This window comes from Haliotis cracherodii, unplaced genomic scaffold, assembly GCF_022045235.1.
Source record: "Haliotis cracherodii isolate W230 unplaced genomic scaffold, xgHalCrac1.p SCAF_5, whole genome shotgun sequence".
Lineage (NCBI taxonomy): Eukaryota > Metazoa > Mollusca > Gastropoda > Lepetellida > Haliotidae > Haliotis > Haliotis cracherodii.
The window spans coordinates 525686-669864 of NW_027266308.1; the positions used below are offsets into that span (position 1 = coordinate 525686).

Consider the following 144179-nt stretch of genomic DNA (forward strand, 5'->3'; position numbering starts at 1 on the left):
TGCTGTCATGGTAATTGGGGTTTTATAACCAATATTTTGGTCTCATAATAATGTGTGCATGATTGATCTTCTAATCATGCGTTGTTAGCTTATAATGTTTGTACGGCATGGTTTTGGTCAGATTAAAATGTTTGTGATTTTATGCCAATGTTTATGGTCTGATAATACTGTTTGTGGTATTACAACTATGCGCGTGGTTTAATAATAATGTTTGTGGTTTTAATATTTGTTTTGGGTGGTATCTTTAAGGTTACAAAAAGCAGTTTGTTATTACACAAATAATGTTTGGGATCTTATACTAATGTTTATGGTCCAGTAATAATGTTTGTGATGCAACAACTGTGTGCATGGTTTCATAATAATGTTTTCGGTTTCACAACATGTTTTTGGTCAGATTAAAATGTTTCGGTTTTACAAAGAATGTTTGTGCTTCTAAAACAATGTGTCTGGTCTCATGATATTGTTTTACGTTTTAAAACCCCTTCTGGATGAAATAACAATGTTTAAGGTTTAATAAAAAAATGTTTGTGCTCTGATAACAATGCGCGAGTTCTGATAATGCCGCAATTATCTTCGGACAACGTGCGTTGTTCGCTTATAATGTTTTTGAATTTACAGCATGTTTTTGGTCAGTTTAAAATGTTTGACAGTGTGATTTTACAAATAATGTTTGCGATTGTTTGACACTATTTATCTCCGAGAAATAATTTATGTGATCTTACAACAGTGTGTCTGGTTTGATAATAATGGGTGTGGTTTTACAACATGTGCTATTTTCTGTTTACAGTGTGTGTCATCAATCAGTGTGTGATGGTTTCTTCCAGGGTATTGACTCTCCATGGTGAGCGTACTGTACTCACGAGTTGAAAGGCATCTGGGAAAGGTAAAGAAAGTTGGCGCATGTTTTTGGTCAGATTAAAATTGTTGTAATTTCACAAATAATGTTGTGATATTATTATAATGTTTATGGTCCCATAATAATGTTTCTGATGTTACAACTGTGTGCATTGTTTGATAATAATGTTTGAGGTTTTTAAACGTTTTGGGGGTCAGATTAAAATGTTTGTGATTTTACAAATAATGTCTGAGCTTATAACAAATTGAATGGTTATGGTTCGATGATAATGTTTGCGATGTTACATCTGTGTAGCTTGATAACAATGGTAGAGGTTTTAATGGTGTTTTGAGGTCAGATAAAAATGTTTGTGGGGATTTACAAATAAAGTTTGTGATCTCATAACAATGTACGTCGTTTGATGATAATGTTTGTGATCTCATAACGATGTGCGTGGTTTGATAATTATGTTTGTGATATCATACCAATATGCGTGGTTTGATAATAATGCTTGTGATGCCATAATAATGTGTATAGTCGATAATAATGTTTATGATCTCATAACAATGTTCATGGTGTGATAATAATGTTTGTGATATTATACAAATGTGCATGGTTTAGTAATTATGCTTTTGATGTCATAATAGTGTATATACACTCTTCCAAAAAAGAAACGCATAGGTGTTTTGAGAATTCCAATTAGATTTCTTTTCCCAGCAATCTTCATAAAGACAATTCTTATGTTAAGCATGTCATGTTTGTTGTGCATTGCGCGCAAACACATATCAAAATGATTTTTGTAAACGTTTATCAGCAAAAATACAAAGGATGCACGGAAATTGCTTCCAGAAAAAAAATTCAGCACAATGCACGTGCAAAATGTTGGAAACAAGAGTAGAGACACTGACTATAAATGACCGTACAAAATTCATCAGTTCAAAGTTTCTGACGTGAACGTAGAAAATGCCAAGATTAACTGCAGCTGACCGAAATATCCCCATAGGATGTTTGGAAGCAGGGGAGTCCCAGTCTGCCGTTGCAAGACACTTCAGCGTTCACCAAAGCACCATATCTCCACTATGGGATCGATATACCCGCACTAATTCGACTCAAGATCATCCCAGAAGTGGAAGATCAAGAGTGACCACCCCTGCTCAGGATCGGTACATCCGGTTGCATCACCTTCGGAATCGATTTGCTATAGCAACGGATACTGCAGGACAAGTGCCTGGTATGCGAAGAATTTCCGACCAAACCATCAGAAATCGTCTGAGGGAAGTGGGAATTCGAGCGAGACGACCAAAAGTGGACCTGTCTTGCGACGTCTACACCGTTAACGACGTGTCCGTTGGTGCAACAGAGTACAGGCATGGGATCTCAGGAACTGGCGACGCGTTTGGTTCAGCAATGAGTCACGTTTTCTTCTTCAACGATGGGACGGAAGACAACGTGTATACCGACGTCGACATGAACGTTTTGCGCCGAACTGCGTTCGACAGGTGGACCGATTTGGTGGAGGGAGTGTCATGGTGTGGGGAGCCATATCCTACACGGGTAGATCACAGTTAGTGGTTGTCCAGGGCAATCTTACAGTAAACCGATACATACACCAAATCCTGCGTCCTCACCTCCTCCCAACTTTGGGCCGCCAGAGGGAGCTGTTCCAACATGACAACGCTCGGCCCCACACAGCACGTGCAACAGTTAATTTCCTTGTTAACGAGAACATCAATGTCCTTCCAAATCGCCTGATCTCAACCCGATTGAACATTTGTGGGACGAACTTGACCGACGCGTCCGTCAACGTCACCAACGTCCCCACACAGGCACTACTCGCCAACGCCTTACAGGAGGAATGGCGAAGAATTCCCCACGAAAACATCCGACGACTTGTGCAATCTGTGCCAAGGAGGTGTCGACCAGTGACGGCTGCAGGAGGTGGTGTGTCTAGGTACTCACCAAGACGCCCCCTCGTGGCTACCCATGTGCAATGACTGAACTGAATTAATGCTGACAATGACGACAATGCATTTGTCGATCAATGTGTCTAATTTCATTTGATTGTGTTCACGCATATTCTGTGTAGATACTTTTACATCCGCTTAATAAATATCCTTATTTTTCAACTATGCGTTTCTTATTTTGAAGAGTGTAGTTTGATAATAATGTTTGTGATCTCATGCGTGGTATGATAATACTGTTTATTATCTTATAACAATATGCGCTGTTTGATAATAATGTCTGTGTTATTAAAACGAGTGTGTTTTGATAATAATGTTTTTTGATCTCATAACAATATGCGTGGTTTGATAATGATGTTTGTGATATTATAACAGTGCGTTTGGTTTGATAATAATGTTTGTGATATTATAACAGTGCGTTTTGGTTTTATAAAAACATGTTTGTGATCTCATAACAATATGCGTTGTTTGATAATGATGTTTGTGATATGATAACAATGAATATGGTTTGATAATAATGTTTGTGATATTATAGCAATGAGTGTGGTTTGACTATAATGTTTGTGATATTATAACAATATGCGTGGTTTGATAATAATGTTTGCGATATCTTAACAATGAGTGTCGTTTGGAAAAAATGTTTTGTGGATAAACATCAAAGCGACTAAAACCATTGATGATTCTAGTTATACCCTAAGCATGTGTTCATGAATCAGTATAAATTAAAGATGATACCAGATGTTGGTGAAAGAGTGAGCGTATCCGGCCCTACCAGTTGAACCCGTCAAAAAACCCAAGCAACGTAACGTGTACTTGTTCACCTAAACACAACCAACGGAATATGCGGTATAAGTCAAAATAGGGAATTGCATCGGACATCATTTTTGTCTCTGACACGTCAAATTTGGAAATGTCCTCCACAAATATTAACCATAAATCACTGTGAATGTTTTACTGAGACCATGCATGTTGTAACCCTGATCGAGCAACTATTGTTTGTTTGTTTGTTGTTTAACGCTGCATTCAGCAATATTTCAGCTATATGACGGCGGTCTGTAAATAATCGAGTATGGACTAGACAATCCAGTGATTGACATTATGAACTATTGAACAAGGGCTATATGATGCTTGACAACGGTATAATGATCTACACTGAAACGCCGTCTTTAAAGTAAATAAAGAAGTCGTTATCCATTAATTGTGTCTTCTTTGGCATCCTTCAGCTTCTAAGTAATGCCTATAAACAATGTACGGCGCTCTTTGAAATGTTCACAGAAAGAGCAGGCTTGATTGTACCTCGCGTGTTGTGAAATGTAGATGCTAGAATATGGCCCGACATACAGGGGAACTTGTCTATTGGAAAGTTGAGTGAGTGAGTGAGTATGGGTTTACGCCACTTACTGTATGACTCTAATGTGACTTCATGAGAGAGTATTGTTTTACGCCGCTTTTGGCAATATTCCAGCAATTCCACGACGGGGGACACCAGAAATGGGCTTCACACATTTTACCCATGTGGGGAATCGAACCCGAGTCTTCGTTAAGACCATCGAACGCTTTAACCACTAGGCTACCCGACCGCCCCTGTAAAGCGGAAGTCATCCCACTAGTCGCACAGTCCTGTGAAGAGTTGGTTGTCACTCTGAATCTGTAAGCATATATTTAAATATGAAACAGATGAGGCGGCTTCACTTTTCTCTTTTATTTCAAGTTCAGGAGGATAAATCAGTTAAAGGGAATTGGCTATTTGATGGTTATTGAACAATATCAGATCACCACATTTTATTGATAACAATTTCTTTATTTACTGTAAAGGCGACGTTTCGATAGGAATCCATTGTCAAGCAGCCTTTCGGTAAATATCCGAATACCCTTATAAGGATCTATACCGGATCTTCGCCTTTACAGTAAATAGAGAAGTTATTATCAATAAATTGTGCCTATTTTGTCATTCGTCAACTTCTAAGTAATGTCCAAAAATAATGTATCAGATCATTGATATACCCAAAGCTTAAGTTAAACTTTTCGGTCTATTTCCATCGTTTTGATTTTGCCATGGGGATGCCTACCTCTTCCCAAAAGTCTTATGCCCAAACTTCACAATGATGTTACAAATGAGGAAGTCATGTGGTTTTAAAACTTGTGTTGTTTTTTTATTACAGTGTGTGTCATCAATCAGTGTGTGTGTGTGTGTATTTTCTTCCAGGGTAGTCAATCTCGAAAGGGAACGTACTTTACTCACGCGTTGAAAGGCGATCTGGGAAAGATTCAGAAATTAGGTGGAGATGTTTTTAAGTTAGCACGCGTGGAAAACATGGTGGTGTATCGAATCCAGCTGTATGGAACGAAGATGACAAAACATGTCACCCCGTAAAAAGTGTGGTACCATCTCGTCTGAGGTATCACCTGGGAATATTCTCTCGATACATTTACACCCCCAAGGATAGGATGAGTGAGTGAGTGAGTTGGGTTTAACGCCGCTTTTAACATTATTCGATTTATATCGCGGCGCCTCAGCTTAATGTGGGAGGAATGCCCGAAGTGATGCAGGTCTCAGACGTTTACCACTTGGGTGAAACCCACGAGACGGGTATGGTGCTGACAAACCTAGAAACATAAATGGGGGATAGGATGAGGGTAGATAGGTGTGCATGACGTCATGCCCCAAGGTATAACGGTAGATGATTGATGATTACGATTTTTCAATGATCTGATATCATAATTATTTTTGATTTTTTCGAGAAAAGGAATTTATAAAAAAACTTGATAACTATAATTGCGCTTCAGGCACAAAAAATACAACTCACCCGGTTCATAGACGTCAGTTAACGAATGTACATTTCACGGACTTTATGTTGGTGTCTCATTCGTGCAAAAACAGCACGGTTATAACTAATGTTTATTGCTTCAGAATCTAGTTATTCTGTTCACCAAACCACATTTCGGGTGTTTGTCAACACTGTTCGTAAACCTGGCATACTCTACGCACGTAATGTCGATGGCTATGTCACGATTATAAAACACTGAACGGATGTTAATTTCTATTGTTTACGCGTCACTGTAAAGTGATACTTGACATATACATAACAATTTAGTCGTCGTGTGTTTAGTTTTTATTGCATATCGTGCTGTTTCATGAACATGTACAGATCACGCATATTTTCCTATGAGTAAGCGCACTTAACATGGCTGTGACAAATACGTATCGTGATTCACGACATTACCCTTTTAACGGTTTTGTTTGAACTTTTTAACAGCAGAGGCAAGAAAATAATAAGCACGTGTTGTTTCGAATGCATTTTATATTCAAGGATATACACTTTCAAATATTTATTATGTTTCTGATGTCTTCATTCAGTTAAATGATTAAACAAACAGTTGCTCGTGTTTGATACAGGGCTATACAAGGCCTGTGGATTGGTTGAATCAGAAGTCATTATGTCCACCCGATTACCAGGGATACTGGGATTACCTGAGCCATTCGACTTCCCGGGGAGTATCCACGGAGAAGAACGTTTTATCAATCATGAATATACATATGGTCAGTGGCCTCCGCGATGTCGTGTATAGAGCGTCTGCATGGAGAGGAAAAGGTTATGGTTCGATCCCCGACCACATCATATCACACGACGTTAAAATATGGTACTTGTTGTTACCTTGCCTGACTTTCGGCACTAAGGGGCTAAACAAGGACTGGTCGGCTCGGGGTTTGTTGATATGTCTGAGTAGGGTAGACCTGATGAACTGCGGCTACTATAAAACCGTGCATGCACGTCGCTGTATGAGTAGAATACTCCAGAACGCTACGTGCAACCCCATTTCACCTCACCTCACATATCACAATATCACTCACGTATGTTTTAAACTGCATATTATTAACACTGTAGTACTCATATATTTACATAACTTCAATATTAATATCAACCAACCATGCGTGATTTAATATAATGCATCTGTTTGCAAGCTATATCTCCTATAATTTTCATATGTATCCATATTAATAATAGAAGAATTATGCAAATAGCATTGACTCCACTGTGTGCGGTTCTTTCTGTTCAAAATATACGGCGAGTATTCACGATCGTTATAATAAACACATGACCACCAAGATACTTGACATATTTATATTATAAATGATCTTGCAAAACACGTTACACAATGAAAGCTCACGGAACTAGGATAGTTTACAGCCCGATACGAAACACAAATTGTAAATACTTCCTATTTGTGTGGCTCCACGTGACAGTCATTTAAATGCGTATCTGAATTTTGATGAGTGTGCAAAATTGCTAAAGAATTACACATGCATATTTTAAAGATGACACATGATTACATTTTCAGATTAGACAGCGCTTGTTGTACTTGGAATGACAGCTACAGGTAACATGTGGATGCAAGTTGCTGCTTCGCAGGTCTTTGATTGACAGAAGGTCACTACTGAAATATTTCCGGTTCTAAATACCAATGCTATGACTCACAACTGACCGCGCCGGCGTTGTCCGGTTAAGTTGGTCCGTGTATTGAAAAAGTCCTTATTGTCCGGCGATTAGCTGGGTTAGTCACCGCGCGACAGGTGAGGAGGGGCGTGTCGAAGCGTGAGTCATGGCGCGGCGTCTTTTCCCCATGGTGTAGTCACGGCACTGTCAGCTTGGCCGTGATAAAAGTCTGCGGTATGTGCAGCGTGTGCAGACTGGAATGTGTGGTCTTTTTAATGTGATCACTTAGTCACCGATCTCCAGCATATCACACTTGAATAGTGACTTCATTAGCAATAGCGGTGTGTCGGTAAATGGCAATAAAACGATACATTATTATTTTACATTCACAAACCACGCCTTCAATATATTTGTTCGGGTTCGCGTGCGCGCATGTGGTAAAGACCTTAAAAAACGTTTCTCCTATATCAAAATGCTTGTATATTTTACAAGTACTCTGACACAAAAGTTCAAATCCTTTGCTATACCAATGCTTATATGTCGACGAGTTAAACACAAAGTCTTTCATCTGTATCAAATGTTGGTATTTTGTTCAAAGATGGACGCACACCCACCGCACACCAAAATATAATAAAACAGAATAAATAAAAAAATAACTAAAAGGTACAGAAATGATAAAAATTGATCAAAAGAAAATAATAGGGAACCTGACTTGTATAAACATACACACAACATATTGCAAGGAAAAGTTGTGAAATGCGCGTCCCTTAACGTGGAGTCGTGACTCACGAGTGTTATATATGCATTGATGTTCCCCACATATTTGTGAGTCACACATTATGCAGATGCGACCTACCAACTTTTAAACTTTCTGATATTCTCTCGCAGAAAATCTGCTGACGGAAATTCTACAGTAGTTTCAAAATAGTGACGCGATTCGCTGAACTAAACCATTTTTTCCCTTTTTAAAAAACAAAACAAATTGTTGATGGCAAAACATCAGTTATTGATGTTAGTTACATCACGAGAAAATCTATGCACTTTTTGTCGTCACGTAAGGGTGTCTTCGAACATATTCTGTATAATGATCCTTTAAGCCTAAAACTCTTTTATACCTCAGTTGCGATATTCCATAAGTTCATATCAACATCTGTCTAGAATTTTATTTTGTAAAATCAGTCCATATGTCCTCAGGTGTGGCACATATTCAGAGTAAGTGATTTAAATTTTTAGCGTTCAGAGAAAATCTTAATATCTGGACTCACTACAGCGTATTTAGAGTAACATTTACTCTCTGAAATCTTATATTACACAGTATCCTTCTTGACTCTAAAAATAAAAAGCTTGAGCTGGCTAGACTTGCTTTTGTATGCATTTCTAGATTATTATTTTTTCATAAAATAAATATATTCCACGGTCATGGTGCAGGACTTCAGCGTATTCATTAACATGACTAATATCGACAGTTTGTGCTCATATACTGTTTCAAGATTAACGGGCACTATGTATGTTAATGAGACGAGAGTCTAGGTATACGGCTACATATTCTGTTAGCTGCAGCACAAGATGGCGCTCATTCGCCTGCCAACATCAATCCACGATCCCGGCGACGGATAAAAGAGGCACTTGGAGTGTCAATTGACAGCCCTACATATTTTCATTCAAGTTGTTCAAAACACACTTGGCATTTCAGCTAACTCATTTCGAAAAAAATGTTGATCAATTGCAGTTAATGATTGATCTAATTACAATAATCTCCGTATCAGATAGGATAGTAATTATACCGTCTAGACGTAGACGGGAAACAGACACTAGACCCGGGGGCGCGACCCTCTTTCAGTTGGCGTCGACGGTGCCACACCCACAGACTGGTACTAGACTGGCAACATTGTTTCTAGACGTATTGCCGCAGACAGCACTGAGGATGTAAGTACTGTTATTTTATGCCGCACTTCATTGCCGATAGAAACAATCTACTTAACGAATGTTTTATATTAGTCATAAAGGGATGCGGTAACCGAGGGTTGGAAGTGAGTTAGTGCATGAGTATAGTTTTACGCCACTTTTAGACAAAGCGGTCGAATGCGATGGGGGTCTCTCAGGCAAAACAGGACCAGAAGAAAATAAGGACCGCTCGAATGAACTAGGCAGAGTGGCGCCCCCTTGGGCGACAAAGGATCCGCAGACAACCGATGCCATTATGATATGGTGCGTCGGCGCCAGAGCCGTTCACTGAGTTACACCAAAGCGGCGCCCTGCGGTACATGTGATCTTTATTCGTAAGTATTCGTAAATCATTAACGTAAGTGATAACCTAAATTGACTCGGTTCAATCAAAGATAAATAAATAACCGCACGTACTGTCAACTGGGCCCGTTACACATGGCGACCTCAGGGCAACGTAATCGCAGCGGTGAGATCGCTAAAGGCAAGCGGCACGGGTTTCTCAGGTAAACGTCGTGCTTAATGGCGACACGTAATACGTGCTCTCTCTCTCTCTCTCTCTCTCTCTCTCTCTCTCTCTCTCTCTCTCTCTCTCTCTCTCTCTCTCTCTCTCTCTCTCTCTCTCTCGTCGAAATATGTTTGCGTTCACCCAGCAGTGTACCCGATCGGATGAGATGATAATGTTACTGTTAACTTTCTTGCGCCTCATTTGGCAGTTTGCGTCGTATAATCCCCAGGGAGTTGAGAAATAATTCTAAGTGCAAACTGATAAAAGTCCGAGACAATAATGTAGCGACATGGCATTGACTTGATGAACGGAATCTGGCGCATAACAAATGGAACCTCTATATTCCAGTTCACTGTGTCGTTCGGATTAGTGAGGTTTCTGTGTGGTATGAATGGCATCTGTCCCCCCGTGTGGTCCCGCTGTGCGGACGGCACCAGCCACACGTGTACTCTGGGGCAGGTTGACAGAGAGCAAATCGATGTCTAAATGTGTACCACAATCAATACACGCTGTCATTTTCGGGGAAGTGTACGTCAAACGCGGATTAGCGACTCTCTAGCGTTAAATATGCAACAGTAGACAATGAACAAACGGCATGGCTCGTCGTCAGACCATGAAATGTACAAGAGTTTGAAATATACATGGCTCTTGATCGACATGCACGTATCTAATCCATTTTGAGGTTTGGTTAGACGTGACGCTTGTTGGCTATCCAGCCACTCGTGTTGTTCAAACAAGTACAATATCATTACTATTAACGTTGCAAATAACAGAGCACTGTTGGAAATAATTATGACAACACATCGTACAGGAATGATTTTTATTGGGTTTAATGCACCGTTAATCTACTGTTTAGAGTCCAGTAATTTCGGGTAGGCCCAGTTCTTGTAACCTCTGCTCGTAGTAGGACTGGGTTTGAGTCCCAACATGGCTAATATGTGACAGGGGGCGCGTGATATGTCAAACCCGTACTGTTTGTTTGACTGTTTGATTGTTTGTTTGTGTGTGTGTGTGTTAAATGCTGCTCTCAGCAATATTCCAGCTATATGACGGCGGCCTGAAAATAATCGAGTCTGGATCAGACAATCCAGTGATTGACACCATGAGCATCGATCCTCGCAATTGGGATACGATGAAATGCATCAACCAAGTCAGCGAGCCTGGCTGATCCCGTTAGTCGCCCCTTACAATGCGTGGCTGCTACGGTGAAAACCCATTCTGACCCGAACTTTCACGGCGTAATGGTGCTCGGCACGTGGTTACCATTGCAAAAATATAATTCATGGAAATATATAAAAATTAATAAACATATAAATGATGATTAAAAGCAAAAAAAGAAAACGACCGAATTTAAACAGACCAATAATACAACCCGACGATCCCTCGTAAGATAACAATACGCGTGACAAGCACAATCTCTGAGATTTTCCTTATTCCGTAAATCCTAAAATTCCTAGAATATTGACAGTACAAAGCTAATAGACACGTCGTGATATATGTCACAACTGTTATCGACATTCGTCCATTTCACCCGTGCTCGTTAATGACTAAATACATATATCTACATACATGCGCTGTGTGCATTACAACATCAATATCACCACCTGCAGTGCAGGTATGTAAGGTATGCAGGTGTCGATGCACACCATGTGTTGCGAGTGACTTGTCTGGCGGGATGGCGACACGAGTGTACATGCACTACACACACAACAGCTGACCACGGGCTTCAGACAGACACAATTAACACCGACTCGATTTAAATAATACAAAACAACGTAAATATATTAATGCACGATTTTTCAGTTTCATCAAATTCATTCATTCGTCTATTTGATATATTATATTTTCTATCAGTCAATGAAAGTCGGGATTTCCAACAAGCAGTGTGACGTGTTCGAGGAAAATCCTGAATCACATTATCGATTTTTACGCTTAGATCTACTGAACAAACTTCGCTGTACTGCTGAATTTTCTGGAATTTGATACTTTTGAGGATAATCGAGTGTAATTTGAGTCCTGGTTCAGCGTCTAAGGTTGTAAAGATGACAGCAGTCCCGTCTGGTAAATAACACCATCTGATTGTAGCGACACGATTGTGTTGTTATATTTCTCGGTGTGTCAGCAACTTGATAATGTACATGAAATTGGCATTACTCGTATAGCGAGGCTTTCTTTATTACCATTACGCACTGGTGGAGCAAACGAGATTCATGTCAGAAATGAAATATGACAAATGTGTTGAGAGGAAATGACTGGGGTCACATGACATGAGGGATGCTGCAGCTATAGGAATGGGGATGGAGACAAGCATCTTCGTGGATCATGTCCCCGGCACCGGTATTGTTTGTCGTTTGCTATCAAATAGTAACACTGGATGGAGTCGTCAGTCTGTCAATATCTTGTCACCATGCCCAGATGGCGTCGGGTGGTCAGGCTCGCTGACTTAGTTGATGCATGTCACGGTATTCGTATTGTATTGATCGATGCTCAAAATGTCAATCACTGAATTGTCTGGTCCAGACTCGATTATTTACAGACCACCGTTAAAAAGCTGGAATATTGCTGAGTGCGGCGTTAAACAACAAACTAGCAGACAAATAAAACAAATCTGTGTCGAACAATGTACGCTGACGATGGAAGTACAGTCGTATGCAGATAGTATGTGTCAGATTGTCAACTGGTCAGATTGTTTTCTACGAAGATAGTCGCGCGACAGTCATTATACATTAACCGTTATAATTTAGACCAGGACTTATTCGTCTTTGACCGAGATATAACTACCTGAAATGTAAAACACCCCTTGGCACCCCCCGCACCGCACCGTAGACTACGTCTAGTCTCTGAACGGGATATATTTGATGTTTGTTTTGTTTGTTTGTTTGTTGTTTAACGCCGCACTCAGCAATATTCCAGCTATATGACGGCGGTCTGTAAATAACCGAGTCTGGACCAGGCAATCCAGTGATTGACATCATGAGCATGGATCCATGCAATTGGGATACCATGACATGCATCAACCAAGTCAGCGAGCCTGACCACCCTATCCCGTTAGCTGTCTCTTACGACAAGCATAGTCGCCTTTTATAAGGCATGAATTGTTCAGATTGCGTCCAGATATTGCCGAATGCGAACCGTCTTTGTCTGTTCACTGTCCGGTCACTGTCTGATCTCTGTCGGATCGCATTCGGGGGAATCGGGTTGGTTGGTTGGTTTGTTGTTTAACGCCGCACTCAGCAATATTCCAGGTATATGACGGCGGTCTGTAAATAATCGAGTCTGGACCAGACAATCCAGTGATTGACATCATGAGCAACGATCCACGCAATTGGGATCGGTGACATGTATCAACCAAGTCAGCGAGCCTGACCACCCGATCCCGTTAGTCGCCTTTTACGACAAGCATAGTCACCTTTTGCGGCAAGCAAGGGTGGCTGAAGACCTATTCTACCCCGGAATCTTCACGGTTCGGGAGAATCGGGACGCTGTCGGGACAGATTCGGTCGTTTTTTACCATGCGGAAGATACAAATCGGATCAGATTCGGATTGAGAACGAGAGAATCGGGACGAATTCGGCTGGAAACGGCTGAATAGGGACGCTTCCTGAACAATATCTGATTGTTTGTGAATTTTCCGCCAGGAATCACAGGATCTTGATCAAACTTTTGACAAATATTAATCGGGAATGGTCCTATCAAGAACGGCAGTAACATTTCTGAATTTGTGACTGAGCCCACATGGGCTATTCTATACACTGAACGTTAACGTTACTATTTTTTTACATCACACTGTGTGTTCTTTAGTCGGCCCAGCATTGCGTCGAGTTGGTTGTTAAGAATATGTACGTGCCCTGGGAGATGCAATTCATAACACGAGTGACCAAAAAGCGTGGTGCACGCGCGAAAGGCACAGGTAACATATTTCACGTGCATCACGCAGGGTCGACTCACAGTTTAGCATGGACTTCTTGAGTAAACACGGTTCACAAACAATGTTATTTATGCATGTCAGGTGCCAGCGCGCTTTGAGTGACTTTTGGCCATGGTTTGAATAGGCCAGACCACTGGGTCACTTAAACTGGGTCAAACCTCTGCATGGTTGTCACGGCTTTTTGAACACGGCCCGGCACACCAGCTGGGTGTGGTCCTGACTGTCAGATCTCTCCCTGGGGCTGGGCGATAAGTGAGATCTCCTGCTGGAATCTGACCACTCAGGCAGGTTGGATGGGAACAGACTCTATTTCACAATAACAAAATGTGATGGATATCTGGTAGCATCCTAAACAACGAAAGAAACTATTTTTTTAATAAAATTGATATATTGTTTTTAAGAATTTGGGATGTATATGCGAGACTCAGATATACACCTCATGTGTGGCCGGAATAATCAGGTGTGGCAATAACAGGGTCCTTGTTGGACAGAGACTGACGTGCTCGGAATAATCAGGTGAGTCAAAAACGGGGTCCTTGTTGGACAACTGCTGACGCGGTCGGAATAATCAGGGTTGTTAATAACGTGGTCCTTGTTGGACAGAGGCTGACGTGGTCGGAATAATCAGGTTTGTCAATAGCAGGGTCCTTGTTGGACAGAGGCTGACGTGGTCGGTATAATCAGGTGTGTCAATAGCGTGGTCCTTGTTTGACAAAGGCTACTGACGTGGTCGGAATAATCAGCAATAGCGGGATGGCCGTAGTCTGGGTTTTGGGGGGTCTTGTATGAAAGAATTAAGATACACAATCCGTTGACGAAGGACACAAGGTTTTTAGGCATAACTGATACTTATTGACGAAACACGAACGTCGATTAAATTTAAAGATCTATATTGAACGCTATATCAATCGATCCCGTTAGATAAGAACTGATATTTCGAGTCTACCGAGCTCTCAGTGTACGGATAAAGCGAGATATTTACTAACACTAATCCAGTTGCAATCGACGAGCAGTTCATTAACATCTCAAGTAGCGAAGTTTGAAGCCAACTAGCTCATATTAAGACCCATGAGGGTCGTTTGATTATTTCTTGGTGATATTGTTTAATAAAGCATGACCAAAATATGAATTTCGATTAACACGCGAGTTAAGCGTTAAAGATACAAAATATTTAATGACTACAATACCCACCGGTAAACCTGTCCACAAAGAAATCGATTTGTACAAGAGTTAGTAGGTAGCGTTATTTAAAGAAACCATGTCGAAGCGCAATTTCCTCACGCACTTTTTTCCTTTTACACCAGTACCATATATGGAGTCTTGCAAGAGTTTAATGCGCCCACGATACATCATTATTAATATTTAGCGAGAGACACACACGACGACAGCGCAATTTGATAATGCCCGTCTTGTAGCCTTGACACCAGACAAGCCGCTCCGTCGCTCGGAGAGGGGATTCCCCTGCTGCGCTATTTATAGTGATTAGTAATAAGTATGGTCGCTGCGGTCTGGTTTCTACGTTCAGGTGGGCTGCGCAATGTGCGACAGTTTATCAATCAATATTTACGTCTGTATTGTCGTTACAGTCGAGCCGTATACCTGGCGGTAACAAAATGCGGCGATGGGGCTTTTAAATAAGTCAAACAAACCCGTCATAGCCGTTGACTAAATAGGTCAGAGGGGCGTTGTCGACTGTGGCTCGCGTGCCGATGATTGACAGCTTGTATATAACAGGTCTCGGCAAGCAGTACGCTTCAGTTGGAGTGTTGAAACGGTCGCGGAAACACCAGCCAGGCTCCAGGATATTTTAAAGGTATCGTAGACTCACTTCTGTTGTGTTTATTGAACTCGTATTGATAATATTACATGCAGATGTCTGCGCTTTTTGAGAGTATTCTCGTACCTTTGTGATCTATTGTGCACATATTATCCATGTCAATTTCTGATGAAGTATATATCCCAATGGATAGTGTGAAAATGTCCGAAAGCGATATTTAATGATCTTACTTTTATTGGGTATGGATTGGTGTGTTTGTCCTCGCTGGAAGCGCGTGGTACGACTGTCTGAGAGAGGTTTACTTATTAATTAAGTCGACACATTTATAATTTGTCACATTGAATACCACATACATTCATAATACACTGCATGTAATTTCGAAGCTATATTTATCCAAACATTATATAAATACGTCTGGAAATACAGTATAAACAATATATTCATTTGCAAGTTGATACCCTATATGTCTATTATTACTCGGTAATATTTATCTGATTTCATGTGTGGTATTCTTACGATTTGCTTGAGTCCTAGCTGTGCAATGTAGACACATTTGACGTCTTCATTAGCAATCAGTCATGCTTCACAGATGACATATGAACATGTACATTTCACCAACTTGCACGTCAATTTCCTCTTGTGAGTCATTCCATCGGTCACCACAATCGCAGCTTTGTGATCAGGCAGAATAAGCTCACATCCGCACCTGCTTGATCACTTCTACAGTAATTATCCCTACACATATATCGGAAAGAAATAACGTAAACAATACTTTATATTTGTATATTTCCATGTTCATAGCTGGTGTCGATTTCTGTTTTGAAACGAACAAAGATGGCATATTGCCAGACACTTTGTCCGCTGTCGCTCTGTGTAAGTAGGGCACAGAATATGTATGCTATATACTGATAAAAGGCAGCCTACAACTTTTTTCTCTTGCGAAATGTATAAACGTTGTCTTAAATTCGTAAAACAAGTGTGCTTTTGTTTAAATCTGGACCAAATTACGTCATGGACGGACTGTTAAGCATAATATATGAACATAATTATGAAAAAAATCGGACATGAAGGTGTTGCCACATGACCCGACATTTATGGATGAAAATAAGGTAACACACGTGCGCGTAGCTCTAATTTGCATATTCGTCAGTGATGATGGTTTTGGAAGAGCACTGGGCCGCTCGCTTGCACTCCTCGACCTCTCTAAAGCCGTATATACATCGTGCCTGGTCATACTTGTAACAGTGCGGAATCTTTACACGTCGGGAGACACGAGTAGCTCTGTTTGAAATTGATTACTCATGTCCATTACTGTCAATCAAGACGATAATGGATCATTGTTTTCATCATATCTACCGATACAATAATCATTGTTTACCATCGCAGTGTCTTTTTCCTGTAATGATTGAAATTAACAATGCTATTGACGTCATATGCGGTTTCTCAAACGAAAGCTCTCTGCTCTGTGTTCGGCCAGATGCTAGCGTGATATTAACACTGATATCGGACGCCCTCAATTATCATTCATAAACAGTAAAATGATAGCTAGGGCGTAATTAAATTGTAGACATAAATGTCAGTTGTTTTAACTTTCAAAACCCGAAGCTGCACAATGCCCAGCTGAATGTCCTTCCTCCCGGATACATTATGATCATGATGTATATTTCTCAACATAAATTAGGATATCCATCCTTATAATTATTCCCTAACCCTGACCAGTTTTGCCAGTACATGTGCATCAATACTTGACCTATTTACTGCCAACTGCCGCAACACGTTTATATGAAATTCTCCTCATCGGAAGGACGTGTTTAGGTAGAAATTGACCCTAACTGATCAGTATCATGAACTAATATATTTTGGATAAGGATAAACAATTGAGGAGCCTCGTTTACCCGAATTAGGAAATTATTGGAAGATGAAGATGAGGATGAGGATGAGGATTTTATTTTGTCTGTCCCGTTATATTTACCGTCACGCCTGACAGTTTAAAGTTGACAGTTACTTGTTGCAGCCTCGGACTCGGTAGTACATGATGGGGGGTGGGTGGTGGAGGGGGATGCACTAAGTATATACACCGTGCTGTCACGGCAGATGCCAGCCAGGCTGCAGGTGGTTTTGATGTTCGTCTGCACTTTGTGTGCGCATTCCTGGCAATAAGTGCCCTCGTGGGACAGCCACAACCAGCGCCCCCCCCCCCCCCCCCCCCCCCCCCCCCACACACACACACACACATACAACCACATGTAGTGGGTTTACACCCGGCGCCTGTTACCCCCCGACACCTGTAGTCAACCCAGTCTCTAACACCCGGTAGCCTCACTGTAGTCAACCCAGGTACCTGTTACCCCCGACACCTGTAGTCAACCCATGTGCTTGTTACCCCCCGACACCTGTAGTCAACCCAAATTTGTGTTGACACCCGACACCTTTATTGCAGTCAATCCGGTTTTCGGTTTACCGCCGCCATTTCTGTATTCAACCAGTTGATCTGCACACTCAGCGCTCCACACTCCGTGCCTCGTATTAACAAGATTCAGCGTCAGGAACTACCTCCCATACATACTTAGTCCAACCCTAACCCGAACAGAAGCTTACAGCATACTCACTCACTCACTCACTCACTCACGCACTCACTCGCAACACCACTGGTTTAACGCAATACTCACTCACTATTAGACTAACATCTAGTCTCTGAAATGAACATATCGTACACAAAAACCCAGGTGTTCAGTTATCTTAATAAAAATATAATAAAAAGGGAGCCCAGTGATTCTCTTCATTTTCAGATACTGCAGTAATCTAGACTTGCCAAACATAAAACTTGCATGGGCTGTATTTGATTCATATTTGTATCAGGGTCTGTAAGACAGACTAACTCACTATCAATAACAAGTTCCATGGTCGAGTGACCCTCGTGTCCTCTAGGGAGATTTGGGGGCCCGACCATATGATATTCTGGGAGTTCGGAGGGTTGGGGAGATTATTTGCTGTTTGATTCCCCCAAAACTAATCATGTCGCCGATATTGCTGAGTAAATAATTTGCTCAGGGGTTTTATAAATACTGAATAGTCCCCACCCCTACCACCCCATAAAAGAAAAAAAGATTGTATGTTTTGCTCTGACTGAAGTATACCACCCTCCATCCACACACCTAAACACCTAAACACACACACACACACACACACACACACGCACGCGCGCGCGCACACCGGGTCAAGCACTTGTTTAAACATTTCAATACGTATGCATGCATTCTTTCTGTACACAGCAACCAATGTTATATATATATTCCATTTATCGGGAGCACAACACAGCCGCGTTTAAGAATTGTATTCTAAAATGGTTGTATAGTGTTTCTATAAGAGTATTATCTTGAACATATTTCTTATGCATATTATTATTATTGTAACTCCCGTACAGTACACAATGCGATGTTGTCTCGCATAGTCCCGTGCATTCATCATGAGGCGTTTGATATATGAACACCTGTCGACAGTGACTGGCAGAAATATACATCACTTGACATCAGCTGGATGTGTCAATTACAAAAAATGATTTTCAATCGATGAGGTTGAGTAGACGACAAACAGTGGGCGGGGTCACGGGACGGCGTAAAACGCTGTCAGTATATGATGACACACTTGGGGCTTTTTAAACGTGGGTGTCTCAATCAAAACTCAAGGTCCTCTATAACCTGTGACTCAGTTTGGCAATTTTCTTGCGTGGGTTTAATCGATCTGATGACAGGTGAGATAGCCAGGTGCCCCGGGTACACGACGATAAAACTAGTACCAGACCAACCTACATGCACCACTGTCATCACGGCAGAGACGACCACAGCCGCGCATCATTCAGCCGAACCTGTTATCAGATCACTAGTAGTATGAGTCTTCAACAACACACTATTAAATATAACATAGTGGGGTAGTTTGTTTCGCCTGTGAGCCCTGGGTTAGAATTTTAACTCCTTCAGCCATACGTGTCCACTTTTACAAACTGCAGCCAAAACGTCTGACTTGCTTCAGCGATTCTAGCTATTCGATGTCCCAGTCCCCAGTCCTTATTTAATGTCAGGCTTCTACTCAAAAAAATAAATAATTCAATTCCCGTTCCGACACCGTGAAGATCTGACCCCAAGGCCTGTGCGAGAACTGATAAAATATTTCTTGGGAATACGGTGTGCGACCTTGCCAAATACATTTTTAACCATGACTCCATGGTGACTAACGGGCGGTCGGGTAGCCTGGTGGTTAAAGCGTTCGCTCGTCACGCCGAAGACCCGGGTTCGATTCCGATTTGTGAAGCCCATTTCTGGTGTACCCCGCCAGGATATTGCTGGAATATTGCCCAAAGCGGCGTAAAACAATACTCTCTCATGAAGTCACATTAGAGTCATACAGTCACATTAGAGTCATACCGTCACATTAGAGTCATACAGTCACATTAGAGTCATATCGTCACACTGGCGTTCAGCATCATATGTCTTCCCCCTGGTTCCACCCTTATTGTTGACGCTTGGCCAGTGCGATGTATATTTATCAGCCAAAACTGGCTCCCACGGGAGATATCGCTTGGATGAAATCAAGCGATATCTACACTGTAGATATCGCTGCAATGAAATTGCATCACAATGCTTTGCAGACCATTGACGTCACAATCAAATGAAATCACTAATGGCTCTGCTACTGAAGCTGTTAGCAGTACTTTTTTACACTGAAGACACACTGCTAATTACTGTCTACAAACTGAAAAAAGTTTGAAGAATGATGTTGGATGATAAATAAAATCTCACACTCGTTGATAAAAGTGGCAAAAATCCTCGGCAAGCCTCGGAATGTTTCCACTTTTATCAACTCGTGTTGATATATTTGATATCAAAAGACACTCAGGTGAGATTCTCTATATTGTACGTAATTGGTATATTGTTTATACCCTCTCGTAACTGTAAGTAGGGGCTCACATTCAAATTCTATTGCATTGTATTATTTCGTGAGGTAAGATTATAATAACTGTGACTGTGTAGACTGTTATTAGTCTTCAGGATGTTCTATGATATTACCCGACCTACACCAAGTGACGCACCGACGTCTTAGGGATATTAACATTTATACATTGCATTTATCACATGAAGTATGTACAAGATCCTTTAAGTCGCGCCTTCATTCCGCAATTAGGGAGAACAATGTTGAATACAATGAAACGTTGCTGCAACAGGAAGAAAAAAGAATTTACATGATGTCTCAAATATTTGAAAAAGTTTCCCGGCGTGATGAAGTTTTTTAGAAATGTTTAACACATACTGAACAGTAAAAGGTCGGGATCTTGAATATTTTTTTGACATTTTTTCATGAAATTGTGGGTTCAGTCTTCAGTACAAAAAACATTCCCTCAAAACATTCACGATCACTAACCTTTTTGTTCACTATATATATATTTATAAAGCAATAAATTGAGCCAACGATAATTTCGCGTATAGGCGTAATATATGCCCTTGTGTGAAGCACTTATTTCGTTTAATTTTAAACGTCTTCGAAAATATTCTCCGACAATATCATATTTTCTCTGGTTATTTTTGTCAGAGACAAAACTGCAATTTCATTTGGGGCAATTAAAAGAATAAAGCGTTTTGTGGGGTGCATTGTCTGGTTCATTACCGTGAATACATGGGAAATTACAATATAAGTTATATATTATTGTTTCGCACGGTGACCGCGCAATCTGACCTGGTTCACGCGAAATGTCCGTGTAGATTTCATGCACATTTCATACTGTTGTTCTCGCTGCTACTGAGACAATAAAACGCGGTTAATGTCAGTATCAGTGTTTTTATCAATAACACACGGTATCGTTAATATTGTCATTTATCAGATATTACCTTTTTTCATAAAGGAATAATATATTAATGACGTCCCGCAGATTTGTGGGTCAGTGTGTTAGTAGGGCGACATATATTGTGACAATGTAATATAGAGATATACACAACATGACGGTCCATTTCGCCTGAATATGAAGGCCTATAAACCACAGCAACGAGATTATTTATGGACACGGGTGAACATTATTTCTCATAACGCTCATGTTGTTTAATAGTTCGAGGCGCAATGAAATATTTGATTCATAGCTGATGCTCGAAATCCGCCTTCATGAATATCAATGAGATATGTACGTTTAGCAGATTTCTACTTTACAGAATCAATATAGGTCACGTGATGCTAATGTCATCCCGACCGTTTATATCACCGCCATGGAGACACATATTAACTGTTATAATCAGTGCTTACAATATGGACAGAACTCAAATGCTGTTGCCATGTTTAATTCGTTTCCATAGCCGTGTAATGGAACAATTACCACTATTCTACCCAACAGAAAGGTTTAAAATATATGTATGTTGATGCGCAGAACCTTTGTCTCTTGAAATACACACGGCTCAATCAGCTGTTGTCTATGGGCGTGTTGCTATATACAACCGACCGTGTCGACACATTCCGTCGTAAACAACCGCCAGTGAATATATAACCACATAATATTTAGGCAGTACAGTTTGGTCGTAGGGTACAGTTTATCGGTGCGTGCCTACATCTGACTGGATAGACTGCGAAGCTGATCTTTTATACACAAATTACATTAATTAAGCAAATCCCGGGCGATCGAAAAGTACTCGCTCACCCCAGAGTAGGATGATGAAATGCACTGAATGACCTCAGAGTATTAAATCGACAGTGCGTATGTGTACATCATAATGATTTATTTGAATCTATGTATAAAGCCCGGTGCATAATGCATGTGTTGCATGCATTGTCAAGTCGGCTGTTGGCATAATATATTTATGGTTTTGAATTACAATGTAACCATGTAGGCATGTTGTTGTTTGTTACACTGTAAGCTCGTGATATGCTGTTTGTGTTTAAAGTATTAATTCATTGTAATGCTCGTCCATAATTTTGATCTCATATTCACGAGTTTTTTGTTTGCGTAAAAGCACAATTTCTGATTGTCTATGGCCAATAATTTCATACTTGTATCTATTTATTTCTATTTCCGATGTTATATGTGAATTCCCTGTCGACATGAGGCAGTCTGGGTGCTATGACAGGTTCGTGGTATAGCGATCGAGTGAGTGAGTTGGTTTAACGCTGTTTCAGTATTTCAGTTATATGGTTACAGCTTGATGTTGGAGGAAAGCCCGATGTGATGTTGGGTTTAGACGTTTATCGCCTTGGTGAAACCCACGAGCACGGAGTGGTTCTGTCAAATAAAAAACATTATAAGTGGTATGGACAAATAATATGTCAGCAAGCGGGTAACTATCTTGTACTGTTTTTTATCTTTAAAAATAGATATCCCATGTAGTAACGATTTGTCTAATTTAACTCATTCGCTCATTCATTTATATAAGCAGGTATTTTTGAAATTGCAGAAATCGATGAAACTTGTGCTTTTTTAATATGATATTCAGTGAAATGTAAATAGAGATCTGTGTTGCATAGAGGTGGGTTTATAAATATGATATCAAATTGTGTTTTGTAACATACAGATACTGTCTGAAAAAGGTGAAATGCTAAAAAACTCGGCTCCCATTTCAACTTTACTAATTATTTATTTCAATCGTTTTAAAGAAACGAGTTGCGGTACAGATACTTGTGCGTATTCTGAATCCACACCAACATGTGTGTCATCGAGAAATGTACAATCACCAGTCGTTATGTTATAAATGTGGTAGTTGGTTCTACTGGAGCTATAAATTTCGTTCACACATTTGTGTTATCCACTCTAGTAGTTCGTAGGTAATTGGAATTTGAAAGACCCAGCACCGACAAGGTTTCGCGAGTATAAATATTCTCATTCTTCTTTGACGTCCAATCATGTTGTGTGACTGCTGTGTCTGTTATGGCAATGACCCTGTATCTATAGCGCAATAGTCTCCATCAGGGTCAGGTAGATTCTATATTGATATCCATCTTGTATGTCTAGTTATCTGTCGATGTTCACACGCAAGACAAGGTGCCCCAGAACCGCCTCATTAGCAGTTGAATGAACCCTGTGAAAGATAGCTGTCGATATGTCCAGTAGTGAGAGGAGTACAGAAATAACATTAAGCTATCTTTTGCTAACGCCTTGAAATTTTATTTTAACAATTATTAAGAGCCTATTGCCGTCACGCACAATACGGCCATCGTTTAGACCCCCCCCCCCCCCCCCCCCCCCCCCACACACACACACACACACCTAACAGAACTATTCTACCTGTGTGAAGATGAAGCTCAATTTTTAGTTAACTATAATTCTATTCTGATATAAGATCGTGTTTACTTCATCAAGCCTTTTGTTAATCCATTGTTTGTTGACATGGCTCCATTTGATCAATTTGCCCTTTTAACGCAGCGTGATGACTGATCGTTTGTCCTTGCCGCTGTCGTGAACACTGTGTTTAAGCGGAGGAAATCCCTCTCATGAGTTCCCTAAGTATAAATACTCCTAGTTGAATTGAATTAATATGGTTGACGAGGTATGTTTGTTTCTGCAAACATTTTAACCACTATTCATAATATGTCCTATTGTTTCATCAAGTTAATATTGTGTCTCATAGACCTTTAGGCCGGACCATATATATTTCTGTGATAATTGTTTTAATTCCAATGTAGCATATGCCGTGTGACACAACAATAAAATATTATCTTATCTTATCTTACCTGCATTTTTTAATTCGATTTCTATCTTTTCCCCAATCCACATGATCGTGACCTCCCAGCGAACAGCTGCCCTGTGGTCAGTGGTCAGTATACATACCCCGGTACAGCTGTTGCTGTAACTATCTGCACTACCACTACATCACTATCGGAGGCAGTGCCTAGCAACGGGTACTCGACACCATTTATACTTGATATAATTACAACCATTTTTAGTTTTGGTGCCACGATTTTACACCAGACGCTACACGGGTCATAGAATGTGCAAACTTCGTAGACATTACTTGGGCAAAGATTCTGATATTCGCTCTATCATTACATCACTACATTACTATGTTTGTTAATCAATTGTACATGGAACTCTAACTCATTAGCAAAGTTTTTAAATGTACAGATCTTTTCAAGAATTTTACATTTATACACATAATAATTTACCACAACTAGAAGATAATTGAGTATTATTTCGTCGGTGGACACACACTTTTCCACACCAAATAATACTCTCTGTAACTTTCAAATATCATATCATTTATATTTACCTTCATTCATATAAAAAAACTGACCCAAATGGAAGAAACTATCACCTATCAACACATCTGTAGTATCCGTTCCCCATTTCTAAATTAATTAATTCCTATAAGAATCCATTATCACCTCATCTTTAAACTACAGACGTTTCCAAGCTTTATCTCGACACATCAGCGTCTGGTGACGTCACATTATGATAACTCACAACAGGAAAATGTTTAAAGACACACACAGAGGCTGAATTTATTTTGAACTAAACACGTGTGTCAATGTACTTAACGAACTCCTTGTATTCCGACCATATTAACCGAGATATATTTTTAATGAGCAGAAAAGTATTGGACTACAGTTTAAATTCAAAATGAGATCGTATGTTTATGCTTCTTATGATATTAACATTGTGCACTCGAGCAAGGCAGACAGATGTATTATTATCCTTGTAACTTGTATAGCACAGCCGGGTATCTGGTGTACTGATCGACTTGCAATGACAACCTGTGATCCGACCTCACCGTCTGCCCATCAGCATCGTCCTTGAGAATAGGCATATGCCGCACTATAATTATATTTGTTCATATTCTGGTTTCATTTAATTCTGTTCTGACTAGTTAGTGCATTTAGCAAATCGTTTCATTGTAGGAAGTAATGTGGATTTATGTTTTCTTTCGGTATCTTCAAGTGCATTTGATGACTTTATGATGTGGCTGTTGTCACGTGACACGTTCAACTGTGTGTGTGTGCGCGCGCGTGCGTGCATGTGTGTGTGTGTGTGTGTGTGTGTGTGTGTGTGTGTGTGTGTGTGTGTGTGTGTGTGTGTGACAATGCTTCCATTGTGTGAGTGTTAGAGACACAGGCATTGTACGTGAGATAATTATAAATTAAGATATTGGAAAAAAAATTGGTTGTAAAAAACTACACAATTTCAACCCCTCTGTCATCATGTGTGACATTCTATTTTCCCCAAGCATTTTAATTTCAGAGAGTTATTGCAAGTCACGTGCCTACCGTGTCTTCATTTAGCTGTACATTGTTCGCACCTTTCACTTCAGACGCACACGATCACAATGAGCGACTCGGACACACGGCGTTCGTCTCAGAATGACCACACCCATGATATCCTGACAGCCAATCTGCCTCATCCCGGACAAGCCAAACCCGACCCCCGTCTGCAGCAGGCCGTAGATGAGGCGTGTCGCATGCATCAAGTTACCCCCATCCTGAAGGAAGAGTTGCGAGCCGCGATCATGTTGAGGCGACTGTCGAGCGGTCAAGGGGAGATAACCCACGAGGAGACTCGCTCGACGGTGTATGAGGTACCATTGACTCGTTGTCTCGTCTTTTGTACTTTTAGTGCGGTATGAAAATAATATAGTAATAATGCTGAACACTAGTAGTAGTAGTAGTAGTAGTAGTAGTAGTAGTAGTAGCAGTAGTAGTAATAGTAGCACCATCACGATTATCAGCAGTCGCAGTTGTAGTCGTAGTAGTAGTCGTAGTAGTAGTAGTAGTAGCAGCTGCAGCTTCTGTAGTTTGTTTGTTTGTTTGTTGTATAACGCCGCACTCAGCAATATTCCAGCTATGACGGCGGTCTGTAAAATAATCGGGTCTGGACAAGACAATCCTGTGATTGACATCATGGGCATCGATCGATGACATGTATCATCCAAGTCAGCGAGTCTGACCACCCGATCCCGTTAGTCGCCTTTCACGACAAGCATAGTCATCTTTTACAGCAAGCACGGGTTGCTGAAGACCTGTTCTACCCCGGAATCTTCACGGGTCAGTTTTTGTAGTAGTAGTAGTAGTAGTAGTAGTAGTAGTAGTAGTAGTAGTAGTAGTAGTAATAAAAATAATAATAATAATAGTAGCACCAGCAGGAGTAGCAGTAGTAGCTTCTGTTTCCCAGTCTTTGGTAATTTAATGCTAATAACTGAAATCACTCATTTCTCTAAAACATGTTTTATCTTGGCGAAGTGATTGACTCGTCAATATTTCATTAAATTCACCGTCTAGTGTTCATTATCATAGTACATTTACAGACATGAACAAAAGTAATCCACAATGTTGTTTTCTCAAACCTGACTACGCATTAAAACACAATCTACGCAGATAAGAAACGCTAATATCATTGCTTGAGAAAAATTAATGTATGATTATAAATAATTCACATAACTATTCACAATGGAAGGACTTCAACCGTTCCATCAATACGCGGAATTGAAACCTTCAGACTCTTCATCATCATCACCGCCACCACCAGCAGCAGCAGGACGCCGACACGCCCCACCGGACTGCTGTTGAATAAAGCCGTTATTCCTCCCCCTTCATAAATAAATTAATTTCGAAACCAGAAATAAGACATCGACACGGAGGATGAACAGAGAGGCCCAATAAACAAGAATACTCATTATTCTTCCGTGGAAGGACACTTGAGAGGTTCTCTCTTTGTGTTGTCTCGGGAGTCGAAATGTTGAAGAGATGACAGGATGAGGTTTTCGCCTGCACAATTGTCCACTGTCAACACGAGGCGGTTGTTGTGTCAATATTTACTAATACAGTCGCTATGGTACTTAACATGTGTGTGTGTGTTTGTGTAGTGTAGGTGTGTGTGTAGTATATCTGTGTGTAATGTATGTGTAGTGTATTGTGGGTGTAGTGTGTGTGTGTCTTGTATGTGTAGTGTGTGTGTAGTATATGTGTGTAGTATATCTGTGTGTAATGTATGTGTAGTGTGTGTGTATTGTATGTGTAGTGTGTGTGTAGTATATGTGTGTAGTATATATGTGTGTAGTGTAGGTGTAATGTGTGGGTAGTATATATGTGTGTTGTGTATGTGTTTGTAGTATATGTGTGTGTAGTGTGTGTGTGTGTGTGTGTGTGTGTGTGTGTAGTGTGTGTGTTCAACTATCCAGGGTATGACGGCAGACTGTAGGTAATCGATTAACGCCGTCGGGTGCGATGCTACTACTACTACTACTCATGATGTCAATGATTCCCCCCCCCCCCCCCCCACACCCTCCTTCCCACGCACCAGCCTCCCACTCACTCACCCACTCACTCACCGTGTGTGGTGTCTGTCTGCAGCTGACGGCGGACGAGGTGGCGAAGCAGGAGCGGAGACGTGCACAGAACCGAGTGGCAGCTCAGAGATGCCGGAAGAAGAAACGCCAGGAGCAAGAGACGTTCCTGCAGGTACTCCGGCTCCCGACCCCCTCACTTACAGGCCGCTTACATCAACGCTATGATTAGCCCTTCCATCGCAATCTCTTTGATACTAACCAATATAAAATGTTGATGAAAATAATGTACAAAGCGAAGCAATACGATGTGCAGAGTTGCGTCCCTTACAATCAACCGGATCCGATGGTCGTTGGTTCGAATCTTGGGCCGTACCTATTATGATCATTGGTTCGTCAGAGTCACACTGACATTTTCAATTAATTCCAACATGTAAATAAGTCTCAAATAACCCGAAATTCGAAAAGCTAATAAAAACTTTATAACATATGTTTTTTTATGAACATCGAAGACACCAGGGAAAAGGGTTAAAAAATGTCTCGGATTTCTCATGTTCTTTTTTAAATCGTTTTGGAAACAAGAATTGGTTGAAGTCTTGTGTATATTACCACACCTTGTGTCCCGTCTCTGACATACAAGTATTCACTGTCATTTCTTTTTCAGTTATTCTCAGAGCAAAGCAACAAGCGACAAAAACTCGAAGAGGAAGTGGCTGAACTGCGAGAGGAGAAGCGCCGACTTGAGGCCATGCTCGTCCATCACATGCTCACACGCGCATGCCATAAAGGTCACGTGACACCTCCTCAAAATGGCCGATGTGGTTCATTTTCCCCAGCCATCTCAAACACCACGTCCGAAGATGAGAGTTTCTACGACTTCTTTCAGGACGACACGAAGAAATTTCTTCCTGTCGAAACCTCCGTGAACCTGCTTTCAAATGACTTTGAGCCCGCACTACCGGGAGATGAAGCCTCCGTGATCTACAACCTCGACAATCGCCATTTCCTGGCCGATCTCACTAATGATTAGTGACTTTTGTAGTTAGTTGTGCTGCTGTTTACAAATAACTGTACCTCATTCAAATCCTCTATTTTGTAACAAGGGAGTTGTTACCGCATTACACAGTGATATTAATCGCCCGGGGCGACGTTGTTTATGTATATGCAAATATTTAGTTTGGATTGCGATATTTGACGAGTGGCTGATTTTTGTATGAGTTTCAGAGATGGATTAAACTGTTTATTACCAAGAGCGTTTTATTTTGCGCTTTCACTGAGCGAGTGTCCTGTAGATGCGGTGGGGTAGCCTAGTGGTTAAAGCGTTCGCCCGTCACGCTGAAGGCCCGTGTTCGATTCCACGGTACACTGTGTGAAGCTCATTTCTGGTGTCCCCTGCCGTGATAATGCTGAAATATTGCTAAAAGCGGCGTAAAACCATACTCACTCACCCACTGTAGATGCGTGGACGGCGATGAGTGAGGCCAGTGCTTTGACGCGGTTTAATTCGCCAAATGATAACAGTTTGGGCGTTTCTGTCCCAGCTGGACTATTACATATATAACTTTATTCTTGGGGCTTATAAATATGTCGCATACCTCCTACGGAGAGTTGTAATATACTGCTGTAGATACATTTGATTTTTGTTTAGACATATTTTATTCACAAGTTTGGGGACAAGTTTTCACAACTTTGGTAGCCTTACCCGAAGTATTTGCATGATCAGCGTTATGTAATAAATGTCACTTATCAAAATCAGAATTAAGGATAGTCAGTACACACAAATGAAAAAGAAACTTTCGGTTGATTACATGTATTACAGTTAATAGTATTTTCACATAAGGTTAAATGGAATATCAATACAAAAGCACTGGTCGGCTCGGAGTCAGTATACTGTGTCTCAGTGGGATATTCATGTTAAACTGCGGCATGGTATCTCAGTGTGCTAGCACTATAAATCGGCATCAGTCCGGATTAGTACAAGCAGCCACACAAACACACACACGTACATGCACGTCGCTATATAAGTGCAATAATCTTGCACGCGACGTTAAACCCCATTTCACCTCACCTCTATGAAGCCGTAGTGAATTCCCGTAGTGATTGAGGTCTTAGACGCTTACAAGGAGCACGGGTTTGGCGCTGACAAACCGTGAATACAACCAGAGAGAATCGGATTCGAACCTACGTGCCCTACTACCACAGAGCCAAGGTCATGAAGTGCTGTGGTTAATAATCGCATGCGTTATGAAAGAAATAGATTTATGTCACCTGCTACACTATAACGGAGAATAAAGTATGCGTATATCGATTTCGAAAGAATGATCACTTTATGTGCAGCATATTGCAGAGTCTGCACAGTCACACTACAAAAACAGCACCAGTACATCTGCACTTATATCAATCCCGGGACGCTGACCACATGTTGCCGGAAGTGACATGTGGACGTCGACTGCATGACAAACACACAACCACAGCTGTACAACATACGACGACGATGAAAGCAGGGATTTTTAAAGACATGAATCGCTCACCAGTGCACACACTCTTTGTTGTCTTGCAAACACAACAAAATATGGCATTTTTATGAATACAATCTCGTAATGGCTAGAACCACAGTTCTGACTTTACAGCAAGGTGAGTGAGTTGGGCTTAACAGTATTCCAGTTATATCGCGGCGTGTCAACTTAATTTAGGAGGAAAGCCCGAAGTGATGCAGGTCTGAGACGTTTACCACTTCGGTGAAACCCATGAGCACGGGTATGGTGCTGACAAACCTAGAAACATAATTTTACAGCTAGGTCAGTGTAGTGTAGTGTAGTGTATTGATAGCGAAACACACACACACACACACACACACGCACGCACGCACGCACGCACGCACGCACATGCGCGCGCACACACTAAACATCAACACCATATAATTTTACTGCTACAACAGCAAAACAGCAACTTCCACTGCTGCAACAGCAACACTGCAACTTCTACTGCTTCTGTTGTTACTACAACAGCAACACAGTTTTGGTCAGTGACAACAATTTAAAACAAAATAATTCATATATCGAAGTTGGTTATGTAATATTTGCACACACAGACACACACACACGGTGTCACCTACATATTTCATTTTTACCTCATACTTGAAAAAGACAGCATGAAAACACCTGTCAACCTGTCTTTCTGGGTGGTGGTTTCTGCCTAGATGGCAGTCAGAGGTAGGGCCAACGTCATCACTTACGTTGGCCCAACGTTTGACCGCCGGTCAAAATAACGTTGTCCCAAGGTCAGACTAGATCACGTGGCCTGGTGGTGTTGTGCAGGAGTGCAAGCATTCGATGGTTCTGAGTTCGACTCCCACTGACCTCTCTTCGGGCTTGACCTTTCACGTGTTCTATTTTTCTGAATCAAAATGCAACTCTTTTGCTCTATGGGTACAGAAAAATGGAAATATCATGATGTAGTTGAACAGGTATATACCACATCTATCAAAATATACTTAGAAACTCGTAGATATGCAAAAGATATTGCTGCAGATATTGTATGTGTAATTTCACCAAACCACAAATCCACCCGCTTCGAGATCTCATAAAATATTGCACCCATGTACCCGAATCACGTACCCCAAGGTCGTGCATATTAATATACCGCCGAACAAACACAAATCAATACCGAGTGGGAACAGTAGCCGTTCCGAAAGGAAGAATCCATTTTCAATAAACAGGGGGGTGCGGTGGTGTTTGACGTAATGCCCTTGGTGTCCATACACATTACTATTGGTCCACAAGCCTCCTTCCACCCCTCTGTTGTTATCGACTCTACTGATTGTAAATTTGCAAGTTTGAGATTTTCTTAAGTCTTAAAGCCGCCCCCAACGTGTTTAAAAATCCTAAACAGGAATGTTGACATGCCTATCGCTGTTGCACTGATACTGACACTAGTGAGTGGGCGAGCATAGCCCAGGTGAGCGATTCCGAGAAATCGGCACGCTATGCAATGCACACCACTATCAAGTGATCGTTGATCACATGCCAAGGGTAATTTCTATCTAACGGTTCTTCCTGGTTAACTCCAGTTACAGTCATGCATGTATATGGACGATACCTCTATGTTCTCCTAGGAATATACCCGGGGAATTTCTGCATCAAATTGTGCTTACGTGTGCGAATGTAAGTATCTACTTGACCCTTTGATAACATGACTATATACTGACATTTAGCAACCGTGGGACAGATCCTCCCTATAGCCCAATACATGTGTGTTGTGACACCGTGACAGTCATGTCTCATTGACAGACAACCAGTGACTATTTCTCAAATTTAATCCGCTGATTCGGGCCGAATTCAAGGGCTGATGCGGTCAAAGGGGAATAACTCATGTGTGATTACCACACCGCTTGTTTCAAAGCAGAATGACGAGCCATGTTCGGTACAGAACCGCTATCTAGAACAGGACGAGTACTGCATGACCAGAAACCCCGATTAATATGTACATGCGCTTATAACGTACCAAGAAACAATATGTACATTGCAAACGATTTTAAGTAAATAAATACAAATTTAATCTCGTACACACTTTCCACGACACGTTTGTCATTAATCCTGAGTAAAACTAGCACTGGTCACGTGTCGCAAAAAACATAATTACGTTATTCAACGCCAAATAAATCCATTTTTTCGTTGATATCGTAAACAACAGCATATATGAAGTTATGTTAAATAATTCTTCAATATTTGTGTCAAAGTAAATTAATAACCAATAATGCAGGTTATAGATAGTTATGCAAAGGGCACCACAGTGTTACAACGGATATCTTGGATTAATTAAGACAGTTGGATAATCAGTTCGATGAACGAACGTTTTGATTGATATTTAGAAATACTTTGAGAGCCTCGCGTCTATCATTTTACATCAAATTATCACAATGGTTTCAGTTTCAAGTTTCATATATTGCTAGCAATCTGTATTCTAAATATAACGGGATACGTGGACAGTACAAGTTGTATTTACTGTTTCAAATGAAACAGTAGATGTTATTCAGATATTTTGGGAATGTAACAAAGCGAGCTCCATTTTGGGAGAAATTTAGATTTCGCACACAACGCAAAACCCGGGAATAACATCCAAAGAAAATGTTCTTTTGGGATATTTATCGAAAAATAAACACTCCTTTAAACCTTATCATCATGTTGTCAAAAACGAATCATTTTCAACTTTTGAAATAATACAATCCACCAGCATTCCAATTTATACAGGAGGAGCTCACTGGATTTTATGATTTAACAAAGTATACTTCCGTCATTAATTGTAACACAGATTACTTCAATACGCTTTGGTCAAGTTGTCATGCTCTATTTCTCTGAATTCATTGTCATGCAAAACCGTGTAAATGTTCTAGAATAATAAACAACTAATAAGAAAAAAATATTTTGGCAAGTCGGCCACACAAAAATGTAACATATATATTATTATCAGTACAACCACTAAATGATTAAAAAAGTAACAGACATATTACAGTCTAAGACCCACACCGACCCACAATAAAGGCAATGTTGGATTACACGTTCGCCAACATATTTCATATCATACAACATGTTTTAGTCTCGACAGCCTGACGCTTGTATTTGGGACATTTGGTTCAAGTATAATGCATGACAATACAGGACATTCACAGTTTGATAAAAAAAACTTTAAATCAAGACCATTTCTGGGGAATTTTTAACTACATGTTATATTTAGGTCAAGGCGCTTGAAATATACAGCGGGAGATAAAGATATTTTTTCACAGCGCAGTCTGAAAGGCCCAAGCCTATTCCTCAGAAGAAGCGTGGGCGACTCTACTTGACTACCGCGTTTGACAAGTGATCTACCTGGCAAAAGACCAACAAATTACCCACGTCATCAAAATGTTACTAGTCCGACAAACTTCAAATTTAAAGTCCAAAACACCACCATAATACCCGTATCAAATTGCTTCGAATAACAATTTCTTGTTTGTTTCATATTTTACCATCATCAAAGATGGGTGTACTTTCTTTGTCCGGTAGTGTATTTCTGAAAAATTACACAACAATAACTTATGTAGAGTATGACACCTTTATATTATAATGGGATCAACTCGATATAGGCCAGCATTATTCAACAATATGCAAGTCAGTCAGGTATAGTTGTCGAACTCTATTATATCTATCAAGATATATAGACTTTGACTCCGACGGGCTTGAATGCGAAACGAAAAGGTGTAAAATATTATTATGTATCTATTGAAATCTTCCCGGTCAATATGTAACAGTCCATGTACATCCGGGTCCGCTTATCCTCTGACTCCCTGGAGAACGGGTCAGCGTGACCCGATAACAGTAAATACGCTTAAGTTTTTAACAAGTTAAGAATGTAAACGCAAAACATGGAAACTTCGTTTTTTAACCAGAATCGTCAACACGAGTTTTGAATTCGAAACCCGGCAACTGCGTGATGATAAGTTATGTAATTGAATTAATCCAAATAACTGAGACAAGTTCCCATAGGGCAGCAGTGTGGTATAAAGATATGTCGTACATTTAACCGAAAAGTATATTATATTGAACTGCTTTTACGAACTCTTCCTGTTAAAAAATATATATGCATTGGTAGATATCGCTATTGTATACACGAATGAACTGTCCCGATCTGGACTTGTTTGTAAGAGGTCTTTGATATGATTGTGTATGTCAACAGTATGGTCTATAGCAGCGATATATGTGCGTGTGTTGTTGATGGATCACAAACTCCTCGTCTGATGGGTGTGAACACATGGAAATCTACAAATCGTACAAGGAGTTTTGCTGATTAAATGAGAATTGTATATTTGTTCTGACAATAATTACTTGCTTTGAACATATACTATACACAACAGAAACGGATTTGGGACATGCTGTCCAACAGAACCCCCTCTCTATAATATTTACAACTTCCAATTACAATATTATACAATAGACAGGCAGAACGAACAGAAGCAGGGTATAGAATATCTATGATTACGCTATGACGTTATTACACGATATAGAACCTTTTGAATCATAGATAATAAATTGAACAGCATTAAATATACATTCATTTTCATTCATTGAGAGATATGCATTGCCACATAAAGCTAAAAGACATTTACTAACAACTATATTTTTCAAACTTGTAAACAACTTATTACAGATCTAGCGTCTGTGCTGTTATGAGTATGCAATATCACATTATTGATTAAAATCGTATCTCTGTTTATGATGATGATGATGATGATGATGATGATGATGATGATGATGATGAACTTAATGATCCTGACTGTGCCAGGATCACCCAAACCCTCTTTGGGGGCATTTTTATTTTAATCTGTACATAATATTAATTATAATTCTTGAGTCAACGATGTCAGTCTTTTTCATACTGTATGAGCTGTTTCATAACCGAAAACTTAGAGTGACCCATGCTATAAAAATATCTCTATTCTACGCTGGTGTCTGTTGGTTCATGTGAAGAATAATAGAAAGAGGACATATTTATTTCCGCAACAATGACCCTGCCATGAATGAGAGCGTTGGGTGGGAAAACCGAGCGGTAAGTTGTCAGTTTCAGAAGTAACTTCCGCGCAAAAAGCATTGAACTGTTGAATACATTATTGTAATACGGATTGATTAACCGGTGTCGTGGTATGAAATAGTACTGAATATCATGTGGTGTGATATATTTCCATTAATGTGATGACATCAACCTAACCGGTAGAAAATATCACAATTAACTCAAACTCTGTATGTGAGTTGCCATTGGCACTGGAACTCCTGATATAACGTATTCCGTTCTTAGCAGCAGTATAGAACAGGATTGTCAACACAAATACACGCACACATTGTCGCATTAGAACAAATACACGCAACCACTGTCACATTAGAACAAGTGCACGCAACCATTGTCGCATTAGAACAAGTGCACGCAACCATTGTCGCATTAGAACAAGTACACGCAAACATTGTCGCATTAGAACAAATACACGCAACCATTGTCGCATTAGAACAAGTACACGCAAACATTGTCGCATTAGAACAAATACACGCAACCATTGTCGCATTAGAACAAATACACGCAACCATTGTCGCAATAGAACAAATGCACGCAACCATTGTCGCATTAGAACAAGTGCACGCAACCATTGTCACATGAGAACAAGTACACACAAACACTGTCGCATTAGAAGAAATGCACGCAACCATTGTCGCATTAGAACAGAGTTGTCTTCAATGTTAGAATACCCATAGGCAAACAACATCATATGCCTCTTGAATAAAGGAAAACAATACCAGTAAGATGTGCCCCATGGTGTGCCCCTTGAATAAGTATAGCTGTAATATGTGCCTCTTATCTTCACCCAACAGTAGGATGTACCCCTTGAATAAATAAACAGTGATATGTTCCCTTGAGTAAATAACATAATACTATGTGGCCCTTGAGTAAATAACATAACACCATGTGCCCCTTGAGTAAATAACATAATACTATGTGTCCCTTGAGTAAATAACATAATACCATGTGCCCCTTCAATGCATAAAAAATCATCTATGCCCTTGAATAAACAAAACATTAGCTTGTGCCTCTTGGATAAATAAAACATTGACATGTACTAATAACAGTAACATGCGTCCCCTTCGACAGAGAACAATACCTCGCTAATCCACACATGCTTTCTTGACCTATTGAGTACACTTATATAGAAATATAACCGTTCGGATAAATGAGGTTAAAACTACTTTTCTTGCATCGGAAGACGACAGGTGTCGCGACAAAATGGCAGTATTCTGTAATCAAGAAATCCGTCTGAATCTGAAAGTGGATTATCAGCGTTTGTTGCGTTACTCACTGGGCCAGGGAGAACAGCATTGTGATGTCCTGGTACTAAAATACTAATTACAGACCTGTTTCTGTTTCTCTGTAAACTCAGCACGTACACAGGGGCAACATGCAAGTCAGCAATAACGAGTACCGCCACTTTCCTGTGTTATCAGGGTCCTGTGTTGAGAGGGTTACTTATATGTCACACTGCGGGTCGAACACCTGTACCGACTCTGCATGTAACGAACATTCGGTTATCACGAAACACATACTAGTTTCTGTGTAGTGGTAATTACGTTACTGTTCGTGTAAATAACGAACTTCGAGTGTGACATGATCTATTTTTGAGGGTCTGTTTAAGTGCGATGTTTTATCAACATAAACATTGAAAAATACACATATTATAACATAATCACACAAATGACTTGATTCTGATATTTCTCAAATAGATTATGTTGCATGTTTTGTATATATCGTAATATGTAAGCAAGAAATTCAAGAAAATAGTGACAATCATTGTTTGTAAATAGAACAAAATGTAACTGATTTAAGTCTTGTCTGTGTGGTCAGTCGGTCAGTATGGCATGAACCCATGGACGATGTCCGACCCACCTCAGCCACAACTGCATACAACGGAACCTGGATAATGCGGTTCCACATTGCCCAGGCTAACGACTATCCAGATTGAACGAAATGTGTAAACATAATGGATGACATTGTTCTCTTAATGGTCCAGATTGTAAGGTGTCCGTAGTGTAGAGATCAGCACTTGTGTCTCTTTCATCCGTGGGGATGCTGCCTGATGCTGCCGCTTGTTGTAAGGATGGGTATACATATAAGTATAGACTCACTTACCTGACTCTCGTCCTCGTCATCTCCCCTGATGCCCACGTGAGGTAATCCATTGCTACGAAAGGCACCGTGTTTTGGTGCAGTATCAGCAAATGCCCACAAAACAACAATGACATCCACACGAGGAAAAATATATCAAATGTGGCGAATAATCAGTTTCAAAACTGGGTTGAATCATAAATACATGACTAATTTTATTTCCGGGTTGCCGATTTCCTGGTTAATTTATCCAATGTCAACGACGTAACAAGACCCACTGGTAGATATCTCCATATCAGGTCATGTGAAATGGATCGATCAGTTTATACCTCGATCGTGCATGTCGATGTCACGATGTGGCTTTTGCGGAGACACGTCAATAAAACTTAGTCAAAACATTCATGAATATATCCTGGTAGGGATGTAGATGAGCCGATGTCGATGTGATGTTCGTGTTTATGTCTGCTTTTCTTCCCCATTTCAACACCGCTGAGTCGGCGTTATTCAGAGTTCATTCACATACTCCTTGTTATAAGAACCAAGGAGCGCCCGTATTTAGACACTTAACGTTTCAATAAAATCAACCAGCCCGAATTCGGTGCTGACAAATCAAGAATCATAATAATCAAAATCCAGTCTAGTTTTCGAACACGGGATCAGAGGATTCTGGTACGAGTAAGGGAAGCAACTCTGTACACCGAACAACGACGTTTGAGACATCTTGGGACCTGTGCCCAAAGTGACCGTGACGTAGTATTTTGGAGAAATGGCATTTCAAAGCAAATATCAGAACAATGTGAGACACATGAGAGACAATGTGAGAGTGTTAGAGAGAATGTGTGAGTGACAGTGCGAGAGTGTGAGAAACAAGGTGTGAGTGACAATGCGAGAGTGTGAGAAACAATGTGTAAGTGACAATGCGAGAATGTTAGAGACAATGTGGAAAAATGAAAGACGGTGTGAGTGTGTGTGAGAGTGTTAGAGACAATGCTCGGAGTAGTAGTGGCAATGTGAGAGTGAGAGAATGTGAAATCGTGAGAGACAGTGTGAGAGAGTGATAGACAATATGAGAATGTGAACGACAATGCGAGAATGTGAGAGACAGTGTGAGAGAGTGAGAAACAATGTGAAAGACAATGTGAGAGACAATGTGAGAGAGTGAGAGACAATGTGAGTGAGTGAGACACAATGTGAGTGAGTGAGACACAATGTGAGAGACAATGTGAGAGACAATGTGAGAGAGTGAGAAACAATGTGAGTGAGTGAGAGACAATGTGAGAGTGTGAGAGACAATGTGAGAGTGTGAGAGACAATGTGAGAGAGTGAGAGACAATGTGAGAGAGTGAGAGACAATGTGAGTGAGTGAGAGACAATGTGGGAGACAATGTGAGAGAGTGAGAGACAATGTGAGAGAGTGAGAGACAATGTGTGTGAGTGAGAAACAATGTGAAAGACAATGTGAGTGAGTGAGAGACAATGTGAGTGAGTGAGAGACAATGTGAGTGAGTAAGAGACAATATGTGTGAGTGAGAGACAATGTGAAAGACAATGTGAGTGAGTGAGAGACAATGTGAGTGAGTGAGAAACAATGTGAGTGAGTGAGAGACAATGTGAGTGAGTGAGAGACAATGTGAGTGAGTGAGAGACAATGTGAGAGAGTGAGAGACAATGTGTGTGAGTGAGAGACAATGTGAAAGACAATGTGAGTGAGTGAGAGACAATGTGAGAGAGTGAGAAACAATGTGAGTGAGTGAGAGACAATGTGAGTGAGTGAGAGACAATGTGTGTGAGTGGGAGACAATGTGAGTGAGTGAGAGACAATGTGTGTGAGTGAGAGACAATGTGAAAGACAATGTGAGTGAGTGAGAGACAATGTGAGTGAGTGAGAAACAATGTGAGTGAGTGAGAGACAATGTGAGTGAGTGAGAGACAATGTGGGAGACAATGTGAGAGAGTGAGAGACAATGTGAGAGAGTGAGAGACAATATGAGTGAGTGAGAGACAATGTGAGTGAGTGAGAGACAATGTGTGTGAGTGAGAGACAATGTGAAAGACAATGTGAGTGAGTGAGAGACAATGTGAGTGAGTGAGAAACAATGTGAGTGAGTGAGAGACAATGTGAGTGAGTGAGAGACAATGTGGGAGACAATGTGAGAGAGTGAGAGACAATATGAGTGAGTGAGAGACAATGTGAGTGAGTGAGAGACAATGTGAGTGAGTGAGAGACAATGTGAGTGAGTGAGAGACAATGTGAGAGAGTGAGAGACAATGTGAGAGAGTGAGAGACAATATGAGAGAGTGAGAGACAATGTGAGAGAGTGAGAGACAATGTGAGTGAGTGAAAGACAATATGAGAGAGTGAGGGACAATGTGAGCTTATATCCCCTGACAATAGACCTGTGACATGACTCGAAGCCATTGTATGTCGGGATCTCGCGTCGATCTCGCTAGAAACATGACCGTCACGGGATGTTAAACGTCCCAGCTTGCAGTAGGCTTGCAGAAAGCCATGTCACACGGAAAGCCTCAGGAAACTGCTTCTCACTACCACAGTCTGTTTGGGTTTCAGTCACAAGATCGCTCGAATACATTGTTTAGCGAAACCAGTGACCGTTTGTAATTTGTAGTTGAATGCTAGCCATGGTCACGCCAGTGCTTTTGCTTACAGTCACTACGTTGGAACTAAACTTACAATGTTGTTTACAAGTATCTTTTGAATATATTTAGGATAAAAACTTATAATTAAGTTACTCCGTATGTAAGTACGACAATTAAACACAGGAACAGAACACGTCCATAAAGTGGCATCTGCGAGGGTGTCACTTCTCCCATTTCCTTCATTCTCTGCCGAATTTTCTTTGCGGTTTTGGAAAGTGACGATGTTGGACGATTGGTCGAGTTGAATTTGAAATATTCTTCTTTTATAAATTATGTAATAAAACATTATTGACTACAATTCGAGCAATATCATATACACTCAATAAACTGAAAATGACCGAGGCCGCGATTGCTCCCGTGATTGGTCAATAACTGATAAGAATGTGGTTATTTATGTGGTCATTTATATCCCCCGGTATGTATTATTTCTTATGACATGTGGTTATTACATATTATATCTAATGACATTAGAGATTACATATTATATATCAAGGCATGAAGTTATTCAATATTATATGTCATGGCATTAGGTATTACATATTATATATCATGGTATGTGGTTATTCAATATTATATCTCAAGGCATTTGGTTATTCAATATTATATAGCATGGCATGTGTTTATCATATATTATATTTTAAGGCATGTGGTTATTCAATAGTATATAGCACGGCATGTGGTTATTCAATAGTATATAGCATGGCATGTGGTTATTCAATATTATATAGCATTGCATGTGGTTATTCAATATCATATCTCATGACATGCGGTTATTACACATCTTAGTATGTGGTTATTCCATATTATCGCTCATGGCCTGTGGTTATTCAAAATCATATATCAAGTCATGTGGCTATTCAATATTTTATCTAATGACATGTAGTAATTACATATTATATATGGTGGCATGTTGTTATGCAATATTCTATTGAATGACAGGTGGTTATTCAGTATAACAAATTTCATGTAGTGATTCAATATTTTATATCATCGTATGTGGTTATTGAATATAATATGTTATGATATGTCGCTATTCAATATCAAATCCCATGGCATGTTGTTGTCACATATTATATCTCAATATCCGTGAATATTACATGTTACATCGTATGGCATGTGGTTATTACATATTATAGCTCATGGTATGTGGTTATTCAATATTATATATCATGGCATTAGATTTTACATATTATATCTCAAGGCATGTGGTTATTCAATATTATATATCACGGCATTAGATTTTATATATTATATCTCAAAGTATGTGGTTATTCACTATTATATCTCATAGCATGTGGTTATTACATATTATATCACAAGGCATGTGGTTATTACGTATTATACAATATGGCATTAGGTATAACATATAATATCACAAGGCATGTGGTTATTCAATATTATATATCACGGCTTTAGGTATTACATATTATATCTCATGGTACATGTATGTTGTTATTCAATATAATTTCTCATGGCGTGTGGGTTTTTTCAATATTACATCTCAAGGTATGTTTATATTCAATATTACATAGCACGGTATGTGGTTATTCAATATTATATCTCAAGGTAAGTGGTTATTCACAAATATGTTTCATAGCATGTGGTTATTACTTATTATATCACAAGGCATGTGTATATTACATATTATTTCTCAAGGTATGTGGTTATTCACTATTATATTTCATAGCATATGGTTATTACATATTATATCACAAGGCATGTGGATACTACATATTATATCTCAAGGTATGTGGTTATTCAATATTATATTTCATAGCATGTGGTTATTACATATTATATCACAAGGCATGTGGATACTACATATTATATCTCAAGGTATGTGGTTATTCACTATTATATTTCATGGCATATGGTTATTACAGATTATATCACAAGGTATGTGGATATTACATATTATATCTCAAGGTATGTAGTTATTCACAATTATATTTCATAGCATGTGGTTACTAAATATTACATCACAAGGCATGTGGATATTACATATTATATCTCAAAGTATGTGGTTATTCACTATTATATTTCATAGCATGTGGATATTACATATTATATCACAAGGCATGTGGATATTACATATTATATCTCATGGCATGTGGTTATTTAATATCATATATCATTGCATTAGGTATTGCATATTATATCTCGAGGCATGTGATTATTCATTATCATATATCAGGGCATGTGGTTATTCAATATTATATATCAGGGCATGTGGTTATTTCATATCATATCTCAAGGTTTTTTTTTTTCAATATTATATCTCAAGGTATGTTGTTATTCAATATTGCATAGCACGGTATGTGGTTGTTCAATATTATATCTCAAGGTATCTGGTCATTCAAAATTACATCTCAAGGCATGTGGTTATTCAATATTATATATCATGCCACTTAGTAATCACATAGAATATCGCATAGCATGTGAGTATTACATATTATATTTGAAGGTTTGTGGATAGTCAAAAGTATAAAGCATGGCATGTGGTTATTCAATATTATATCTCATAGCATGTGGTAATTACATATTATATAACAAGGCATGTGGTTATTACGTATTATACAATATGACATTTGGTATTACATATTATATCACAAGGTATGTGGTTATTCAATATTATATATCATGGCATTAGATTTTACATATCATATCTCAAGGTATGTGGTTATTCACTATTATATCTCATAGCATGTGGTTATTACATATTATATCACAAGGCATGTGGTTATTCAATATTATATATCACGGCTTTAGGTATTACATATTATATCTCATGGTACATCTATGTTGTTATTCAATATCATTTCTCATGGCATGTGGTCTTTTTCAATATTATATCTCAAGGTATGTTTTTATTCAATATTACATAGCACGGTATATGGTTGTTCAATATTATATAACAAGGTATCTGGATATTCAATTTTACATCTCAAGGCATGTGGTTATTCAATATTATATCTCAAGGTATATGGTAAATACATGTTATATCTCAAGTTATGTGGTTATTCAATATTATATATCATGGCATTAGGTTTTACATATCATATCTCAAAGTATGTGGTTATTTACAATTATGTTTCATAGCATGTGGTTATTACTTATTATATCACAAGGCATGTTTATATTACATATTATATCTCAAGGTATGTAGTTATTCACAATTATATTTTATAGCATGTGGTTATTACATATTACATCACAAGGCATGTGGATATTACATATTATATCTCAAAGTATGTGGTTATTCACTATTATTATTTCATAGCATGTGGATTTTACATATTATATCACAAGGCATGTGGATATTACATATTATATCTCAAGGCATGTGGTTATTCAATATTATATATCATGGCATTAGATTTAACATATTATATCTCAAGGTATGTGGTTATTCAATATTATATCTCATATCATGTGGTTATAACATATTATATAACAAGGCATGTGGTTATTACATATTAAATAACAAAACATGTGGTTATTACGTATTATACAATATGACATTTGGTATTACATATTATATCACAAGGCATGTGGTTATTCAATATTATATATCACGGCATTAGATTTTACATATTATATCTCAAAGTATGTGGTTATTCACTATTATATCTCAAAGCATGTGGTTATTACATATTATATCACAAGGCGTGTGGTTATTACGTATTATACAATATGACATTTGGTATTACATATTATATCACAAGGCATGTGGTTATTACATATCATATCTCAAGGTGTGTTTTTTCTATATTACGTAGCACAGTAAGGGTTTTTTCAATATTATATCTCAAGGCATGTGGTTATTCAATATTATAAATCACGGCATTAGGTTTTACATATTACATCTCAAGGTATGTGGTTATTAAATATTATATATCATGTCAGTTAGTTATCACATAGAATATCGCATGACATGTGATTATTACATATTATATTTGAAGGTTTGTGGATAATCAAAAGTATATAGCATGGCATGTGGTTATTCAATATTATATATCAAGGCATTAGGTTTTACGTATTACATCTCAAGGCATGTGGTTATTCAATATTATATATCATTGCATTAGATTTTACATATCATATCTCAAGGTATGTGGTTATTCAATATTATATTTCATAGCATGTGGTTATTACATATTATATCACAAGGCATGTGGATACTACATATTATATCTCAAGGTATGTGGTTATTCACTATTATATTTCATAGCATATGGTTATTACAGATTATATCACAAGGTATGTGGATATTACATATTATATCTCAAGGTATGTAGTTATTCACAATTATATTTCATAGCATGTGGTTACTAAATATTACATCACAAGGCATGTGGATATTACATATTATATCTCAAAGTATGTGGTTATTCACTATTATATTTCATAGCATGTGGATATTACATATTATATCACAAGGCATGTGGATATTACATATTATATCTCATGGCATGTGGTTATTTAATATCATATATCATTGCATTAGGTATTGCATATTATATCTCGAGGCATGTGATTATTCATTATCATATATCAGGGCATGTGGTTATTCAATATTATATATCAGGGCATGTGGTTATTTCATATCATATCTCAAGGTTTTTTTTTTCAATATTATATCTCAAGGTATGTTGTTATTCAATATTGCATAGCACGGTATGTGGTTGTTCAATATTATATCTCAAGGTATCTGGTCATTCAAAATTACATCTCAAGGCATGTGGTTATTCAATATTACGTCACGTCATCCCATCAACGTTTAAAGTCGAACAAAAATTAAACCGAAATTTGACCAAATTTGGTTTGTTGACAGTCCTTCACAACAGACAAACCAATGTACGTTGACTGACATAGAGCTTTCTTCAGGATTCCAACAGATGTAGCAGACTCGAAAGTGGCAAGGTGACATCAAAATACATAGAGTGGTATGGACTGTTTTCGATCGCACAGCCGTAAAGTGATATGAACAAATCAATATTGGCCGCGACAACATACTCTGTGAGTATCGGAACTATCACCTATCGCCTAAACTCCTAAACCTAAACCCAACCAGTTCACATGCAATGTTTCATTTTCGGGAAGGTCAGACGTCATACGAGTTTACAAAAGGTTTACATTGTGAATTTGTTATCAAAATAATCACCAGCGACTCCTAACTCAGGCGTGATATGACCATCCAGCGTCATGAAGAAACTATTAAGGACAAATAGTGCTAACTCCACAATACCTATTCCCATCTTGAAAGGACATTCTGTACTTCTGGTGACTGCGGGGGACATTAGAGAGTGAGTATGGTTTTACGCCGCTTTAGCAATATTCCAGCAATATCACCGCGGGGGACACCGGAAAACGGGCTTCAAACATTGTACCCATATGGGGAATCGAACCCGGGTATTCGGCGTGACAAGCCAACGCTTTAACCACAAGGCTACTCGACCACCCGCGATATTTGCATTCTAAAGAGTGAGTGAGTTGGCTTAACACTTTTGTCTTGAAACCTTGTACATTTTTCCAGTTATATCTCGGCGTGTCAGCTTGATACAGTTCTTCGTGTCACAGATTGTATAGTAACCCCTTTGTAAAGCTCAAACCCAGACATCATAATGTCCTGAATTTAGGATAGGAACCGACGATCGGTGGTTCGTGTCCGAGCTAAGGTTGACAACTCTTCACAGCGGTTTTGACCACTGGGCGACAAGTGACCCCATGTTCGAATAGGTTTCACGGCTCTCGAGAAAAAACTTCAATTGTCAAAATGGTGGTCTACTTATCCCACTTTCCGTACACCCAATCACACTGCCAACAACTCAATCTCATTAAAATCAGATCTTAGTTCTCGCTACCGCTAAACGAACTTTGACCGACCAATGGAATGACCAATCAGGAGGCAGCTTTCTCGTGCTTTACGGCACTAATTTCAAATTGGCGACTACGCTTCGAAACATAGTTTGACAAATTCTCGATTACAAATTTAAAACCTGAACAAAAGAACATTATGGAATGGCTAATAGATGGGCTAGATTGTATGGATTCAGTCGTTAAACCCGTAACTATCGTTCGGAATAAAGTTTTCGAGATTGCATTCCGACTGTCACTTTCATATTCTGGTAAGCGACGCTCTGATTGGTCGGATGAAAGGTCGTTCTGACGTGACCCCTAATGGGATGTCTTCAGATCTTTGTTTAGCGGTAGCGAGAACTAAGGTCTGATTTTAATGAGATTGGCCAACAACTAAACAGGGAAATAATTTGTCAGGAAACGCCTCTAGGATGGACATGCTTCCCTGTTGCGAACGCCGGGTGTCATCATTGAGTTTCCGCACAGTGGAATCTGTTTCGGCGGATAATCGAGCTTGCCGTTTTAGCATTGTGTAAATCGATTCGAAGAGTAACGTCATTGACGTCGACGTATCTAATGTTCAGTGCCTGATCCACAATGTCGTCGTCGTCGTCGTCGTCGTGAATGACTCCAGCCCACAAGGCCACAGTGAGCGTGTGATCAATGATATTGAAAAAACGTATATAAAAAACCCATAAAACATGAATAATTAATGCGCCTGTTGTATATGGGACAATGACATGACGATCACATTTTCGACATAGTAGTCTGATGGTACACAACCAACATTCTCATACGAGCTGACCCGTCAAGATCCGGGGTAGAATAGGTCTTCGGCAACCCGTGCTTGCCCTAAAAGGCGACTATGCTTGTCGTAAGAGGCGACAAACGGGATCGGATGGTCAACTCGCTGACTTAGTTGATGCATGTCATCGATCCCAATTGCATGAATCGATGCTCATGTAGTCAATCACTGGTTTTTCTGGTCCAGACTCGATTATTTACGGACCGCCGTCAAATAACTGGAATATTGCTGCGTGCGGCGTTAAACAACAAACAAACAAACAAATCACACCGAGCTACATGGCGGCAAACTGACAGTGTTTATTTATCAGTCCAGTGTTACCAGGACGTTTGTGATTATTATCTCACTAGTTGTAGAATGACTGCAGGTGATGCTGATGTAGAGAGTATTGATGAAGCGATTTGATCTATTAATGCATCTGCATTGACCTGTACACACGACACACTCCACGTGCCGAGCTACATCACCGGGAAACAGTGACTGACGACATGTAAACGAGTTTAACACGCTTCCTTACTGTTTCACTGTACACCGTGTTTCTTATGTGGTTCAAAAACAAACGTTTCTAAATTTAACATTTCTTTTTAAAATTATTTCTTTTCTATTGACACACCCCATGAGCAGTGTGCGTCGGCAGCACCAACAAATCCACAACGAATACATTTTGTTAGAAGTGTCAATGCATGGACTTCTGTCTCCAAAATTTGGTAAAAGGAGTTTTTATCTTCCTTGCCACAATTGACTGCCAAATTAATGTAGAACATACACGATTCAGGTGACACAATCAGTGCATATATTAAGGCATCTACATGAAATCACTATTTATCGATTGAAAATAGAAGTGATAGCGTATTTTCATAATCCTGGTGCATGGTGTGTATGTCATTAACGTGGTACGTGGGATTTACAAATACATTTGTGTAGTGATTATCATATCACTTAATGAATGGAATGGTGGCTGTCTGGTACGTGACTGGGATGTGACGTGATACATTACTACGTGAGTATGATAGTGATACAGTACCACGTGAGTATGATAGTGATAGATTTCTCCGTGAGTATGATAGTGATACAGTTCTACGTGAGTATGATAGTGATACTGTACTACGTGAGTATGATAGTGACACAGTACTACGTGAGTATGATAGTGACACAATACTACTTGAGTATGATAGTGATACAGTACTACGTGAGTATGATAGTGATACAATACTACGTGAGTGTGATAGTGATAGATTTCTCCGTGAGTATGATAGCGATACCGTTCTACGTGAGTATGATAGTGATACAGTACTACGTGAGTATGATAGTGACACAATACTACGTGAGTATGATAGTGATACAGTACTACGTGAGTATGATAGTGATACAATACTACGTGAGTGTGATAGTGATAGATTTCTCCGTGAGTATGATATTGATACAGTACTACGTGAGTATGATAGTGATACAGTACCACGTGAGTATGATAGTGACACCGTACTACGTGACTATGATGGTGATACAGTACTACGTGAGTATGATAGTGATACAGTACTACGTGAGTATGATGGTGACACAGTACTACGTGACTATGATGGTGATACAGTACTACGTGACTATGATGGTGATACAGTACTATGTGAGTATGATAGTGACACAGTACTACGTGAGTATGATGGTGACACAGTACTACGTGACTATGATGGTGATACAGTACTACGTGAGTATGATAGTGACACAGTACTACGTGAGTATGATAGTGACACAATACTACGTGAGTATGATATTGATACAGTAATACGTGAGTATGATAGTGATACAATACTACGTGAGTGTGATAGTGATAGATTTCTCCGTGAGTATGATAGTGATACAGTACTACGTGAGTATGATACTGATACAGTTCCACGTGAGTATGATAGTGATACAGTACTACGTGAGTATGATAGTGATACAGTACCACGTGAGTATGATGGTGATACAATACTACGTGAGTGTGATAGTGATAGATTTCTCCGTGAGTATGATAGTGATACAGTTCCACGTGAGTATGATAGTGACACAATACTACGTGAGTATGATAGTGACACAATACTACGTGAGTATGATACTGATACAGTAATACGTGAGTATGATAGTGATACCGTTCTACGTGAGTATGATAGTGATACTGTACCACGTGAGTATGATAGTGACACAATACTACGTGAGTATGATAGTGATACAGTACTACGTGAGTATGATAGTGATACAATACTACGTGAGTGTGATAGTGATAGATTTCTCCGTGAGTATGATATTGATACAGTACTACGTGAGTATGATAGTGATACAATACTACGTGAGTATGATAGTGATACAATACTACGTGAGTATGATAGTGATACAATACTACGTGAGTGTGATAGTGATAGATTTCTCCGTGAGTATGATAGTGATACAGTTCCACGTGAGTATGATAGTGACACAATACTACGTGAGTATGATAGTGATGCAATACTACGTGAGTGTGATAGTGATAGATTTCTCCGTGAGTATGATAGTGATACAGTACTACGTGAGTATGATAGTGATACAGTACTACGTGAGTATGATAGTGATACAGTACTACGTGAGTATGATAGTGACACAGTACTACATGAGTATGATAGTGATACAATACTACGTGAGTATGATAGTGACACAATACTACGTGAGTATGATAGTGATACAGTACCACGTGAGTATGATAGTGACACAGTACTACGTGAGTATGATAGTGATACAGTACCACGTGAGTATGATAGTGACACAATACTACGTGAGTATGATAGTGATACAATACTACGTGAGTATGATAGTGATACAATACTACGTGAGTGTGATAGTGATTGATTTCTCCGTGAATATGATAGTGATACAGTTCCACGTGAGTATGATAGTGACACAATACTACGTGAGTATGATAGTGATACAATACTACGTGAGTGTGATAGTGATAGATTTCTCCGTGAGTATGATAGTGATACAGTACTACGTGAGTATGATAGTGATACAGTACTACGTGAGTATGATAGTGATACAGTACTACGTGAGTATGATAGTGATACAGTACTACGTGAATATGATGGTGGCACAGTACTACGTGAGTATGATAGTGATACAGTACTACGTGAGTATGATAGTGACACAGTACTACGTGAGTATGATAGTGACACAGTACTACGTGAGTATGATAGTGATACAGTACTACGTGAGTATGATAGTGATACATTACTACGTGAGTATGATAGTGATACAATACTACGTGAGTATGATGGTGATACAGTACTACGTGAGTATGATGGTGATACAGTACTGCGTGAGTATGATGGTGATACAGTACTACGTGAGTTTGATGGTGATACAGTACTACGTGAGTATGATAGTGATAGAGTACTACGTGTGTATGATAGTGATAGAGTACTACGTGAGTATGATAGTGATAGAGTACTACGTGAGTATGATGGTGATACATTACTACGTGAGTATGATAGTGATACAGTACTACGTGAGTATGATAGTGACACAGTACTACGTGAGTATGATAGTGACACAGTACTACGTGAGTATGATAGTGATACAGTACTACGTGAGTATGATAGTGATACATTACTACGTGAGTATGATAGTGATACAATACTACGTGAGTATGATGGTGATACAGTACTATGTGAGTATGATGGTGATACAGTACTGCGTGAGTATGATGGTGATACAGTACTACGTGAGTTTGATGGTGATACAGTACTACGTGAGTATGATAGTGATAGAGTACTACGTGTGTATGATAGTGATAGAGTACTACGTGAGTATGATAGTGATAGAGTACTACGTGTGTATGATAGTGATACAGTACTACGTGAGTATGATAGTGATACAGTACTACGTGAGTATGATGGTGATACAGTACTACGTGAGTATGATAGTGATAGAGTACTACGTGAGTATGATAGTGATACGGTACTCCGTGAGTATGATGGTAGTGGCACGTCCTGTAGACGTAAGGTTCCCATTGGCAATCCAAGGACTGTCGCACCAGCAGCAGCAGCAGCATCAGATACTGATCACCCTGCAAACAGACAATGCCTCAGCTACCAAGGTTTTCTCTTTAAGCTCAAAACCAATCCAGAAACCAGAGTCCATCGGAATCACTGACAATAAAACAGACAAACCCTTTCCATAATTATAAGAGTCCATTGTACGATTCCGACCAAATCAAAAGCACTTGTTTATGAATCACTATTAAATAGTGATGATACCAGATGATAAAAGATGAGAGCATACAGCCCCAACGGTGGCAACAGTTTTGAAACACATGCAAAGGCAAGTCAAGTATTCACTTGGGAAAACGCAAAGTAAGGAACGTTTTGAAAGTTTAACTGGGACCTTGAATGTCGCAACCCTGACCATGACGCTCTTTAAAAATAACGCTCTTTGAAATCTCCGTAGAAAGACGAAGCTCGATTATACCTGTAAGGTGTGGAAACGTAGACACCAAAGCATGTTCGATAAGAAAGTTATGTGAGGCGAATTTGAGTTCAGAATAGAAAGTACACTCATACACATCTACTCAAGGTCTATTCATGAGCACGTGATTCACATTTCTGGGGAAGGCATATCCATTATCGATACAGACTTGGAACCTGTCCAAGTTATGTCTCACCACGTATCGCTCCTCCCACCGACAACCACCCCCTGTCATATGTGATGCACAGGCGACACTCGATGCAATATGCACATGAAGTGCACATACCTCTGAAGTATAACATTGATATCGACAACAATGCCTTACAGCGTTGCACCGTTGCCATTGGAAGAGAAACCCACATCCCCGCAGTTATCGAGATAAATATAAATATAGATAGTATTCAGTTGAGAGGTACATACAATAATATTGCAACGTTGAATAAGTCGGAATATGCAACATTGCTCATAATGATTACATTTTGTATCGTTAATGGAACACGTATTGTGGGGGGTTTTCCGCAGCGGTTTCTAGGAAATACATATAACTTCCGCTCCCTGCGGGGTCAAAGGTCGTAGTATATACATAGTGTATATATATATGCATGCTATAGGCAGCGGTTAAGGCTGGAGGTGTGGGCCCTCTAGGGATATGAGCGTTGAGGTAAGTCGGACATTGTTTGCAGGTTACTGATGTAATTGATTTAGTGCATATTTCTCAGTAAGATGTGATAAAGTCCACCTCCTTATTTCACAAGAATCGGTATCCCCCCCCCCCCCCCCCCCCCCCCCGTAGTAATCCCGACATGTGATTAATTAAGCCGATAATTCAAAACTAATATGGTGACATTAAATAATTAAATATCAGATGATATGAATTAAGTTGGAACGTGTTGAGCATGAATAAGGGTTATAGGTCACTAGCGGTATTGATATACGTATAGTATGAACTATCGTCTATCGTCCCTGGGTCATCGTGACACAACAGTCGGGACATCTATCGTCTCTAGTTGGTTGATTGTGTTTGGTTACTGCGTTAAACCTGAACGATACGTATGGAATGCAACTTGGTCCGAACAACATGGCACCGAGAACGTCCTGCTTTCATAGACAATGATACATCCCTGTATGTTAAGTACAGTACTTGGGGAAATAAACAGAGGGGAAATAAATCACATTTTGCGTGTTTCTCACAATCAAAACGCATGATGTAGACATAAAACACTATTTATCAGGAAACACACACTATTTCAAAGGTGTATATGCTAATGATATACTCGGAATTGTACCATGGACTCTACTTTAGGTGGAGATTCTTGTGATTAAGGAAATGTTCTCTCGCTTTCATTTCAACGCGTTAAGATGAGTTAGTAAATGTCGATATAAGTCGAGTTAGTAAATGTCGATGTAAGACGAGTTAGTAAATGTCGATATAATGCGATTTAGTAAATGTCTATGTGAGGCGAGTTAGTAAATGTCGATATAAGGCGAGTTAGTAAATGTCGATATAATGCGATTTAGTAAATGTCTATGTGAGGCGAGTTAGTAAATGTCGATATAAGGCGAGTTAGTAATTGTCTATGTACCGCAAGTTAGTAAATGTCGATATAAGGCGAGTTAGTAAATGTAGACATAGGGCGAGTTAGTAAATGTCTGTGTGAGGCGAGTTAGTAAACGTAGACATAAGGCGAGTTAGTAAATGTAGACATAGGGCGAGTCAGTAAATGTAGACATAAGGCGAGTTAGTAAATGTCGATATCAGGCGAGTTAGTAAATGTAGACATAAGGCGAGTTAGTAAATGTATGTGTGAGGCGAGTTAGTAAATGTCGATATAATGCGTTTCAGTAAATGTCTATGTGAGGCGAGTTAGTAAATGTCGATATAAGGCGAGTTAGTAAATGTCGATATAATGCGATTTAGTAAATGTCTATGTGAGGCGAGTTAGTAAATGTCTATGTGAGGCGAGTTAGTAAATGTCGATATAAGGCGAGTTAGTAATTGTCTATGTACCGCAAGTTAGTAAATGTCGATATAAGGCGAGTTAGCAAATGTCGATATAAGGCGAGTTAGTAAATGTCTGTGTGAGGCGAGTTAGTAAATGTCTATGTGAGGCGAGTTAGTAAATGTAGACATAAGTCGAGTCAGTAAATGTAGACACAAGGCGAGTTAGTAAATGTCTGTGTGAGGCGAGTTGGTAAATGTAGACATAAGGCGGGTTAGTAAGTGTCAATGTGAGGCGAGTTGGTAAATGTCTATGTGAGGCCAGTTAGTAAATGTAGACATCAGGCGAGTTGGTAAATGTAGACATAAGGCGAGTTGGTAAATGTCTATGTGAGGCGAGTTAGTAAATGTCTATGTGAGGCGAGTTAGTAAATGTAGACATAAGGCGAGTTAGTAAATGTCTATGTTAGGCGAGTTAGTAAATGTAGACATAAGCAGAGCTGGTAAATGTCTATGTGAGGCGAGTTAGTAAATGTAGACATAAGGCGAGTTAGTAAGTGTCTATGTGAGGCGAGTTAGTAAATGTCTGTGTGACGCGAGTTAGTATATGTAGACATAAGGCGAGTTAGTAAATGTCTGTGTGAGGCGAGTTAGTAAATGTCTATGTAAGGCGAGTTAGTAAATGTAGACATAAGGCGAGTTAGTATATGTAGACATAAGGCGAGTTAGTAAATGTGTGTGTGAGGCGAGTTAGTAAATGTAGACATAAGCAGAGCTGGTAAATGTCTATGTGAGGCCAGTTAGTAAATGTCGATATCAGGCGAGTTAGTAAATGAAGACATAAGGCGAGTTAGTAAATGTGTGTGTGAGGCGAGTTAGTAAATGTCTATGTGAGGCCAGTTAGTAAATGTAGACATCAGGCGAGTTAGTAAATGTCTATGTGAGGCGAGTTAGTAAATGTAGGCATAAGGCGAGTTAGTAAATGTAGACATAAGGCGAGTTAGTAAGTGTCTATGTGAGGCGAGTTAGTAAATGTCTGTGTGACGCGAGTTAGTATATGTAGACATAAGGCGAGTTAGTAAATGTCTGTGTGACGCGAGTTAGTAAATGTCTATGTTAGGCGAGTTAGTAAATGTAGACATAAGGCGAGTTAGTATATGTAGACATAAGGCGAGTTGGTAAATGTCTATGTGAGGCGAGTTAGTAAATGTAGACATAAGGCGAGTTAGTAAGTGTCTATGTGAGGCGAGTTAGTAAATGTCAGTGTGATGCGAGTCAGTAAATGAAGACATAAGGCGAGTTAGTATATGTCTGTGTGAGGCGAGTTAGTAAATGTCTGTGTGACGCGAGTCAGTAAATGAAGACATAAGGCGAGTTAGTATATGTCTGTGTGACGCGAGTCAGTAAATGAAGACATAAGGCGAGTTAGTATATGTCGATATGAGGCGAGTTAGTAAATGTAGACATCAGGCGAGTTAGTTAATGTATATGTGAGGCGAGTTAGTAAATGTAGACATAAGGCGAGTTAGTAAATGTCTGTGTGAGGCGAGTTAGTAAATGTCTATGTTAGGCGAGTTAGTAAATGTAGACATAAGCAGAGCTGGTAAATGTCTATGTGAGGCGAGTTAGTAAATGTTTATGTGAGGCGAGTTGGTAAATGTAGACATAAGGCGAGTTAGTAAATGTATATGTGAGGTGAGTTACTAAATGTTTATGTGAGGCGAGTTAGTAAATGTAGACATAAGGCGTGTCAGTAAATCGAAACATAAGGCGAGTTAGTAAATGTCTATGTGAGGCGAGTTAGTAAATGTAGACATAAGGCGAGTTAGTAAATGTCTATGTGAGGCGAGTTAGTAAATGTCTATGTTAGGCGAGTTAGTAAATGTAGACATAAGCAGAGCTGGTACATGTCTATGTGAGGCGAGTTAGTAAATGTCTATGTTAGGCGAGTTAGTAAATGTAGACATAAGGCGAGTTAGTAAGTGTCTATGTGAGGCGAGTTAGTAAATGTCAGTGTGATGCGAGTCAGTAAATGAAGACATAAGGCGAGTTAGTATATGTCTGTGTGAGGCGAGTTAGTAAATGTCTGTGTGACGCGAGTCAGTAAATGAAGACATAAGGCGAGTTAGTATATGTCTGTGTGACGCGAGTCAGTAAATGAAGACATAAGGCGAGTTAGTATATGTCGATATGAGGCGAGTTAGTAAATGTAGACATCAGGCGAGTTAGTTAATGTATATGTGAGGCGAGTTAGTAAATGTAGACATAAGGCGAGTTAGTAAATGTCTGTGTGAGGCGAGTTAGTAAATGTCTATGTTAGGCGAGTTAGTAAATGTAGACATAAGCAGAGCTGGTAAATGTCTATGTGAGGCGAGTTAGTAAATGTTTATGTGAGGCGAGTTGGTAAATGTAGACATAAGGCGAGTTAGTAAATGTATATGTGAGGTGAGTTACTAAATGTTTATGTGAGGCGAGTTAGTAAATGTAGACATAAGGCGTGTCAGTAAATCGAAACATAAGGCGAGTTAGTAAATGTCTATGTGAGGCGAGTTAGTAAATGTAGACATAAGGCGAGTTAGTAAATGTCTATGTGAGGCGAGTTAGTAAATGTCTATGTTAGGCGAGTTAGTAAATGTAGACATAAGCAGAGCTGGTACATGTCTATGTGAGGCGAGTTAGTAAATGTCTATGTTAGGCGAGTTAGTAAATGTAGACATAAGCAGAGCTGGTAAATGTCTATGTGAGGCGAGTTGGTAAATGTAGACATAAGGCGAGTTAGTAAATGTAGACATAAGGCGAGTTAGTAAATGTCTATGTGAGGCGAGTTAGTAAATGTTTATGTGAGTCGAGTTAGTAAATGTAGACATAGGACGGGTTAGTAAATGTCTATGTGAGGCGAGTTAGTAAATGTCGTATGGTGAATCACTAGAGACTAAACCATTCAAATGTTTAAAAAGCATATTTCTGTAATATTATCTATCCTTGGATTCGATTTTAAACGAGGGAAATGTTTCTGTTAATGGCTGAACGTTGAATCCAGTCGACGATCGAACAAAGTCGCAGCTATGCCTGATAATGAAAGTACCCGGATTCCTCGGAAATGCCGTCACTTTCTGGACACGTTCTTTCAGTTAGGCGACATACCGATGTCATGACGTGTTGGAATTCAAAGATAGATACCACAATACGACGCTGATTTTTCACTGTGAATGAATCGAGAATTATTCTGAATAGATTAAAATGACAAAATGCAGACATAAGGCGAGTTATCAAATGCCTATGTACGGCGAGTTAGTAAATGTCGATATAAGGCGAGTTAGTAAATGTCGATATATGGTGAATCAGTAAATGTCCATGTAAGGCGAGTTCCGGAGTGAGTGAGTGAGTGAGTGAGTGAGTGAGCGTCGAACCCACACATAATGGGTGCATATAATGGACGAGTCGAACACGTGTCTCCCCATGCTATGTTCAGGGCGTAGAAAGAGCTTACCCCGATCTCCTGTGAAACACGTTGTTGCACAGTCATAAAAGTGTGATATACAATACCTGCTCACTGGTATGTACCAATGATAACGTCTCATGTTTTACCTACCTTTGAAACGGGTATATTGACACTTCATTTGCACAAGGCATGTTCAGGTCACTGTGACTAGGTCGATATATCTACAGTGGATTCTGTCCAATTCGGGCTCGGTTGGGACCGGTAAAATAGTCCGGTTTATAGCGAGGACCGGATTACACAGAATACAAAAATTTCGACTGAAAATAAAACGAAAAGCAACGATCATTCATCTTCATTCGCGTACACATATTGTATATGAAATATTGACATGGACTGGCATTAAATACACATTAAGACATTTTTACTTGGAAAAGTCATTGAGAACGGATCACTTATGTTTCTGAAGATTCGGGTCTTCGGTGTGACGAGCGAACGCTTTAACAAGTAGGCTACCCCTCCGCCCTTCGAGGTGAATTAAGTGGTTCACCATCGAGGAATCATTCTCCGTGGCAAAATGGAGAACTGCTGCTGAAAGTCTTCACTACGTTTTAGAATATCCGACACAGACTACTTACTGATGCCACACTTCTCGGCTAAATCTTTCTGCCGTCGGAAAGTATTTAAATATCGTTATCGGTTAATATTTCACTCTTGTACACTGAAGTTGTCCTTAGCCAGAAAATAAATCCAATGCAATTGATTGAAATAGCAATAACTATCGTAGGAAGATAGCTTTTACCTCTTCAACATTAGTGACTCAGTTTCCGGTTATTAATTAGTTTAAAGTTAGTATAAATCCATGGTTAGTATATAAGTAAGTGCATTGTGTTGTCATCGGCCATTTGACACTGGTATTTGAAACAGGTGTTAACATGTCTTGAATCTGGTATTTGAATATACATGTAGTGTTTAAAAACGATTAACTCTGATTAATTGTTTACTATCTATAAACTGCGTATAAACATCATTTTCAAAACGTCAATATTGGTATTGAATTGTGTTAACTTATTACAAACTATAGTTTTAGAGTTTAGTTACTGTAGATGAACATACTTGTCAACATGTCACCGGTCAGATCTTGAATCTAATAGTTAGACTTGTCACCGGTCAGTTCTTGAATCTAAAAGTTAGACTTGTCACCGGTCAATTCTTGAATCTAATAGTTGGTCTTGTCACTGGTCAATTCTTGAATCTAATAGTTAGACTTGTCACCGGTCAATTCTTGAATCTAATAGTTAGACTTGTCACCGGTCAGTTCTTGAATCTAATAGTTAGACTTGTCACCGGTCAATTCTTGAATCTAATAGTTAGACTTGTCACCGGTCAGTTCTTGAATCTAAAAGTGTCTAAATTGTCACTGGTCAATTCTTGAATCTAATAGTTAGACTTGTCACCGGTCAATTCTTGAATCTAATAGTTAGACTTGTCACCGGTCAATTCTTGAATCTAATAGTTAGACTTGTCACCGGTCATTTTTTTAAAATCTAACAGTGTTTAAATTGTTACCGGCCAATTTTTTAATCTAATAGTGTCTAAATTGTTACCGGGCTTTTCTTGAATCTAATAGTATCTAAATTGTCACCAGCTAATGTTTAAATCTTGTATGTTAACTTGTCATAGAACAAACTAGTTTTTAACTCCACCAGTTAGAATATATATCTAGGGATCATGATAACAAACTATGCGAACATGTATAAATGTATGTTTGACACCGGGTCACAGATAGTCAGCGATACACTGTCAACACAATATTGTAGGTTCTCCATCCGATTATCAAAACAACCATGAAATGTGTCTTTTTCTATATAACCAATTGGCGGTTGTATGAACGATATAATTGATTGGATATATTCTGTCATTGTCTTTGTGAGTAATTTCAATAATATATACGGTATTGTATATTAAGTCCTTCCAATCAAGACACAACTCTGCCTTAAAACATAGAATGAATGTAGTCAAGAATATTTCTTCAGCATCATTTTAAAGTGTTATAGAGTTCCTGGTAGATTCATCAGCTCCTCCTGCCCATGTCGGAGGAAGGCAACAGAGGTGACGACAAATCGAGACGACTTCACATAAAAGAACTTCACTTATTCTCCGACAGCGTGACTCCTGATGGCGTAGATCATTGCTCATGATACTCGTCACTGGATTGTCTGGTTCTGTCTCGGTTGTTTATGGACCGCCCTCGTTTGGCAGGCGTCCGACCACCCGATCCCGTTAGTTGCCTCATACAACAGTCATGGGTTGGCGCAGTTAAACATGGGTCTTTTCCTTCCTATTGCGTGGGATGGACCAAAGTACCCCTTTATACAAACAGTAGAGCTCTAGGGTGACAATGACATTCCTGTGTGGGCGAACCCCCGCCATTCATAACCTGCAGCCGCCCTCTCATGAGTTTAAACTTAAAGGGGCACTGATCTAAAGCAATTCCCCGGGACTGGTTGTTGCCTTTGTTATTGTATTTTTCGTGAGTATCCGGATTATATAGCAGAAACCTAGACTAGTTCGCGACCTGTGCTGCGCAATTCGTAAGCGCATTTATCACTTTTATTAATAGTATAAGGGCGTATGGTCACATTGATCAACAAAATGAAATACAGTTTTTGAAATAATAAGGAAATGTAGGTATCTTTTTGGGTAGCATCGGTAATGGTGACAAAGTTTTGATAAGTCACTTGCTTGGTGATTGTACGATTTTCGTTTACACTATTTTGACTTGCAACACAAAGTAAATATTTCACCTGAGCATGGCTTATTTTATCGTGTTTATATCTTTACAGTCAAAATGTGCAAAATTTTCACCTAAGAATTATGTTAAATGCCGGAATATTCAGTTATTTCACAAATTGACAGTAAAAAATCTGTATTATTGTGATAACGAATTCCAAACAATTTTATGTTTAATATGATCACCAAGAGGCTGAAAATGTTGCGATGAAAAGTGCATTTCTATATTGTTTGGCTTCTAATCCTACATAATAATCTATTGTGATGTGTGAGGCCCTTTTGCTCGTCTTAATCAATTTTAGTCAATCTGTTAAAGAAATGGACAGAATTGTCAGTCAAAATGACTGAAATATTTACACATTTTATAAATTGCCTTAGAGAATCAGATTTTACAAATTGACTGTAATATATACACGCTTACAAAGGAGAAGACTTGTGAAAACAACGTCTATCGCGCATCGAAGAATTTCCCAACCAAGACGTAGAGGAACAAGAATGAATCTGTTCAATGCTACAGCAAATGAAGGAAAACGAAATGCAAATATCATAATTACAACCTACCAAATTTATGTGTATAATTTAAGGCAGCTTCCTTGTTCGAGGAATGTATTCGTGAATATCCACACAAAGGAACAATATCCCACATGTCTGCAGCTGTACAAAGAAACTTATTCGATGCCACGTGGCTCTGTAACAATCAAATATTTTAAGATATATATATCGTTTCGGGATATTATAACCCATGTTCGTTTCTGAATTGATCACTTAGATTGTTTCAGGTGTTTCTCCTAGGTGTCAAGTCTCAAGGGTCGGTGAGAAAACCTACGTGGCAACTATTTTCATAACATCCACGGTTCCTAGAAAAATCCATTGAGTTAGATAAGAATGAGCAATCAATCAACGTATTATCGGTTAACCCTTTGAACAAAGTATGTTGTTTTTACATCAGCACTTCAGGCCATGATATGAGTGTATTCCCTTTGTTTTAGTAAACCTAGACCGGGTATTCTGAGTGGTGCTACCACTAATTATACCTGTAATAAAGTCATTAACTGATCATCAAGTGAATGACGACAAATACACAAGTGTAGGGTTATACCAGAAAACGTTGATGACAAGGGAGTAGTAATCGTATTATCGACGCAATCCGAAATCCGAAAACGTTTTCACTGCATGGGTGCTTTTTGTATTATTAAACTATAACAATCAGGGGTATTTCTAAATGAGCTCCGCCGTTCTTTTTGTCTGTTTAGGCTGCAGAAATCAATCAGCATGCACCCTTTGTCGAAGTCTTTAGAGATCACGGTTAAACCAATCAATGTTCAAACATGACTAAAACAAATATTACCTCCAAGTTTATTTAGGTGTCCTTGCAGACGGTAGCCCAGTCTATTGTCACGCTCAGTTGCGTTGTGTATCATCCGGGTACTCACGGGGAAAAGACAATAACAAAGGCAACAACCTGTCCCGGAGAATTGCTTTAGATCAGTGCCCCTTTAAGAAATAAACGACGAGTGGGTAGTTCTTTATCGTACAATAAAACACTGCAGGGAGAATATACCATGAAGGGCGCATACTTCTTATATGAGATATCAACATTATGTACAGCCTCTTTAAGGATGTTACTAAAATGTTTAAGCTTTAAAAGTATTTACCCGTATTTTGATAATGATGACTCCCTGAGTAAAATCCGACCTCGGCAATGTCGGACAAGTCCATTTTATGCACAGGTGGGTATTTCCCGCATATTCACACAATCCTGTACCTTATCTCCCAATAACGATTGTCATATCTCTCCCACCTTTGGATGCAATCGTTCGGCCATCGCGTTCATCTGCGTTGCCCAGCTACATCCACGGGGAACAACTCACCAGACACTTCCCTCTCAAAAATAACGTCGTCCAATATACGACGTCATTAAGTTTGGAGAGCATATTCGAATCTCCAGAAATGAAGTCATGATAGAAAAATGATTTTATCGTGAGTTAAAGCACACTTCGTTCTTCATTGTTCTTTGCGCTTTATCGCGTAGCTATCATATAAAAAAGACCCCGAATTGAGGTGAAGTGAAATGGGGTTTAACGTCACGTCCAAGATTATTGCACTTATATAGCGACGCACATGCATGTGTGTGTGTGGCTGCTTGTACTAGTTCGGACTGATGCCGATTAATAGTGCTAGACCAAGCCGCAATTTTACACACAGAATTCAGAAATTCGTAAACAGTTTAGCGAGCTGCGACATCTGAACATTTCAGTGAGGCAATTATTAACAAAACTACGACAGTAGGAGGAAGCCGTTATCAGAAAAATATTGCAGCTAAAGATATCTAATAATAAACAACAATATGAGTAGGCGTATTTAGCTGAGTAATGCACCTCGGTGTTATCAATAATATAGCAAGAGTATATAGAGTCTTATTCATTGTCATTTTCACTCCACCACCAAGACAATGTTTTCAAGAACTAAACGTAACCACAAGCTCCCGTGATGTACACTGCAGGGGGCTGGCCATGGGCTCTTGGTTCTAAGCGAATCCACGTGTGCTGTTTGTCAATCTTTACTTTTGTGACACGGTAAAACCTTTTGAGGTATTGAATAAATCTCTCCAACGCTCGTGTTTGGTCTCGAAGTCTTTTATTCCCGCCATTGCCCTCATCCTTTACATAACCGGAACGGCTTCCGCTCATAAATCCGGACCATGAACAGGATCAACCGGACCAAGCCCGGATATTGACAAAACCCTTGTTTGCACTGCAGGTTGCACATATGTGCGCATGAAGCGCCAAGTGAGACATGGCACAAATAGTTGGACATGACTATACTGACTCTGAGCCGACAAGTCCTTATTTTAGCCCCTTAATGCCGAGCCCCAGACAGGGTAACAACAAGTACCACCTTTTAACGTCTTTTGGTATGATGCGGCCGGGAATCGAACCACGGGCCTTCCTCTCTCCGGGCTGGCGCTCTACCACGGAGGCGGTCCCGAACATAACATATGTACATTAATTAGGAATTGTTTCATGTGCTCGTTTTAAGATTAAATATATTTTTGTAGTTTATATTAGATTGTAATACATACGTTGAGCGATACTGAAATCTGCAAACGAAAAAACACTAATACGAGTTTCTGTTATCACCTGTGTAATAAACTCTTCGTGTGTCGGTTTACTCCTTGTATGTATGTAAAATGACTTACAGTAAACTACGGTTATAACGAACTCAAAGGGACTACTCATTTTTGTTCGTTATAACCGTAGTTCGTTATAAGCATATATACATCATAACTACAGCAAATAGTCGGGACCAAAAAAGTAAGTTCGTTATATCCGTCAGTTCGTTATAAGCGTGTTCATTATAACCGTAGTTTACTGTATCTATCGGTGTGCATGTAGTGTCAACTCACTGATATTTGTTTGGAAATTCAAAACCGAAAATCAGAGGATTATCACTCACGATTATCTGCCGAAACAGATTCCTTTGGGCATAAAATGCAAAATATTGCTGAAATATATAAAAATGGATCACTGAAAATCAGTGATGATACCTAGAGTTCGCGAAAAGGGTAAGCTTGGTCTGCCCTATCCGTAGCACCTACCATTCCCACAGTTTGTCACGAGGTAGTAATTGTTTTTTGTCTAACGCCGCACCCAGTAACCCTCCTGCCATGCGACAGCGGCATGTGAACCATCGAGCCTGAACCAGACAATCCAGTGATCAGTATCATGAGCAATGAACCACGGTGTCAGAGTTCGAATGATTAATTATTTAAATGTGTAGTCGTCTCCAATTCTGGTCTCTGTCTCCATCATCCGACATTGGAGATGCTGACGAATCTACTCGGAACTTTAAAGCAATGACCTAAGCCGCCAGGAGTCACGCTTTGGTAGAGTTTTGTGAAGTTATTTTAATGTGAAGTCGTCTCCATTTGTCGTCACATCTGTTTCCTTCCTCTGACATGAGCAGGAGATGCTGATGAATCTACCAGGAACTCAATAACACTTTAAAATGATTGCTGAAGACATTTTCTTTACTCTATTCATTCTGTGTTTTGTGGTAGAGTTGTGTCTTGATTGGAAGGACCTACTCTGCAATACCGTATTTATTATTGAATTTAGAGATAATAATAAAATAGGCCCGATATCGTATATTGTTCATACCACGACCAAATGATTATTAATTAAGCAACTCGCATAACAACACATTTCATGGGTTATTTTCATATTCGTTTTGAGGAACTACAGTACTGTGTTTACAGCGAACCCGTGAATATCTATTTTCAGTTATTTAAAGACACCCGGTGTCAAACATACATTTACACATGAACACATATTTTGTTATTTTAATGTCTAGATATATATTCTAACTGGAGAAGCTAGAAACATTTTTGCCCGGTGACAAGTAGACTTACAAAACATTAACTAGTGAAACGTGAGAAAATATTTCTTTTTTTACAAGAATCAAATATTAACTGGTGAAAAGTTGGAAACTATTTTGATATGCAGTTTATGAATAGTTAACAATTAATCAGGATTATTTTTGAATACTATTGTAGCTATGTATTGGGATTAGGTTGATGCATGTCATGGTATCCCAATTGGGTAGATCGATGCGCATGATGTCAATCACTGGCTTGTCTGATCCAAACTCAGTTAATAACAGACCCCGCCATATAACGGTAATATTGCGACGTTAAACACACACACAAAAAAAAACAAATAAACGAATAAAGCTGAATAAACATGGATGAAGCTTGTGAAGACTTTCATTTATTGATAAACAATTAAGACTTCTCCTGGGTATTTCACAGATGACCAGTTCTAATTCTGCTGGACACTCGTTCCTCTGTCCACTCACGCGGGGAGAGTGAAGAAGCAATCTCACCTGTTAGTTTGCACGATTTGTGTGATCATTGATATTATTAATATTAGCTACATACATCTTTCAACCTGTGAAGATCTGGGGTAGAATAGGTCTTCAGCAACCCATCCTTGTCGCAAGAGGTGACCATTCTTGTCATAGCAGGCGAGTAACGGGACCGGGTGGTCAGGCTATCTGACTTGGTTGATGCATGTCATCGTATCCCTATTGCGTAGATCGATGCTCATTATGTCAATCACTGGATTACCTCGTCTATACTCGAGTATTTACAAACCGCTGTCATAGAGCTGGAATATTGCAGAGTGCGGGGTTAAACAACAAACAAAAAACAAAAATACATACATCCTTCGGCGCCACTACTACTAAATTGTGTATATTTCTCCACATATACCACACATTATGTCTCAAATGCCTTCCCCATGTTACAGCTAGCCCCCTGACATGGCGACGTTTGTCGATACCGAGGAGAGAGAGAAGGCTCGACTACGTCAGGCGGAAGAAGACGGACTCGCCCAGCAGACCATGACGCCAGTCATCAAGGAGTATCTCCGCCTGAAGATACTCAGTGACAGACATTCACACGGCTTACCCGAATATCAGGCACTGTTTGCTGAACCCGTTAGACACGAGGTGGGTACATCAGAACCCGTTAGACTCCAGGTGGGTGTATGAGAACCCGTTAGACTCGAGGTGGGTGTATGAGGACCCGTTAGACTCGAGGTGGGTGCATTAGAACCCGTTAGACTCGAGGTGGGTGTATGGGGACCCGTTAGACTCGAGGTGGGTGCATTAGAACCCGTTAGACACGAGGTTGGTACATTAGAACCCGTTAGACTCGAGGTGGGTGTATGAGGACCAGTTAGACTCGAGGTGGGTGTATGAGGACCCGTTAGACTCGAGGTGGGTAGATCAGAACCCGTTAGACTCGAGGTGAGTGTATAAGGACCCGTTAGACTCGAGGTGGGTGTATGAGGACCCGTTAGACTCGAGGTGGGTGTATTAGAACCCGTTAGACTCGAGGTGGGTGCATTAGAACCCGTTAGACACGACAATACCCAGGCCTTCTGACAATGGTTAATGCAGAAGGCTGCAGTGTTGGGGAGTCTTCACATTCTCCGAAAGGTTCTGGATGGGTTTGACTCGACAGTGCTTTCTGTTTGGGCTGCGTGTAGGTGGGTAAACGCCCTGAACCTGGATGAAGACAGCGTGACAGCTTAATGTGGGAGGAAAGCCCGAAGTGATGCAGGTCTCAGACGTTTACCACTTCGGTGAAACCCACGAGCACGGATATGGTGCTGACAAACCTAGAAACATAATCGGGGCGAACCGGGATTCGAACCCACAATCATAGGTTTCTGGCATGCCCAAGGGACGCAACTCTGCACAGCGAATCGCGGCGCCTTAGACGACTGGGCCACCCGTGCCCCCTTGTGAGAGAAGGTCTTAGCTTTCCGATATTTCCTAGGTGATAATTTGCTGGCTGTCCAGGGCAAGTGGTTGATCGAGAACCACATCCAAGCTCTGTACTTGTTCTGTTCGTGTTATATCGAAACAGCCCAACCCCACTCCATCCCACTTCCAGGGAAGAATAAGCACCGACTACAGAGGATCTGATGGGGGCAGGCTCGATGACTTCCTGGCGAACTGCCTTCTCCCAGGGTGTGGGTCGTGCCTCACGCTGTCAGTGGCTTGTTTGCCCCGTTCAAACGCGGTCATGTCCTGACTGACTGGACAAACACTTCAACTCAGCTTCATCAAATTATTGTTATAGAAGATAGTGACGTGGTCAAGCTGTTTGTTCATAGCGTAGAATACCCGGGTTTTGATCCGCCTTTTAATACATTCATGAACATAATGTAGTGCATGAAAGAGGAAACGATACCTGCTCTATAGTTATATATAATCAGACTCTAAAGCTACATATAACCAGAATGGTTAGGCGTAGACTTATCCTGTTTATAATACACGGAACCGGATTTTGGACGTGATTGTAACTGATTCCACCTTCCTCCTGGTAATCATGAAGATTCGGTCCCATGGCCGCGTCATACCAAGCGACGTTGAAAATGGTACTTGTTGTTACTCTGCCTGGCGCTCGGTATTGAAAGGGTACAACACGTACTGGACGGCCCTGGGTCAGTATATTGCGTCTGAGTGGGGTCTAGCTCTATGAAACCGACAAAAGACATAACTAGTATAAGCAAACACCGCTGCTGAAGCTATGCTTATGTTGACGCTGATGTTGATGCTGATGTTGACGTTGATGTTGATGCTGCTGCAGCTGCTGCTGATGTTGATGTTGAGGCCGATGTTGATGCTGAGCTTGAGGCTGATGCTGATGCTGAGGCTGAGGCTGATGTTGACGCTGATGTTGATGCTGCTGCTGATGTTGATGTTGATGCTGCTGCTGATGTTGATGTTGTTGCTGCTGCTGATTTTGATGATGATGTTGACGCTGATGTTGATGCTGCTGCTGCTGATGATGATGATGATGATGTTGACGCTGATGTTTATGCTGCTGCTGATGCTGCTGTGTTTCAGTTACGCGACGACGAGAAGGTGAGACTGGAACGTCGGAGGCAACAGAACAAGGAGGCGGCCAGGCGATGTCGTGAGAAGAAGAGAACACAGAGGACCGCCATAGAGAATGTACGTGGGCCAGCTCCTGTTGTGTTCAACACAATCCCGAACACCAGGGTGATATATAAAGTATCACCGAAACTATGGTGATAAGAATTGTTTCCCTCTTTATATCTCAAACTGCGATGTTGTTCCGCGTGTTCCATAACGTTTAAGCTGTTGCATCAATTAAGAGGACCATGGTTTGCTATGAATCATATTGCTCTCAATTTGTGTCACTAATTTGTACACGAAAGAGACTTTTTGTCTTCAGTAGTGTAGTCTTTGGAGTGCGATAACAGTATATCCTTTGGTGTTCGATATTGTATAGCCTTTGGTGTGTAACTGTATATAGCCTTAGGTGTGTAACTGTATAGCTTTTGGTGTGTAACTGTGTAGCCTTAAGTGTGTAACTGTATAGCCTTTGGTGTGTAACTGTGTAGCCTTAGGTGTGTAACTGTATAGCCTTTGGTGTGTAACTGTATAGCCTTTGGTGTGTGACACTGTATAGCCTTTGGTGTGTAACTGTATAGCCTTTGGTGTGTAACTGTATAGCCTTTGGTGTGTAACTGTATAGCCTTAGGTGTGTAACTGTATAGCCTTTGGTGTGTAACTGTATAGCACTTGGTGTATAACTGTATAGCCCTTGGTGTGTAACTGTGTAGCCTTAGATGTGTGACTTTATAGCCTTAGGTGTGTAATACTGTATGGCCATGGGTGTGTGATATTGATAACCCTTGGTGTGTGATACTGTATAGCCCTTGATGTGTAACACTGTATGGCCTTAGGTGTGTAACTGTATAGGCTTTGGTGTGTGATACTGTATAGGCTTTGGCGTGTAACACTGTATAGCCCTTGGTGTGTGACACTGTATAGCCCTTGGTTTGTAACACTGTATAGCCCTTGGTGTGTGAAACTGTATAACCCTTGGTGTGTAACTGTATAGCCTTTGATGTGTAACTGTATAGCACTTGGTGTGTAACTATATAGCCTTTGGTGTGTAACTGTATAGCCTTTGATGTGTAACTGTATAGCCTTTGATGTGTAACACTGTATAGCCTTTGATGTGTGACTGTATAGCCTTTGGTGTGTGACACTGTATAGCCTTTGGTGTGTAACTGTATAGCCTTTGGTGTGTAACTGTATAGCCTTAGGTGTGTGACACTGTATAGCCTTTGATGTGTGACTGTATAGCCTTTGGTGTGTGACACTGTATAGCCTTTGGTGTGTAACTGTATAGCCTTTGGTGTGTAACTGTATAGCCTTAGGTGTGTGATACTGTATAGCCTTTGATGTGTAACTGTATAGCCTTTGATGTGTAACTGTATAGCCTTTTATGTGTAACTGTATAGCCTTTGGTGTGTGACTGTATAGCCTTTGGTGTGTGATTCTGTATAGCCTTTGGTGTGTGACACTGTATAGCCCTTGGTGTGTAACTGTATAGCCTTTGGTGTGTGATACTGTATAGCCTTTGGTGTTAGACACTGTATAGCCTTAGGTGTGTAACTGTATAGGCTTTGGTGTGTAACTCTGTATAGCCCTTGGTGTGTGACACTGTAAAGTCCTTGGTGTCTGTCACTGTATAGCCCCTGGTGTGTGAAACTGTATAACCCTTGGTGTGTAACACTGTATAGCCTTTGGCGTGTGACTGTATAGCCTTTGGTGTGTGATTCTGTATAGCCTTTGGTGTGTGATACTGTATAACCCTTTGGTGTGTGACTGTATAGCCTTACGTGTGTGACACTGTATAGCCTTTGGTGTGTAACTCTATAGCCTTTGATGTGTGACTGTATAGCCTTTGGTGTGTGATTCTGTATAGCCTTTGGTGTGTGACACTGTATAGCCTTTGGTGTGTAACTGTATAGCCTTTGGTGTGTGATACTGTATAGCCTTTGGTGTGTGATACTGTATAGCCTTTGGTGTTAGACACTGTATAGCCTTTGGTGTGTAACTGTATAGCCTTTGGTGTGTAACTGTATAGCCTTTGATGTGTAACTGTATAGCCTTTGGTGTGTAACTGTATAGCCCCTGGTGTGTGAAACTGTATAACCCTTGGTGTGTAACACTGTATAGCCTTTGGTGTGTGACTGTATAGCCTTTGGTGTGTGGTTCTGTATAGCCTTTGGTGTGTGATACTATATAGCCTTTGGTGTGTGACTGTATGGCATTTGGTGTGTAACTGTATAGCCTTTGATGTGTGACTGTATAGCCTTTGGTGTGTGACACTGTATAGCCTTTGGTGTGTAACTGTATAGCCTTTGATGTGTAACTGTATAGCCTTTGGTGTGTGACTGTATAGCCTTTGGTGTGTGACACTTTATAGCCTTTGGTGTGTAACTGTATAGCCTTAGGTGTGGGACACTGTATAGCCTTTGGTGTGTAACTGTATAGCCTTTGATGTGTAACTGTATAGCCTTTGGTGTGTGACTGTATAGCCTTTGGTGTGTGATACTGTATAGCCTTTGGTGTGTAACTGTATAGCCTTTGGTGTGTGATACTGTATAGCCTTAGGTGTGTAACTGTATAGCCTTTGGTGTTAGACACTGTATAGCCTTAGGTGTGTAACTGTATAGCCTTTGGTGTGTAACTGTATAGCCTTTGGTGTGTAACACTGTATAGCCTTTGGTGTGCGATACTGCGTTTTATTTTCTTGAAACATTTTGCATTAATTCAGGCATACGATGAGGAAGTGCGGTTGAAAACAGGCTTGGATACAGAGATAAGATGCCTTCAGCAGCAACTGAAAAACATGCAGATGTTCCTTAATAACCACCTGAAATCCGGTTCTTGTCTCATCAGCCACGTGTCTGACCCCAGCGTGGACTATTCTCCAGACTTGATTCCACAGACCGCACCGTCTGACCTTTGTCACGCACCAGGTGTATTTAACTTTCAGCGTCAGTTGGGGAACTTACATCCCCTTGAGACTCATCAACTGGACAACAGAGAACAAAATCAGCAAATACGCAAAGAACGCGAAGCGATGACTTTCAACATTGCTGCGCAAATCTTTGAAGGTCAAGAACAAACCTTTGAAATGCCTCAAGGTCACTCGAGGATTGTTTCAGACAAGGAACGCCATTACAAGGACGGGCAAACATTGATCATGGTCCACGAGGGTGAGACGGCCACCTGGTCCAGTACCCAGCATCACAACGGTGAACCGTTACAAGGCCACGTGACAGCCAGCTCCACCAACGTCCTCCAGTTCCCCGGGCGTCAGGCACCGGACAGTGCAATGCTCGACGTTACGTCGTGTCCCACAACTGACAGACACTTCCACAAAGGCGTCAGTCAAGAATTGGCTTGGACGTTGCAAACTCCAAACGACTTACGCATTTCCCCAGAGACTCTGAACGGGAACCTTCAGGGGAGGCCCGGTACTTGTCACAACCAGGGACCAATGACGGAGAGTGCATATTCCTTTCTGACATTCCATGGATACCTTGACAGTGATCAGCTTCATCTTGACACATCCCCTCCGAGTGATGCAGCTATGACCCCAAGGTTAGAGAGTGATGACACTAATGCTGAGGCTGCAGAGCATCATTCCGATCACACAGAGGACATTACACAAAAGGATGTACTTCAAGAGGGCCTAGACAATTTGATACTCGTGGAGTTAAATGTAATACCAGATGAACTGAATGGGATGTACACAGCTGCAGGCACTGGAACACATCTGACGTCCTGACGTTAGATTTTGTAAGAGGACGGGTTATCTCTGATTCTGATCTGAATCACAACCTCTATCTCGGCATGATGGCTTTCCAAACTCATTGAAATCAGATCGTAGTTCTCTCTACCTAAACAATGATCTGAGGACATCCCATTACGGTTCAGGTCAGAACGACCTTTCATCTGACCTATCAGAGCATCGCTTATCAGACAATGAAAGTGACAGTTGGAATTTGATTGTTGGTCGTGCAACCTCGAAAAGAAAACCAGGGTATTCCGAACGACAGTATGTCTGTATTCATACAATCTAGACCATTTATTAGCCATTCCAGAATGTTCTTTTGTTCATTTTATATTTTTTAATCGAGTATATGCCAAAATATAGCGTAGTCGCCAGTTTGAAACTCGTGCCGTAAAGCTCGATTAAGCTGCCTTTTGATTGGCTATTGTCGACTTCTTGTTGGTCATTCCATTGGTCGATCAAATTTAGCGATGGGTCGGTCTGACGTGACCCGTAATGGGGTGTCCTCAGATCTTTGTTTAGCGGTAGCGAGAACTAGGATCTGATTGTGATGAGATTTGACGTTTTGCATGCTGCGTTCCAGATTTCCCCTGTGATATTTATCCCATTTGGTTAACTCGACTGTGATACGAGCAAACATTGAACTATGTGCTATATCCACGTCTACTGTTCATGGAAAGTTTTGCTGTCAAATCGACACTGTTGACTCCTTGATTAATAATGTCTACTACGGATAACACGAACTTCAAAGGACAAAGTCCCTTTCATAACAATTCCGCCATTCACACAGAAGGTACGGCTCCATTCGTGACCAACTCGTGTTATTCCGGGACAAGCCGAATAGCAGGTTACGGAAAGGGGCGAGTGGTGACGAATGGGTACAGCTCCTGGCTTCGAGTCGGCTTCGGAATGGGGTCCAACTTGTGAGATGTTTAACATCAGTGTGAAGTGCCGCCATGTTTGAGATGTTTGACATCAGTGTGAAATGCCGCCATGTTTGAGATGCTTAACATCAGTGTGAAATGCCGCCATGTTTGAGATGTTTAACATCAGTGTGAAATGCCGCCATGTTTGAGATGCTTAACATCAGTGTGAAATGCCGCCATGTTTGAGATGTTTAACATCAGTGTGAAATGCCGCCATGTTTGAGATGCTTAACATCAGTGTGAAATGCCTCCATGTTTGAGATGTTTAACATCAGTGTGAAATGCCGCCATGTTTGAGATGTTTAACATCAGCGTGAAATGCCTCCATGTTTGAGATGTTTAACATCAGTGTGAAATGCCTCCATGTTTGAGATGTTTAACATCAGTGTGAAATGCCGCCATGTTTGAGATGTTTGACATCAGTGTGAAATGCCGCCATGTTTGAGATGCTTAACATCAGTGTGAAATGCCGCCATGTTTGAGATGTTTGACATCAGTGTGAAATGCCGCCATGTTTGAGATGTTTAACATCAGTGTGAAATGCCGCCATGTTTGAGATGTTTTACATCAGCGTGAAATGCCGCCATGTTTGAGATGCTTAACATCAGTGTGAAATGCCGCCATGTTTGAGATGTTTAACATCAGCGTGAAGTGCAACCATGTTTCAGTCCTTTATATTCCCATTTACACAGTCCACCTGATCCACAAATACTCTTTTATATCATTTGACAGATTACTATTTGTTATTTATATATGTCGGCGTTGTGATTATTTGCTTCTGTCATACTACTACTACTACTACTAGTAGTAGTAGTAGTAGTAGTGTCAGATGTAGTAGTACCAGCAGCAGAGATGGCGATCGTTACTTAGATATTCCTATTCAAGAGCCTGTGATCCTGTGACAGATCCAATGATCCTGTGAAAAATCCTGTGATAGATCCTCTGATCCTGTAGTAAAAGATGTTATTTTTAGTCGTGCATATGATCTCATGATAGATGATAGGATGCCAAAAAAATGTGTGATGTCTCAAGCATATTATCGCCATGGGGATTTGTTCATTACCGCTGTCACCATACCACACTGGAATCCAGAAGGGGAGTGAAAATGTATTCAAGCGTACAAGTCATGTACAAAGGACATACATATTACTACAACCACATACGTCACATATCCCCAATCAAATGGACCAAAGTTTCACAGTGTTACACAGTGTGATATATTGTTGTTTTATGTAATATATTGTTACACATAGTCTTTATAATATGGTATATATTGTATATATATTTAATTCTTCATCATTCCTCCTGGGGAAGAAATATTTCTGTTTTGGGGGTTAGGTTAGGATCTTTCAACATATGCTTATAAGCACATTTTGCAAAAGAGATTAACGTAAGCAGGAAATATTTGTGCTTTATGGAGGCAACCGAACTAGTATATGCGATGGTAGCTGAAACGTTTTGACCCCAATTATGAAGGATGTATTGTATACCCTTAACGGAATGCATGTTTTGAGTACAACTGATATTTTCGACGCTAACAGGCTGCATTTGAACCAAATATACAACCACGCAGCATTGTTCTGCAGGCATCAAAGTGACTACATATTTTCTGTTGATGAAAATGGACAAAATTGGTTACCGCGTTGCCATCACGCATCTCCAACTGAAACAATAATCCATGGGGACATGGTGTCTTCTTCAGGGCATGATGATCTTTCCTTTGCCATTCTTAAGGGGTGGGACCCGTGAAGATCCGGGGTAGAATAGGTCTTCAGCAACCCATGCTTGCCGTTAAAGACGCCTATGCTTGTCGTAAAAGGCGACTAACGGGATCGGGTGGTCAGGCTCGCTGACTTGGCTGATGCATGTCATCGTTCCCAATTGCGTGGATCGATGTTCATGATATCAATCACTGGCTTGTCTGGTCCAGACTCAATTATTAACAGACCGTCGTCATATGGCTGGAATATTGCTGAGTGCGGCGTTAAACAACAAACCAACCACCAAACCTTGGGTGGGCAGCGGAAGTGTTGAAAATATATGATATTGTTATGAATGATTGATGACTCGTCATAGTCAAAAAGACTAAAAAACAAAAGACGAGTCATGAGAGAATTGCGACATTCTGAGTAATGAACGGGGCATGTCAAAGGTTTCAGCGCGCTGGCGAGAGGTTCTACTGACTCCTGACCAAATACACTCCAGTTTCATCATCTCTCGTGAGAATTTACATCGGTTTGAAACAAACCCAGCTAATTCCTTTTAACGAGTTGTAACCATATATATGTTTTGGGTTCATCACTGTCAGCCAGAGACTAAACAACACTGAAAGCAGTGGAAACATCTAACGTCTCCGAAAAAGTCTGCGCCATCATCTTTAGGTGATGGTTTCGGTTTTCGTACCCACCAAATTTGACACCGCGTGGACCTCGAGGGGGCTTATAATGAAAAAACAACTTCATTAACGCTCTCCGTCCTAGGTAGGCACGGAGAACCTTTCAGCCCCCTTCGTATGCTTTCCTGGTCTGTAGAAAAGTGAAAATGTCTAAATTAATTGATAGTCGATTCAATCAAATTCCAGATATTTCAGGTGCAAATCGTTGAAACTGCTTTGCCATTGATATTATTTGTACTTTCTCCGCTTGGTGTGACCTTGGCTGATGGACCAGACTTGTCTTTGTCGAGCACGGGTCGCAGAATATCATTGTCTTTCATGTGTATGTATGTATGTATGTAAATACGGTGATAGACCAGAGCTCCTTACTACATCACTACGGGTTGTTGAAACATATACATTGTTATACTCTTTCCTTGAAATAAATTGAAGCTTGTTGATTAACTGGTTGTCCTTTATGTATGTTTTGTCATCTGTTTGGTCGCTTTGTGTCCACGCTTGACCAGTACAAGGGTGTAGCGGATGCAAAACATCATCTTCCCGAGAGGGGCGGTCGGGTAGCCTAGTGGTTAAAGCGTTCGCTCGTCACGCCGAAGACCCGAGTTCGATTCCCGACATGGGTACAATGTGTGAAGCCCATTTCTGGTCAAATCAAACACCCTACCTCACTCATCTTTCCGGGGCAAGGTAGTTAACTGACTATGTAAGTCAGTTATCCACCCTTGCCGAACTAGGCTTGAATTTCCAGGCTCGATCGTAGCGCCACCAGTGGCCATTACTAGTTATGTCCCTTCTATGTCCCTCCTACTGACCAATCAGATTCCACCTCTCATATCACTTGCATTTACTTCAAACAAAATGGCGGCGCCCAGTTAAGACGATATGATCGGTAATCAAGATCAATATTGTAATATAACGGGTCTTACCCCGCGAAGTGCCTCAAATCACTTGAACACCTTGATTAAAAACATGAAAAGATTTGCAAAATATCTGTCGACGCCCAGTTGGCGGTACACATGCTTCAGTCGACTGAAATCTTGCACGTTGACATACGTGTTGTCCGAACGGGATGTCAAGTTTGTTACGCGATTTTGATTAGACTATACATAGACTCGTTAGTGCAGCCAAAATGTAACTCCAGAATTCCAGCCTAGTTCGGCAAGGGTGGAAACTTGACTTTTATAGTAACTCCCTTGATTCGGGAAGATGACAAGCCATTTAGAGGCACTGCTGCGAGGTTAGCTATGTCGGACAGTGTGCATGACCCGTTGCCCAGCTGTTGTTTCTGACACCGGGGGAAGGCCAACCGTGACCTTGGTTAAAGTATTACTGTCCTGGGTGGAGTGGGTCCCCTGCAACCTCTGCATTTGGCTACAAAAGTGGCGACAATGACGTGGTAGATGTCGTCTTACGTTGCCAATGCAGCGGTAGACGTTGCTGGTTTGTGTGATTCAGCCTTGATACTACTACCCCCGTGATGGTGTGGACTGTTGATTACAGCGGCGTTCAGCAGCATTCAACATTCATTTCACTCAAACAATTCATGTTGCAGTTTGAAAAAGGTCAATTATGAAAGTCCGCACAGTTCAAGCTACATGGGGTTGGGTAGCCTAGTAGTTAAAGCGTTCGCTCGTCACTCGGAAGACCCGGGTTCGATGCCCGACATGGGTACTATGTGTGAAGCCCATTTCTGGTGTCCCCCGCCGTGATACTGATGGAATTTTGTAGAGGCGGCGTAAAACCAAACTCACCCAGTCAGTCTACATGGGTACAAACTAGCAGATATGGCCAGACAATCCAGTGATTCATATTGTGAACATCATTACTAGGGCTCTATTTTGCTCTCCCGACGGAGTTTAAAGTGTGATATTATTGATAAATATACAAAATACAATTGTGTATTTCCCTTTGGACACAATGTAGAAAACACGGACACATATTGGCTCAACACACCAGGATGTCCGGGAGTTGTTTTGTTTGTTGATTGTTTGTCGCTGCAATCGTCCAGCCGTATCACACTTCCTCATATACAATCACAGCGTTGTCACCAACAACGCACTCCGCATGACGAGGAAATAACCATATGCATCGATAGCAGGCACAAGGGAGGTAACTGCTGGTCTTTTAGCGTGAATGAAGCGCTAAGCATAACTAGGTGGAGGGTGTGTGTTGTTTGTTTGTTTGTTTGTTGTTTAACGCCGCACTCATCAGTATTCAAGCTATATGACGGTGGTCTGTAAATAATCGAGTCTGGACCAAACAATCCAGTGATTGACGTCATGCACATCGATCCACGCAATTGGGATCGATGACATGCATCAATCAAGTCAGCGAGCCTGACCACCCGATCCCGTTAGTCGCCTCTTACGGCAAGCAGTCACCTTTTACGGCAAGCATGGGTTTCTGAAGACCTATTCACGGGTCTTGAAGCATGTCTTCTGTTCCCCGACGGGACCTCGTTTGAGTTAGAGGCAGTGGGTTAGCCTAGTGGTTAAACCGTCACGGGTTCGATTCCCACATGCGTACAATTAGTGGTGCACAGTTCAGATATCCCCGCCTTAATTATGCTGGAATACTGCTGAAGGCGGCGTTAAACAATACTCACTCGTTTGAATAATGCCAAAAGCGAAGTAAAAACTATGAATCTGAATCCCCAAGTCAGAGGTGTATGGTGAGATCACATTGCTTGTAAACATCACAACAATATCATTAATTCAGTTCTATCCTCGCTTTCTCACATGGAGACCCGTGAAGATTCCGGGGTAGAATAGGTCTTCAACAACCCATGCTTGCTGTAAAAGGTGACTATGCTTGTCGTAAAAGGCGACTAAAGGGATCGGGTGGTCAGGCTCGCTGACTTGGTTGATGCATGTCATCGATCCCAATTGCATGGATTGATGCTCATGATATCATTCACTGGATTGTCTGGTCCAGACTCGATTATTTACAGACCGCCGTCATATAGCTGGAACATTGCTGAGTGCGGCGTTAAACAACCAACAAACCAAACAACCAACTTTCTCACAGGGCATCTCTCCGGAAATGCTTTGTGTTGGGATGCAGGTGAATGAAGCGCACGTAAAATATACTCCGATATTTTGTGATGGTGATCATGTGATGCACAAGTTATCACGTCAAGGACGTTCGCTGGCCGCTGTTGAGTGTTTAACTTTGTGTAAGTGGATACTCCTAAAATGAAATGCATTAATCTAACTGTCTTAATTAAAAACGGAAGTGGTTCTCTGTCTCAGCGCATTCATGTCCTAGGCACGCTGCCAAGTCCTCAGTTTACTGTAGGGTCATGCAGGGAACGCACTCATAACGCCTATCAAACACAAACACAAACATAGATATCACGAAATATCTTACCACGTGCGTGCGTGATTCCCGTGCAACCTTTCGAGTTGAGTTTATTGGTTCAACTGTGTTATATGGCCCTGTGACGCAGGGGTAGCATTATATAGATGGATGTTACAATGAATGCTCGTTCCACGAACAGGTCTGGTTGTTGATGAAATATAGTGATAGCTAAATAGACAGATTTTTTTATTCATGCACCGATTGTCTTTAAATGTAATATCCAGTTATGTATGACCGTTTAATAATCTCATACCAACTTTGACTGGAGTAGGTCCAATAGTTATTCAGATATTGTAGTAAACGTCGGTACCTTAAATTACCTTCCAGACTATACCTATAACAAAGGGCTGAAAGAAGAACACACAAAGTACTATTTTAAATTATTTATTTTATTTTATGTTTGAAACGATTTCAAAGTGTAAGCGCTTGCTTTGTGTGCTACGTCAGTCACTGCATTGAAGCATAACATTTGAAACACACAACATTCATCTATAAATAAACAACACCGTTTCTATACGTTAGTATCCAATTTGTTAAGCAAATAGATTGAAACTTCACCATATATGTATTTCACTCTATGTCTATCGTGTTGTGCTTATGTGACGTCACACATCGAAGTTATAGTGCAGAAAGGTCATAATTTTAACTGAGTTTTTGACGTGAGCAATTAATACACTTTTTCTTGGTTTATAACACATAGTCATACGGGGTTAATTGTCAGGTCACCACTCCATGTACCATACCTACTCTGTCCTTGAAGATGATGCACAGATATATCACAGCAGGGCCTGCTCTTAATAACTCATGCCTATTGCTTCTGTTGTTGGCAACCACATCGATTGTTTTCTGTTCACCGAAAACAACTTTGGTTGTTGATGTTTTACATTCAACTGAATTGTGTAATCCAATTGTGATTAATTCTCAAAAAAGTAAACTTTAAGCTAGAGAATAACTAAACACTGACGAGCAGCAAAGAATCTATATCACACCACACATGCCACAAAAGGCAATATATTCAGAATGTAGCGCTTGTTGGCATGAGGTGAGGTGAGGTGAGGTGAAATGGGGTTTAACGTCGTGTCCATTATTGCACTTATATATCAGCGTACATACACGTGTGTGTGTGTGTGTGTGTGTGTGTGTGTGTGTGGCTGCTTGTACTAGTCCGGACTAATGCCGATTTTATAGTGCTAGCTCACTGAGATACCACGCCGCAGTTTAACATGAATACCCCACTCAGACACAGTATACTGACTCCGAGCCCACCAGTCCTAGTTTTGGCTCCTTAATGCCGAGCGCCAGACAGGGTAACAACAAGTACCATCTTTTAACCTCTTTTGGTATGACGCGGCCGGGGATCGAACTCCGGACCTTCCCCTCCCCCACTCGACCACGGAGGCTGTCTTGTTGGCATGAAATACACAGAGATCGTGATGCGGAGTTATTATGTACAAGCAGGGTGAGGACAGGCCCCACGGGGGCAGCAAGGCATCGTGATGAAGATGAGATGTGAGCGAATGAAATACAGACACCAAGAGCAAGCTCTTCAGTTGCATTTTTGCGATTATTTTACCTGATTTGGGAACTTTTTTTGTGTTCGAATCCAAATTCTAAAACATGTATTCTGGTAGGATATTTAATTTTTTTTGCTCCTCAGTCTTTTATTTGAAGTGGACACATTTACATGCTCATATAACCCGACTTTTGTCAAGTGATTCGTTTATTTGAAATGAACATGGATCTTTTATTCAACCAAAACATTTGGACATGAGTTTTTTTGTTTGATAACACCATTGCCTTAGTTGGACGTGCCTGTACTGTGTGTGGCGGAAGTCACGACGCGCCTTCGTTATTAATAATTATTATTGATCTAATTTCATTCAGTTTCTACCAATCAATTGTTCAATAATTCAGATAGCTCACTGCAGATAGGTGCTCAGGCGTTTAACTGGCCGTACACGGTGGGGCTGATCAAGTGGCTCACTCGCCGTACAAGGTGGGGCTGATCAAGTGGTTTACTCGCCGTACACGGTGGGGCTGATCAAGTGGCTCACTCGCCGTACACGGTGGGGCTGATCAAGTGGCTCACTCGCCGTACACAGACGGGCTGATCAAGTGGCTTACTCGCTGTACACAGACGGGCTGATCAAGTGGCTCACTCCCCGTACACGGTGGGGCTGATCAAGTGGCTTACTCGCCGTACACAGACGGGCTGATCAAGTGGCTTACTCGCCGTACACAGACGGGCTGATCAAGTGGCTCACTCGCCGTACACGGTGGGGCTGATCAAGTGGCTTACTCGCCGTACACGGTGGGGCTGATCAAGTGGCTCACTCGCCGTACACGGTGGGGCTGATCAAGTGGCTCACTCGCCGTATACGGTGGGGCTGATCAAGTGGTTCAATCGCCGTACACAGACGGGCTTATCAAGTGGCTCACTCGCCGTACATGGTGGGACTGATCAAGTGGCTCACTCGCCGTACACGGTGGGGCTGATCAAGTGGCTCACTCGCCGTACACAGACGGGCTGATCAAGTGGCTCACTCGCCGTACATGGTGGGACTGATCAAGTGGCTCACTCGCCGTACACAGACGGGCTGATCAAGTGGCTCACTCGCCGTACACGGTGGGGCTGATCAAGTGGCTCACTCGCTGTACACGGTGGGTCTGATCAAGTGGCTCACTCGCCGTACATGGTGGGACTGATCAAGTGGCTCACTCGCCGTACACGGTGGGGCTGATCAAGTGGCTCACTCGCCGTACACGGTGGGGCTGATCGAGTGGCTCACTCGCCGTACATGGTGGGGCTGATCAAGTGGCTCACTCGCCGTACACGGTGGGACTGATCAAGTGGCACACTCGCCGTACATGGTGGGGCTTATCAAGTGGCTCACTCGCCGTACATGGTGGGGCTGATCAAGTGGTTCAATCGCCGTACACAGCCGGGCTGATCAAGTGGCACACCCGCCGTACACGGTGGGTCTTATCAAGTGGCTCACTCGCCGTACACAGACGGGCTGATCAAGTGGCTCACTCGCCGTACACGGTGGCTCTTATCGAGTGGCTCACTCGCCGTACAAGGTGGGGCTGATCAAGTGGCTCACTCGTCGTACACGGTGGGGCTGATCAAGTGGCTCACTCGCCTTACAGACGTGAGACGAGAAATATTTACATCAACCAAGAAATTAAAGGGTACATCGATGTGGATTAGCGAAGACTTCTCGAGGAGAGTAAGAGAGAAGAGGAGACATCTGAAATCGATGATGATGGAGGCCGGGAGAAATGTCCAACGAGCTTTTCAAAGATTTGACAAGTTGTATATTGTCAGACATGTGTACACCTATGATACTGACAAGGGCGACGTTGTTGTTTTGAATCAGGCTGACCACATGGCAGGAACTTCACGAGCAGACTCACAACCCGATGTCAATTTCAACGCCAGTCAACACAGATAGGAGCGCGGTCCGCCTTGCGTGACAATGAAATTGATAACGCCAAGGATCTATCTATCATGTGTTGGCACGTGAACGGCTTGAAAAAGAAGCTTCACCAAGGAAAGCATAGAGACTGTGTTCCCCGAATACAGTGTCTACTCGAACCACGGAGAGTATAATTACCGAGTGGGCGTGTCTGTGTGTGTTCATACTTCATTATTACATGGTCTGCGCCGTGTTATAACTGACTACACAGACATGATATTTCTGTCATTTGATAAGAGTATATTTAATCTCACACGTAATTTACTCATTGGTTTTGTATATATCCATCCTGTAAATACTCCAGTAATGACAGACAATAGAATCCATAAGTGTATAGAGGACTTAGATAAAAGCTTGTCTGCTGTGTTATATGAACATCCTGATTGCGAAATTATTCCTCCTGATGACTATGAGGCACGGTGTGGTAATCTGATTTTATAATCGACAACAACAACATATTTATTACATGTTTAGAAGACACGGAGTATGTATCGGACGTATTTGACGTTCCCCGCAGTACCAGAGATGATGTGTGTGATGAATACGGGAGGGATCTAGCAGACTTTTATTATGCGTTTTCTGTCCATATTGTAAATGGACGATTTGCTGGGGATAAGGAAGGATCATTTACTTGTTTTAAGGAGGGTGGCGCTAGTTTGGTTGATTATGTACTATGCTCAACTTGTTTATTTGACAACATTTCCGGCTTTAGCATAAATGCATACTAACTCGCTGTGAATCAGATCACTTTCCTCTCATACTTACCCTCCGTGGATGTAAATAATATTCCTAGATATACATGGAGAAATGAAATATGTGATCTTTAAAGATGTTTCCGAGTCATTGTCTGCACTTCACATGGATGTGATTATGCATTTATTGTCTTTGAATATTGATTTAGCTGTTGAAGCTTTGACAAATGCTGTACATAATGGTTCTATTTCATGCGGATTACTTTCTAGAGCTAGAAAATCGAAACGTAAATCTGGAGAAAAATGGCGCGATAAAGACTGTGGGGATATGAAGATTAAAAAGTTAAATGTATCAGATAAGTGTAGAGTTACTGGTGATAAGGAGATTCTTTCTAAATATTCTACATTAAGGAATAGTTACATGTATTCATTCAGGAAGAAAAAAAAATAGAATACGACTTGTGTTCGTGAACTTGTAGACAGTAGTGGACATAGTAAAACATTCTGGATAAAGATAAGTGCATTGACAAAGAAGACAAGTTGTATTCCTGTTTCCAACAAGATTTGCCAAGATTGGTTTGATTATTTTAAGAATATTTTAAACCATACTGATATACTTGTGGGCTCGGATATTATTGAGCAGGTAGATTATGTTATAAATAATCATAATGAACAATTGTGTGATTTCTGAACTGATGATGATGTAAATAATATTCTCAATGGTGATATTACACAGGAAGAGATCGAATCCTCAATAAGAGATCTGAAGGCCGAGATGATCCAATGTTGCAGTACTGTTTTAATTCTATATTAATTTTGTTAGTTATGTATAATAATATTTTGTCAACGGGTAATTTTCCATCCTAATGGGCTAAGAGTGTTATTGTACCTCTTCATAAAAAAGGAAGCTTTGACTGTGTCAATAATTATAGAGGCATATCTTTGATGAATAACTTGGGGAAGATATTCTCCTCTATTCTAAATGCGCGTCTTTAAAGTTTTTCTGATCACTTTAACAGTATACCTGAGGCCAAGGCAGGATTTAAGAAAGGCTATTGCACAACGGAAAAATATTTTCACTCTGCATTGTCTTGTACAAAAGTATTTATCTAAAAGTGGCGGACGTTTTTACTGTATTTATGTAGACTTTTGAAAGCATTTGATTATGTTACTAGAATATTAATGTTGTATTCAATAATGAATAAAGGCGTTCATGGTAAATTTTTCTCTGTACTGAGAAATATGTTTTCGAATATAAAAGCAGCTGTAAGAGTATCCAACACTACTATTGCTGATTATTTGGATAGTTTAAGTGAATATTTGGAACTACTGTTATTGTTGTATGCTGATGATTTATGTAATATTGATGACAGTGTTATTGGTTTGCAAAGAAAGATTGACATTTTATGTAAATATTGTAAATCATCTGGCTCACAGATAAATATGAATAAGACAGAAATATTAGTTTTACGAAACAGTGGTTATTTACGACGTTATGAGAAGTGGTATTTTGATTGCGAGGTACTAAAGACAGCAACTTATTATACTTATTTAGGTATTATGTTTTCTACCAGGTTGTCATGGACAGTGTGTGCAAATACTCTTGTTTCCAAAGCCAGTAAAGCTCTATTGGCTATGAAGCAATTACAGCATAAATACCCAAATATTCCTGTAAATATTTTATTTAAGTTGTTTGATTGTAAAATAAAACTTATTTTGTTTTATGGGGCGGAGGTGTGGGGCTTCCATGAACGAGCTGTTGTTGAAAGATTTCATAATATTTTTTGTAAATATGTATTGGATATGGGTAAACATGTGCCGAGTAGTGCAGCTTTAGCCGGCTGCGGCAGACATGGACTTTATATAGATTACTACCAAAAATATGTAAAGTACTGGTGTAAATTGATAAGAATATCAGATGTTCGTTATCCCAAACAATGTTATCTACTTATTAAGAAGTTAGATTCAGCAGGAAGGAAGACATGGGCATCCTGTGTTAGATTGTTGTTATACACTATATTGGAGATATTCCATATTGTATGTCGATGTCCAGTGAGTGAGTGAGTGAGTTTGGGTTAACGCCGCTTTTAACATAACGTAAGCTTAATGTGGGTGGAAAGCCCGAAGTGATGCAGGTCTCAGACGTTTACCACTTCGGTGAAACCCACGAACACGGGTATGGTGCTGACAAACCTAGACACATAATCGGGGCGAACCCACAAACATAGGTTTCTGGCGTGTCCAGGGGACGCAACTCTGCACAGCGAATCGCGGCGCCTGAGACGAGTGGGCCACCCGTGCCCCCTCGATGTCCAGACAGAGATTAGAAGATTGTGGAAAACAAAACATTTTTAGTATTATCAATGATTCAAAACGACTTGCACATTATAAGTATATTAAGTCATTGCTGACGGTTGAATATTATGTTACAAACATCTATGTCAGGGAATTAAGAAGATATATATGTTTGTTGAGATTGCATGAACTGCCGTTGCGTTGTAATATCAGATGTAAAGAAGCTATAACTGTTCATCGAACTTGTAGGATGTGTAATACTAATAACATTGAAGATGAACTTCATTTCATATTTGATTTCGAGGCACATGTATTGTTGAGAAATAAGTACATACCGAAGTGGCATATTTCATCAAACATTTGTAAATTTAAAAAATTACTGACTTCTAATGATGTGTCAATCCTTAACAAATGTGCTAAGTTCGTTAAAGAAGCTCTGAAATGTAAATATGCACTTGATAGTAAGTATATTGTGTCATCTACCACCTAATTGTCATATATGTATGATATTGTTGCATCAATTGTGTATGTACATGGCCTACAAAACAAATTATAAACTTCTAAACAGATGGGCTGATCAAGTTGTTCACTCGCTGTACACGGTGGGGCTGATTAAGTGGTTCTCTCGCTGTACACGGTGGGGCTGATTAAGTGGTTCTCTCGCTGTACATGGTGGGGCTGATTAAGTGGTTCACTCGCTGTACACGGTGGGGCTGATCAAGTGGTTCACTCGCTGTACACGGTGGGGCTGAGTAAGTGGTTCTCTCGCTGTACATGGTGGGGCTGATTAAGTGGTTCACTCGCTGTAAACGGTGGGGCTGATTAAGTGGTTCACTCGCCGTACACAGACGGGCTGATTAAGTGGTTCTCTCGCCGTACACGGTGGGGCTGAGTAAGTGGTTCTCTCGCTGTACATGGTGGGGCTGATTAAGTGGTTCACTCGCCGTACACAGACGGGCTGATTAAGTGGTTCTCTCGCTGTACACGGTGGGGCTGATTAAGTGGTTCACTCGCTGTACATGGTGGGGCTGATTAAGTGGTTCTCTCGCCGTACACGGTCGGGCTGATCAAGTGGTTCACTCGCTCTGCACAGATGGGCTGATCAAGTTGTTCACTCGCTGTACACGGTGGGGCTGATCAAGTGCTTCACTCGCCGTACACGGTCGGGCTGATCACGTAATTCACTCGCGTACACTGTCGGGTTGATCAGTGAAAGTCGATTGTCCCTGTCTCCGCTGCGTGCTAACATCTCTGAGATGTTATCTTAGTACACTTCAAGCTCTTTTTAGGGGCGGTCGGGTACCCTAGTGGTTAAAGCGTTGGCTCGTCACGCCGAAGACCCGGGTTCGATTCCCGACATGGGTACAATGTGTGAAGCCCATTTCTGGTGTCCCCCGCCGTGATATTGCTGGAATATTGCTAAAAGCGGCGTAAAACCATACTCACTCACTCAAGCTCTTTTCAATTAATTGAACGTGAGTAAACCCAACATGTGAGCATCTTCTGTCGTCAGATCTACGTGAGACACGTACGCCACAATTACTGAGATACAGTTGAATTATGGTACTTGTGCAACACGAATGTTGCTGACCGCTATTGGTTGATACAGTGACGGGGAGGGAGGCTTCATCACTTCACTGCCACGTTGGTCAGCGTTCCATTGCTACGTCAAACGTCCATCCCTTCATGTCGTTATCTTGTAGCCAAATAGCGGAACTGTGAAACTAAATCAATCACTCACTCACTCACTCACTCACTCACTCACTCACCCACTCACTCACTCACTCACTCACTCACCCACTCACTCACTCACCCACTCACCCACCAACTCACTCACCAACTCACTCACTCACTCAATGTTAGATTAAGCCCGCACCTCACTGTCTACGTACCACCGTGACGCTAGCTTGTCACGTTATTGACTTTTGTAGATAAGGCCATATATTATTCATGATCGGTGTAGGCTGTTCCGAGGTCTTGAGAGGTCACGTAGCACCATGGGCAGCAGTCTGTACTGAAAGGTGAAGTAACAAGGTGAATGGGGACCCTTGTCCACTCGGAATCTCACTTTGGAACTTTGACCGTTGAATTTAGACAAAGTTACGATTCATATTGCATTGTATTCGAGTTGACCGCCTGTTTCTGACACAGCAACGGGAGCAATAAACTCAACATCTTTACAGGTTCATAACTTTTGAAATTAAAATGTTCAATCGAAACATTTGGTGTATTTAATTGTAAATGTCTTGGAAACTAGATCTTATCAACATTGTCACGGCATTCACGTCGAGACTTTTTAATTCTTGTTAGAGTTAGCGAAGTACTCAAAATGACATATGTTATTGCTGTATCTCGAAAATGAGCTAAAACGACAAGCCCGATTATAGAAAGTATAGCGGCGTCAGTGTATTGTCGTGAATACTTCATTCGTCGTTTCTGAGCGCCATGCCATCTACACATATAGGGGAGTACCATCGAAGACATTATTATTTGTGGTCTGTGTGGGTTTGCATTTGTTCACATCGAAGTGAGGGGCTGACGGTTAGCCTAGTGGTTAAAGTGTTCACTTGTCACGCCGAATACCCGGGTTGGATTCCCGACATGGGTACAATGTGTGAAGCCCATTTCTGGTGTCCCCCGCCGTGATATTGCTGGAATATTGCTAAAAGCGGCGTAAAACCATACTCACTCACTCACTCAAGCTCTTTTCAATTAATTGAACGTGAGTAAACGCAACATGTGAGGATCTTCTGTCGTCAGATCTACGTGAGACACGTACGCCTCAATTACTGAGATTCAGTTGAATTATGGTACCCCGGCCGTGATATTGCTGGGATATTGTTAAAAGCGGCGTAAAACAGTACTCACTCACTCACTCAAATCGAAGTGACAAAGGAACATAAAGAATAAAGCCGAATCGCTAAAAAAAACTGACAGCTGATTTATTGGCTGAAAAAACCACGAGGCATTCATTCTGACTGGACGGTCAAGGCTCGCTGAGGGATCACGTGGCCGTCTATGCAGTCAGTGAGTCTACAGATGTCAACTCGGAGTACAATATTTGATTTTAATGAGATTGATTCTTTACAAGGTTGAGTGAGTGAGGTTTTACGCCGCTTTTAGCAATATTCCAGCAATATCACGGCGGGGGACACCAGAAATGGGCTTCACACATTGTACCCATGTCGGGAATCGAACCCGGGTCTTCGGCGTGACGAGCTAACGCTTTAATCACCAGGCTACCCGACCTCCCCTTTACAAGGTTGAAAGGAAACTCAAAGCTGAAACAATATTTTCTATAACACGAATGAGTGAGTGAGTTGGGTGTAACAGTACGTCAGCGTCATGTGGGAGGAAAGCCGGAATGATGCATGTTTGGGTGAAAACCAGGTGCACGGGTAGGGTGCTGACAAACCCAGGGCTGGTCCGGGATTCGAACCTGCGGTCATACTTCCTTAAGGAGGTAACTACTTTGCACAGCGAATTGCGGCGACCAAAGACGACTCCCGTGCCCCCTCTATGCAATCTTACTCCACACTAATCACATCAACTATATAATGTGTTACTGAATGCCTATCAACGCCCGAGTTGACGTGTGCTCATCGATCTCCATGCCATGGCTGTTTTTTAAGCGTTGGAAATAATATTTAATCATTGGGGGCTTAAACATCGCAAAGACAATTCCATTGCTGATGCTGTAACTAAACAGAGGCCCCAACAGTACATCGCCATGGCACCACCTGGCGTCTCCACAGCAAACATGTATTTGGTCCTAAGGTAATGCTTGACAGAAGATTCTGACAATAACTGTTTCACAAGTCATTATCTTGCCTCATAACGGGACACACCCAGCTGAGAATTGTAAAAGAAAATTGTATAACGAGGGAATTAGTTTATTTCCATGTCTAAACACGTTTTTCATATCATGTTACATCATGTATATTGACAGATCCCGACATATCCCGTCATATCATGATAAATGGCGACATATAACGTCAGATCACAGATCACGACATATGACGGCATATCCTGACATATGACGACATACCAAGACATATCACGACAGATTACGACATGCCACGACATATCACGACATATGTCGACAGATCACGACATATCATGAGATATCACGACATACCAAGACATATCACGACATACCAAGACATATCACGAGATACCAAGACATATCACGACATATGTCGACAGATCACGACATATCATGAGATATCACGACATACCAAGACATATCACGACATACCAAGACATATCACGAGATACCAAGACATATCATGACATATCACGACATACCAAGACATAACAAGACATATCAAGACATACCAAGATTGAGTGAGTGAGTCGGGTTTAACGCCGCTTTCAACAGTATTCCAGTTATATCACAGCGTGTCAGCTTAATGTGGGAGAAAAGCCCGAAGTGATGCAAGTCTCAGACGTTTACCACTTCGGTGAAACCCACGAGCACGGATATGGTGCTGACAAACCTTGAAACATAATCGGGGCGAACCGGGGTTCGAACCCACAATCATAGGTTTCTGGCGTGCCCAAGGGACGCAACTCAGCACAGCGAATCGCGGCGCCTTAGACTACTGGGCCACCCGTGCCCCCACATACCAAGACATACCAAGACATATCACGACATACCAAGACATACCAAGACATTTCACGACAGATCACGACCAGTGGATGCTGAAGGTATTATTGTTCAAATGATGACAAGCGCAGACATTTGCATGGTCGGTTGCCTTGGGGTAACTAAGAAGAAAATAAACTGAAAATTGAAGATAGCCTTCATTTATACTGTCAAAGGCCTATATTAATTACTATGCAGTATTTGAATGCTTATAGTGTAAAAAACTATGCTTGCCGTCATGCTGCATCTAATTCTAAAAATACAGACACAGACGACACACACAGACATTGAAGAGAGACAGACACAGCAATCACACAGACATTGAAGAGAGACAGACACAGACAACAGACAGACATTGAAGAGAGACGGACACAGACGACACACAGACATTGAAGAGAGACAGACACAGACAACACACAGACATTGAAGAGAGACGGACACAGACGACACACAGACATTGAAGAGAGACAGACACGGACGACACACACAGACATTGAAGAGAGACAGGCACAGGCGACACACACAGACATTGAAGAGAGACAGACACAGACAAAACACAGACATTGAAGAGAGACAGAAACAGACGAAACACACAGACATTGAAGAGAGACAGACACAGACAAAACACAGACATTGAAGAGAGACAGAAACAGACGACACACACAGACATTGAAGAGAGACAGGCACAGGCGACACACACAGACATTGAAGAGAGACAGACACAGACAAAACACAGACATTGAAGAGAGACAGAAACAGACGAAACACACAGACATTGAAGAGAGACAGACACATACGACACACACAGACATTGAAGAGAGACGTACACAGACGACACACAGACATTGAAGAGAGACAGACACAGACGACACACAGACATTGAAGAGAGACAGACACAGACGACACACACAGACATTGAAGAGAGACAGACACAGACAACACACAGACATTGAACAGAGACAGACACAGGCGACACACACAGACATTGAAGAGAGACAGACACAGACGACACACACAGACATTGAAGAGAGACAGACACAGACGACACACAGCCATTGAAGAGAGACAGACACAGACGACACACACAGACATTGAAGAGAGACAGACACGGACGACACACAGATATTGAAGAGAGACAGACACAGACAACACACAGACATTGAAGAGAGACACACACAGGCGACACACACAGACATTGAAGAGAGACAGACACAGACGACACACAGCCATTGAAGAGAGACAGACACAGACGACACACACAGACATTGAAGAGAGACAGACACAGACGACACACAGATATTGAAGAGAGACAGACACAGACAACACACAGACATTGAAGAGAGACACACACAGGCGACACACACAGACATTGAAGAGAGACAGACACAGACGACACACAGACATTGAAGAGAGACAGACACAGACGACACACAGACATTGAAGAGAGACAGACACGGACGACAAACACAGACACTAAAGAGAATCAGAAACAGACGACACACAGACATCGAAGAGAGAAAGATACAGACGACACACACAGACACTGATGAAAGACAGACACAGACGACACACACACACACTGAAGAGAGACAGACTCAGTCGACAGACACAAACTACAGACATATAGGACGGTGGTGTCGCCATCAGTGCATGCCCCAGCACTGTTTAAACTCATGTCTCCAGCAACACGTGTCATCGCCGGGTACACTTTCGTCCGTACACAGTTTAATATTGATGCGGTATCTTTTGTTTTGGTATCGATTGCGCGCAGTGGAACCAGGCCTTGCGTTAGTCCACATTGATCCAGGACTTGCTCAGCTGCACCCCAGGCGACTGGCTGATTCTGTGGTCCATTGATTTCCATCCTCTTCTTATAAGTGCTGTCTAAAATACATAGATACCACATTTGTTTAGTGACAAACTAACATGGCGTTCAGTTACCATGCTACGGTCATGACATCAGCGTTGTCTCTGAGGTTGGGATAAACTGTTTATAACCTTGTATATAAAACCACTGTTCGGATCTGCTTGTTGTAACATAGTCTAATCTATCTTACTACTAATATAATCTGTGAATAAACTCAAATTATAATGTATGACGTCACTTGTCTCGAGTGACACATGTCCTAAGTCCGGGGTATTGTGGAGACAACGTTCCGTGTGTGGGATACAGTGAGTATAAAATGGACTATAAGTTGTAGCATGATCACAAGGGGTACATGGTGCTTTGTGCGTCCCGCGTTAGATTTATACCACGAGCCGAGGTATAAGTGAGTGAGTTGGCTTTAACGCCGCTTTCAACAGTATTACAGTTATATAGCGGTTTGTCAGCTTAATGTAGGAGGCAAACCCGAAGTGATGCAGGTCTCAGACGTTTACCACTTCGGTGAAACCGAGAGGACGGTATGGTGCTGACAAACCTAGAAACATAATCGGGGCGAACCTGGATTCGAACCCAGAATAATAGGTTTCCGGCATACCAAAGGGACGCAACTCTGCACAGCGAATCGCGACGCCTTAGACGACTGGGCCACCCGTGCCCTCCCAAGGTATAAAACCTAACGAGGGACACATAAAACCCCATGTACCCCGAGTGATCCTGCTGCAACGAATTTATCTTACCGACATGTTTGAATATGACATTGTAAAAGAATTCAAACGAATTCAAAATTGATACAAAACAGCTGTTCCATTGAGCTGAGTTTGCGCTGTGTCACGTAACTTCCACGTAACTCGGAAAAAGCGTGCGTCGTTTTGCTTGGAAGCAGGGTATAAGGGATTTATTGTCTCCCAGAAATCCACGTGCAGCAGAAGCCAGATTTGCTCGTGTCGGGGTATAAGACACGGGCTAATGTTTTTCGACCCGTTCGACCCGTGAAGATCCGGGTTAGAATAGGTTTTCAACCCATGCTTGCCGTAAAAGGCAACTATGCCTGTCGTAAAAGGCAACTAACGGGGTCGGGTGGTCAGGTTCGCTGACTTGGTTGATCCATGTCATCGATCCCAATTGCGTAGATCGATGTTCATGATGTCAATCACTGGATTGTCTGGTCCAGACTCGATTATTTACAGACAGCCGTCATATAGCTGGAATATTGCTGAGTGCAGCGTAAAACAAACCATCCAAATACCCGTTCATCTATAATAATTCTAATCATGTGTAAAAACTCAATTGTTATGTTATCACAAGATATCTAATTTTAATGTTTGTTGCAGTTTGAATAGAGCATCTGTTTGGCACGAGATTTAATAGCTCGTCTTTTAAATTGTATGGGGTCATTGATAGGTCAAATAGTGTGCGTGCAGGGGAATTGATCATATTGATATAAGCTGGCTGCGTTCTTCCAAAGTGACGCTCAATCATCACCCTAAATGACATTGACTGTTCTGTCGTCCAGAATACCCGAGACAGGGAGTGGGGAAGCCTTGTGCACGTGGTTAACGTTAGCGTTCAGTTAGCTGATCACTCACTCACTCACTCACTCAGCATTATATTTGATAACATCACATAGAGTTTATTTGGGAAACATATAATTTTATTCAGATATATACAAGTAACAATCTCCGTGCTGTGTGTGTCTGGTCCAAATCATTAAAGTTCCTCGATATATACCGAGCAGTTATATACATCCTTCGTCACACATGATAACATGGAGTTATTACGGGTGTAACTGTTTTATATACACGACAGAAACAGGGCAATGTTTGTGAAACTACCCACAAATTAGTGAAGAATCATTTAACAGGTATCACTCACTGAACTGCTGTAGACGTGTAGCGGAATGAGGGACGTAAACTGATGACGAAACAGCATACCATTCGTTAAGTGTTGAGATATGTCTATATGCTCCTATACACGTGTGATAGCATAGTGTTAACAGGAAGAGAACAGTATCACATCAGAGAATCGACAGACTGGAATCAGAACAGCTTGTATCTTGTGGAAGTGTAGCACCTATTGGGAAAACCATATTGCTGTGATCAACGTAAAGCCATTCGTCCTAATACCAGGGTCTCGACAAACTGCCAGGTGCAATGACAGGGGTGTATTAAGAAGTGACTATACTCGTCTTTAAAACAAAATGGGTTAACGTTCACATCGAAGGTTGCACAACAGAGACCGAAATCCATCTTACACGTTGTAAACTGGCAAACGTCAATCTTTGTTTATAACATAAAGTTCCTTATATATGTAATTCTCTCAATGAGTTGATTGTTTTCGTAAAATCAGTACGTAAAATAGTTTAATTTCTCAGAAATGTTCAAGTTTCTTCACGTTGACTGATGACGTTGTTCGACGTCGCGGCGTCAACCTAAGCGTGAGGGTTATGGAGACGCACGCTCTCGGACGTTGGGATGCACATGTCCAGGAACTGACAGACCAATCCTAGGAACAGACAGACGTAGGACACAACGACCAGAGCGAAGGACCAGCCCAGGTCGTAGATGGTCTCGCTCCACACCTCTCCGTAGCGCCCAGCGTACACCACGAACCCGATGAAGATGAAGATGACTGAAATAACAAGGTTGCGCTGAAAGGATGCTGCTGTCACGCACCTCTATCACATGTGCCTTAATTACAATTAGAGCAGTATGGTGGACACCCAAGGCGTAATTGTAAAGGACGTCATACGACTCTTGCTCCAAAGTTTGTTGGGTCAGTGTTAAACATTTAAGGTCTTAGTAAAGCTTTCAAAACGTTTTATGGTGGACATGTGGAGGACGTATTAATGTTGTGAGTTGTTTCAGGTGACTAATTGAGTTGCCTCTGCATGTATTTGTGACGGGTACCTTTTCAATAACACCCCGTATCATCACTATTTGATGGTGATTTATTTATAAACGTAAATACTTAAGTATCGTAGGATGGAATTAGCTTTTTGCAGAGAATTCTTATGATTGTCGAAGGGTTAAATCGCTTTTATTTACATGTGATCCTGTTTCCAAGTGTTACTGTGTGAGATATATTGTCTATTGCAAACCGCGTATGACGGGTACACAAAATTGATTTCCACTGACACGGGTATGCCTTTCTTGCATTGTTCAGTCATACGTGTATACGTGACATGGCTTTGTGTGTAGACCCATCCATTTGTTGCAGGGCATTGTGACGTTAGAAACAATACTGATTTTTCAGCAACTTACTTTTTCAGCAGCGGGGGACAACAATATGAAGCGATTAATATGAATACTAACGGCGATAGATATTATATACAGTCGGAATTGCTTCTTTGGTGATGATATGTTATTATATCATATTTTCATGAAGGAAGTACCGGACAAGATATAACTAATTGACATTAGTTTAATGTTTCGTATTTTGAGAGTGATGGGATATCCTAGTGCTTAAGGTGTTCGCTCGTCACGTCGAAGACTCGGGTTCGATTCCCCACATGAGAACAATGTGTGAAGACCATTTCTGGTGTTCCCCGCCGTGATGTTGCTGGAATATTGCTAAAAGCGGCGTAAAACACTACTTGCTCGTATTTTGAAAACTTTTTAGCTTTATGACCTTTCGTCCTGACCTAAAACAAATTTGTTCACATATTCAATAAGCAATCTGATATGGCTGAGCAGACCGACTCACTGGATGTGCTGTTGACGACGACAGCAACGAGCCTCATGATCCTGTTGTTGTTGAGGATGACGGTGTACACGATGGCGGTGATGAGGGCGGCGACGAGGAACAGGAAGCCGATGATCTGGAACGCCTGAGACACCTTGTACCAGTCTTTGGCTGGAGACAGAGAAGGTTGAAGAAAATTACATTGTCAACTGAAGTACAAAAATAATCTGGTCCCGAAAATGCTGGGGAGAAAAATGTCCTCACGTTTTTCCAAAAGGAATAACTGATTTACTGTGTATGGTGGATGTTTTAAAAATGTTTGTCCGTCCAAAACAAATGTTCCTTCTCCCTTTTCGATACCAGAAGCGTCTTAAACATAACCTGTCTTAAAAATGAAGTGTTTCATGCCTGTGTTGTCAGTAAACAAATCCGTATTCAACGCAGATCAATACCATCACTTCAAAGAAAATAATATTCAGGTAATGACCATTATAGCTGTTTGTTTGTTGTTTAACGCTGCACTCAGCATTATTCCAGCTATATGACGGCGGTCTGTAAATAATCGAGTCTGGACCTGACAGTCTAGTGAATGACATCATGTGCATCGATCTACGCAATTGGGATACGATGACATGCATCAACCAAGTCAGCGAGCCTGACCACCCTATCCCGTTAGTCACCTCTTACAAAAAGCATCGTCGCCATTTACAACAAGAATTCTATTCTACCCCGCATCTTCACGGGCATATCATAGTTAAGCTGGTATTGAAATGTACAACAATTACCCAAATGAATGTTAGTTTATGCTCTAGCTCTAAGATCACGATCGAAAAGGTCAATGACATCGTTCGATGAAACATTAAATATTTTAATTTATAGATTTGTATTTATATATGGACCATTTATAAACTTTCAGTCGGTTGAGATTGCTTCGTGTAACGGGCTTAACATTGTCTTATGAGATCTAAATTACGACCTAGGGTTCATTGTGTGGACATTAGGTGTTAATGTATTTTAATGAAATGGGTATTTGTTTAAATTGAAGTTTAAGTAATATCTTAATTATTGCAATGATGTTACTATTTAAAGTAAAAAAATATGTTCCCTTCGGCTGTGATTGGTTCATCAGGTATAGCGTCTAGTGCACCACAATCTGCTCTGCGGGTTGTGTCCTTAAGGTGTGCAAGAATCCGCTGAGTTCGAATCCATATTTCATCCCGACCAAAAGATTCTTGGTTTGTCAGCATCATGCCCGTGGTCCTGTGCTTCATCAAAGTTGTAAACATCAAACTCTTGCATCACTTCGGACTTTCTTGCCACATCAACACGCCGAGATGAAACCGAAGCATGTTTTCAAAGCTGTGTTCAGTGCCTCTCATCTGCTCGTTCATGATGGATGATTACTTTCTTTCGGACAGAATATTTTACAAGCCTGATAACAGTTCACGTCTACACCTTGTTCATGGCGTTGGAACAAGACTCAGAAGTCGGCGGTTATTCATTACATGGGTCGTTTCGCCCTTGTAACTTCCACAATGTCAAATGCGGAAATGGTCACGCATGGTTAACCGCACGGTTCTTCATTAATGCCAACTTCTGATCACATAACATCGGCGAAATAGCTCCATCAATGGATATTTCAGTGTTGCTTTCGATACTTCGGGTAATTTACAGTTAAGATAATTTGAATTGTTTGCCAGGCCTTTCGCCGTTCACGTATTGATTGCGTTCTGGTCGAGTTTGTGATCTGAAGTAAGGAACACAGTCTGTTCAGCTATGCACCAATATTGTGGCGTTTCCAAGGAGACGCTTCCATACATCTACTGAATAAAGAATGGCATTAAAGTTACATGGAGGTGATGCCAATCTATGGAATCTGTCTTGGTAACCCCATAATATTTACCACATGTTTGTCACTATTCCACAACGTCAGCACCGCGGTGTTTACAATATCACTATTCCACAACGTCAGCACTGCGGTGTTTACAATGTCACTATTCCACAACGTCAGCACCGCGGTGTGTACAATGTCACTATTCCACAACGTCATCACCGCGGAGTTCACAATGTCACTATTCCACAGAGTCATCACGGTGTTTACAATGTCACTATTCCACAACGTCAGGACCGCGGAGTTCACAATGTCACTATTCCACAGAGTCATCACCGTGGAGTTCACAATGTCACTATTCCACAACGTCAGCACCACGGTGTTTACAATGTCACTATTCCACAACGTCATCACCGCGGTGTGTACAATGTCACTATTCCACAGAGTCATCACGGTGTTTACAATGTCACTATTCCACAACGTCATCACCGCGGAGTTCACAATGTCACTATTCCACAGAGTCATCACCGTGGAGTTCACAATGTCACTATTCCACAACGTCAGCACCGCAGTGTTTACAATGTCACTATTCCACAACGTCATCACCGCGGTGTTTACAATGTCACTATTCCACAGAGTCATCACGGTGTTTACAATGTCACTATTCCACAAAGTCATCACCGTGGTGTGTACAATGTCACTATTCCACAAAGTCATCACCGCGGTGTGTACAATGTCACTATTCCACAACGTCAGCACCGCGGAGTTCACAATGTCACTATTCCACAAAGTCATCACCGTGGATTTCACAATGTCACTATTCCACAACGTCAGCACCGCGGTGTTTACAATGTCACTATTCCACAACGTCATCACCGCGGTATTTACAATGTCACTATTCCACAGAGTCATCACGGTGTTTACAATGTCACTATTCCACAACGTCATCACCGCAGTGTGTACAATGTCACTATTCCACAACGTCAGCACCACGGTGTTTACAATGTCACTATTCCACAAAGTCATCACGGTGTTTACAATGTCACTATTCCACAAAGTCATCACCGTGGTGTGTACAATGTCACTATTCCACAAAGTCATCACGGTGTTTACAATGTCACTATTCCACAAAGTCATCACCGCGGTGTGTACAATGTCACTATTCCACAAAGTCATCACGGTGTTTACAATGTCACTATTCCACAAAGTCATCACCGTGGTGTGTACAATGTCACTATTCCACAAAGTCATCACCGCGGTGTTTACAATGTCACTATTCCACAGAGTCATCACCATGGAGTTCACGATGTCACTATTCCACAAAGTCATCATCACGGTGTTTACAATGTCACTATTCCACAGAGTCATCACCGCGGTGTTTACAATGTCACTATTCCACAACGTCATCACCGTGGAGTTCACAATGTCACTATTCCACAACGTCAGCACCACGGTGTTTACAATGTCACTATTCCACAAAGTCATCACCGCGGTGTGTACAATGTCACTATTCCACAACGTCATCACCGCGGAGTTCACAATGTCACTATTCCACAGAGTCATCACCGTGGAGTTCACAATGTCACTATTCCACAACGTCAGCACCACGGTGTTTACAATGTCACTATTCCACAAAGTCATCACCGCAGTGTGTACAATGTCACTATTCCACAAAGTCATCACCGCGGTGTGTACAATGTCACTATTCCACAGAGTCATCACGGTGTTTACAATGTCACTATTCCACAAAGTCATCACCGTGGTGTGTACAATGTCACTATTCCACAAAGTCATCACCGCGGTGTGTACAATGTCACTATTCCACAGAGTCATCACCATGGAGTTCACAATGTCACTATTCCACAAAGTCATCACCGCGGAGTTCACAATGTCACTATTCCACAGAGTCATCACCGTGGAGTTCACAATGTCACTATTCCACAAAGTCATCACCGCGGAGTTCACAATGTCACTATTCCACAGAGTCATCACCGCGGAGTTCGCAATGTCACTAGTCCACTGAGTCATCACCGCGGTGTTCACAATGTCACTATTCCACAACGTCAGCAACGCGGTGTTTACAATGTCACTATTCCACAGAGTCATCACCGGGGAGTTCACAATGTCACTATTCCACAGAGTATTCACCGCAGTGTTCACAATGTCACTATTCCGCAGAGTCATCACCGCGGTGTTTACAATGTCACTATTCCACAACGTCATCACTGTGTGTACAATGTCACTATTCCACAACGTCAGCACCGCGATGTGTACAATGTCACTATTCCACAACGTCATCACGGGGATTATAATGTCACCATTCCATAACGTCATCATCACGGTGTTTACAACGTCATCACGGCGGTGTTTACAGTGTCACTATTCCACAACGTCATCACCACGGTGTTTGCAATGTCGCTTTTTCGACAACGTTAGAACCACGGTGTTTACAATGTCACTATTCCACAACGTCAGCACTGCGGTGTTTATAATGTCACTATTCCACGACGTCATCATATGTCACTATTCCACAACGTCAGCACTGCGGTGTTTATAATGTCACTATTCCACAACGTCAGCACTGCGGTGTTTATAATGTCACTATTCCACAACGTCAGCACTGCTGTGTTTAAAATGTCACTATTCCACAACGTCAGCATCACGGTGGTTATAATGTCACTATTCCACAACGTCAGCATCACTGGGTATATAATGTCACTATTCCACAACGTCAGCATCACGGGGTTTATAATGTCACTATTCCACAACGTCAGCACTGCTGTGTTTATAATGTCACTATTCCACAACGTCAGCACTGCTGAGTTTATAATGTCACCATTCCACAACGTCAGCATCACGGGGTTTATAATGTCACTATTCCACAACGTCATCACCACGGTGTTTGTAATGTCGCTTTTTCGACAACGTTAGAACCACGGTGTTTACAATGTCACTATTCCACAACGTCAGCACTGCGGTGTTTATAATGTCACTATTCCACAACGTCAGCATATGTCACTATTCCACAACGTCAGCATCACGGGGTTTAAAATGTCACTATTCCACAACGTCAGCACTGCGGTGTTTATAATGTCACTATTCCACAACGTCAGTATCACGGGGTTTAAAATGTCACTATTCCACAACGTCAGCACTCCTGTGTTTGAAATGTCACTATTCCACAACGTCAGCACCGCGGTGTTTATAATGACACCATTCCACAACGTCAGCACTGCTGTGTTTGAAATGTCACTATTCCACAACGTCAGCACTGCTGTGTTTATACTGTTACTATTCCACAACGTCAGCACCACTGTGTTTACAATGTCGCTATTCCACAACGTCAGCACCACGGTGTTAACAACGTCATCGGAGTCGACCAACACAATCATGGTGTCTGCAACTCTTGAGGTACACCTGAGCATCCTCTTCCTTCCATATCTGAGTGGGGTATTCATGTTAAACTGCGGCATGGTATCACAGTGTGCTAGCACTAAAAATCAGCATCAGTACGGACTCGTACAAGCAGCCACACACACACACACACACGCACGCACGCACGTCGCTCTTTCAGTGCAATTATCTAAAACCCCATTTCACCTCACTTTGAGACCGGCGCCACCGGGGGGAAAAGAGCACCTGGTGTCATCACTATTTAAATATGATTCAGGGACAAATGCTTGTGATGTTGTTAGAAACGAATGGACTTGTGAATATCATTATCTGCAATCTCCTTGGGCACAATCAGCTTTTGAAACTTCAAATGCATGTTGTATTAACTTGTGTAGATATTAATATTATAATAATTGTATATTCGTAAGTGTTGTAATTGCGTACATCTGAAATGAAGGCATCATGCTACAAAGTTGTGACTGTTGGGGCCATACCGACAACGGCAATAGTGACCCCGTGACGGCAGTGGTGCTGCGTTAGTCTTCTTAGCATATGCAAACAATTCAGCGATTCAAGGTACATTTGCCATGTTGCCAGATCCGATCACGCTCGCCAAGACCTATGTTCAGTACATTGTCAGGGACAATGTTGGATTGAATGAGTTAGCCACTTGTAGTTTAGTGTAGACATAAACTTAGGAATATGTTCAGACCGTAAGCGAAAATAAAGACAAGACAAGGTGTCTTGTTCACATCTATGGATCATATCGAGAATCAAACATGGCAGTTATCGATGCCAGATGTCGATATCCCAACTTGTCATCGATATATTACCATTGTTCTATTGATCGTTACATCCGTACTGATGTCAAACAGCATATGCTGATGACAAGGAGTAAAGTATGATCTATAAAGGTGCGTGTCTGTTCAATGTGACGTTATTTTGATCACTTGCAGCATGCATACGCCAACAAAACAGTACCTGTAACGTGCCACCTTGTGCACATCAATATCCAGGAGCAGTGCCGAGGCCTATTATTTATAAGGAACTCTATGTGAGATCAGTCCGTTCTCAAAACATCCCCCTTCATTACACTTTCACAAAACATGCTACTGTGAAAAATATTTCAAACATAAACCAGATCTCTTTGTAATCTAATTGATTAATTTATTCTTTATGAGCCGCCATTGTATTGTGCACGTGGAATATATTCTCCCCGCCGTTGCACGTGCGCCAAGCTCCGTTGCGAGCCGATCTTTACAATTATTATTCAAGCTGGAGGGCTCTGTTCAATTTCTTGGGCTCCCAAACGAGTACTTTATAAATCGCTTGGACGTATTAAAACATGCTGACGGGAATAATAGGAAATTTTGAGCCTGAACAAGGTTATTTAATGTTTATCTGTTGTTCCTTTTACTCGTCAAAGGTTTATCAAATTAAGAATGAACATACTTATTCTGTAACACAGTATCATAAGTTATTTTTTTGGATCTTTTAAAAATATTAAGAATATATGAAAATGTGTAATAGTCACATTGCGTCGCTGAAGCTGATATCGAAACTGCATTTGTTCATTTGTCAAAATATGAAAAAATAGTTCCTTGGTTCCAAGTGTGCAAATTGATTAAAATGTTAGTTCAAGATAATATAATGGACAACAAACTGTCAATTCTTGGAAAATAATGCAGCATTTGATAAGTTGAATAACATCAGAGATGTGTTTTAAACTTACGAAAACGCCTTAAGGTATCCCCACGCATATGAGTCGATAATGATTGCGATGTATTGATTGAAACGTTCGCTCACAAGAACTTTTAAAGTTATTTGATGTAAAACTGTTTATTATCTGAGAAGATTATAGATAACAATTATTTGTATTCCTGTTGAGAACGTGTTTTTTTATGTATGACATACTAAAAGTAGCATTACTACAAATGAAACATCAGTTTATCACAAAATACAATCGAATGATATTATATTTCAGTTATAACAATATAAACATGATCACAGTTACTTTTGCCATTGTGTGTATACGTATGTAGATAGCTAATCTGTGTTGACGTATACCACTGAAGAGAGGTATAAAAATGTAGCTGGGTAAAATATTGTAGTGACGTATGATACTCTAGCAAGGTTTAATAATGTAGGAAGGTTTAATGATGTAATGAGGTATAATACTCTAGCAAGGTTTAATTATGTAGCAAGGTTTAATGATGTAATGAGGTATAATACTCTAGCAAGGTTTAATAATGTAGCAAGGTTTAATGATGTAATGAGGTATAATACTCTAGCAAGGTTTAATTATGTAGCAAGGTTTAATGATGTAATGAGGTATAATACTCTAGCAAGGTTTAATAATGTAGCAAGGTTTAATGATGTAATGAGGTATAATACTCTAGCAAGGTTTAATAATGTAGCAAGGTTTAATGATGCAATGTGGTATAATACTTTAGCAAGGTTTAATAATGTAGGAAGGTTTAATGATGTAATGAGGTATAATACTCAAGCAAGGTTTAATAATGTAGGAAGGTTTAATGATGTAATGAGGTACAATACTCTGGCAAGGTTTAATAATGTAGCAAGGTTTAATGATACAAAGATGTATAATACTAAAGCAAGGTTTAATGATGTAATGAGGTATAACATTGTTGCAAGGTTTGATAATGTAGCAAGGTTTAATTATGTAATGAAGTATAATACTCAACCAAGGTTTAACATTGTTGCGATGTTTGATAATGTAGTGGCGTATAAAATTGTAGCGATGTTTTATAATGTAGTGGCGTATAACACTGTAGTGACGTATAACACTGTAGTGAGGTATAACACTGTAGTGAGGTATAACACTGTAGTGACGTATAACACTGTAGTGAGGTATAACACTGTAGTGACGTATAACACTGTAGTGAGGTATAACACTGTAGTGACGTATAACACTGTAGTGAGGTATAACACTGCAGTGACGTATAACACTGTAGTGACGTATAACACTGTAGTGAGGTATAACACTGTAGTGAGGTATAACACTGTAGTGGCGTATAACACTGTAGTGGCGTATAACACTGTAGTGAGGTATAACACTGTAGTGACGTATAACACTGTAGTGAGGTATAACACTGTAGTGGCGTATAACACTGTAGTGAGGTATAACACTGTAGTGACGTATAACACTGTAGTGAGGTATAACACTGTAGTGAGGTATAACACTGTAGTGACGTATAACACTGTAGTGAGGTATAACACTGTAGTGAGGTATAACACTAGAGTGACGTATAACACTGTAGTGACGTATAACACTGTAGTGAGGTATAACACTGTAGTGAGGTATAACACTGTAGTGGCGTATAACACTGTAGTGACGTATAACACTGTAGTGAGGTATAACACTGTAGTGAGGTATAACACTGTAGTGACGTATAACACTGTAGTGGCGTATAACACTGTAGTGAGGTATAACACTGTAGTGAGGTATAACACTGTAGTGACGTATAACACTGTAGTGAGGTATAACACTGTAGTGGCGTATAACACTGTAGTGAGGTATAACACTGTAGTGGCGTATAACACTGTAGTGAGGTATAACACTGTAGTGGCGTATAACACTGTAGTGAGGTATAACATTGTAGTGAGGTATAACACTGTAGTGAGGTATAACATTGTAGCGATGTTTGATAATGTAGTGACGTATAACACTGTAGTGAGGTATAACACTGTAGTGAGGTATAACACTGTAGTGAGGTATAACACTGTAGTGAGGTATAACACTGTAGTGACGTATAACACTGTAGTGAGGTATAACACTGTAGTGAGGTATAACACTGTAGTGGCGTATAACACTGTAGTGGCGTATAACACTGTAGTGAGGTATAACACTGTAGTGACGTATAACACTGTAGTGAGGTATAACACTGTAGTGGCGTATAACACTGTAGTGAGGTATAACACTGTAGTGACGTATAACACTGTAGTGAGGTATAACACTGTAGTGACGTATAACACTGTAGTGACGTATAACACTGTAGTGAGGTATAACACTGTAGTGAGGTATAACACTAGAGTGACGTATAACACTGTAGTGACGTATAACACTGTAGTGAGGTATAACACTGTAGTGAGGTATAACACTGTAGTGGCGTATAACACTGTAGTGACGTATAACACTGTAGTGTGGTATAACACTGTAGTGAGGTATAACACTGTAGTGACGTATAACACTGTAGTGGCGTATAACACTGTAGTGGCGTATAACACTGTAGTGAGGTATAACACTGTAGTGACGTATAACACTGTAGTGAGGTATAACACTGTAGTGGCGTATAACACTGTAGTGAGGTATAACACTGTAGTGGCGTATAACACTGTAGTGAGGTATAACACTGTAGTGGCGTATAACACTGTAGTGAGGTATAACACTGTAGTGAGGTATAACACTGTAGTGAGGTATAACATTGTAGCGATGTTTGATAATGTAGTGACGTATAACACTGTAGTGAGGTATAACACTGTAGTGAGGTATAACACTGTAGTGACGTATAACACTGTAGTGAGGTATAACACTGTAGTGAGTCAAACATTGTAGTGACGTATAACACTGTAGTGAGGTATAACACTGTAGTGAGGTATAACACTGTAGTGACGTATAACACTGTAGTGAGGTATAACACTGTAGTGAGGTATAACACTGTAGTGACGTATAACACTGTAGTGAGGTATAACACTGTAGTGAGGTATAACACCGTAGTGAGGTATAACACTGTAGTGACGTATAACACTGTAGTGAGGTATAACACTGTAGTGAGGTATAACGCTGTAGTGAGGTATAACACTGTAGTGACGTATAACACTGTAGTGAGGTATAACACTGTAGTGAGGTATAACACTGTAGTGACGTATAACACTGTAGTGAGGTATAACACTGTAGTGAGTCAAACACTGTAGTGACGTATAACACTGTAGTGAGGTATAACACTGTAGTGAGGTATAACACTGTAGTGAGGTATAACACTGTAGTGAGTCAAACACTGTAGTGACGTATAACACTGTAGTGAGGTATAACACTGTAGTGAGGTATAACGCTGTAGTGAGGTATAACACTGTAGTGACGTATAACACTGTAGTGAGGTATAAAGATAATTACCTGTTCCTTGGTCGACCGTGAGACACCCCAGCAGGTCACCACATGATCTGAAGAGACCCGCATTGCCTCCGTTGGTGTCTATCCAAGCGTCTGTGGGGAAGCCGACAATATGAAATATGAAGCCGACGATAATCCACGGCAGGGACACCTTGGCGTAGATGGATGCTTCCGAAAAACCCATGACGATAAGCGAACTCGCAGAGTAAAGTTCCAATAAGTTAGTGCCTGACCCGCCGACGTAAACACACACGTATCACCTATGTCTTGATTGTCGCCTTGTACAATCGTCTCAACTGCAGTTGCCAGTTAGTTAAGAAGTATCTTGTCAGAAGGCTGATTATCGGATGCTCACGAAGCAATGACAAACTCGTTACTAATAGTTACCAATAACAAACACCCGACAAAGATAGACGGTTGTCACTCAACAAATCATCGACTGTCTCGCTGCTGCCTCCACTCTGACAATCCTCGCAGTGATGCGGAGAGGGATGCTGGAGGTCGATAGTCGGTGGGATGGTTACAGCTCAAATTCCGTCGGGAACACGCAGGGCGTTGTGGTGCAGGAATGTTATGGTGTTGCCTTTGGAAACGCCATCACCTTATGTCACATGATCTTAGTGGTAAAGGAATTATGTGAAGAGATAGTGTTGGACGGATGATTAATTGGTTGTGTTTTTAATTTGGATCTTTAGTTGATAAGCACATGTTGCAACAATGGCGTATTTGAATGTTTTGAAAAGGTCATTGGATATTCAATACAACAAAGCATCCAGCGGAGGCAACGATTATCAAATGGAATTCAGAGGAACTGACTAAATATGACACGTTGCTTGTCAACATGATGGCTCGATGGTGTTCTTTGGCGTTAAACAACAAACAAACAACCAAATAATTCCAAGGATCATTGCTGATGATACTAATCACTTGATTGTTTGTTAACTCGACGGTTTTCAGCCCAGCGTCGCGTAGCAGGAGTATTACTGGGTGCAGCGTTAGGCAACAAAAAACTCTTACTTTTTATGCAAATTGTGATAGGCGGTTGCTACCGGTAAGGCAGCCATGCTTACCCTTTTCGCGAACACCTGGTGTCATTGCTCATATTCTGTTTTCATCACTATTTGGCCTTTACATCCTATAGAATCTGTTTCAGCAGAAACCTGATATAATTATTTTCGGGTGTTGACCTACTGAATTTTAAGGTCATATTAATATCTCACTTCCGGTGTTGTTTGATCATTTGACACGCTCGACTCATTTCATCATCTTGGCCTATGGAACACGCCGGGCATCAGAACACAGCTGCTAGAGTATTGATATGGTCCTCGGGCGGTGAGCAGCGCTTAATAGTTCACAGTGCTATCTGTAAGGAGAATCGTTAGTATTTTCACCGCCGCCATGGTTATACAACAGGATGGACAGTTCATGTTGTTTTTGTTCCATTAGTATAAGAGGCTGCGTGACGAGACAGTGTGACAGCGTCCTTGATCACCTCGGTCTGATAAAAGAGGCGACATTTCAGACTGGTCATATGACAAGGAATCTGCACGATCCCGTGGGGTGGTCAGGTAGTTGACATTTCCTGTAGATTGAGACTGATGAATGTGATGGGGTCAGTGATTGTGGGATATAACGGTGGAACTTTAGCGATGTCGAGAGAACTAAACATTGCTGGTTCTGCTGTCAGCCCCAAACAGTCAGTCGGTTTCAGCCGTAACTACAACTTGGTGATTCTCACTGCCGATGGTGATTGTTATTATGAATTATTAGATATATCAGAAGCGACGTTAAACCAACTTCCCCTCATCAGTACCGAAAGACATCCCTATTACCACTGAACGGCGGGAGGCGCCAAAGCGGTGTCTTTCCTTCGTATAAACAGTGCTTGATCCGGGAACTATCTTCAATCTAGCCAGATTAATTAGGTTTAAATGTTTAAAATCTCGTGGTGATTCCATGAAGGATGGGTTCACTAATCACTGCTCCCCACCCCTCCACTCTTGTCCCTCCGTCTGAATACCATGAAGGCTGCTCCCCAGTCTCCCACTCTTGTCCCTCCGTATGAATACCGTGAAGGCCTCTCCCCAGTCCTCAACTCTTGTCCTTCCGTCTGAATACCGTGAAGGCTGCTCCCCAGTCCTCCATTCTTGTCCCTCCGTCTAGATACCATGAAGACTGCTCCCCAGTCCCCCACTCTTGTCCCTCCGTCTGAATACCGTAAAGGCTGCAACCCAGTCCCCAACTCTTGTCCCTCCGTCTGAATACCGTGAAAGCTGCTCCCCAGTCCTCCATTCTTGTCCCTCCGTCTGAATACCGTGAAGGCTGCTCCCCAGTCCTCCACTCTTGTCCCTCCTTCTTAATACCATGAAGACTGCTCCCCAGTCCCCCACTCTTGTCCCTCCGTCTGAATACCGTGAAGGCTGCTCCCCAGTCCTCCGATCTTGTCCCTCCGTCTGAATACCGTGAAGACTGCTCCCCAGTCCCCCACTCTTGTCCCTCCGTCTGAATACCGTGAAGGCTGCTCCCCAGTCCCCCACTCTTGTCCCTCCGTCTGAATACCGTGAAGGCTGCTCCCCAGTCCCCCATATTATCCCTCCGTCTGAATACCATGAAGACTGCTCCCCAGTCCTCCATTCTTGTCCCTCCTTTTGAATACCGTGAAGGCTGCTCCCCAATCCTCCATTCTTGTCCCTCCGTCTGAATACCGTGAAGGCTGCTCCCCAGTCCTCCATTCTTGTCCCTCCTTTTGAATACCGTGAAGACTGCTCCCCAGTCCCACACTCTTGTCCCTCCGTCTGAATACCGTGAAGGCTGCTACCCAGTCCTCCATTCTTGTCACTTCGTCTAGATACCATGAAGACTGCTACCCAGTCCTCCGATCTTGTCCCTCCGTCTGAATACCGTGAAGGCTGGGTCCCCACTAACCCAACTCTTGTCCCTCCGTCTGAATACCATGAAGGCTGCTCCCCAGTCCCCCACTCTTGTCCCTCCGTCTGAATACCTTGAAGGCTGCTCCCCACCCCTCCACTCTTGTCCCTCCGTCTGAATACCGTGAAGGCTGCTCCCCAGTCCTCCACTCTTGTCCCTCCGTCTGAATACCGTGAAGGCTGCTCCACAGTCCTCCATTCTTGTCCCTCCTTCTGAATACCTTGAAGGCTGCTCCCCAGTCATCCGCTCTTGTCCCTCCGTCTGAATACGGTGAAGGCTGCTCCCCAATCCCCCACTCTTGTCCCTCCGTCTGAATACCGTGAAGGCTGCTCCCCAGTCCTCCACTCTTGTCCCTCCGTCTGAATACCGTGAAGACTGCTCCCCAGTCCCCCATTCTTGTCCCTCCGTCTAGATACCGTGAAGACTGCTCACCAGTCCTCCATTCTTGTCCCTCCGTCTGAATACCGTGAAGGCTGCTCCTAAGTCCTCCATTCTTATCCCTCCGTCTGAATACCATGAAGGCTGCTCCCCAGTCCCCCACTCTTGTCCCTCCGTCTGAATACCGTGAAGGCTGCTCCCCAGTCCCCCATTCTTGTCCCTCCGTCTGAATACCGTGAAGACTGCTCCCCAGTCCCCCATTCTTGTCCCTCCGTCTGAATACCGTGAAGACTGCTCTCCAGTCCCCCATTCTTGTCCCTCCGTCTGAATACCGTGAAGGCTGCTCCCCAGTCCCACACTCTTGTCCCTCCGTCTGAATACCGTGAAGGCTGCTCCCCAGTCATCCGCTCTTGTCCCTCCGTCTAGATACCATGAAGACTGCTCACCAGTCCTCCAATCTTGTCCCTCCGTCTGAATACCGTGAAGGCTGCTCCCCAGTCCTCCAATCTTGTCCCTCCGTCTGAATACCATGAAGGCTGCTCCCCAGTCCCCCACTCTTGTCCCTCCGTCTGAATACCATGAAATCTGGGTCCCCACTACACCACTCTTGTCCCTCCGTCTGAATACCGTAAAGGCCCCTCCCCAGTCCTCCACTCTTGTCCCTCCGTCTGAATACCGTGAAGGCTGCTCCCAAGTCCCCCATTCTTGTCCCTCCGTCTGAATACCATGAAGGCTGCTCCCCAGTCCCCCACTCTTGTCCCTCCGTCTGAATACCGTGAAGGCTGCTCCCCAGTGCCACACTCTTGTCCTCCGTCTGAATACCAAGAAGACTGCTCCCCAGTCCTCCACTCTTGTCCCTCCGTCTGAATACCATGAAGGCTGCTCCCCAGTCCCCCATTCTTGTCCCTCCGTCTGAATACCGTGAAGGCTGCTCCCCAGTCCCCCACTCTTGTCCCTCCGTCTGAATACCGTGGAGGCTGCTCCCCAGTCCCACACTCTTGTCCTCCGTCTGAATACCATGAAGACTGCTCCCCAGTCCTCCAATCTTGTCCCTCCGTCTGAATACCGTGAAGGCTGCTCCCCAGTCCTCCACTCTTGTCCCTCCGTCTGAATACCATGAAGGCTGCTCCCAAGTTCCCCACTCTTGTCCCTCCGTCTGAATACCATGAAATCTGGGTCCCCACTACACCACTCTTGTCCCTCCGTCTGAATACCGTAAAGGCCCCTCCCCAGTCCTCCACTCTTGTCCCTCCGTCTGAATACCATGAAGGCTGCTCCCCAGTCCCCCATGCCTCTCTTGTCCCTCCGTCTGAATACCGTGAAGGCTTGGTCCCCAGTCCCCCACTGTTTTCCCTCCGTCTGAATACCGTGAAGGCTGCTCCCCAGTCCCCCACTCTTGTCCCTCCGTCTCAAGGCTGCTCCCCAGTCCCCCACTCTTGTCCCTCCGTCTCAAGGCTGCTCCCCAGTCCCCCACTCTTGTCCCTCCGTCTCAAGGCTGCTCCCCAGTCCTCCACTCTTGTCCCTCCGTTCATGTTGATTCGCGGTGTGTGGTCAGATGCTGTCTTGCTGAAACATGTTCCAAAGGCTTTGTTGCAATGAACACCAGGGCGAAATACCCCATCCACGTAGCATTGTTCTGTGAGTGAGTGAGTGAGTGAGTTGGGTTTAACGCCGCTTTTAACAGTATTCAAGTCATATCACGGCGTGTCAGCTTAATGTGAGAAGAAAGCCCGAAGTGATGCAGGTCTCAGACGTTTACCATTTCTGTGAAACCCACGAGCACAGGTATGGTGCTGACAAACCTAGAAACATTATCGGGGCGAACCGGGATTCGAACCCACAATCATAGGTTTCTGGCGTGCCCAAGGGACGCAACTCTGCGAATCCCTGCGCCTTAGACGACTATGCCACCCGTCCCCCCGTTGTGCCGTGAAATTGCCGTTGAGAACTACGTTGTCTGCTGTCCACCATGCTCAAACCATGACGCTATCAGCAACGAAAGGAACGGCCTCCTGATTGCAACAACGTGCCGTCCCTCTCCCCGTCGACGGTGAATACGAACTCTGCCATCACGCCAGAAGAGCTGAAATCGACTTTCGTTAGAGAAGAGAACCAGTGAAATCTTTGATGTGGATGTTGAGGCGTCAAGGCTATTCCGTGGTACGGTTTTCATTCACGAATCCCATGTTTCCCTAGCCTCCTCGGGGAAGCGCACGGTACGGCCACTATGCCGGTCAACCTTGTGATTGCAGTGCGGGTACAACTGACACGTGACCTTGTCTAGCTCCCATCTGTATCATACGTGTTGCTGTGTTTGTTTGTTTGTTTGTTTGTTGTTTGATGCCGCACTCAGCAATATTCCAGCTATATGACGGCGGTCTGTAAATAATCTGGACCAGACAATCCAGTGATTGATATCCTGAGCATCGATCTACGCAGTTGGGATCGATGACATACATCAATCAAGTCAGCGAGTCTGACCACCCGATCCAGTTAGTCGCCGCTTACGACAAGCGTAACCGCCTTTTACGGTAAGCATGGGTTGCTGAAGACCTATTCTACCCCGGAATTTTCACGAGTTTCATACGTGTTGCCCTTTATCTCTCTTCTGTCAATAGCCTTCGCATGGTCGTTGTGTTTTTACGCCCATGTGGGTGACATCGAAGACAGCCTAACTCCTGTTATAACCTAACTGTTCAAACAACATCGTGCTGCACGTGTCACAAACCTTCACGGTTAGCCATTTTGTACGAGATCCCGTTACCAGAATTTTGGCTTTCAGAAACACCCGTTTAGATAATTAATTTACATCATTTGTTTTATTACGACAAATTATTATTTCAAGTTAAGTATAGTTTCTCTTGTCCGTGACTATGTTATTTATCTGCCGAGGAATCAGTTCAAATAAAGCCTGCTTTATGTTCATAATTAAACCGCCTAGCAAAAGAACGTATACACTTGAAAACTGGATTTGACAAAAAAAAGAATGCAAACGTTTCAAAGCTGAAACCAGTCGCCGAAACACTGTACGCGTACAGTCCAAAACACATTTATGACACCCGTATAAAAAACATGTTTGTTTCATTTTTAGCCACCATCAAACATAAGGTGTTTTCTTTCCCTTTTCGTGGATGTATATTGGGTTTCGACAAAATGTGTTTATATCTACACCTTAACAAGGTAATAAGAATGCAGTATGTCAATGAACATATTCATCAGCTGTTGAGACATTTTTGTATCGATCACGTGAATCTGCCAAGAAACAAAACCAATATTTATGTCGTCAAAACAGTTGATGCTTGCATTCGGCTAGACACAAGATCATATTTACTTTCGACAAGACTCAAGAGCATATTTACATTCGACTAGACACAATTTTCCCACCATACACAAACTTCACGTAGTTCCTTCAATAAACGCAACCTTGGAGAATTGAAGTATATGTTTTCATGTTTGCTAGGTGAGGTGAGGTGAGGTGAAATGGGGTTTAACGTCGCGTCCAAAACTATAGCACTTATAGAGCGACGTGCATGCAAGTATGTGTGTGTGTGTGTGTGTGTGTGTGTGTGTGTGTGTGTGTGTGTGTGTGTGTGTGTGTGTGTGTGCGTGTGTGTGTGTGTGTGTCTGCTTGTACTACTCCGTACTGAAATACCATGCCGCAGTTTAACATGAATACCCCACCCACACACAGTATACTGACTCCGAGCCTACCAGTCCCTGCTTTAGCCCCTTAATAGCGAGTGTCAGGCAGGGCAACAACAAATACAATCTTTCAACGCAGTTAGGTCAGGTAAAAAAAGGGATCTCTCGGTCACAACAGCAACTTGTTGAATAGTACGCGGAGTAACCCAGGCGAAAACTTCAGGGACAAATCGTTCAGTTTCAATTTCATATTATACAGCAGTGAATGTTTTAACACCAGGACACTGTTTACAGTGTGTCGTCATTCGTCACAAATGTTAAATTTGGAATAACACTTTCTCAGTAAAGTACAGATTCACGTACTTTTTGGGCTGACTCCCGTCCGGGATTCGAACTCGCACTGCCGGAGTGAAGCACCTAATCGCCAGCACACAAAGTCAGCGATCTAACTCACTCAGCCACCGAGGCTTCCACCGAGGCTCCCATGGAAGACCTGGTAGTCTAGATTAAGTGTTATCCCAAATATAACATCTGTAACATTTGACCACTTTCCAAATGGCATCTTGTGTTCGCGTCGTCTTTCATTGCATATTTCCGGAAAAAATGTAATACCGTCTCCCCGCGGTTTCATAAAGGTGTTGTGTTGATATTTGAAAAAACCTCAATGTCTATCCTTTAGCGTACATCTAACTCGTGATTAGAACATTAGGATTAAGGGAGAGGTCTGTAAGAGGACAACAAAGAATCTATAAGGTCTGAAGTGATCAGAGCAAGCAGTGTCGCGTTTAGTGATTGGTCGATTGATTCCAGTTAGAGGTTAAGTTATTAGCCTCCTCCAAAAATGAGGAGTTGAGGTTAGTACTGCTTGTCAACCAGTACTGGATGCAGAGTCCTCCCAGTATCATTGCATGCAGCCATCAGAAGTCCATGGGGCAGTGTATGTCACGGGTACTCTGCCTCCAGTCTTCTGATACAGTCTGATCGGTTTACGATACTTGATTTCAGCCTTCTACGATTCTATTTGAGCACTGAATATGTGTAGTTAATCAATCAAAGAGTTATTATTGTTCCTGTGACAGTTCAAATAGAAATATCGATATCATTCAACTCCGAATCTCTTTCAAGATACCCGTAGGCGCAGAAAAGACTAGCCCCCGGGACAATTCTATTCACTTTTCATAATGTTGAATAAAGCTGTTTTCACGTTGCCAACAAACAGTCATAGTTTCTAAGGTGTGATTTTCACCATTAAGACTTGATACAAACAGACTGGAAGGATTCCTCTCCAGCGAAGAGCTTGCACAATGGGCTTCTCAGACGCATCTCTTCTCACCAAGGTTGCGCTAGGTTTGGCCATTGCCAGTTTTCTGTTTCACATAATTGGATTCCCGACAAATAGCTGGCTGACTTTCTCCACGTCTGTGGGAACGAGACACGTGGGCTTGTTCAAAGTGTGCGTTGTGGATGTATGTGTTGACATCGACTCCTCCGACTGTGAGTATACATAGCCTAGTGTAGATACATGGATACAGGGTGTGCAGTCCCATGAATATACAGCTCCGTAAATACAGCTGCTTGTGTTTACAACCCCTTGACCATACAGCTCCGTAAAAACAGCTGCTTGTGTTTACAACCCCTTGACCATACGGCTCCGTAAAAACAGCTGCATGTGTTTACAACCCCTTGACCATACAGCTCCGTAAATACAGCTGCTTGTCGTCATAGCCCTTGGCCATACAGCTCCTTGTTTAAATACAGCTGCTTGTTTTCACAACCCTTGACCATACAGCTCCGTAGATACAGCTGCCTGTGTATACAGCTCCTTGACCATACAGCTCCGCAAACTCAGCTCCTAGTTAAATTATGGTTGCTTCTGTTTACAACCCCTTGAACATACAGCTCAGTGCAGTGTGTTTATGTGTTTCCAGGAGTTGTGTGTGTGTCTAAAGGAGCTCTATGTGTTTCGGTGAGCTGTATGTGTTTCGGGAGCTGTATGTGTTTCAATGAGCTCTATGTTTCTAAAGGAGTTGTATATGTTGAAAGGAGAGCTGTATGTGTTTCAGAAGCTGTATGTGTTTCAATGAGCTGTATGTGTTTAAAGGAGAGCTGTATGTGTTTCAGAAGCTGTATGTGTTTCAATGAGCTGTATGTGTTTCAATGAGCTGTATGTGTTTAAAGGAGAGCTGTATGTGTTTCAGAAGCTGTATGTGTTTCAATGAGCTGTATGTGTTTCAATGAGCTGTATGTGTTTAAAGGAGAGCTGTATGTGTTTCAGAAGCTGTATGTGTTTCAGGAGCTGTATGTGTTTCAATGAGCTGTATGTGTTTAAAGGAGAGCTGTATGTGTTTCAGAAGCTGTATGTGTTTCAATGAGCTGTATGTGTTTCAGGAGCTGTGTATGTTTTAAGAGACTGAAAATGTTTCAGGACCTGTGTGTGTTTCTGTGAGCTGTATGTGTTTAAAGGGACTGCAAATGTTTCAGGAGCTGTATATGTTTAAAGGGTAAAGGGACTGAAAATGTTTCAGGAGCTATGTGTGTTTCAATGAGTTGTATGTGTTTAAAGGAGCTGTATGCGTTTAAAGTACCTGTATGTGTTTAAAATACCTGTATGATTTTCAATGATATGTATGTGTTTCAATTATATGTATGTGTTTAAGGGAGCTGTATGTGTTTCAGGAGCTGTATGTGTTTCAATGAGCTGTATGTGTTTCATTGAGCTGTATGTGTTTCAATGAGCTGTATGTGTTTCAGGAGTTGTATGTGTTTAAAGGGATTGAAAATGTTTCAGGGGCTGTGTGTATTTTAATGAGATGTATGAGTTTAAAGGAGCTGAAAATGTTTCAGGAAATGTATGTGTTTCAATGAACCGTATGTGTTTCAAGAGCTGTGTGTGTTTAGAGGTACTGTATGTGTTTCAGGAGCTGTATATGTTTAAAGAGGCTGAAAATGTTTCAGGACATGTGTGTGTTTCAATGAGCTGTATGTGTTTGAAAGAACTGTATGTGTTTCAATGAGCTGTATCTGTTTAAAGAAGCTGTATGTGTTTAAAGGAGTTGATCTGTTTAAAGTAACTGTATGTGTTTAAAGTACCTGTATGTTTTGAAAGGAGGCTGTATGTGTTTAAAGGATATGTATGCATTTCAATGATATGTATGTGTTTAAAGGAGCTGTATATGTTTCAGGCGCTGTATGTGTTTAAAAGTGTTGTATGTGTTTCAAGGAGATGTATGTGTTTCAGCTGACTGGTGGACTGCCACTAAGGCCCTGGAGGTACTGGGTTTTCTGGTCGGCCTCGCTTGTCTCGTCCTCCTCGTCGTCTTCATCTTCCTCAAGACCGATCTGAGCATCCTACACATCGTCGCACTCGTGGCAGCCTTTGTGGCCGGTGAGTCTCTCCATAGGATATATAATCAATGTCACATAGGATAATATATAATCAATGTTACATATGATATATACTCAATGTCACATAGGATATATAATCAATGTCACATAGGATATATAATCAATGTCACATATGATATATAATCAATGTCACATAGGATATATAATCAATGTCACATAGGGTATATAATCAATGTCACATAGGACATATAATCAATGTCAAATAGGACATATAATCAATATCACATAGGATATATAATCAATGTCACATAGGATATATAATCAATGTCACATAGGATATATGATCAATGTCAAATAGGATATATAACCAATGTCAAATAGGATATATCACCAATGTGACACACGATATATAATCAAAGTCACATAGGATACATAACCAATGTCATATATGATATATAAACAATGTCACATATGATATATATGCAATGTCATATATGATAGATAACCAATGTCACATATGCTATATAATCTATATCACGTATGATATATATCACCAATGTCACATATGATATATAACCAATTTCATATATGATATATAATCAATGTCACATGGGATATATAGTCAATATCACATAGGCGTCAACAATATTGACGACTTGTTTATAGGATAGATCCACTCGTATAATTGTGATCACTATTCTGCCATATGGAATCGGCCTGGGCAGATACTCGACACTGATTATTCTCTGGATTTGACGTTTTCGTTTTCGTCATCTTTCGGGTTGCTTCGGTATAGTCCGGAACCTACACAATCGGTCGTTCACAACTGTAAGTGATTCAGTATGGTTTAATTCCGCTTTTAGCAATTTCCCAGCAATATCACAGCGGGGAACACCAGAAAAAGGCTTCACACATTTTACCCATGTCGGGAATCGAACCCGGGTCTTCGGCGTGACGAGCGCCCCTCGGTCACAACAGGAGTAGTGATATTAACTTACTTCACTTATCCGTTCACCGCCAGATACCGCCTCGTCAAGTTCGTTAATGTGTTGGCCATTTTAAAAACAGTCTATCGAATCTATATATACACTATAGAAGGTTAAGATTGAACAAGAACCCTTTCACCGTTTACATACGGGTCTCGACTGCGGTCAAGTTTGTCGTCATGTGATAGTCACGTGGTTGAAGTCCAATATGAATTTCTCACAGCAGCAGTCGAGATGACTGGATCGGGAAAACGATCATTTTTGTTTATAATGCGAATAACGACTAAAAAGATAGACACACACAACATTCACTTGTATTTGCCGTTGACGAACACATCATGACAACTGGCCGCAACACACACAGGCGGCGTTGATACATCCATTAATCTGTCATCCATTTTTTTCAAATAACACTTACATTGTTTTAATTTGTTGCAAACATAAATGGGGGCACGGGTTGCCCAGTCGTCTAAGGCGCCGCAATTCGCTGTGCAGAATTGCGTCCCTTTAGGCACACCAGAAACCTATGATTGTGGGTTCGAATCCCGGCTCGCCCCGATTATGTTTCTAGGTTTGTCAGCACCATACCCGTGCTCGTGGGTTTCACCGAAGTGGTAAACGTCTAAGACCTGCATCACTTCGGGCTTTCCTCCCACATTAAGCTGACACGCTGTGATATAACTGGAATACTGTTAAAAGTGGCGTTAAACCCAACTCACACACACATACAAACATAAAAAGATTAACGCTCACTGGAAGTGTTAAAAAATAAATTTTAACACGTTTCGAACTTGTTCACAGACAAAAAAGAAGTAACCTCTGTATTTCGAGTTGTTTATTTTGTCTGTTTATGAGATACAAAATGACGAAAAACGTGCGAAATGTAATTCCTACAGAGACACTTTCCACCAGTCAGTCTATGGGTCATATGACGTACTGTTATCGATTTGTGACGTCATAAACAAAAGTTGTCTGGAGTAGTCTGACGTCACACCGCTTCAGCTGACCAATCAACACCGAGAAGCCCTAAAATGCATGCGCATAAATACCGACACGTGACTCCATTCGTGTTTCAACCTCTATGCAATCTCATTAAAATTAGATCTTAGTTCTCACTATCGCTAAACAAAGATCTGAGGACATCCCATTACGGGTCACGTCAAAACGACCTTTCATCCAAGCGTCGCTTACCAGATCATGAAAGTAACAGTATGAATGTATTTTCTAATCATGCAACCACGAAGTATTTAACACGGGGTATTCCGAACGACAGTTACGGTCTTTATGATTATATCCATACATTCTAGGACATCTATAAGCCATTCGAGAATATTCTTCTTATTAGTTTTAATTTTTTTAATCGAGAATACGTCAGAATATGTTTCGAAGCGTAGTCGCCAGTTTGAAACTAATGTCGTAAAGCTCGAGAAAGCCGCTCCTGATTGGCTAATGTCGATTTCTTATCAGTCATTTCATTGGTCGGTCAAAATTCGCGAAAGGTCGTTCTGACGTGACCCGTAATGGGATGTCCTCAGATCTTTGTTTAGCGGTAGCGAAAACTAAGATCTGATTTTAATTAGATTGACCTCTATGGAAATTCATGTATAATGAAAGTATGCCCCTTCTGAACGGGTATGTAGGCATGGCCGAACTACGAATTCTTGATTTGTCTTCCAGGAGGGTTCGTCTTGCTTGGCTGCATCGTGTTTGGCGCCAAGAGAGATGACACCGATGCGTTCCCCGCCTACAGTATGGGCTGGTCGTTTGTCTTGACCCTCATCGGGTCGCTGTTGTACCTGGCGACTGGGGTCATCCTGCTCGTGGACAAGCTGAAGGGATGACCGTCACGTTATGCAGGAGGTCAGCGGTGACCACCCTTCACACTGAAGACATTTTTTATCTTAAGGATTCATTTTTGATATCAGTTTTATAAAAAAAATGGTTCATGATGTACTAGCATTACTACTGAAATGTGTGTTTCATGTGTTTCATGTGTTTCATGTGTTTCATCACCATACGCTAAAATAGCTCGTACTGATGTGGTTAAGTTAGGGCAATGATGCCCCACAGGCTACAATTGTCAAGATGCATCATTTACAGTAGTGTCATGGCGACTGATTTATGACTACCATTGTCTGCAGTACATTTGACTTCAAGGGCAATTTACCCTGTAGCCATGTCTCCATAACTTAATTGTCATTACGTTTTAGGCGCTAATCCCCGTTGTTAATCCTCACCAACATTTCATTGTATTTTGACTGTCAGTCAGCCTGGACTACCATATCAATTGATCATCCCATGAACTGTGTTTGTTAATCACGCCCATATGTCCAAAGCAACGTCGTTGTCTCTTTGTCTGTCCATTGTTGTTCATTACTATATATGTGCTACCATTACACAGTTACTAGGGTGTTAGTCAGGCTTGGTATTCCGAGTGCTGGCATAGGGACGACCTCGAGCAGGATATGCCGCTCGTAGGAAACGCCCTGAGGTGAGCTGGAGCTCCGCTCACCTCTTGTACGCCTGAGCTGGAAAGTCTGCTCATTGCTGTGTTTGTGTTGTCAGAGCAGGTATTCCGCTCATTGTGCAATTGTTGTTTATTGTTTACATGTTGTGCATAAAGCGTTCCGGGACAGTGATGTCGATGTTGTCCTTTATTCCCCCAAGAGCTAATTCCCCGTCAACATGCGCGTTGACAGTAGTATCACTCTGTATAGCTGATATCAAGATATGATCAATTCGTGTCAGCATAACAATGATATGACATGAAACGTCAAGATATGATCCAATAGTGTCAGCATAACAATGATATGCGTATATCGTCAAGATATGATCCATTAGTGTCAACAATATCAATGTATGACATATGATGTATGACCTGTCATTAGTGTTCGCCTACATTACATTTACAATGTCAAGATATGACCCGCCCTTAGTGTACACTTACACATATGAAAATAAATATCAAGATATGATTAGTGTCAGTCTACATAGGATAGATAATTACAAATACATAGAGGTTATCACGCAAGTGTGTTTGGGGATGGTAAATATCACTGGGTAAGTGATGTGTCAGTCGGGCAGTGACAGTAGCTAATATAGTTCCAACTAAAATCTGTTTCTTATACAGTGGCGAAGGAACATATACGCAAAACAACAATTGTTTTTACTTGCCTTTCGCGGCAATCCATCGGTCTGTCCGCTAGAGTAGCTGCACTTTGTCAAAGGGAAGCTACTCTAACCCTAGTCTATGAGACGTCACGGCCACGGTCAGACGTTGTTGACAGTCGGTCTGCCCTGTCATAACGTTAAGAAGTTAAGTCAGATGTACACACAGCAACTAAACGAAACAAGGTAACAATTCAAACATATTTCGGCCAAATCCAACTATTTTAATTTGTGGAAAAGATTTCAAGCACAGATATGGCTACTGATCCCGCTTTGCTAGGCCCAGTGCCCTCGCAAAATTGTTTCGAAATGTATGTCTCCAAAGTTGCCAAAACTTATAAAATGCCTTAGCTACGTCACAGTTAGACACTGTTTTTCAGTATATTAGACTGTTCTTTTGATAATTATAGAATTATCCCTTAAGTTTATCCAGATTCCCGATGGTTAATTCTGACTCGATCGCCGAATGGCAAGGGCGACGCCATCTTGTTTATAAACACTGAAAGTAGTCCCTACTTGACCTTTGATATTTGCATCTCTATCCGCATATTACCCCAACGGATATCGTTTTTATCCGTTGGCTTTATCCTGCCGAGAAACCTACCCATTATATGCTAAAATATCATATTTATAAACTGCCGGTCAAACACTTGAACATTGGATTTGACCATCACAACACTGAAATTGAAGGTCCAAACACACAACTATGTTGCCCTTTCCTTGTTTGTTTCACATTGAAACAAACAGGGGTGTATTCATTCTTTTACATTGCAGTTTATAGTGTTGTTTTTTTATTGACAGTAGTGAATGTAGCTTCTGAGGACTTAATAAACATCTATGCCCTGATACTTAGTGTATTATTCGTACAGCTTATGTTACACTACTTGTTGTCATCATTAGAAGGTCAGACCGACAGGACTTGATCTGGAGAAGTTTACATGTGTGTTGGACTTGTGTGTTGTACATGTCTGTTGTACATATGTGTTGTACTTATGTGTTGTACGTGTGTGTTGGACATGAGTGTCGTACGTGTGTGTTGTACATATGTGTTGTACATGTGTGTTGTACATGTGTGTTGTACGTGCGTGTTGTACATATGTGTTGTACATGTGTGTTGGACATGTCTGTTGTACATGTGTGTTGGACATGGCTGTTGTACATGTGTGCTGCACATGTCTGTTGTACATGTGTGTTGTACATGTGTGTTGTACGTGCGTGTTGTACATATGTGTTGTACATATGTGTTGTACATGTGTGTTGGACATGAGTGTCGTACGTGTGTGTTGTACATATGTGTTGTACATGTGTGTTGTACGTGTATGTTGTACGTGTGTGTGTTGTACATATGTGTTGTACATATGCGTTGTACATGTGTGTTGGTCATGAGTGTCGTACGTGTGTGTTGTACATATGTGTTGTACATATGTGTTGTACGTGTATGTTGTACGTGTGTGTGTTGTACATATGTGTTGTACATATGCGTTGTACATGTGTGTTGGTCATGAGTGTCGTACGTGTGTGTTGTACATATGTGTTGTACTTATGTGTTGTACATATGTGTTGTACATGTGTGTTGTACGTGTGTGTTGTACATGTGTTGTATGTGTGTGTTGTACATGTGTGTTGGACATGTGTGTTGGATGTGTCTGTAGGACGTATGTTGCACATGTGTGTTGTACATGTCTGTTGGACATGTCTGTTGTACATGTGTGTTGTACATGTGTGTTGTTCATATGTGTTGTACATGTCTGTTGCACATGTGTGTTGTACATGTGTGCTGTACATGTCTGTTGTACATGTGTGTTGTACATGTTTGTTGTTCATGTGTGTTGGACATGTCTGTTGCACATGTGTGTTGTACATGTGTGTTGTACATGTGTGTTGTACATGTGTGTTGTACATGTGTGTTGTACATGTGTGTTGGACATGTCTGTTGTACATGTGTGTTGGACATGTCTGTTGTACATGTGTGTTGCACATGTGTGTTGTTCATATGTGTTGTACATGTGTGTTGTACATGTGTGTTGTACATGTGTGTTGGACATGTCTGTTGTACATGTGTGTTGGACATGTCTGTTGTACATGTGTGTTGGACATGTGTGTTGTACATGTGTGTTGGACATGTCTATTGCACATGTGTGTTGTACATGTGTGTTGTACATGTGTGTTGTACATGTGTGTTGGACATGTCTGTTGTACATGTGTGTTGGACATGGCTGTTGTACATGTGTGCTGTACATGTCTGTTGTACATGTGTGTTGTACATGTGTGTTGTACATGTGTGTTGGACATGTGTGTTGTACATGTGTGTTGGACATGTCTGTTGTACATGTGTGTTGGACATGTCTGTTGTACATGTGTGTTGGACATGTCTGTTGTACATGTGTGTTGGACATGTCTGTTGTACATGTGTGTTGGACATGGCTGTTGTACATGTGTGCTGTACATGTCTGTTGTACATGTGTGTTGTACATGTGTGTTGTTCATGTGTGTTGGACATGTGTGTTGTGCATGTATGTTGTTCATGTGTGTTGTTCATGTGTGTTGGACATGTGTGTTGTTCATGTGTGTTGTTCATGTGTGTTGTTCATGTGTGTTGTTCATGTGTGTTGTACATGTGTGTTGTTCATGTGTGTTGTACATGTGTGTTGTACATGTGTGTTGTTCATGTGTGTTGGACATGTGTGTTGTTCATGTGTGTTGGACATGTGTGTTGCACATGTGTGTTGTGCATGTGTGTTGTGCATGTGTGTTGTACGTGCGTGTTGTACATGTGTGTTGGACATGTCTGTTGTACATGTGTGTTGGACATGTGTGTTGTACATGTGTGTTGTACATGTGTGTTGGACGTGTCTGTTGGACATGTGTGTTGTACATGTGTGTTGGACATGTCTGTTGTACATGTGTGTTGTACATGTGTGTTGGACGTGTCTGTTGTGCATGTGTGTTGTTCATGTGTGTTGTACATAGGTGTTATACATTTATATAAGTCTCACCAATGCAATCCATATCACATATGACCAATGCTCTGTTGTCATTATTGCGGTCGAGAAGGTTATGTCAGTTTCACGCTGATCTCACCAACAAATTTGCAGCAATATGTCGCAATGTGAATCTGGGCGATACAAACCAGTGACACGTCGCCTCTCACGACTTTACGCAAAGACTGTCACAAAGTCACCCAACCTGACCGCCTGATAACGTCGCCTCACCCAGCCTGACCGCCTGATAACGTCGCCTCACCCAGCCTGACCGCCTGATTACGTCGCCCCACCCAGCCTGACCGCCTGATTACGTCGCCTCACACAGCCTGACCGCCTGATTACGTCGCCCCACCCAGCCTGACCGCCTGATTACGTCGCCCCACCCAGCCTGACCGCCTGATTACGTCGCCCCACCCAGCCTGACCGCCTGATCACGTCGCCCCACCCAGTCTGACCGCCTAACTAAGTCGCCTCACCCGGCCTGACCGCCTGAATAAGTTGCCCCACCCAGCCTGACCGTCTGATTACGTCGCCCCACCCAGCCTGACCGCCTAACTAAGTCGCCTCACCCGGCCTGACCGCCTGAATAAGTTGCCCCACCCAGCCTGACCGCCTGATTAAGTCGCCTCACCCGGCCTGACCGCCTGAATAAGTTGCCCCACCCAGCCTGACCGCCTGATTAAGTCGCCTCACCCGGCCTGACCGCCTGAATAAGTTGCCCCACCCAGCCTGACCGCCTGATTAAGTGGCCTCACCCAGCCTGACCGCCTGATTAAGTGGCCTCACCCAGCCTGACCGCCTGATTAAGTGGCCCCACCCAGCCTGACCGTCTGATTAAGTGGCCTCAACCAGCCTGACCGCCTGATTACGTCGCCCCACCCAGCCTGACCGCCTGATTAAGTGGCCTCACCCAGCCTGACCGCCTGATAACGTCGCCCCACCCAGCCTGACCGCCTGATTACGTCGCCTCCTACGACACGCAAGGGGACCTAGCCTTACCTGGGTCCCAACGAAATATGCAGAGTATAAACACATAAATGAATAGTATGATACGATATTCTTCATACTTTTATCACCACTTGTATAAACTTACAGAACAAAGTTTACACAAACAGGCATCAATGACACGATTATATAACACAGTCATGTGACGGACAACAGCTAACACATCAAATGTGTGGAAACGAGTGCCGCCTGTTTGGGAGATCTCCATCCGTCGTTTATCGAGATGGTGCTCACACCCCAGGTTACAGCAGATACATTTGTTTGTTTGTTTCGTCGTGTAAATTTCAAGGGTATCGAGCTGAGAGGCAAACGCAACTATACCTCTCAGTTGATTAAAGCATATCTCTGACTGTCAATTACAAATATTTTAAGCTAGACAATTTATATCCCCAAGATGAACTGTACTGGCACTTAGTCAGCACACAAACACATACTTCTACATCGCTTTATTATACATATATACATTTGATTTAAAACTGCTAACAATATAAAAATTCGCATTATACACAATTGTTGATGGGTATCAAAGACATCATATCTTTTAATAATAATAAATTTGCTTTTTCAGGCACAAATTTCAAAAATAGTAGAGCTCATGTGGGTACATGTTCATTTCTTCATTGAACCAATATATTTTTACACAAACTTACCATCCACAGATTACTCCATACAAACTGTTACAGGAAAGAGTGATGGTGAAATAGCCAGAATCAAATTTAACAACAGCAACTGTATTTCAAATTTTAATCACATTAATAACAAACTCGTCCCTCAGGGGCACGGGTGGCCCAGTCGTCTAAGGCGCCGGGATTCGCTGTGCAGAGTTGCGTCCCTTGGGCACGCCAGAAACCTATGATTGTGGGTTCGAATCCCGGTTCGCTCCGATTATGTTTCTAGGTTTGTCAGCACCATACCCGTGCTCGTGGGTTTCACCAAAGTGGTAAACGTCTGCATCACTTCAGGCTTTCCTTCCACATTAAGCTGACACGCCGTGATATAACTGGAATACTGTTAAAAGCGGCGTTAAACCCAACTCACTCACTCACTCTTTCGTCCAATATACATCAACACTATACCGGGTGATACATGTCTTCATTGCAGCACTTAATACATGAACACTATACCGGGGTTACATGTCTTCATTGCAGCACTTAATACATGAACACTATACCGGGGTTACATGTCTTCATTGCAGCACTTAATACATGAACACTATACCGGGGGATACATGTCTTCATTGCAGCACTTAATACATGAACACTATACCGGGGGATACATGTCTTCATTGCAGCACTATATACATCAACAGTATACCGGGTGATACATGTCTTCATTGCAGCACTATATACATGAACACTATACCGGGTGATACATGTCTTCATTGCAGAACTATATACATCAACAGTATACCGGGGTTACATGTCTTCATTGCAGCACTATATACATGAACACTATACCGGGGGTTACATGTCTTCATTGCAGCACTATATACATCAACACTATACCGGGTGATACATGTCTTCATTGCAGCACTATATACATCAACACTATACCGGGGTTACATGTCTTCATTGCAGCACTAAATACATCAACACTATACCGGGGGTTACATGTCTTCATTGCAGCACTATATACATCAACACTATACCGGGGGATACATGTCTTCATTGCAGCACTATATACATCAACACTATACCGGGGGTTACATGTCTTCATTGCAACACTATATACATCAACACTATACCTGGAGATATATGTCTTCATTGCAGCACTATATACATCAACACTATACCGGGGGATACATGTCTTCATTGCAGCACTAAATGCATCAACACTATTCTCGCCGTTTCTTTCTTTACATGTCTCTATTGACGCTGTGTAAACATCAATCACTCGGGGTTCCTCCTTTGTACAACACGTTCCTGTTTGCACAAGGGAATACATCGTTTCTTGAACCTCGGGTACATCCTGCAGTGATCAACGTATATTTTACGTACCCTTCTTTCAGAGACACCGCCTTCATGAATGTGTGCTGTGTCAGTACACCCAAGCAGTTGTTCAACCTATTGGCCATGCAATTTCCAAAATGGCGTAATGTGAGTCTTGTTCCAAAAATGCTATATCTTGAATATACATTTACAGACGTGGACCGAAGCTGTTGTGTACCCACCACGACCGACCGGTCCTTCCTGGTAACGGTTCTTGAATTTTATGAGAAGTTTACCCTGGGCTCCATGACTTAGTGCACCCCTGTATTCTTATTCCCATATACCAATGTCCCCATTTACAACATCCCAACGTCCGCCGTGTACACCAGAACCAAGATATACCATCGCACTGCTTTACTCATCAAACAACATGTACCATCGCACCGCTATACTCATCAACCAACATATACCATCGCACCGCTATACTCATCAACCGACATATACCATTGAACCGCTTTACTCATCAACTAACATATACCATTGCACTGCTTTACTCATCAACCAACATATACCACTTCACCGCTATACTCATCAACCAACATATACCATCGCACTGCTTTACTCATCAGCCAACATATACCACTTCACCGCTATACTCATCAACCAACAGATACCATCGCACTGCTATACTCATCAACCAACATGTACCATCGCACGGCTATACACATCAACCAACATATACCATCGCACCGCTATACTCATCAACCAACATATACCATCGCACCGCTATACTCATCAACCAACAGATACTATCGCACTGCTTTACTCATCAACCAACATATACCACTTCACCGCTATACTCATCAACCAACATGTATCACTTCACCGTTATACACATCAACCAACATATACTATCGCACCGCTATACTCATCAACCAACATGTACCACTTCACCGCTATACTCATCAACCAACATGTACCATCGCACGGCTATACACATCAACCAACATATACCATCGCACCGCTATACACATCAACCAACATGTACCATCGCACGGCTGTGCTCATCAACCAACATGTACCACTTCACCACTATACTCATCAACCAACATATACCATCGCACCGCTATACTCATCAACCAACATATACCATCGCACCGCTATACACATCAACCAACATATACCATCGCACCGCTATACTCATCAACCAACATATACCATCGCACCGCTATACTCATCAACCAACATGTACCATCGCACGGCTATACAGATCAACCAACATATACCATCGCACCGCTATACTCATCAACCAACATGTACCATCGCACGGCTGTGCTCATCAACCAACATGTACCACTTCACCGCTATACTCATCAACCAACATATACCATCGCACCGCTATACTCATCAACCAACATATACCATCGCACCGCTATACACATCAACCAACATATACCATCGCACCGCTATACTCATCAACCTACATATACCATCGCACCGCTATACTTATCAACCAACATGTACCATCGCACTGCTATGAACATCAACTAACATATACCACTGCACCGATATTCTTCATGAACCAACAGATACCATCGCACGGCTATACACATCAACCAACATATACCATCGCATCACCATACTCATCAACCTACATATACCATTGCACGGGGCTATACACATCAACCAACATATACCATTGCACCGGGCTATACACATCAACCAACAGATACCATTGCACCGGGCTATACACATCAACCAACAGATACCACCGCACAGCTATACACTTTAACCGACCCACCAATCCATCATTTCACCCATATACCACAATTTTAGAGGACAATATACCTCAACTCCAACGCCTCAAAATACTCGTGCAATATTTAACCATATATAAAGTACTTTATCATTATGCGTAATAACAAATATCCATGTACAAATATAAATGAATTCAATGTGTCAATAAGCCCATTTCTGTATACACTAATATACACACACAGACACCAATGTGCCGATTTACTTATACGACTATACCAAAATAATCCAAATACCATTTTCATACTGTACTAGTTTGTTTTCGCTATGGACAGTGTAGCACAATAATATCAAAATGTGGGCTTATGTATCGCACAAAGTCCTGTATCTCACATGATCCTCGGATCACTAGACATCAACAGAAGGTGCTAGTGTAAGGGTGTTTTCTAAATGACATATCAGTGAAATGTGACTCCACTGACCTACAGTCTATGCTCTGATTAGACTGAAATCTCCCCCTCGTACATGCTTTTCGTCAGACGAAACTAATGTTGTTTGTTCGTCGACCTTCTGAACATCTTCCCGAGGCAAGAGAGTTAACTGACTATAAAAGTCCAGTTTCCACCCTTGCCGAACTAGGCTGATATTATGGAGGAATGACGAGTCTACGCATTGGCCAATCAAAATCGCGCATCGAAATCTGGTTTGTAAAGTGTCATGTAGATTTCGGTGGATTGCAGGATTTGTAAAGCATGTGCACCGCCAACTCGTTGTCAACAGATACATTCAAAATCTTTGTCCACCACGTTACATGCCGATACTGGAGTTTATGTTGTTATTTGTCCACCATGTTACATGCGGATACTGGAGCTTGTGTTGTTTATTCTTGTATGTGCAGCACTACGTCTGTAACTCAATCCAATGATGTCGCTTGCTGAAAAACAAATAATTGGAAACGTTTAAAAACTGTTATGAAAAACGCACACACCCATAGACAACCACACCCATATACACATCCACTCACGAGACCCCTGAAGATCCGGGTTAAAATAGGTCTTCAGCAACCCATGCTTGTTGTAAGAGGTGACTAAAGGGATCCAGTCCTGCTGACTTGGTTGATGCATGTCATCGCATCCTAATTGCGTGATCGATGTTCATGATGTCAATCACTGGACTGTCTGGTAGACCTGATTATTTACAGAGCGCCGTCATATATCTGGAATATTGCTGAGTGCGGCGTTAAACAATAAAGAAACAAAGCAAAACTCACCTACAAATACACAAACAAACACACGTACGTCCACCCACAACCTAAAACAAACATACAACCGTAAATATTTTCGTCAAGCACCAATCTCGACAAAACAGGGCATAGCCAGGCTACACTCAACACTGAACGTATTGGCAGAACACATATATACAGGACAGTCGTCAACTGTGCTCTCAAGGCCAATACAGGACGACGCTGTACTTGATAGATTTGCATCGTCATTCGTGACGGTTTTCAAGCTGAATTAAAGCTGAATAGAACACAAAAGACACAGAACATGATATACCTTACCATGCAATACCTTCAGAAAAACACCAATCTCTCATGCGATAATGAGTCATACAAGACACGTTGGTTGTCGACCCAGCTTGTACAGCAAGCCACGTGTCTAGTCATGCAGTAAATAAACACACCGGTAGAATTACAACTGGAATATTTTAAAGCAGGAAGTGGCGTAAGGTTAAACTGCAGACGATAAAATCTGGCTTCAAATCCCCAGCTGTGGCAGGCTTATTAAACCCGCTTGTTGATCAACTCTGACAATGCATCCCGGAGGATAAATAACGACAGAAAACAGCAGTACGTTTGATATGTGGGAACCATGATGTATATTACTATCATATTTTGATTCTCTTAACCCACTTGACAACGTATCATTTGCGTATGTTGAGCCAGGCATCCTTTGTTTTGAGAACACCTAATCAGTGATGAGTCACTGCCTGATTATTCTGATTGTTAAGTCGCTGGACAAAATAGAGTTCTGAAAGCAAACGACCTATTAAGAAAACCCACTTAATACCTAAACGCCAGCAATACGAGGGCTGGTCAAAAAGTTCAAACAAAACCAACAACTGTGAAAGCGTCTTCAATTTGTTTTTCAACATATTCTCCCTGCTTTCAATACATTTCTCATATCGATAGTAAAGGTTTTCAATCGATCCATGGCTTAGACCTGTGTCTTCCTCAAGTTCAGCAATTGTAATACGTCTGTCTGACAGTATAAGTTTTTCTATCTCCTAGGTTGTATCTTTATTGATGGAAGTTGAGGGACGTCCAGACCTAGGGTCACCTTCAAGGCTTGTTCTCCCTGCCTTAAATGTAGCTGCCCAACGTTTAACAGCAGAATAGCTAGGGCACTTATCCCCATACACTTGTGACATACGGTCATGAATGTCATGGGGAGTACTTTTTTATGAAGTAAACAACTGACTGCTCAGTAGACGTGCTTTCCAATTTCTGTGTCCATTCACTGGACACCTATCACGATCAACTGGCTCTCACTGGTATACAAATGGCCTCAACAGACCAAATAAACATGCAATGATCTACTCACACCATGTACTACATTGGCTGGTTCACTTTGTAATGGCCCATAGTTGAAGGTAAGTCAGGCTTGCAACTCTTTGACCAGCTCTCGTATAAGCAGATGGAGTTGAGCAGTAGAAGACTACCCATAAGGATTGCTTTTTTTAAAAAATAGAATATATAATACAAAAGAACAGAGGAACGAAACAGTTATATAAGTGAAAGTATTTGTTTAAGGGGACAAATTATTGGATTATCCCAGGTGTAGGGGTGTTAAAGTCGCACGAATTAGCATGAGGATGATGGAAACGACGATGATGATGATGGTGATGATGATGAGTGAGTGAGTGAGTATGGTTTTACGCCGCTTTTAGCAATATTCCAGCAATATCACGGCGGGGGACACCACAAATGGGCTTCGCACATTGTACCCATGATGATGATGATGGAAATGATGATGATGATGATGATGATGATGATGATGATGATTGCCATTAACAGTAAAGAAAAAACATACATACATGAACTACTCGATGACGTCACTGGTGACCGTAATGACCTTGATATCGTAGAGATCAGAGTCGAACCTCTTTGACGTGGGAGACGTCGTGGTCGTTGACAGCTGAAGATAATCCGAGCCTCCTTCCGGAATCGTTTTCCTTTGATAAAACACGTGATGAAGTTGGTGGAGTTGTTGAGGTACATCAGAAGGCTCACACACGCCTTTATAAGCTCTCGTTGTGCTTCTGCCTCAGCCCCTGGGGAACTGTTCTTCCAATTGCGCTCGCCAACGAAGAAGACGGACACGGGCAAGGTGCAGAGGAGGTACACCAGGTTCAAACTCAACAGCATCGTTGTCATGGACGATACGAGACTTTGCCTTGATCCATCTGCCCCAGGCGTGGAATCATGTCTAGCCATGGTGCGAGCATGCGTACGCAGACGGTAAATAATGAGAATATTGCACACAAGATGGACAACGACAGGTACAATACACCACACACACAGATCTATCCAGTGAAACACGTTGTGGTGAAAATACTCAGCTGTCTTTACGTAATCACACTCATAAACTCCTGGATCTGTTTCAGTATGTTCCAAGAAGATCAGAAAGTGACTATTTAGTAGCAGGCATATGCTTATAACAATACCAACACTGATGGTGGCTACACGCTTGGTGCAAAAGATCCTGTATCGCAGAGGTCTCCAAACAAAGACTGTGCGTTCAATGGTCACGGAGACTTGAATCCATGCCGATGTGTGAAGGCTTGAGTAGGTTAACCATGCGTGGATCTTACAAACGACTGGGTGAACGTCGCGGATATCCTCCTTAAACCCATGAAGCACCCATTCTCTTAGAAGTCCCACATACAGAACCGCTAGATCAGCCACTGCCAGACAGGTTAGGTATTTGGACATATTGGACTTCCGCATGGCCTTACGGGTCAACACAACAATGGAAAGGAGGTTGCCTATCGTGCCAAGTAGAAGGAGAATTGGCGAAATGATCGTCCACAAGAGATGAGCTGTTTCCTGGTTAGGCAATATGGCTTCATTCTCTTCGTTCGAACAGTTTGAATCATTCATCCTCATATTGGGTAGATCATATAAATAAATAAAATCATTTTCCAACTATAAACAGAAGTGGTGAAATCATTCTCCAGAGAATGACTGGCGGTTTCCCGGTTTGGCAATATGTCTTCACCTTGAAGTTTGACTTGTTTCAATTAGTCATTTCTAAACTTACTTAAAAATATATAAGCAGCTTATAACCAATATGTTCCATGTCCTAGTGTTGTGTTTCTCTTAACTGATCTCTTCCCATTACAGTGTGTCTAGCCTAGCCAGGCAGGTTAGGTATTTTGACATATTGGACTTCCGCATGGCCTTACGGGTCAACAAAACAATGGAAAGGAGGTTGCCTATAGTGCCAAGTAGAAGGAGAATTGGCGAAATGATCTTCCACAAGAGATTAGCTATTTCCTGGTTTGAATCATTCATCCTGATATCGGGAAGAACATATGTGAATGCTATGTGTAAACCTTGTTCCAGTGAAAGTGTATATCTTGAAGAGTGTGCATCTGCTGCTGGTTCCCTTAGGGTAATACTGATCTTCTTAGCATGTCATCAGATAATCTCCACGGTATGATTCATGTGAACAGGGTGTCCCCACAGTATGATTCATGTGAATAGGGTGTCTCCACAGTTTGATTCATGTAAACAGGGTGTCCCCACAGTATGATTCTTGTGAACAGGGTGTCCCCACAGTATGATTCGTGTGAACAGGGTGTCTCCACAGTTTGATTCATGTGAACAGGGTGTCCCCACAGTATGATTCTTGTGAACAGGGTGTCTCTACAGTTTGATTCTTGTGAACAGGGTGTCCCCACAGTTTGATTCATGTGAACAGAGTATCTCTACAGTTTGATTCATGTGAACAGAGTATCTCCACAGTTTGATTCATGTGAACAGAGTATCTCTACAGTTTGATTCATGTGAACAGAGTATCTCTACAGTTTGATTCTTGTGAAATGGGTGTCTCCACAGTTTGATTCTTGTGAACAAGGTTTCTCCACAGTTTGATTCATGTGAACAGGATGTCTCCACAGTTTGATTCATGTGAACAGGGTGTCCCCATAGTTTGATTCATGTGAACAAAGTCTGCACAGTTGAGTCATGTGAACAACGTCTGCACAGTTTGAATCATATGAACACAGTCTCCACAATTTGAATCATATGAACAAAGTCTACACAGTTTGATTGATGTGAACACGGTGTCCCCACAGTTTGATTCTTGTGAACAGGGTGTCCCCACAGTTTGATTCATGTGAACACGGTGTCCCCACAGTTTGATTCTTGTGAACAGGGTGTCTCCACAGTTTGATTCTTGTGAACATGGTGTCTCCACAGTATGATTCTTGTGAACAGGGTGTCTCCACAGTATGATTCTTGTGAACAGGGTGTCTCCACAGTTTTATTCTTGTGAACAGAGTGTCTCCACAGTTTGATTCATTTGAACAAAGTCTGCACAGTTGATTCATGTGAACAAAGTCTCCACAATTTGAATCATGTGAACAAAGTCTCCACAATTTGAATCATGTGAACAGAATCTGCGCAGTTTGAATCATGTGAACAAAGTCTGCACAGTCGATTCATGTGAACAAAGTCTCCACAATATGAATCATGTGAACAAAGTCTGCACAGTTGAATCATGTGAACAAAGTCTCCACGGTTTGAATCATGGGAACAAAGTCTCCACAATTTGAATCATGTGAACAAAGTCTCCATAATTTGAATCATGCGAACCAAATCTCCACGGTTTGAATCATGTGAACAAATTCTCTACAATTTGAATCATGTGAGCAAAGTCTCCATAATTTGAATCATGCGAACAAAGTCTCCACGGTTTGAATCAGGTGAACAAAGTCTCCACAATTTGAATCATGTGAACAGAATCTGCACAGATTTAATCATGTTACAAAGTCTGCACAGTCGATTCATGTGAACAAAGTCTCCACAATTTGAATCATGTGAACAAAGTCTCCACAATTTTAATCATGTGAACAAAGTCTGCACAGTTGAATCATGTGAACAAAGTCTCCACAATTTGAATCATGTGAACAAAGTCTTCACAATTTGAATCATGTGAACAAAGTCTCCACAATTTGAATCATGCGAACAAAGTCACCACGGTTTGAATCATGTGAACAAAGTCTCCACAATTTGAATCATGCGAACAAAGTCTCCACGGTTTGAATCATGTGAACAAAGTCTCCACAATTTGAATCATGTGAACAAAGTCTCCACAATTTGAATCATGCGAACCAAGTCTCCACGGTTTGAATCATGTGAACAAAGTCTCCACAATTTGAATCATGTGAACAAAGTCTCCACGGTTTGAATCATGCGAACCAAGTCTCCACGGTTTGAATCAGGTGAACAAAGTCTCCACAATTTGAATCATGTGAACAAAGTCTCCACGGTTTGAATCATGCGAACCAAGTCTCCACGGTTTGAATCAGGTGAACAAAGTCTGCACAGTTGATTCATGTAAATAGTCGGGGTCCACTGCCCCGACACCTTTGAAATTCACTCCAACAGCCCTGTAGTCTTCCTGCCTTGTTCTATCCCAACCTCACCCTCACCTTCCAACAACGTCTTGGGTCACCACAGCCGTAGCCCTCCATGAACGTGCAGCTGCCTGCTACCTGACGATCCATGCACAACACCATGCATCTGTAACGTGGATGTAAAGATAGTGTCAAGGTGCTTGGGTTGATTTCAGATTGACATTCCTGAATATTGCCTACACAATGCAGGAGACACAAGACACACATCACGCGCTGGGAATAAATACGTCACAGTGTATGCCCCAGGTGGTTAAACAATGCAGGGGGACTTTTCATGAATTAAGGCCTAAGAAGAATTTAAACATGATAGCATGGGGATTTTTACGAGCGCGGTCGTAATGGTGACAAAACATATCTGTCAGTACTTGCGGGTTGTTTTTTCATCTGATACTTTGCCACCTTTTATCTCTACCATGACATATACTACTCAAAATTTGATAAGGATCACTAGGTGATATGTGTGTAAGTTACCACAAACATAACAAAAGACATGGCTCTGACTCAGAAACGTGTTTAATCATGTTATGAATGAAAATTCATGAACGGCATGAACTTGTATCAATATGGAATGTTTGAAATCTGCAAACACCAAAAGGCATTTCATTAAAAAATGTTAACAGCAAACAAGAGAAAGAATTACACAGTTATGAGGGATAGTCCATCATTACACTTAGTCGATGAAGTGTCAATATCGAGTATGACCCCCACTTGCATCAATGACGGCCTGACAACGTCGAGATATGCTGTCAATAAGCACCCGGATGTTCCCAATGGGAAGGTTGTTCCACTCTTCCACGAGGGCATGTCCGAGCTCTGCCAAAGTCGTGGGTTGTGCTCTACGGCGTGAAAGGGCAACCTGCAGCATGTTCCAGACATGCTCAATCGGGTTCAAGTCCGGCGAGCGCGCTGGCTAATCCATGCGGACAATTGTCTCCTGCTCAAGGTACTGCTCAACCAACCTGGCGCGATGAGGACGGGCGTTATCATCCATCAGGATGAACTCAGGGCCAACAGCACCAGCGTAGGGTCTGACGTACACATCGAGGATCTCATCCCGGTACCTCACCCCCGTCATTGTTCCTCTCTCCAGGACATGAAGATCTGTCCTTCCATCTCTGTTGATTCCACCCCAGGGCCTAGATTTTCGAAACGATCTTAGCTAAGATAAATCTTAACAACTTACGTTCAAAGATAAGATATCTTAAGGTTAAGATAAGATAGATTTTCGAAACTATCGTAAACCTGTCGCAGATCGTTCAGAGTTACGATACCTGTCGTAACTCGGACAGAGAACTCATTTGTGTTAGAGATTGAAAAAGCGGGGTGTTTCCCAGTGACGTCACGGGGATTTCCCAACTGCATATGCGTTCAGCATTTAACATGCGTGTTCGAGTCTGATGTTAAGTGATGTATACTGTATATTTTTATGTTTATGTCAAAAGTCAAGTTTATATTAGTGTAAACACCAACATTATACGTGGACACACTCAAAACAAAAATTGTTCAGGAAGCAGCACACCCACAAGCAAGGTTATATGACAATCTAAGCTTGTTAAGTTTGTTTTGTTACTTAAGTATCCAATATATTTCACGAATAAACCAAGGACTTAAATACAATATCAAGCTATTAGTATTTAGATGACGAAATTATTTTTTTATCTATCTAGATCCATAATTATTTTCAAAATTTAAAAGTGACACTAATTTTCGTTCGCAAAGAGAGATAACTTAGGAAATGTCAAGTTATGTTGTCTCATTGAACACGCCACAAGTTAACGTGAAAATACATATAATGTAGTCATTTTCTATCCTTTTAAATTAAGTAGAGCTAATAAACTGATTTGTCTGATTTCATTTAAATCTGGCTGAGGAGCAAAATACTTTGTAATGTGTCAAATCTATTCCAGAACGTAGTTCAATGATGTTTGGTTTGTCTGACAGAATTGCTGAGGATCATTTACTAGTATTTGTCCGTTGACCCTATTCGTTACAACGATTTTATTGTCTGAATGGTCTCAAGGATATCTATATTTTTTTAAACATAAAACGGGAAGATGTAGACTTAAAAAGATATTAAAAAGACCAAAATATTTTAAAACCGGCTTATTGAATGCAAAGATTGTTGTGTTGAAAATGTGTATTTTATGTTGATCGGTAAATTTCATTCCATAAACTTTTTTTCTGCGAACATATATTTGAAAGTGAATTTTGGACAATGTGCAATCCATGCTACATTTTGACGAGAACCAGAACGAGCATGGGAACTCATTTTTTATTTGATTTGTCGATACAAAAATCTGTGCTTAACTTTTGCTGTCAAAATTACAGTAAATTGTTATATTTATAAGTAAATACATCTACATGCCATTAATCACCTGTTTTCAAAGAATGCAATTGTTCGACAGACAGTTTTTAATCACTTTTTATCAAATATTTGTCTTTCAAGAGGATATAGATAACGCAGGTATTGAATTTAAAACGAAACAAATTACAATTACTTTTGCACGAAAAATATTAGATAATGTATACAAATATTTGATCACATGTATTTCCTTGTTAAGTCAATAAATACTACACTGTATAGTTAAAATTCAATTATTAAAACCACCCGTCCCACACGATTTTAGATGTAAAAACTTATGCGAAACCTTTATGGTTGTTTTTACATATGTAGATTCATATAATTTTATAAAATGCGAAAATAAAGACTAAAGCATTGACACAAATGCGACTCAGAAAATATAACAGCGGAACTCTGCGCTTTATGAAAACTGTACCATTGAGCAAGTGTCCCGGGCGAATACAAAGGGAAACCACTCTCAACTAGAGTTTGAACTAAGATTCGCTCCCCCTAAACAATCAATAAGGTCACGGTCATTACTGTAGCCTGCCGACACCTTCCGTTTTTATCCTTCCCAAATTATCGAAAAGGTATGTTGTTTCACACTTCTTCAGCATTGACTCGGATATAAATATATTGTAAGCTATCGACACCACAGTTATGTGTATCGCTGTCGCGATTAGAACATTTTTGACGTGAAATCCTTGATGCGTTCTTCGTGTTTTCGAAGTGTCAATTTGAATCACTCCGTTTTACAAAATGAAATGTCAATGTTTGAACGTAAAGCGGACTAATTGTTTGGCAAAATATCTATGGAAAAGTATGCCGCCATCTTGGATGAAGATAAAATAAACTTACGACAGGTATAGGGCTATCTTAGATTTACGACAAACTGAAGATATCTTAGGGCTACGATAGTTTCGAAAATAGCCTACGATAGCCTACGATTTCCTTACGATAACTTTACGATAATCTTAGGGCTAAGATCGTTTCGAAAATCTAGGCCCAGACCATGATGGAACCACCACCATAACGGTCATGTTCACTGATGTTGGCATCATGGAAACGTTCACGTTGTCGTCGCCACACCCGCTGCCTCCTGTCTGTAAAGTCCAAACAATACCTGGACTCATCGGTGAACAGAACTGGAACCCAATCGTTCCGTGTCCAAGTGACATGATCTTCAGCCCATTCCAATCGCTCCCGCCGGTGTCGAACAGTCAGGGGGATTCGGACACATGCCCTTCTCGAGTAGAGACCTGCATTGTGAAGACGATTCCGTATCGTCTGAGTGGACACATTCACCCCCGAGGCGTTCAGGAGGTCGTTACGTAGGCTGGTTGCTGTCCAGAAGGGATGACGTCGTGCCTGAAGAGCCACAAAATGATCTTGGCGTTGGGTTGTCGACCTCTGACGACCACCCCCATGTCGGTGTGCTGCTGTACCAAAATTTTGCTGTCGGGACCAGGCCCTGCTTACAACGCTCTGGCTGACGTTTAGTGCATTGGCAATGTCACGTTGTGAATAGCCAGCATCAAGCATTCCAATACATCTGCCCAGTTGTTCTGTCGTCAGGCGACGCCTTACACGTTGAGGGGGCATTGCGTAGATAAATGTAGTGTAAACACTCAATTGAGTTTAAAGTTTCAGAATGAATCAGACACCGTTGCCTGATTGGAAATCGTGCAATGGTAGCAAAAGCATGAACTGTGATGTGAAACGCATTTCCCATGGCATGAAATGCACGTGCAAGTGTGTTGGAGACGTTTTTGATTTCACTTGAACACAATATTGCCAGTTATGCAGTAATTTTGTTTTTTTATTAAGAAAAATATCTACGATCCTTATCAAATTTTGAGTAGTATATTATTATTTCTTTCAGTGAAATTCAGGAAGCGATTTTGTACCTTTAACGTTACAACAATTGGGATAGCAAGCATGGGTATGTATGTATGTGTGTGTGTGTGTGTGTGTGTGTGTGTGTGTGTGTGTGTGTGTGTGTGTGTGTGTATGCATGCATGTGTGTGCATGTCTTTGTGCATGTGTGTGTACGTGTGTGTCTACATGTGTATGTGCGAGTATGTGCATGTGTGAGCATGCGTGTGTGCAAACGTGTATATGTCAGGTGACAAAATGACCAACAATAAGATTGAAGAAACCCACCAAACAGGAAGGAGCCAACCTCTATTAATAACTGCTGGTTACATATTTAAGTTTATATCGTGACAAACGTGATACCCATCTGTATGCCTGATACCTCATACCTCCTGTAGTTATACTACACATGTATTACAATGCTGTATTCAGCACAATACATAATACCGATAAGGTTTCTTGGCTACTACACAAAGCCTCCACACACTGGAACACAGGCACAACAAGGCGGATATAATAGTTTGTTTGTTGTTTAACGCCGCACTCAGCAATATTCCAGCCATATGACGGCGGTCTGTCAATAATCGAGTCTAGACCAAACAATCCAGTGATTGATAGCATGAGCATCGATCCACGCAGATGGGATACGATACGCATCACCCAAGTCAGCGAGCCAGCCACTTGATCCCGTTAGTCGCCGCTTACGACAAGCATGGGTTACTGAAGACCTATTGAAACCCGGATCTTCACGGGACGGTAGACATTAAAAGCTGAGCATTCATAAACAAAAACAAAAAAAATTTCCCTCGATGAGAACATAATGGAGGAAGGTTCTTTCGTGTTTATCCAGCTCAAGAAATATATAACTGGTCTATTTGAACATTTAAAAAAATTAAGCAACGATCATGAGAACAATTTCTATATTGAATCTTTCACATGATAATCTACGTAGCTGTAATATAGCACAGAATAGTCTACATCGTGTCTGCAATTGATCATCCGCGACTCACAATTTGAATAAAAATGTTTGTTTGTTGCCCATGTCGCACAGCAATACCCCTGACAAACGACGGCGGCCTGTACACAATCACGTCCTTCCTAGACAATCCAGTGATGGACCAGACAATGTACGTGTTGGACCTGCAGTAGAAATACAGTTGTTGTCCAATCTATTCTCTAATATCGACATAGTCTTATTTGTCTTATATCTTCTTTCAAAATGTCACCTGATTAAAGGATTAACTGGCCATACCGACCGGACTGATTTGTACTTGAATGTATATATATCTATGTTTTATAAATATATTTCTATGTTATTAAAGATGTCTCAATGAGAGAGTGTGACAGTTGGGTGTACGCCGTTGTGAAAAGTATTCCTCTATATCACGGTGTGTAAGCTCGGGAGGAAAGCACGAAGTGACGTCTTAGACGTTAACCGCTTTTGAGAGACCCAAGAGCACTGCCATGGTGCTGACAAACCTATAAACACGATCGGGGCGAACTGGATTCAAACACGATCATTGGCTCCTGGCGTGCCCTGGGGACGCAACTCTACATTACGACTGGACTCCGGCGCCCTCAAGACTCAGTGACACGAATGCTTATGATTTCATGTGTATCTATGATCAAACAATTCTCATTCGCATTTGGTTTGTACATATCCACTACGGAAAATAAGAGTTGAGTTGAGTTGACTTGAATTTGGTTTGAGTTGAGTTGAGGTGAGGTGAGTTGAGTTGAGGTGAGGTGAGGTGAGGTGAGGTGAGGTGAGGTGAGGTGAAATTGGGTTTAACGTCGCCTCCAAAATTATTGCACTTTTATAGCGACGTTCACACTAATTGAGAACCTGAAGTACTAGCCATATGACACATCAACATGTCTTGAACATAGGCGAACTCCCATGCATAATTGACATACATGTCCACTAAACTACATGGACAAAACAAAACAAACTATAGACAGTGCTCCAGATTGGCATGAACATTAAAACTTAGTAAAACCTATGACTAATTATTGGTAAACACAATTCTTTCATTACACACTTCTAAAACAATATTGATGGTTTCGCCATGGCTCCCCAAACGTTCACAATAACACCCGATAACCAATGACAGGCGACGACACAAATCAGGTGAAGTAAAGCAACATTGTTTGCTGAGAGACCTTGGCAGCTTGGCTCCTGAGAGTTTCTAGGGATTCGGTCATATAACACATGTGGCGTCTCCTGAGAGGCTTTGTTCGAATTGTGCCTCTGTTCACCCAGCAGTGAATGGGTACCCGGTAGGATGAGATGACAATGTGGTTGTCTTCTAGTGCTTCAGACAGCTTAGGTTGTGTACTCCCCAGGGAGCTGAGAATGATTATTGAGTGTACACTGATCCCGTGTCGGGGCAATAAGAGAGATTTGAGAATGCCCCTAATTGTTGTGGAAATATCCGCAATATGAATAGCCCATTATAATAATACAAGATCATGGACGTTGTCAAAAGTTTATTACGAAACTTAAACATAATTACGATAACTGGAAATGTGGAGATATTTTGAAAGCTAAAACAGATATTTGTTTGCTAGCCGTGTGCTGTAGGTGCCATACATGCATCTGCCAGTGCGAGGTGAATGTTAGCAGGTATAACTAATTATGGTAGCTGCAAATCACATTCTGAAGGCGCCGCTTCTAATTCTCATATTTTTCCGTTATTACATGCCTAGTGGTTAAAGCGTTCGTTCGTCACGTCGAAGACCATGGTTCAAATCCCGACATGGGTACAATGTGTGAAACCCATTTCTGGTGTCCCCCGCCGTGATGTTCCTGGAATATTGCTAAAAGCGGCGTAAAACCATACTCACTTACTACTTGCCCGTCACGTGACTTGTAACTGGTGAGTTTGGCATATTTAGTGACGTTTCTCTACCTGACCATAGGAGTCACAATGTCGCTACGTGTTACGTGCTACTGACAACTGAACAACGAATGCTATATGGCTATCAAAAAGTAAACTATTTTACTAATTGTTCCCGAGTGACAAAATTAGACAGACTGTATTAAAAACATTCATAGAGTAAACCGTCTCTACATCAAAAGACATATAAACCGCACTGAACTAACTTTCAAGCGAACCTTGAGAATCAAAGACCTTGGGAACACGTACGTTCCATGTTATTTCAGCAACACACATATTTGTCACCTCTCATATTGTTGATGCAGTATTACCCTGTTTGATGAGGGAGGGATTGTGTGTTGATTCTGTGAAACTGTCAGTTATAAACATTATATCATCTGTGATGTATGTTTCAGAAAGTAGCGTCAGCTTCATATCAGTAGTCATGAAGAGGTATATACTTTTAGACAGTATACTTAAAAGTACATGGCTGTACCATATCCACAACAAACACGATGTTTTGGAAACGAAATACTTAACACAAAATATCAATTATGCATATAAACTAAATGAAAACTAAAGTGTGGTCATGACCCTTAACACGCACAAGACAGGAACACCAGCATACATGTATTAAAGTAAAATACATTTGTCATTGGGATACAAAGGCAAAGTACTTTCACGGGAGGACTTCGAAAAAGGGTGAACATATACAAAATGCTGACCATTGAAACGTAACACATCATAGTGGTTATAAAGAACCACCTTTAAAGCAGGCACACAGCCCAGGAGACCTCACAGTTCACAAGTGTACAGACAGCAGCATGTACACAATTTCCGGTTTTGCAGCGAGTGCCAAACCTGGATCATTTTCAGTACCAACCAGTCGTCATGAAAACAAAAACGAATTAAAATGAAAAATCCCGAATCATCAAAAGGCACCATTTCACTACTAGACTGATCTGTATAGCAAGTTTCAACAAGCAATATTCAATGGGTCAGGAGTTATTGGTCAAAAGGCGGCGGAGTGGACAAAAACGACTGCATGTTCATGTGGGTGAAAGGTACCTGTTCGGTAGTATTATTGAACATATCTGTTAAAGAAAGATAGGCTTGTCATGGGGATACAACATTAATGCAAATCACTTTTACAGGATGACTAAAAAAGAGTGCTGAATACAAAATGCTGATCATAGAAAATGAAAACATCACAGCTGTGAAAACCATCTTTAAAACATGCCCACAACTCAGGCAAGCTCACAATTCACATGACGTGTACATACAGCAGTGTATGCACCATATCTAATTTCTCATATTCCCACTGGGTAAACCGAGAATGCTGTCCTAGTCAGAGGACATAGAGTCTTGAAGGTAGTCATCAGCAAATCTGAGGACCTGCTTGAGACACAGCAGCAGAGGCATATCAACACGCTTGTCTACCTCGACCTCGTCTTCGTAGTTCTTCACTGGGAAGACAAACGATCGAGGAAGGCCGAAGAGTTGTCCCGCTTGTTCCACAAGATCACCGATGGTGGCGCTGTTGAACATGTCGGCGACATTTTCCTGTACCTCCATGCAGACTTTGTCAGCCTTGGTCAAGATGATCACTTGGGGTATGCCTTTGGAATTAAATAACCTAGGTAAGAATTTCAGGAAATGGCATGACATACATTCCCTTCAAAACGTAATCTAGTGACTTAGGACAAAAAACGATATATTCAAGCAAGAGACATTGGAGCTATGAGTTTACATTGGTCGATATTGGGATTATCATAGGCTTCATGTGGAGTGGACATCGGTGGTCCAGTCGCCTCAGGCTCCGCAAAGACCCTGTGCAGAGTAACAGCGTGACACAAACCTATGATCGGGAGTTCGAATCCCAGATGTGCACTCATTATACTTCTTGATTTGTCAGATGTATAGTTTCAGACACCTGCATCACTTCGAGCATCCCTCTCACCTCAAGAGTGAGTGAGTGAGTTGGGTTTAACGCCGCTTTTAACAGTATTCCAGTTAAATCACGGCGTGTCAGCTTAACGTGGGAGGAAAGTCTGAAGTGATGTAAGTCTGCACAGCGAACCGCAGCGCTTTGGACGACTGGGTTACCTTTTGTGTTTATTCTTTGCTGTAGTGACTTGATGGCGTGAAGTATTTTCTCAGGGAAAACGTCGACAGTGGTACCGTCAATGACAAAGGCGATGCAGTGAATCTTGTCATCTGGGGAGGGGCTACTGTTGTACCCCGTACAGTCAGAGTTGATAGGCACCGTTGGGTTAAACTAAAACACATATTGATTCAAATCAATAAGAGCAGCACTGACATCAAACAGGGGGAACATATATCTCAATTGTATTATGTCTCCATTGTATTGTGTTTACTTTGTATAGTGTCTCCATTGCAATTTTCTCCAAGCGACCAGGGGTGGTCGGGTAGCCTAGTGGTCAAAGCGTTCGTCCGTCACGCCGAAGACCCGGGTTCGATTCCCGACATGGGTACAATGTGTTAAGCCCATTTCTGGTGTGATATTGCTGGAATATTGCTAAAAGCGGTGTAAAACTATACTCACTCATTCGCGACCAATCAAATTACGGTAATGGGAGATGAAAGCTGTGAACAGCTGAAAAAACAGACGGTGATGGTGAACATCACTTCCTCAACTTTGATGTGGATGAGAATGGTCCAGTGTGTTTATCATCATAGAATGAAGATGTAATACACAAGATTATCCATGTTGATCTATGTCTTACTTCCCAGAGTTCTAGAGCAAGGTTGGCTTCCTCCTTACTTAATAACGGTATTAGCATTATAATCGTTTACAAAAGCAGATATGTTTCACCCATACTGTGAATTTAGAATTTTGGCTGGTTAAAATGTTCATCTGACGCGATAGGGGGTCCTGGTAATTTTAATTATATTGTCCTCTATTATGCAGTTGCCAAATCTGTATAATTTTACTATTGGTAATGTTATTATGAGAATATCGAAAATAGGTGGAATGAAATATTCATAACTATTTACAATATCATTCTTTTGTTTTTTATAAAAAAAGCCAATTTAGGCAGTTTGTTTCTGTGAAACGTGTGCATCAACCACTGTTATAACAATAACAATAATAAGAGTTCCGGTAACGCGCTGACTTCCACGCAACAACACATACCCCAAAGGGCTAATAACACTTATACATATGTAGAAAAGAGTTTCAAACGAATCATAACGGTATACGTATGACGGTTTTAACATCTATAGACAATAATTTACAACTGACCAACAATGACGGATTTCTGTCTTGAGTGAAATTAATGTTGTATGTCCCAAGCCTTTCATGAAATGGCATCCAAATCCAAACACGTGAAATCAAACTGTTCGCAAGTTGCACTCGGTCGACGTTCCGTCAGTCGCCTCAAACTAATTTAGATATATTTTACAGACTCTTTCCTAGCTTACTTTTAGATTTGTTTGTTTTGTTTCTTTGTTGTTTAACGCCGCACTCAGCAATATTCCAGCTACATGGCAGCGGTCTGTAAATAATCGAACCTGGACCACACAATTCAGTTATTGACAACATGAGCATCGATCCCGGCAATTGGGATCGATGACAAGCATCAACCAAGTCAGCGAGGCTGTTAGTCGCCTCATACGACAAGAATAGTCTCCCTTTACGGCAAACATGGGTTGCTGAAGACCTATTGGAACCCGGATCTTCACGGGCCGCTTACTTTTAGAACCAACAGTCGATTCGTGGTCGTTCCATCGCCCTGTCATGGCATTAGTTTCACATCGTGACAACGCTATTGTTTCGCCGTAAGGTATCCCGATGGGTTTTCGATTTTTTGCGGTATTTCTTACGTTTAGTCCTGTCGTTTATCCATGTCAATTTGACCACAAAGACGTTAAGTCTGTTCAATGCCTATATTATCTTCACTTTTCGTCAGGCCAAATTTCCGACAATCTTCACAAGATCGTTCACTTTGATCACTTGTGAGAACGGTATCTTATTTACATTTGTGACAACTAAATTTCCAAACGCTTCGTGATGTAAATGACAAGTCTCGTATGTGGGGGTTTTGGCGAACAA

General features: G+C 41.3%; 8 protein-coding genes across 10 annotated transcripts in view; 5 read left to right on the forward strand and 3 right to left on the reverse strand.

Moving 5' to 3' along the window:
- The first annotated feature begins 15211 nt into the window (after positions 1–15211).
- Positions 15212–28872, forward strand: LOC139442753 (protein FosB-like). 2 transcript variants are annotated; one of them, XM_071223644.1, is made up of 4 exons: positions 15219–15425; positions 25661–25924; positions 27696–27803; positions 28293–28872. In XM_071223644.1, exons 2-4 carry the CDS (start codon positions 25676–25678, stop codon positions 28656–28658), a joined length of 723 nt encoding a protein of 240 aa, XP_071079745.1. In that variant the 5' UTR covers positions 15219–15425; positions 25661–25675; the 3' UTR covers positions 28659–28872. The 2 variants fall into 2 exon arrangements, with proteins under 2 accessions (XP_071079746.1, XP_071079745.1); XM_071223645.1 differs by lacking the exon at positions 27696–27803 and having other exon boundaries at positions 15212–15425.
- A 2830-nt stretch (positions 28873–31702) lies between these two features.
- LOC139442980 (uncharacterized) lies at positions 31703–70604 on the forward strand. 2 transcript variants are annotated; one of them, XM_071223910.1, is made up of 4 exons: positions 31703–31791; positions 64579–64780; positions 66692–66799; positions 69444–70604. In XM_071223910.1, the coding sequence occupies exons 2-4, from the start codon at positions 64592–64594 to the stop codon at positions 70461–70463; spliced, it is 1317 nt and encodes a 438-aa protein (XP_071080011.1). In that variant the 5' UTR covers positions 31703–31791; positions 64579–64591; the 3' UTR covers positions 70464–70604. The 2 variants fall into 2 exon arrangements, with proteins under 2 accessions (XP_071080011.1, XP_071080010.1); XM_071223909.1 differs by lacking the exon at positions 31703–31791 and adding an exon at positions 51710–51759.
- LOC139442213 (dynein heavy chain-like) lies at positions 47635–48408 on the forward strand. Its single transcript, XM_071222997.1, has one exon. The coding sequence runs from the start codon at positions 47635–47637 to the stop codon at positions 48406–48408; it is 774 nt and encodes a 257-aa protein (XP_071079098.1).
- Positions 49147–50814, forward strand: LOC139442215 (uncharacterized). The gene is made up of 2 exons (XM_071222999.1): positions 49147–49464; positions 49621–50814. The coding sequence occupies exons 1-2, from the start codon at positions 49147–49149 to the stop codon at positions 50812–50814; spliced, it is 1512 nt and encodes a 503-aa protein (XP_071079100.1).
- A 21229-nt stretch (positions 70605–91833) lies between the features above and the next one.
- On the reverse strand, positions 91834–104599 carry LOC139443221 (uncharacterized). The gene is made up of 3 exons (XM_071224194.1): positions 104189–104599; positions 93852–94001; positions 91834–92777 (listed from the first exon to the last, which is right to left on the reverse strand). Exons 1-3 carry the CDS (start codon positions 104367–104369, stop codon positions 92578–92580), a joined length of 531 nt encoding a protein of 176 aa, XP_071080295.1. The 5' UTR covers positions 104370–104599; the 3' UTR covers positions 91834–92577.
- Positions 104600–112337: 7738 nt separating this feature from the next.
- On the forward strand, positions 112338–118090 carry LOC139444011 (uncharacterized). Its single transcript, XM_071224910.1, has 3 exons — positions 112338–112627; positions 114372–114518; positions 117142–118090. The coding sequence occupies exons 1-3, from the start codon at positions 112438–112440 to the stop codon at positions 117303–117305; spliced, it is 501 nt and encodes a 166-aa protein (XP_071081011.1). The 5' UTR covers positions 112338–112437; the 3' UTR covers positions 117306–118090.
- Positions 118091–127123: 9033 nt separating this feature from the next.
- On the reverse strand, positions 127124–130472 carry LOC139443942 (probable G-protein coupled receptor 139). Its single transcript, XM_071224828.1, has 2 exons — positions 129401–130472; positions 127124–127238 (listed from the first exon to the last, which is right to left on the reverse strand). The coding sequence occupies exons 1-2, from the start codon at positions 130470–130472 to the stop codon at positions 127156–127158; spliced, it is 1155 nt and encodes a 384-aa protein (XP_071080929.1). The 3' UTR covers positions 127124–127155.
- A 9281-nt stretch (positions 130473–139753) lies between these two features.
- The window catches only part of LOC139442290 (uncharacterized), a 9325-nt gene continuing 4899 nt past the window's right edge, over positions 139754–144179 (reverse strand). Inside the window, exons 5-6 of the mRNA XM_071223082.1 lie at positions 142211–142382; positions 139754–141723 (exon numbers count right to left, since the gene is read on the reverse strand). Of these exons, the coding sequence (XP_071079183.1) occupies positions 141449–141723; positions 142211–142382 (447 nt within the window). The 3' untranslated portion in view covers positions 139754–141448. The remainder of the gene's footprint in view (positions 141724–142210; positions 142383–144179) is intronic.

What these genes read in the sequence shown, in the direction of transcription:
- LOC139442213 (XM_071222997.1), top strand. Translation starts at nt 47,635, where the DNA reads ATGATAGTGATACAGTACCACGTGAGTATGATAGTGATAGATTTCTCC.
- LOC139442753 (XM_071223644.1), top strand. Translation starts at nt 25,676, where the DNA reads ATGAGCGACTCGGACACACGGCGTTCGTCTCAGAATGACCACACCCAT. An exon ending in CTCGCTCGACGGTGTATGAG is followed by an intron (nt 25,925 to 27,695) that starts GTACCATTGACT and finishes GTCTGTCTGCAG; the next exon opens with CTGACGGCGGACGAGGTGGC. An exon ending in AGCAAGAGACGTTCCTGCAG is followed by an intron (nt 27,804 to 28,292) that starts GTACTCCGGCTC and finishes TTTCTTTTTCAG; the next exon opens with TTATTCTCAGAGCAAAGCAA.
- LOC139444011 (XM_071224910.1), top strand. Translation starts at nt 112,438, where the DNA reads ATGGGCTTCTCAGACGCATCTCTTCTCACCAAGGTTGCGCTAGGTTTG. An exon ending in TGACATCGACTCCTCCGACT is followed by an intron (nt 112,628 to 114,371) that starts GTGAGTATACAT and finishes TATGTGTTTCAG; the next exon opens with CTGACTGGTGGACTGCCACT. An exon ending in CGTGGCAGCCTTTGTGGCCG is followed by an intron (nt 114,519 to 117,141) that starts GTGAGTCTCTCC and finishes TTTGTCTTCCAG; the next exon opens with GAGGGTTCGTCTTGCTTGGC.
- LOC139443942 (XM_071224828.1), bottom strand. Translation starts at nt 130,472, where the DNA reads ATGAGGATGAATGATTCAAACTGTTCGAACGAAGAGAATGAAGCCATA. An exon ending in GACGTCATCGAGTAGTTCAT is followed by an intron (nt 127,239 to 129,400) that starts GTATGTATGTTT and finishes TTTGTTTTTCAG; the next exon opens with CAAGCGACATCATTGGATTG.
- LOC139442980 (XM_071223910.1), top strand. Translation starts at nt 64,592, where the DNA reads ATGGCGACGTTTGTCGATACCGAGGAGAGAGAGAAGGCTCGACTACGT. An exon ending in CTGAACCCGTTAGACACGAG is followed by an intron (nt 64,781 to 66,691) that starts GTGGGTACATCA and finishes GCTGTGTTTCAG; the next exon opens with TTACGCGACGACGAGAAGGT. An exon ending in AGAGGACCGCCATAGAGAAT is followed by an intron (nt 66,800 to 69,443) that starts GTACGTGGGCCA and finishes GCATTAATTCAG; the next exon opens with GCATACGATGAGGAAGTGCG.
- LOC139443221 (XM_071224194.1), bottom strand. Translation starts at nt 104,369, where the DNA reads ATGGGTTTTTCGGAAGCATCCATCTACGCCAAGGTGTCCCTGCCGTGG. An exon ending in CACGGTCGACCAAGGAACAG is followed by an intron (nt 94,002 to 104,188) that starts GTAATTATCTTT and finishes CTCTGTCTCCAG; the next exon opens with CCAAAGACTGGTACAAGGTG. An exon ending in CGTCGTCAACAGCACATCCA is followed by an intron (nt 92,778 to 93,851) that starts GTGAGTCGGTCT and finishes TTGTTATTTCAG; the next exon opens with TCATCTTCATCTTCATCGGG.
- LOC139442215 (XM_071222999.1), top strand. Translation starts at nt 49,147, where the DNA reads ATGATAGTGATACAGTACTACGTGAGTATGATAGTGATACAGTACTAC. An exon ending in TGATAGTGATACAATACTAC is followed by an intron (nt 49,465 to 49,620) that starts GTGAGTGTGATA and finishes ATAGTGATACAG; the next exon opens with TACTACGTGAGTATGATAGT.